This window comes from Anarhichas minor, unplaced genomic scaffold, assembly GCF_050575085.1.
Source record: "Anarhichas minor isolate MPS153535 unplaced genomic scaffold, ASM5057508v1 ptg000088l, whole genome shotgun sequence".
Lineage (NCBI taxonomy): Eukaryota > Metazoa > Chordata > Actinopteri > Perciformes > Anarhichadidae > Anarhichas > Anarhichas minor.
This window is the reverse complement of record NW_027466534.1, coordinates 579,226-682,504: the sequence shown is the minus strand read 5'-3', so window position 1 is coordinate 682,504 and position 103,279 is coordinate 579,226. Positions and strand designations below refer to the sequence as shown.

At 41.0% G+C, this 103,279-nt stretch overlaps 4 protein-coding genes across 13 annotated transcripts in view; 3 read left to right on the top strand and 1 right to left on the bottom strand.

Moving 5' to 3' along the window:
* Positions 1-30,213: 30,213 nt before the first annotated feature.
* On the top strand, positions 30,214-39,747 carry usf1 (upstream transcription factor 1). Of its 4 annotated transcripts, none has more exons than XM_076081995.1 (11): positions 30,214-30,319; positions 31,041-31,262; positions 31,370-31,419; positions 32,095-32,207; positions 34,437-34,544; positions 35,932-36,088; positions 37,137-37,224; positions 37,340-37,398; positions 37,493-37,587; positions 38,170-38,298; positions 39,010-39,747. In XM_076081995.1, the coding sequence occupies exons 2-11, from the start codon at positions 31,255-31,257 to the stop codon at positions 39,097-39,099; spliced, it is 897 nt and encodes a 298-aa protein (XP_075938110.1). In that variant the 5' UTR covers positions 30,214-30,319; positions 31,041-31,254; the 3' UTR covers positions 39,100-39,747. The 4 variants fall into 4 exon arrangements, with proteins under 4 accessions (XP_075938110.1, XP_075938111.1, XP_075938112.1 ...); XM_076081996.1 differs by having other exon boundaries at positions 30,270-30,319; positions 31,218-31,262; XM_076081997.1 differs by lacking the exon at positions 30,214-30,319 and adding an exon at positions 30,341-30,519 and having other exon boundaries at positions 31,218-31,262.
* A 1,150-nt stretch (positions 39,748-40,897) lies between these two features.
* gkup (glucuronokinase with putative uridyl pyrophosphorylase) lies at positions 40,898-54,678 on the top strand. Of its 5 annotated transcripts, none has more exons than XM_076082006.1 (23): positions 40,899-41,076; positions 44,094-44,200; positions 44,288-44,332; positions 45,111-45,264; positions 45,344-45,415; positions 45,552-45,640; positions 46,152-46,308; positions 47,475-47,552; positions 47,886-47,977; positions 48,161-48,266; positions 48,348-48,427; positions 48,506-48,574; positions 49,254-49,314; positions 49,410-49,426; positions 49,509-49,566; positions 50,150-50,242; positions 50,324-50,384; positions 50,488-50,601; positions 51,706-51,763; positions 51,854-51,922; positions 52,001-52,064; positions 52,799-52,870; positions 53,809-54,678. In XM_076082006.1, the coding sequence occupies exons 1-23, from the start codon at positions 41,020-41,022 to the stop codon at positions 53,887-53,889; spliced, it is 1,854 nt and encodes a 617-aa protein (XP_075938121.1). In that variant the 5' UTR covers positions 40,899-41,019; the 3' UTR covers positions 53,890-54,678. The 5 variants fall into 5 exon arrangements, 4 of the variants coding, with proteins under 4 accessions (XP_075938122.1, XP_075938121.1, XP_075938120.1 ...); XM_076082005.1 differs by having other exon boundaries at positions 52,799-52,879; XM_076082007.1 differs by lacking the exon at positions 49,410-49,426 and having other exon boundaries at positions 40,898-41,076; positions 50,334-50,384; positions 52,799-52,879.
* A 536-nt stretch (positions 54,679-55,214) lies between these two features.
* ubash3bb (ubiquitin associated and SH3 domain containing Bb) lies at positions 55,215-92,370 on the top strand. 2 transcript variants are annotated; one of them, XM_076082030.1, is made up of 14 exons: positions 55,215-55,457; positions 79,038-79,091; positions 80,220-80,406; positions 81,951-82,149; positions 82,716-82,885; positions 82,962-83,170; positions 83,275-83,419; positions 86,093-86,216; positions 86,293-86,412; positions 86,515-86,607; positions 86,705-86,849; positions 87,536-87,642; positions 88,679-88,788; positions 89,203-92,370. In XM_076082030.1, exons 1-14 carry the CDS (start codon positions 55,330-55,332, stop codon positions 89,338-89,340), a joined length of 1,929 nt encoding a protein of 642 aa, XP_075938145.1. In that variant the 5' UTR covers positions 55,215-55,329; the 3' UTR covers positions 89,341-92,370. The 2 variants fall into 2 exon arrangements, with proteins under 2 accessions (XP_075938145.1, XP_075938144.1); XM_076082029.1 differs by having other exon boundaries at positions 86,090-86,216.
* A 6,994-nt stretch (positions 92,371-99,364) lies between these two features.
* The window catches only part of LOC142938670 (porphobilinogen deaminase-like), a 12,598-nt gene continuing 8,683 nt past the window's right edge, over positions 99,365-103,279 (bottom strand). For both annotated transcript variants that reach the window (XM_076081991.1, XM_076081990.1), the window contains exons 9-14: positions 103,146-103,259; positions 103,019-103,057; positions 102,807-102,926; positions 102,668-102,721; positions 102,351-102,437; positions 99,365-101,720 (exon numbers count right to left, since the gene is read on the bottom strand). In XM_076081991.1, coding sequence (XP_075938106.1) covers positions 101,547-101,720; positions 102,351-102,437; positions 102,668-102,721; positions 102,807-102,926; positions 103,019-103,057; positions 103,146-103,259 — 588 coding nt within the window. In that variant the 3' untranslated portion in view covers positions 99,365-101,546. The remainder of the gene's footprint in view (positions 101,721-102,350; positions 102,438-102,667; positions 102,722-102,806; positions 102,927-103,018; positions 103,058-103,145; positions 103,260-103,279) is intronic.

The following is a 103,279-nucleotide window of genomic DNA, read 5'->3' as shown; positions in this document are numbered from 1 at the left end:
TCAATCAATCCGACCTGTTACAGTAAGTTATGCAACAATGTCCTTTACCCAGCGTGGGATATTTGATTTTTGTCATGCAAACAGCTCTTAACCTGACGATAAGGGACAAAGTAGAATTTTTTTCAAGGAAGTAAACACTTGTGAACTGATAAAAATTAGTTACAACACAGTGAGAAATGTGCTTTACTGTTTAAAATTGGGCAACACTAAGACTAAACTTATTTTTTTTGCATTTGCACAAGACCATATATATACATATAAATATATATATACATGTATATATTTATACATGTAAATATATATATGCGTTGTGTGTAACGTCTTATATTAATTGTATATTGTATGCAGGCATGGTTTTAGATAGCAAACGGCCCTAGGCAAGATCTTCTTGGGCGGCCCTTCACGTAGTGATGAGAAGACCAGTTCTTTGAAGTAATCCGGTTCCAGCTCATGACTCTGAGACTGGTTCTTCAGCTCAGAGGGTGTGTGTTCATGAACGACTGGTTCTTCAGCTCAGAGGGTGTGTGTTCATGAACGACTGGTCCTTCAGCTCAGAGGGTGTGTGTTCATGAACGACTGGTTCTTCAGCTCGGGCTGGATTTTGGATTCCATCCTATTTGCTAAATGTTAACTCGTTCCTCTTCAAGAGTCGTTCCAAAAAGAATGATTCCTTTTGCAAATCTAATGTCACAACCTCCTTAAATTTTGTGAGCGAGAAATGTGCTTACCGTTTAAAATTGGGCAACAATAAAACTAAAGACTTTAAAAAATATAGGCGTTGTATGTAGGCCTGTCTCTAGATAACAGACGACCCTCAGAAAGATCTTTTTGGGCGGCCCTTCTTGTATTGATTAGAAGACCAGTGGTCTCATTTATAACCGTTGTGTACGCCACTTCCCACGCATATGTTATATATAAAAAAAAAAAACTTGGCGGTAGAATGTGATGACCTGTACGAAGACTCTGACCCATGCGTACGAACATTTTGGAGACACAGATGGTGAACTGAAGCCAGACTGTAGAAATTAAATGTCAGAGACGATTCCTCTCACACTTTTAATTTCACTTCATATCACACGTTACTTTGCACTTATATTTTCTCTTCATCATAAACAGTCAAACCAGCAGTGTTATTTGTGCTTGTGAGCCATAACTATGAGCACATTTCAACTGTTAAAGATATGAACTGACTCAAAACTCAAATCAAATTTCGTTTCATATTTCCTATTCTGCAGTATTTTGTAGGCCACCCTAAGTGACAAAAGTAGGTAGGTAGTCATTTCAGTTTTTTAGTCATGGTAGTCTGATTTTATGTGTGGTCATTTAGTTAGTATAATTGTTGTTCCCATATACAGTATAGTAAGGTAGAACAAACCTCTGAAGAAGGACACAAACTCGTGCATCCAGCCGCACGGTGCTTGTCACCTTATGCATGAGTGGTTCTCTATGTGCGTAAAGTACATGGACCAGAAGACCAGCCGGAGGTTCAAACATTTTTCTAATATGAGTGACTCGAGTCACTCAAGGAGGGAAATGTGGGAGAAAAATGTATTTATGTCTTGAATTATATTTGTGTAAAGTCAATCATATCCATAGTTTGAAATGTAACCATGTATATTCACATTCATACTGTGACATTGGCCGGTATCATTGTCATATGTTCTTCACGTCACTGAGATGGGGTTTGTACTCTTTTTTGGCCGCCTTAGCTTTGTATCCATTTTTGACACGCAGGTAATGCAAAGTTGATTAGGAAGAGACAGGGAGTCTAGTATAGCGGCCCTGGAGCCCGGGTGGAGATAGAGGGGGGTGACCCTGATAAACAAGTAGGGCAAGATTTCAAACGCAGGGGAAAAACGGGATCCGGTGTGACGACCCTGTCTGCCTGTGTGGCTGCTTTCCTTGCAGGTGTGGCAGAGGATTGTCAGGCAGAGTGGGGACACCTGAGGCAATTAACAACACTGGCCCTGTGTGCCAGTGCACCCTTTATAAAAACCCTCTGGATCCTCAGTTGGCTGGCTCCTTCCTGAGACATCCATTTTGGTTTTGGTTGCGTTTATGGTTGGTTTCTACACTATACAACACTGCATATACACTTTACACGCACCCACTCACTTACACTGTTGAAATGACTGACTTCACATGTCACTGATAGTATATGTTTGTCTTTTATATTACTTTAAACTTAATAAATAATTGATAAACTGCTTCATTGAATGTATCACCCTTTTTTGTCATGGCCGTTCGGCCCGGTTTGTGACACCGGTCACTATGACCTGCTGCCAGAGGCCAAATCAGGAGAAGACGAGTGGGGAAGGAGACTGTGGTTAATCAAAAAACCCTCTGTTATGACTTGTCTGAGGTACACAGTGTACCTTGTCCAGTGGTGTATAGTAACGAAGTAGAAATACTTCGTTACTGTACTTAAGTCGTTGTTTTGGATATCTGTACTGTAGTTTACTATTTATATTTCTGTTGACTTTTACTTTTTCTTCACTACATTTTGCAAAGAAAACTGATACTTTGACTCCGATACATTTCCCCTGAAACCTTCGTTACTCGCTACAAAATCAAATCTATCTTTAGAAACAAAATGAATCATGAGACCAACGTCGGGGACTGTGGTGGAACAGAGACTGCAAGCAAGCAGGTTTGGCGAATCAGTGGTCCTAGCTTGCAAGTTAAATCATTGGTTAATCACGTTAATGCGCAATTGCAAACAAGTGCTCTCAAAGCCGCGGTGTTTTGATCCCCAGGATGCTAGCGAGCGAGCGACTACATGAGTAGAATTCCACTCTACGATGACTGATTTCATGATGGAAGCAGAAATGGAAGCAGAAATGGAAGCACCTGCTACTCCCGCAACAAACGACGGTGGTGACGAAGACCAACACCCGTGGCCATATCTGCGAGAAATGTTTTCTTATGTTGGAGTAAAAGATTCTTTGTACCGGATGAAATGCCTCTTATGCTTACCCAAAGCTACTGAAATGTTGGCATTCAAAAATTCCCCATCCAACCTCAGGAAACACATTGAGGTAAATTAAGATTAATCCCATGAGCCGCAACGTTAATGTTTAGTTATCATGAGCATAAACCTGTTAAGATATCTACCAGTGTTTCCCACAGGATTGGAGTATATCTTTGGCGGGGGAGACAGGTCTCTGATCTTCTAAGCTATACATGGTGTATGTTAGGCTAACGTTCGCTAGCTATCGTAAATCAAATGAGACCATTAGTGTAGTAGACAGATCGCTAGTGAGCTGAGGAAGTGTTGACAGTTGTGAGATTGTGTTGATTTGAGTCATCTTAGCTATAATCATTGCAGCACTAGTTGGCTAACGTTAGCTAACTTAACGTTAGCTAGCCACCACACCATAGGATTGACAGGAGGCGCGAGAGCGCAGCATTACGATTTGAACCGCGTCGGAGTTGGAGATGCATGCAAGTGTGTAGCAAGTGGGGCTAGCTAAAGTTGTTATGATGGTAGCAGTCGCCCAATTGCAGATTCAGCTTGAGCAAAACCTTTGTCTATTGTGTTCAAATCAGGCCCATAGGAGTTTACAAGGCAGGTGTCCTTTCTCTAAACACTGACCTGATGCATCAAGTGGATATTTTCTGCTGAACACAACATTATGCATTTGCCCTCTACATCCTCTAGTCGGAATGAGCATACTTATAAACGCACTGTTACAACTCCTTCATAGTGTCATATTGCTTTTCGGAGAATTATGATGATAAGTTCATAGTAGATGCAAAAGTATACTTACGTACAATATATTATGTTGAACATTGTTACTCCTGGATGGATCACAGCCAACCCAATTATTTTCAACACAGCTCCATGTCCTTGGTCATGGTGCCACAGCACTTAAAAGAATAAACTTCAGAATTCTCATAATTCTGACCCTTTGCTTTTTTATTAACAGCATTTACTTGTACTTTTACTTTCAATACTTAAGTACATTTAATATCAGAAAATTACTTTTGTACTTAAGTACAATAAATATCAGATACTTTAAGACTTTTACTCAAGTAGTATTCTAATAGGTGACTTTCACTTTTACTGGAGTCATTTTCCAGTAAGGTATCTTTACTTTTACTCAAGTATGACTTTTGGGTACTTTATACACCACTGACCTTGTCTAGGTGAAAGTTCAGAGCGGAGCAGGAAACCTGGGGGGGTGGGCTCAGAGGGTGTGTGTTCATGAACGACTGGTTCTTCAGCTCAGAGAGTGTGTGCTCATGAACGACTGGTTCTTCAGCTCAGAGGGTGTGTGCTCATGAACGACTGGTTCTTCAGCTCAGAGGGTGTGTGTTCATGAACGACTGGTTCTTCAGCTCAAGGGTGTGTGTTCATGAACGACTGGTTCTTCAGCTCAAGGGTGTGTGTTCATGAACGACTGGTTCTTCAGCTCAGATTTTGGCTTCCATCCTGTTTGCAAATCGAGTTCCTCTTCAAGAGTTGTTGAAAAAAGAATGATTCCTTTGCAATCTAATGTCAGGACCTTCTTACATTTAGTGAGTGTGTTTGTGTGACAGAGAGACAACGTTTAAGGATAGTGTTGGTAATCTTGCAAGAGCAAAATAGCAAGAGCACATTTAGATTTTTAAAAATGATCCAACCTAAAAACCAGGCCCAAATCTGTGGTCGGTTTGTCAAGATTCAGCCGACTTAAAAATGACCTCCGACGATTTCGGAGATGTGAGGTGTTGCTAGCGGGACCGGCTGGTAGTAAACCTCGTCAGCACCGGGGGGGTCAGCGCTCACAGTACCTGCCGAGAACAGCCTGATCTCGGCAAGTCTTTTTGAAACTTGCCGCTGGTATTGACGTCTCCGTAGCGTTGTCCTCGTCGGCAAAGCACACAGCAATCCGGATCTGATCCATATATATATATATATAATATATATTAGTGCTGGGCAACGATTCAAATTTTTAATCGCATGATTTTCTGCGTTGTTATGCGCAAAATTCAATAATGAATTCAAAAGTAGTGTATTGTGCACTTTTATTTTGAAAGTACTGCTATATGAACAAAAGTGCAACAACATTTGGTTTGTAAACACTTTAAACAAATAAGGTTCTTGTTAGCAGCAGTATTCCCTTTACACAGTAGCAGTTATAACACAGTTATAATGATTCTGATCATAGATATTCAGCCGGTATTCACAACTTTATCTTCATGTGTGTAAGAGATGATATTTAAATATACACCTTGAAAACTGCAAACCTATCTACGTCATGTTTTTATGTTTGTTAAATTCTCAGTAGCGATAACTAAATGATGCTTATTATACATATTACAAACAAAACACTTTAAAAACTCTAAAAAATAATTTTAAATGAATCATTTATTTTTTGCTTTTGGTATTGTGGTCAGACACATATGCAACGCTGATTACCGTAATATGTGTGGTATTTGTTATAAATGTACGTTGGTACATGGAGGGTGATAAGAAGCTGTAGGGAGGGAATGTAGGTGAAGCATGGAACCTGGAGGGAGTCTGTACCTTGGCAGTAACCTGCATGAGGAATTATGCAAATAAACAGTTGCAGTTAAGAGCAGTTTGTTCTCTCGTGCTTATATGTTTATTTAAAAACACGACAATATGTATTTTGATATTGTCACGATCCTGTAACGAGACGATCGCACGTGTGTGTGTGTGTGTGTGAGACAGGAGGGGCCGACGGTTCCGGACTGGGCGTGTCACCCGGGACACACACACAGCTGTTCACCGCTCGCTGCCCGGTTCTTGTGTTAAAAATGTCCACTTAATAATAATTTTTAAAAACTGCGTTAACGCGCGATAAAATAATTGTCATCGTTAATTAATTAATGCGTTAACGTGATAATAACGCGTTAACTTGCCCAGCCCAAATATATTTATATATATATAATGAGTTTACTATGGTTCTTCACTGTAAAGTACTTTTACAATCAAACCAAATAGGACAAATACACACACAATTATATATATATATATGAATGTATATCAGTGGTGGGCCGTCAGGGCCAGCAAAGCCTTCTCTGCTGGCCTAAACAGAATCACAAAATTATAGCTATTTTATAATAATTTTTCATAAATACACTACATGTATTATAATTATTTTCCCCATTATCTTATTTTCTCATTGCACAGCTCCTGTCTTCCTCAGTTGCTCTGCTTCCGGTGCAGCTTGTTTTAAGTAGAGCTTTTATCCAATCAGATTTCACCTCTGTGTCTCTAGGTAAGAAGAGAGGCCCGAGGCCTTCTGGATACCCTTTGCAGATTAAAGTGAATGGGGACGATATTATTGATTGTCATAGTGTTCAACCAATCAGATCTTTAGTTTGACATGGCCACATCACTTAAAAGAATAAACTTCATAATTCTCATAATTCTGACCCTTTGCTTTTTTATTAACAGCATTTACTTGTACTTTTACTTTCAATACTTAAGTACATTTAATATCAGAAAATTACTTTTGGTACTTAAGTACAGTAAATTCTTGGGCGTATTGACATGGGCGTATTCTTTGACATGTCAAAGTATTCTAGGTAGCCTACAAGTACGTCAGCATTAACGTGCGCCGTGATTGGTCAGTGGGCTAGCGTGACTGTTTTGAAGCTGAAGCAGCTTGCAGAAGTTAGTATTAGTATTAAGAGTTCGAGTTGAAAGATATGTAAGAAGTTATGACATTGACATGACATCTTTAGCGTTTTGCTTGGTGTACATTCTTTTTTTTTTACCTAGCTTTGTTTTTTAACACTCAATGGCTGAAGGAGGAGAAACGGATTTCTCAAAAAGGACATTTCCAGAAAAACTGGACATCGTAGCAGCCCTGACCCAGCCAGTAAAGGATTTATATGAACGGTATTTCTGGCTGACAGCGTCGGCGAAGCTTTGCACATTTTATGGCTAAGAATGCCTTTTATTTGCAACTGAGCGTCTTGGTGTTTGGAGCTGTTTGGAGCTACGCTACGCTAACCTGAGGTGGCTAACCAAGGCAGCAACAAGACACTATAGCACAACAGGACACTCACAAGCTACGGTGCTTTTGAAAACATTTGCTGAGACCAGAGTGGATCTAAAACTCAACGAACACGTTCGCAGGAGGACCTCTGGCTGGAACTGAACTGCACTGATGTACTGTACAACCGCGTCATTAAACTCTTCATTAACAAAGAAAGGAGGATGGAGGATGTTTTTACATCTGCAGTAGCAGTCCAAACTCCCAAGTCCATACTCCAAAGTACACAAGTCCGTACTTGGCGTACTTGGTGTTGAGAAAGGCCCTCTGTCACCATGCTTGAACCTCCTGGACTGAACACCAGAGTGGAGTAGAGAGCCAAAACAAAGCCTGAAGAGACACCACTGTGTCCTACAACACACACACACACACACACACACACACACAGTTGTAGTGATTGCTGCATGTGCATCCTCAATTAAAGGAAAACCAATTCTGCTCCTGTACGACGAAACTGCTCTGTGAATTATGCTTCAAGGTAATTTGTTGTGGATTCAATTTGCTCTTGATGTTTCACAAATACTTTTCAAATGAGTCAGCAGAAGTTCACATGAGTCCACAGATGTTAGCTGAGGGTGGAGGGTTGGGGTCGAAAGACACAGGGCTTTCATCCAGGACACTGTTGTTTACATCCCGTGTGAACCAAACACTTTTGTTGCCTCAAGATAATGTCGGTTTCTGTTTTGTTTCATCTTAGGACAAACCATGATGTTTTGTCGTGTTTTTTGTTTTGTTTCAATTTACATAATTTAGCTTTATATCATTTTTCAAATTTTTGTTTAAACTGCGGCAATAGTCATGGAGAAAATATGCGTTCCTCGAAACGTAATTGAGAATGCATTTTAGTTGTGTGGGAATGTAATTTTGTCAGCGACAGGGTTGTTTTATTTTAGTAGCATGGTTCCAGACCACAGACTGTATATAAGAAGTGGACGTAGTCATGGTGATGTCACCCATTGGTTTATGGACTGATGTTTTGAAGCCTCGAGTTCGGCTAGTTTGACGTCGCCATCTTGGATTACGGCCGTCGTTTTTTTGCAACCAGTGAACAGGAAGTGACCATATTTGGACTGAGGAGGAGTGACGTAGAGACGCTGTATACGTCTCTGGTAGAGACCTGTCAATCACAGTAAGCCCCGCCCTAAAGCATACCCTGCTTTATGGTCTATTTCAGTCATTTTCTCATAGACTTCTATACAACCAGAGGAGTCACCCCCTGCTGGTCAGTAGAGAGAATGCAGATTTTAAGACAAGGTTGCCGCCTGGTCCAGACCATTCTAACTCACACAGACTCCGCCTTCTACTGGACTCAATGGGTAATACTCTTCTCCAATCACGAGCATGCATTCGCCCACTGAAAATGTGCACAAGCGTATCTGGCTAATTAGGACGTGCCTATCCCGCCTGTGTTTGTAGAACTAGGGTTACAATATGGTAAACCTTCGAAACATCTCAGCGACTGTTGGATGGATTGCCATGAAATTATACACTATTATATAATAACTCACGACTATATACTCATGAGTTATTATTTTCAAGGTGTTACATACGAGGTTGGAAGCATTTTGATTTCTTCTCAACATGGCGACTGCTGAGCTAAGTCAACAAAGCAAGGACAAGCTCTGGTAACAACACACACAGAGGGAGAGAAACATAACTCCACTATGTCTTTACATAGATGATAGTTGTTGATGAGAAAATAATGCTTTTAATGTCAAATTTTAATCCATTTCCCAGTTTTCTCTGCTACAGAATGTTGTAAAACAATTAAAGCGTTATCACAGCGTGTGCAAAAAAATATTTGACAACCTTCAACTCAGGTTTACCGAAAGGGACTGTGGTTGTACTATCGACTGATTAAACACATAGGCCAGGGTAAAGGGCACAACCTTATAGATTTCACCTCATTGTGTAACTTCTGGTCAATTCCACAACTGGTGGTTGAGACTGGGTCACTAGTCTAGTAGTGTTTTTTTTAATAGAAGATGGAGGTTTTCATACACTCAACTTAGTGTCCAGTGTAATGAGCCTGAAATGCACTAAGATAAAGCTTTCTCATGCAACAGATGACTGAACATAATAAGGTATCACATTTCTAGTCAGCAATACCACTGCTAATATATTACCGATAACCTTTTATCCACCGCATGGTTCACCAGTTGAACATTTTAGTGGTGAGCCAGCAGCAATAGGAAGCGTTGGGCTTGCATTAAGACAGCGACTGTAGGAGAGTGATCAGAGAGTGTTATATCAAGTAGATTAAATTACAAACACTAATGCATGCATCATTTCCTGTGAGTCTCTTGTGGATGTGTTGGTCATTTGGATCTTGTTTGGAAAAGGCGGACTCCACCAGTAACAATGAAAGCTAGAGAGGCAATGGTTACAGCAGAAAAAATGGTGACCATTAAAATCAGAACACAAACGGGGGAAAACATATAATAACTGGTTATGATCGTTGCAGGTTTTTCTAAGCAGGTAGATTGGTTGGACGAATTGTAATTGATTGATAGGCTTTGATCATGACCTTCCTGACTACTTTTGAGTAAAAAGTGTCGCCTCGCACCTCCACCTCGAACTTCTGCACCACAAGAGCTTGCGACAGAAAGATATCCAAATGTCTAAAATCTTGACGGAGTTTCCGACTTGAATGACAGTGGTAGTTTTTTCCCAGTACAGTGGATTGCAGCACTAGTGCATTTTACAACTTTTAGGACTCTAAATAAGGATTTAAATAAGGGCTATTCAAGTGTTCGTACTGAGAAGTAAAAAAACATTTAAGTCTATGGGGGAATCCCACTACGCATCTACACAATTATTTAATACAAACAAACAAATTGAAAACAAGCTGGAACCTTTAATACCTTGGAAAATGTAATTTAAGACTTTGTATGACCCCATGGAAGCTTAGACAATAGGTTTACGGGATTGTGAGGCAGGCAAGGGTCAAAGTCCAGGTAAATCCAGAACAAGTAACAGTAAAAAAAAACACCGGGACGGATACAAATACATACTGGAAGTCAAAAGGCATGAGGCACATGGCAACTTTGACAAAGAACATGTGGGAAAGGTTTGGTTGTAAACTGCCATCCCAGTATCTTGGTATTTTGAGAAGCACTTGTTGAAGTAAATATCATCCTTTTATTTCTCCACACCAGCCCAAAAGACTTACGGAGCAAATGGACCTGAGTTTGTTTTAACCGAACCAAACAGGTTGTGAAAGCACTTTAAGAAAACGTTCTAGAACCTTTCTGGTTGTCTTGACGCTCCCAGATCAGATTTGACCATCAATCCATCACCGGTTTCTACCGGAGATTTTTCTTTTTCTTATGAGGGAATCATGCACGAGGAAATTACATTTGTTAAGAAGAGATGTTCCTCTGGCCCTCACCATGTTTCACCTCAGTTCTGTTTAGCACTTTATGTTGATGATGTCTGGTCCTAACGTTTCAGGCTCTTCAGTTTGTTAATGCAACATTATAGCATTGCTTTAGTAATGCTTTTCCTGGTGCATTGATATCTAATGTATTTCCAGATAGCTCCAGGTTGGTGTGTTTCTCCTCACCACTATTTATGGGTTGTTGGTTTTTTGCATCTGTTGCGCTAGAAGGCACCATTTGTGGCCATGTCTCTTCAATTTAAATGTTGTTTTGTACCGTTCCATTAGCATTGTTCTTTTCAGAGAAGCTTTTTCCTCACAGTTTACCACCACTTTCCGCTTTTCAAGGCGTGGCTGTTTTTGCTAATTTCTCTTTGGGGAGGGAGATCCAGGAAATGAAAAACATAATCTAACCCCATATACATTAGTCCTAATGCACCCGTGACTAGCAACACACTTCATTTCCAGTTACAAGGTTGACAAAGGATGCAGGTTGCATGAGCCAAATGATGATTGTTGGGTAGATATTGTGAATTCAGACACAGATTTAGAAGAATCAGTTGAGACAAGATGGAAATTATATGTGTAAAAATTTGCGTTATGGATATTAGTTTTCTACAATGACAGATTTTACCCACTTCACCTATACGAACCAAAATAGCAGGTTGTCATGATCTTGGGTTTTTGTTTAGTCTGTTTCCTGTTTTATTTTGAAGTTCCTGTGTCCTGTATTTGTTTGACTTCCTGTCTTTGTGGTTTCCCCTCTTTTTTTACTGTGCATCACCGGTGTTGTGTTTGTCTTGTCAGCTTTGCTCTGTTCCCTTTGTTTCTCTTTGCTTGTGGATTTTACTTCATAATTCATGTAGATATCACTCAATTGTCTTAATAAACGTGTAGTCCATACCTATATATTTTTTTAATCTAAAAAAAGATATATACGGCATATTATTACTTCTTCCAGACCAGGTGGCAACCTGCAGGGGATGCTTTAGGATGGGGCTACACAGTGATTGACAGGTCTCTACCAGAGACGTATACAGCGTCTCCACGTCACTCCACCTCAGTCCAGATATGGTCACTTCCTGTTTACCGGTTGCAAAAGAAACAAGATGGCGACGGCCAAAAGGTGGAACTCAAGGCTTCAAAACATCAGTCCACAAACCAATGAGTGACGTCACAAAGACTTCGTCCACTTCTTATAAACACTCTGTGGACGAGAAATAAATGAGTCGGAGAAAAGCAATTTATTATGCGCTAAAAACAGAGAAGTAGACAGAAAAAACAGAGCTTTTAATCAAGAATGTACAGACTCATACATTCAACACCAAAGCAGCAGGTGTCATGTTCATAAAGCCAGTTTCCCACTAGACCGACTCCACTGGTTTAGCTCACTGGTTTACTTCTTAAATACAGTTCCAGAGATGCACATTGGACACTAATTATCCTCTGCAGAACACTGAACATTTTAATGTCTGACTGAAAGTGTCTTGCAAAAAACAACAACATATGACAGTTTTACATCAGCAATCCCCCACAGACCTCAGACCAGCAACAGTGTGTACCGTGCGGTGCAGCAGCACTTTAACCCTCCAGCTCCAGCTGCTTCCCTCATCTGGCCCTGCCCATCACACCGACTCTATGATCACTGCCATCGTCCACAGTCACGGAGGAGAAAACAACAAGTCAACGGTAGGACATTGAAATACATTTACACTCCACACACACACTTTGTTTATTCACTTATAACGGTGCATGAGACCTGTTGGATCAGTTGAAGGTTGCTTTCATGTTACATGTTGCGTGACAGCAGGGTTCAAACTGGGTTCCTGTTCCCATTAAAGTCTAATGGTTGCTCTCATTTAATGATTTTTTAGCTTGTAAAACTGCTCTTGGGCAGGGAAGGATCAATAATGATATTTAACATGGCGTATTAATCTGAATTTGCTCATGAACACTTTATTCCTTAAATCCACCTCCACGAACTAAACAGCCAGAACTGAATAATGTTTACATTTGTTTTTCATGATGAAAGGACTTTTGCATCATTTGGATCAAATGTAATAATAATAATATTTTATTTCCACACTATGACTGTACCATTTTGCTTTTTTGTCAAAAGCTGGATGAGGAAAATGCACATCTCTTTGTCTCTTCTCTTCCTCCTCATAGGTAAGCTGCAAATCTGAGAAAGTGGATTTTAATTTAAAACTGATAAAAGAAGATATAAGATGTTATTTTTATTTTTTACAGGTATCGTGCATGATGTATGATTATAGCGGTTGATGTTAGCGGCTGTGGGCGGTTGAGTTTGTAGCTTTGAGATTCAGGAGGACGCTAACAACATTTTAGTGGGCTCTGCTGCTCCTGTAACGAGCTGATCAATCAGCAGAACCGGCCTTAATCGGATCTGAGAGATTGGATTACATCACTGTTACACTATTGAGTTTCTTTCTGTTGTGCTCGTGTCCGTGTGCTTCTGTTGTTGTTGTTGTTGTTGTTGCTTTATCACTGATTGAAGAGTATTTGATCAAAAAACATGATGTCGTCCGGCTCTGATATTTTAAAGGTCCTTTAAAAGGAGTAATTAACCTTCTGGTTGACCGCCAGCAAAGTATGTATGATAGCCAAAATAGATTTTTGATCCCGTTGAATTGTGCCATGAATTACACATATGATGTTTGTCAATTTAAAAGATAGCAAGCTAAGCTAATGGCTATGCTGGTGCTGGTGACGTCGTAGAAGATGTTGTTCACTGAAACTAAATGTTACTACGACAAAGTGAGACTTTCAAAATTATCTTTTAAATTGACAAACATCATATGTGTCATTAATGGCACAATTCAAACAGGATAAAATATATATATATTTGTCTCTCACCTTGGACTACTGTTCATATTTTTTCCGAAATAAGGTCCAACACCGCAAGAGACTTCAGCTCTCAGGTTTGACTATAAAATACAGGGTTTGAGATGTTAAGGGTGCGTTTAACATCTGGTTGAAATAGAATCTTAACCTGACAACTCTTTAAACTATCTAACACTGTGGTAAGAGAAGTGGAATTGTGTGATGCACGTCTCAGAAACTATGACATGATTTTATAAGATACCATCTATCTGCAGGTTCAACTTGGACCTTGAAGCAGGGGGATTTCGGCATTTTGACTGCATGCACCTCCAACAGCAGCCTCAGGTGGAAGCCCCCAGTCTCCTCATTAACACAGACCAGTTCTCACATTCAATCAACTTAACTTGCTATGCATTTGCTTTTGGCTTTGACCTTAAATAAAGTGTGCCTTGCAAATAAAAGTAACCATAAGATGTTTGATCTATTGAAGGTTGCAGTGCCGTTATGCATTATGTAAGGGTTCTCCGCCCTTCTCCTGTACGTTTTCGGCTTCAGACGGGTTCCTGCCGGCTAACCAATCCATGAATTGCAACATTACAATCCCGAACCATTTTGTGCTGTACAAACATAAACCCGTGACTTACAACTGCACACTGACGCGAAAGGTCAGGATGGAAGAGAAGCAAATCACCATCGACTACAGTATACGAAAAGGAAAAAGTGAGTATTACCTTCAAGTATTAAAAGTCTTTCCTCAGCACTGTGTGCCCAGCAGCAGGTTTAGCAGCCCTACTGTGGACACATTTTGTTCGTGAATGATTATTTATTATATTTATTTATTCGGATCGTATCAGCAAAAAAGAAAAAGAGGGAGCAAATATAACTTTTAAAGACCCACGATCATGTTTTTTTGCCGCTGATACTAATTACTGATCATTGATGATCCATATTGTTGTTTGATTACAGCAGCTGGTCTAGAATATTTATTTTATTTTTAGCCACCGTCCCAAAAATCATTTCAACGCTCTGAAGTCTGTAAACCATCAAAAATACAAAATGTTATACTTTTACTTTGTTATATTAATTTATAGAGTTTTTTCAAATGATCAGGAAATAAAAGATTGTATTTTTATTGATTAAAATAAATCTCTTCATTATTATGTTTACTGATGTAAAATAATGTGTTTAGAGCTCGTGTTAGGAAGTTAAACAGCTCATAATTCATCTCTAATATCTATTTTATATTCATGTGAAAACATCTCCTTCAAACTACTGGATTTATTCAAGTTTATCACCAAAACTACATTTTACAGATGACATGTGAACACATCATGATAACGTTATAATGTACCTTCAGCCAGTACTCATGTTCACTGAGCAGAGCCTGAAGGCATCATAATGTAACTGAAGTGAACCTCCGGTTAGCCGTTAGCGGTGCTGCTAACGTTACTAGCTCTCCTCCTGTTGGTTAGCCGTTAGCGGTGCTGCTAACGTTACTAGCTATCCTCCTGTTGGTTAGCCGTTAGCGGTGCTGCTAACGTTACTAGCTCTCCTCCTGTTGGTTAGCCGTTGGCGGTGCTGCTAACGTTACTGGCTCTCCTCCTGTTGGTTAGCCGTTAGCGGTGCTGCTAACGTTACTAGCTCTCCTCCTGTTGGTTAGCCGTTAGCGGTGCTGCTAACGTTACTAGCTCTCCCCCTGTTGGTTAGCCGTTAGCGGTGCTGCTAACGTTACTAGCTCTCCCCCTTTGGTTAGCCGTTAGCGGTGCTGCTAACGTTACTAGCTCTCCTCCTGTTGGTTAGCCGTTAGCGGTGCTGCTAACGTTACTAGCTCTCCTCCTGTTGGTTAGCCGTTAGCGGTGCTGCTAACTTTACTAGCTCTCCTCCTGTTGGTTAGCCGTTAGCGGTGCTGCTAACGTTACTAGCTCTCCTCCTGTTGGTTAGCCGTTAGCGGTGCTGCTAACGTTACTAGCTCTCCTCCTGAGTCTCAAACTCATTTTCACTCTGGGCCACATCAGCATCACGGTCGCCCTCAAAGGGCCGGTTGTAAATGTAAGACTGTAAATGTAACTTCTCCTAACATATTGGTAAATAACTGTCTCTGCATTTGATTATTGTTTATTCAAGTGTAAAAATATTGTACATGCAGTTATATAAATGTAAAAATATATTTAAGCACATTTCTGTTATAACTTAAATCCTTTTAATTTATCGTTAAGAAACCCACATTACTCTATCAAAGATCAAACTATTAAAGAAAATAGCAAAGACAAATATCAAACACAAGTTATTACAACAACTTTGTTCAATGCTTAAAATCCTTTCAAGGGTGTGTTTGCACAATCCCACGTGAAGTATTTCATGTGTTTTAAAGCCACGTTTAAAGTAGTCTTCAATCTATTCACAAAACATTTACATTTCAGGTGTACAGTAACCAGCCAAAGAGCTGCTTCTATGACTGTGTTTAAGTATCTCATAACTATGACTTTCTATCAAAGTTATGACTTTCTGTCTCATAACTTTGACTTTCTATCTCATAATTTCGACTACGGGGATATTTTTATTATCAAGTCTAACTTTAAATATTTATTTATTTTCTGCTGGCGGATTCGCGGGCCACATAAAATAACGTAGCGGGCCGGATTCGGCCCGCGGGCCTTGAGTTTGAGACCCCTGGTTTAAACACTGATTGGTTGTTTACAATGAAACATTATCAGAGATCAGAGACTAGAAACTCATGTTCTACTGAGTCAGTAACACTTTATTTAGACTCTGATGGTTAACTTTAAACTGTGTCATTAATTCGCGTTTCACATGCGTGTGATTTTTTTTACGTGTGCGACCCTTTTACATAGAAATATGTCTGTTTATTTTTATGTTTGACTACCGATATACAGCTTTTTAGCTTTGAACTAGTAGCTGAGATGCCTGAACGTGATTTGAACGTTGTTTCACATACTTCTTCAGAGCAACAGCGTGCAGCAAAATAAATGCTGCCGAGTTTAATCTCTCTCTCTCTCTTCCTCTCCAGAGCGCATCAAGAGCTGTAAAGGCTCCACAGGCTTACTGCTGCACAGACCTCCAACCTTCCTGTGGCCGGTGGTGGTTCTGTCTCTGTGGAGTGTCCTCGGGACAGACAGCTCGACAACATGAGGCGGCACTCTTGGACATTTATGACCAACAGAAATGTATTCATTCACATTTAACCGTTGTACATTTGTACTGTTTTTAGATGTTTTTTTTTTTTCATTTTGCTCACAAAAATATAGCAAATTTCAGTATATTCTGTGAGTGTGATTTAAATGTTGTATGTGTGTCATCTCCAGAGCTTTAGCATAGATCCAGGGTTCCTTCAGCTTAAGGCAAGGTAGATGTAAAACTTTTGAAGACTTTTTCATTACCACTTGGAATTACTTTGGTGGTTGTTTGACCCATCCACCTGTGTGTCTATTTGAATCTTTAATACTTCACTGTTCATACTACGTCACTAGAAAAACATATCATCATGATATCCTACTAAAAGCTATGCCTCATTTTTCGTGTGTTTTCCTACGAAAGTCGGTGACGCGTGTCACTTTCCGCTCCTTACATTCATACAGTCTTTTCAAAATAAACTTACGTCTTCACAGGAAACTAATAGTTTACTTAGTTAGATTTAGGGAAAGATCGTTAAATACTTAGGTTTAGGAAAAGATCGTTAAATACTTAGTTAGGTTTAGGCAACAAAACTACTCGGTTAGATTTAGGAAATGATCATCATTTGGGTTAAAATAACGACAGAAGCGTCGTTACTGAAGTATGCAAGTTACGTGACAAATAAATCAATGTTGACTTCTCGTTTCACACGGAGAACAAACAGCGGCCTCCTGGACGAGAGATTCGTGTTTGTTTCTTTTTCATGATTACGTGGATAAATTACGAAATTATTCTGTGGGTCTCGAATTACGGCGCATCATTGTTCGTAGGTATAGCATCGAATGCTGGATGAGATCAACCTGGACTAGATCATTTGTTCCAACCATTACGTAATGCGGAGTTCAGAGGTCGTGGTCATTTTACATATTTCTGTGAGATCAGGATGGAATCTCCAGTGGGAGGCTGCCTGATGTAAAAAACATATGTTGGTTCAACTATCCTGATCTGTTAAGTTATGATTTTTACCAATGATTTTAAGATTATACAATGCAAGATCAGAAAATAGAGACTCATATACCCTACTTCCCTTGTTTTTTAAAGACATTTGATTGGTTGATTTAAGACATTTTGATACCAATTAAGGCCTTATTTTTAGATGTATAAGAGAGTTATAGAGGCCAAGATCGAAACCACTCTCATGTCTGTACGATCAATATGTAGCTACCACCAGTAGCAAGTTAGCTTAGCTTAAAAGGCCAGTAAGATTTGGCGCTGCCTAGGTTGCAGATTGCAGATTTCTATTTTAACCCGCACAGATTTTTCTAACCTTTACAGCACTGTGAACTCACAGACCAGTTGCATGAATTGTAAATCATCTCATATGATAACAGTCTACTTCCTGTTAACACAGATGCACTGGTTTAGCTCAGTGGTTACTTCGCTCCTCAAATCTTTCAGATTACTTGGTTCTCTCCCTCCTCGGGATCAAACCTCGGGCGCTGTCCAGTGTTTTCTCTCCCTCTGCTCTGTGGTTCTGCTAAAGACTCATGAACACCAGAGACACTGAGTGAAGCCGTCTCTTTGTGGTTCATCCTCCATAAACATTCTCCACCTCCAGTATTGTTTCTGCTAAATAGTTTAAAGTAGACTTGAAGAACAGTTCCTCTCTGGTTCCTGTTATTCTAGTCTGAAGAAGAACATGTGAGTCTCAAAGTTTTGTCCTAAAAGCAGACGACAACAAAAGTGAACTCTTCAGCTGAAGTGTCTTAAAGCTGCCATCACCATCTTGGTTTTTGGTCGTCGCCATCTTGGTTTTTTGCAACCAGAAGTGACACTATAGAGGGCGGAGCTAAGAACAAGTGAACCCTTAATGAGACATATCTATGACCAAAATGTTTCAATTAACTTTCATGAAGTGAAAACACACTGTTAAAGGGTTAAAGCTGAATAAATATATAACGGACGACTCTCAGACCGGACAAGTCTCTGGTAGAGACCTGTCAATCACCGTGTAGCCCCGCCCTAAAGCATCCCCTGCTTTATGGTCTGTTTGACTCTAAATGGACCATCATTTACTAAATGAACATCATGCTGTATTGAAGAAGACTTGAAACTAGAGATTGAGACCATAAACTCATGTTTACAATGTTTACTGAGGTAATAAATCAAGAGAGAAGTAGAGTCATTTTCTCATAGACTTCTATACAACCAGAGGAGGCACCCCCTGGTGGACACTAGAGAGAATGCAGCTTTAACACGTGAAGCTTTGACTTCACTTTACTGAACTGGAGGTTGCCGCCTGGTCGGGAAGAAGTAATAATATCCCGGATATATCTTTTTTTTTGATTAAAACTAAAAATATAGGTATGGGGCAGTAGAGAGAATGCATCTTTAACACATGAATCTTTGACTTCACTTTTGTTGTCGCCTGCTCTTAAAACAAAACTTCAGAAAACACTGGACAGCGCCCGAGGTTTGATCCCGAGGAGGGAGAGAACCAAGTAATCTGAAAGATTTGAGGAGCGAAGTAACCACTGAGCTAAACCAGTGCGTCTGTGCTAACAGGAAGTAGACTTTATAAAGACTGCTACTGTCTGCTGCGTCATCAGGAGCACAGAGGAGACTCTGCAGCACTCTCATGTTCATGAAGACAGTTTCACATCACAGCTGCTGCACTGGTTTAGCTCAGTGGTTACTTCGAATCATTTCTCTTTCAGAGAATCCGACTCTCCTCCCGTCCGCGGGATCGAACCCTGGGCGCTGTCCAGTGTTTTCTCTCCCCCTGATTCTAAACTGAACCACAACAGCTGATTTTTACATGCATGTCTTGTTAATTAAAGAGAATCAAAGTTACATCTCAGGAGCTACAGAGTCTTTATAAAGTCTACTTCCTGTTAACACAGATGCACTGGTTTAGCTCAGTGGTTACTTCGCTCCTCAAATCTTTCAGATTACTTGGTTCTCTCCCTCCTCGGGATCAAACCTCGGGCGCTGTCCAGTGTTTTCTCTCCCTCTGCTCTGTGGTTCTGCTAAAGACTCATGAACACCAGAGACACTGAGTGAAGCCGTCTCTTTGTGGTTCATCCTCCATAAACATTCTCCACCTCCAGTATTGTTTCTGCTAAATAGTTTAAAGTAGACTTGAAGAACAGTTCCTCTCTGGTTCCTGTTATTCTAGTCTGAAGAAGAACATGTGAGTCTCAAAGTTTTGTCCTAAAAGCAGACGACAACAAAAGTGAACTCAAAGCTGAAGTGTCTTAAAGCTGCCATCACCATCTTGGTTTTTGGTCGTCGCCATCTTGGTTTTTTGCAACCAGAAGTGACACTATAGAGGGCGGAGCTAAGAACAAGTGAACCCTTAATGAGACATATCTATGACCAACATGTTTCAATTAACTTTCATGAAGTGAAAACACACTGTTAAAGGGTTAAAGCTGAATAAATATATAACGGACGACTCTCAGACCGGACAAGTCTCTGGTAGAGACCTGTCAATCACCGTGTAGCCCCGCCCTAAAGCATCCCCTGCTTTATGGTCTGTTTGACTCTAAATGGACCATCATTTACTAAATGAACATCATGCTGTATTGAAGAAGACTTGAAACTAGAGATTGAGACCATAAACTCATGTTTACAATGTTTACTGAGGTAATAAATCAAGAGAGAAGTAGAGTAATTTTCTCATAGACTTCTATACAACCAGAGGAGGCGCCCCCTGGTGGACACTAGAGAGAATGCAGCTTTAACACGTGAAGCTTTGACTTCACTTTACTGAACTGGAGGTTGCCGCCTGGTCGGGAAGAAGTAATAATATCCCGGATATATCTTTTTTTTTGATTAAAACTAAAAATATAGGTATGGGGCAGTAGAGAGAATGCAGCTTTAACACGTGAATCTTTGACTTCACTTTTGTTGTCGCCTGCTCTTAAAACAAAACTTCAGAAAACACTGGACAGCGCCCGAGGTTTGATCCCGAGGAGGGAGAGAACCAAGTAATCTGAAAGATTTGAGGAGCGAAGTAACCACTGAGCTAAACCAGTGCGTCTGTGTTAACAGGAAGTAGACTTTATAAAGACTGCTACTGTCTGCTGCGTCATCAGGAGCACAGAGGAGACTCTGCAGCACTCTCGCGTTCATGAAGACAGTTTCACATCACAGCTGCTGCACTGGTTTAGCTCAGTGGTTACTTCGAATCATTTCTCTTTCAGAGAATCCGACTCTCCTCCCGTCCGCGGGATCGAACCCCGGGCGCTGTCCAGTGTTTTCTCTCCCCCTGATTCTAAACTGAACCACAACAGCTGATTTTTACATGCATGTCTTGTTAATTAAAGAGAATCAAAGTTACATCTCAGGAGCTACAGAGTCTTTATAAAGTCTACTTCCTGTTAACACAGATGCACTGGTTTAGCTCAGTGGTTACTTCGCTCCTCAAATCTTTCAGATTACTTGGTTCTCTCTCTCCTCGGGATCAAACCTCGGGCGCTGTCCAGTGTTTTCTCTCACTGTGGTTCTGCTAAAGACTCATGAACACCAGAGACACTGAGTGAAGCCGTCTCTTTGTGGTTCATCCTCCATAAACATTCTCCACCTCCAGTATTGTTTCTGCTAAATAGTTTAAAGTAGACTTGAAGAACAGTTCCTCTCTGGTTCCTGTTATTCTAGTCTGAAGAAGAACATGTGAGTCTCAAAGTTTTGTCCTAAAAGCAGACGACAACAAAAGTGAACTCAAAGCTGAAGTGTCTTAAAGCTGCCATCACCATCTTGGTTTTTGGTCGTCGCCATCTTGGTTTTTTGCAACCAGAAGTGACACTATAGAGGGCGGAGCTAAGAACAAGTGAACCCTTAATGAGACATATCTATGACCAACATGTTTCAATTAACTTTCATGAAGTGAAAACACACTGTTAAAGGGTTAAAGCTGAATAAATATATAACGGACGACTCTCAGACCGGACAAGTCTCTGGTAGAGACCTGTCAATCACCGTGTAGCCCCGCCCTAAAGCATCCCCTGCTTTATGGTCTGTTTGACTCTAAATGGACCATCATTTACTAAATGAACATCATGCTGTATTGAAGAAGACTTGAAACTAGAGATTGAGACCATAAACTCATGTTTACAATGTTTACTGAGGTAATAAATCAAGAGAGAAGTAGAGTAATTTTCTCATAGACTTCTATACAACCAGAGGAGGCGCCCCCTGGCGGACACTAGAGAGAATGCAGCTTTAACACGTGAAGCTTTGACTTCACTTTACTGAACTGGAGGTTGCCGCCTGGTCGGGAAGAAGTAATAATATCCCGGATATATCTTTTTTTTTGATTAAAACTAAAAATATAGGTATGGGGCAGTAGAGAGAATGCAGCTTTAACACGTGAATCTTTGACTTCACTTTTGTTGTCGCCTGCTCTTAAAACAAAACTTCAGAAAACACTGGACAGCGCCCGAGGTTTGATCCCGAGGAGGGAGAGAACCAAGTAATCTGAAAGATTTGAGGAGCGAAGTAACCACTGAGCTAAACCAGTGCGTCTGTGTTAACAGGAAGTAGACTTTATAAAGACTGCTACTGTCTGCTGCGTCATCAGGAGCACAGAGGAGACTCTGCAGCACTCTCGCGTTCATGAAGACAGTTTCACATCACAGCTGCTGCACTGGTTTAGCTCAGTGGTTACTTCGAATCATTTCTCTTTCAGAGAATCCGACTCTCCTCCCGTCCGCGGGATCGAACCCCGGGCGCTGTCCAGTGTTTTCTCTCCCCCTGATTCTAAACTGAACCACAACAGCTGATTTTTACATGCATGTCTTATTAATTAAAGAGAATCAAAGTTACATCTCAGGAGCTACAGAGTCTTTATAAAGTCTACTTCCTGTTAACACAGATGCACTGGTTTAGCTCAGTGGTTACTTCGCTCCTCAAATCTTTCAGATTACTTGGTTCTCTCTCTCCTCGGGATCAAACCTCGGGCGCTGTCCAGTGTTTTCTCTCTCTGTGGTTCTGCTAAAGACTCATGAACACCAGAGACACTGAGTGAAGCCGTCTCTTTGTGGTTCATCCTCCATAAACATTCTCCACCTCCAGTATTGTTTCTGCTAAATAGTTTAAAGTAGACTTGAAGAACAGTTCCTCTCTGGTTCCTGTTATTCTAGTCTGAAGAAGAACATGTGAGTCTCAAAGTTTTGTCCTAAAAGCAGACGACAACAAAAGTGAACTCAAAGCTGAAGTGTCTTAAAGCTGCCATCACCATCTTGGTTTTTGGTCGTCGCCATCTTGGTTTTTTGCAACCAGAAGTGACACTATAGAGGGCGGAGCTAAGAACAAGTGAACCCTTAATGAGACATATCTATGACCAACATGTTTCAATTAACTTTCATGAAGTGAAAACACACTGTTAAAGGGTTAAAGCTAAATAAATATATAACGGACGACTCTCAGACCGGACAAGTCTCTGGTAGAGACCTGTCAATCACCGTGTAGCCCCGCCCTAAAGCATCCCCTGCTTTATGGTCTGTTTGACTCTAAATGGACCATCATTTACTAAATGAACATCATGCTGTATTGAAGAAGACTTGAAACTAGAGATTGAGACCATAAACTCATGTTTACAATGTTTACTGAGGTAATAAATCAAGAGAGAAGTAGAGTAATTTTCTCATAGACTTCTATACAACCAGAGGAGGCGCCCCCTGGCGGACACTAGAGAGAATGCAGCTTTAACACGTGAAGCTTTGACTTCACTTTACTGAACTGGAGGTTGCCGCCTGGTCGGGAAGAAGTAATAATATCCCGGATATATCTTTTTTTTTGATTAAAACTAAAAATATAGGTATGGGGCAGTAGAGAGAATGCAGCTTTAACACGTGAATCTTTGACTTCACTTTTGTTGTCGCCTGCTCTTAAAACAAAACTTCAGAAAACACTGGACAGCGCCCGAGGTTTGATCCCGAGGAGGGAGAGAACCAAGTAATCTGAAAGATTTGAGGAGCGAAGTAACCACTGAGCTAAACCAGTGCGTCTGTGTTAACAGGAAGTAGACTTTATAAAGACTGCTACTGTCTGCTGCGTCATCAGGAGCACAGAGGAGACTCTGCAGCACTCTCGCGTTCATGAAGACAGTTTCACATCACAGCTGCTGCACTGGTTTAGCTCAGTGGTTACTTCGAATCATTTCTCTTTCAGAGAATCCGACTCTCCTCCCGTCCGCGGGATCGAACCCCGGGCGCTGTCCAGTGTTTTCTCTCCCCCTGATTCTAAACTGAACCACAACAGCTGATTTTTACATGCATGTCTTATTAATTAAAGAGAATCAAAGTTACATCTCAGGAGCTACAGAGTCTTTATAAAGTCTACTTCCTGTTAACACAGATGCACTGGTTTAGCTCAATGGTTACTTCGCTCCTCAAATCTTTCAGATTACTTGTTTCTCTCTCTCCTCGGGATCAAACCTCGGGCGCTGTCCAGTGTTTTCTCTCTCTGTGGTTCTGCTAAAGACTCATGAACACCAGAGACACTGAGTGAAGCCGTCTCTTTGTGGTTCATCCTCCATAAACATTCTCCACCTCCAGTATTGTTTCTGCTAAATAGTTTAAAGTAGACTTGAAGAACAGTTCCTCTCTGGTTCCTGTTATTCTAGTCTGAAGAAGAACATGTGAGTCTCAAAGTTTTGTCCTAAAAGCAGACGACAACAAAAGTGAACTCAAAGCTGAAGTGTCTTAAAGCTGCCATCACCATCTTGGTTTTTGGTCGTCGCCATCTTGGTTTTTTGCAACCAGAAGTGACACTATAGAGGGCGGAGCTAAGAACAAGTGAACCCTTAATGAGACATATCTATGACCAACATGTTTCAATTAACTTTCATGAAGTGAAAACACACTGTTAAAGGGTTAAAGCTGAATAAATATATAACGGACGACTCTCAGACCGGACAAGTCTCTGGTAGAGACCTGTCAATCACCGTGTAGCCCCGCCCTAAAGCATCCCCTGCTTTATGGTCTGTTTGACTCTAAATGGACCATCATTTACTAAATGAACATCATGCTGTATTGAAGAAGACTTGAAACTAGAGATTGAGACCATAAACTCATGTTTACAATGTTTACTGAGGTAATAAATCAAGAGAGAAGTAGAGTAATTTTCTCATAGACTTCTATACAACCAGAGGAGGCGCCCCCTGGCGGACACTAGAGAGAATGCAGCTTTAACACGTGAAGCTTTGACTTCACTTTACTGAACTGGAGGTTGCCGCCTGGTCGGGAAGAAGTAATAATATCCCGGATATATCTTTTTTTTTGATTAAAACTAAAAATATAGGTATGGGGCAGTAGAGAGAATGCAGCTTTAACACGTGAATCTTTGACTTCACTTTTGTTGTCGCCTGCTCTTAAAACAAAACTTCAGAAAACACTGGACAGCGCCCGAGGTTTGATCCCGAGGAGGGAGAGAACCAAGTAATCTGAAAGATTTGAGGAGCGAAGTAACCACTGAGCTAAACCAGTGCGTCTGTGTTAACAGGAAGTAGACTTTATAAAGACTGCTACTGTCTGCTGCGTCATCAGGAGCACAGAGGAGACTCTGCAGCACTCTCGCGTTCATGAAGACAGTTTCACATCACAGCTGCTGCACTGGTTTAGCTCAGTGGTTACTTCGAATCATTTCTCTTTCAGAGAATCCGACTCTCCTCCCGTCCGCGGGATCGAACCCCGGGCGCTGTCCAGTGTTTTCTCTCCCCCTGATTCTAAACTGAACCACAACAGCTGATTTTTACATGCATGTCTTATTAATTAAAGAGAATCAAAGTTACATCTCAGGAGCTACAGAGTCTTTATAAAGTCTACTTCCTGTTAACACAGATGCACTGGTTTAGCTCAGTGGTTACTTCGCTCCTCAAATCTTTCAGATTACTTGGTTCTCTCTCTCCTCGGGATCAAACCTCGGGCGCTGTCCAGTGTTTTCTCTCTCTGTGGTTCTGCTAAAGACTCATGAACACCAGAGACACTGAGTGAAGCCGTCTCTTTGTGGTTCATCCTCCATAAACATTCTCCACCTCCAGTATTGTTTCTGCTAAATAGTTTAAAGTAGACTTGAAGAACAGTTCCTCTCTGGTTCCTGTTATTCTAGTCTGAAGAAGAACATGTGAGTCTCAAAGTTTTGTCCTAAAAGCAGACGACAACAAAAGTGAACTCAAAGCTGAAGTGTCTTAAAGCTGCCATCACCATCTTGGTTTTTGGTCGTCGCCATCTTGGTTTTTTGCAACCAGAAGTGACACTATAGAGGGCGGAGCTAAGAACAAGTGAACCCTTAATGAGACATATCTATGACCAACATGTTTCAATTAACTTTCATGAAGTGAAAACACACTGTTAAAGGGTTAAAGCTAAATAAATATATAACGGACGACTCTCAGACCGGACAAGTCTCTGGTAGAGACCTGTCAATCACCGTGTAGCCCCGCCCTAAAGCATCCCCTGCTTTATGGTCTGTTTGACTCTAAATGGACCATCATTTACTAAATGAACATCATGCTGTATTGAAGAAGACTTGAAACTAGAGATTGAGACCATAAACTCATGTTTACAATGTTTACTGAGGTAATAAATCAAGAGAGAAGTAGAGTAATTTTCTCATAGACTTCTATACAACCAGAGGAGGCGCCCCCTGGCGGACACTAGAGAGAATGCAGCTTTAACACGTGAAGCTTTGACTTCACTTTACTGAACTGGAGGTTGCCGCCTGGTCGGGAAGAAGTAATAATATCCCGGATATATCTTTTTTTTTGATTAAAACTAAAAATATAGGTATGGGGCAGTAGAGAGAATGCAGCTTTAACACGTGAATCTTTGACTTCACTTTTGTTGTCGCCTGCTCTTAAAACAAAACTTCAGAAAACACTGGACAGCGCCCGAGGTTTGATCCCGAGGAGGGAGAGAACCAAGTAATCTGAAAGATTTGAGGAGCGAAGTAACCACTGAGCTAAACCAGTGCGTCTGTGTTAACAGGAAGTAGACTTTATAAAGACTGCTACTGTCTGCTGCGTCATCAGGAGCACAGAGGAGACTCTGCAGCACTCTCGCGTTCATGAAGACAGTTTCACATCACAGCTGCTGCACTGGTTTAGCTCAGTGGTTACTTCGAATCATTTCTCTTTCAGAGAATCCGACTCTCCTCCCGTCCGCGGGATCGAACCCCGGGCGCTGTCCAGTGTTTTCTCTCCCCCTGATTCTAAACTGAACCACAACAGCTGATTTTTACATGCATGTCTTATTAATTAAAGAGAATCAAAGTTACATCTCAGGAGCTACAGAGTCTTTATAAAGTCTACTTCCTGTTAACACAGATGCACTGGTTTAGCTCAATGGTTACTTCGCTCCTCAAATCTTTCAGATTACTTGTTTCTCTCTCTCCTCGGGATCAAACCTCGGGCGCTGTCCAGTGTTTTCTCTCTCTGTGGTTCTGCTAAAGACTCATGAACACCAGAGACACTGAGTGAAGCCGTCTCTTTGTGGTTCATCCTCCATAAACATTCTCCACCTCCAGTATTGTTTCTGCTAAATAGTTTAAAGTAGACTTGAAGAACAGTTCCTCTCTGGTTCCTGTTATTCTAGTCTGAAGAAGAACATGTGAGTCTCAAAGTTTTGTCCTAAAAGCAGACGACAACAAAAGTGAACTCAAAGCTGAAGTGTCTTAAAGCTGCCATCACCATCTTGGTTTTTGGTCGTCGCCATCTTGGTTTTTTGCAACCAGAAGTGACACTATAGAGGGCGGAGCTAAGAACAAGTGAACCCTTAATGAGACATATCTATGACCAACATGTTTCAATTAACTTTCATGAAGTGAAAACACACTGTTAAAGGGTTAAAGCTGAATAAATATATAACGGACGACTCTCAGACCGGACAAGTCTCTGGTAGAGACCTGTCAATCACCGTGTAGCCCCGCCCTAAAGCATCCCCTGCTTTATGGTCTGTTTGACTCTAAATGGACCATCATTTACTAAATGAACATCATGCTGTATTGAAGAAGACTTGAAACTAGAGATTGAGACCATAAACTCATGTTTACAATGTTTACTGAGGTAATAAATCAAGAGAGAAGTAGAGTAATTTTCTCATAGACTTCTATACAACCAGAGGAGGCGCCCCCTGGCGGACACTAGAGAGAATGCAGCTTTAACACGTGAAGCTTTGACTTCACTTTACTGAACTGGAGGTTGCCGCCTGGTCGGGAAGAAGTAATAATATCCCGGATATATCTTTTTTTTTGATTAAAACTAAAAATATAGGTATGGGGCAGTAGAGAGAATGCAGCTTTAACACGTGAATCTTTGACTTCACTTTTGTTGTCGCCTGCTCTTAAAACAAAACTTCAGAAAACACTGGACAGCGCCCGAGGTTTGATCCCGAGGAGGGAGAGAACCAAGTAATCTGAAAGATTTGAGGAGCGAAGTAACCACTGAGCTAAACCAGTGCGTCTGTGTTAACAGGAAGTAGACTTTATAAAGACTGCTACTGTCTGCTGCGTCATCAGGAGCACAGAGGAGACTCTGCAGCACTCTCGCGTTCATGAAGACAGTTTCACATCACAGCTGCTGCACTGGTTTAGCTCAGTGGTTACTTCGAATCATTTCTCTTTCAGAGAATCCGACTCTCCTCCCGTCCGCGGGATCGAACCCCGGGCGCTGTCCAGTGTTTTCTCTCCCCCTGATTCTAAACTGAACCACAACAGCTGATTTTTACATGCATGTCTTGTTAATTAAAGAGAATCAAAGTTACATCTCAGGAGCTACAGAGTCTTTATAAAGTCTACTTCCTGTTAACACAGATGCACTGGTTTAGCTCAGTGGTTACTTCGCTCCTCAAATCTTTCAGATTACTTGGTTCTCTCTCTCCTCGGGATCAAACCTCGGGCGCTGTCCAGTGTTTTCTCTCTCTGTGGTTCTGCTAAAGACTCATGAACACCAGAGACACTGAGTGAAGCCGTCTCTTTGTGGTTCATCCTCCATAAACATTCTCCACCTCCAGTATTGTTTCTGCTAAATAGTTTAAAGTAGACTTGAAGAACAGTTCCTCTCTGGTTCCTGTTATTCTAGTCTGAAGAAGAACATGTGAGTCTCAAAGTTTTGTCCTAAAAGCAGACGACAACAAAAGTGAACTCAAAGCTGAAGTGTCTTAAAGCTGCCATCACCATCTTGGTTTTTGGTCGTCGCCATCTTGGTTTTTTGCAACCAGAAGTGACACTATAGAGGGCGGAGCTAAGAACAAGTGAACCCTTAATGAGACATATCTATGACCAACATGTTTCAATTAACTTTCATGAAGTGAAAACACACTGTTAAAGGGTTAAAGCTGAATAAATATATAACGGACGACTCTCAGACCGGACAAGTCTCTGGTAGAGACCTGTCAATCACCGTGTAGCCCCGCCCTAAAGCATCCCCTGCTTTATGGTCTGTTTGACTCTAAATGGACCATCATTTACTAAATGAACATCATGCTGTATTGAAGAAGACTTGAAACTAGAGATTGAGACCATAAACTCATGTTTACAATGTTTACTGAGGTAATAAATCAAGAGAGAAGTAGAGTAATTTTCTCATAGACTTCTATACAACCAGAGGAGGCGCCCCCTGGCGGACACTAGAGAGAATGCAGCTTTAACACGTGAAGCTTTGACTTCACTTTACTGAACTGGAGGTTGCCGCCTGGTCGGGAAGAAGTAATAATATCCCGGATATATCTTTTTTTTTGATTAAAACTAAAAATATAGGTATGGGGCAGTAGAGAGAATGCAGCTTTAACACGTGAATCTTTGACTTCACTTTTGTTGTCGCCTGCTCTTAAAACAAAACTTCAGAAAACACTGGACAGCGCCCGAGGTTTGATCCCGAGGAGGGAGAGAACCAAGTAATCTGAAAGATTTGAGGAGCGAAGTAACCACTGAGCTAAACCAGTGCGTCTGTGTTAACAGGAAGTAGACTTTATAAAGACTGCTACTGTCTGCTGCGTCATCAGGAGCACAGAGGAGACTCTGCAGCACTCTCGCGTTCATGAAGACAGTTTCACATCACAGCTGCTGCACTGGTTTAGCTCAGTGGTTACTTCGAATCATTTCTCTTTCAGAGAATCCGACTCTCCTCCCGTCCGCGGGATCGAACCCCGGGCGCTGTTCAGTGTTTTATTTTGTTGTCACTAACATTTAATATTTCCTCTGCAGGTGTATTTAAATCATACAATCTGATGTCACAGTGAATGTTGTGAAGAATGCGTGACACTAAAACGCCGTCAGATGTCCAGCTGATCGTGAATCCTCTCGGCCTGCATTCTTTTTTTATTTTATGAAGACGCTTGCAAGATTGAGGTTTCCGGTTGTAAAATGTCAAAATAAAGCATTTCCAAAATGTTTATATTACAGTAAGTTGTGCAATATATTTAAGAAAATGAGTTTCATTGTATTGTTCTGTCAGAGCAACCTGCCATTCAAAGGATATCAAAAATCTAAATTAATCTATATCTTTATATTGCACATATAGATCAGTCAGCTATATTATGGGGAAGTATGCATGCACATACAAGGAATTTTACCCAAATATTATGTACACAAGTACTGGAAAATATAGGTAAATATAATTAGTTAATAAATAGATACAAAAAAGCAGCAATGACCAGCAGTAAAATATATATTTTATATAATTTATTTCGGGTTTTTGAATTCTTCCGTCAATGATCTGGTAAAGCCGAGTGTTCCTGAACGCCCCATCTCCACCAAATACATGCGGCATTATCGACCACACACCGTGGGTCAGATATTTGTATTTCGTTGCTTTATTAAAATCTATTTTCAGAGAGTTATCAGCTGATCTGGAATCAGGATTATTATAATTTCCTGTCGCGCATGCGTACAAGCCGACATACGACGCTGTGCTCTGTTGACAAATATCAGGGGGCGGGACCACTGCGGCGTAAGTAGATCTTTGTTCATACTGCAGCGTATTCTACGTAATTCAGCACTTTGTGTGTATTTTAGCTCTTTTAATATAATTTGAGATTCGCTTGTATTTGATTTTGGCGGGAAACTGCGCTCACAAAGTTACCGGAAATTTGGAAAGTGCTTCGTTGAACATCTGTAAAAAGAAAACCGCTGTAATGTAGCAGAGAAAAGGTAGGATCCGGGTCAAGCAGGATAAAATGAGATGTGTGACTTCCGGTGCGGATCACCAAATTAAAATAATAATAATTACTTTATTTATATAGCACCTTTCAAAGTGCTTTGACAGACAAAGCAGCAAAAGCAAGGAAATAATATCAATAACAGAAAGCTCAGTGAGACAGTCCATACGATACAAATAAACTAATAAATAAATAAATAAAATAATGTATATATATATATATATATATATATTTAGTAAAATAATTAAGTAAAATCAACAAATAAAAATAAAACAGAAAAGCGACGACATCACCTAAAAGCCAGTCTTTGCAAATGTATTTTACGAAGTACGTGTTTCATTTTCCTTAAAGATGTTTTGAGTTAAAGCGCACAAAAGTTAATAATCCAGACTGCATGTTTGAATTATATTAATTAAATGTCATAATACTGTTTTTCCATCACACACCAGAACGCCCTCGCGACTCTTTTGTTGTTGTTCGATACGCTCTAAACGTGATGCTTTTATTTTGAAGGCGCACACAGACAGTTTCCGTGGCCACCCGTGGTAACATCCGGCTACTTGACTCAGCTCGGCGAAGCCTCACGACTAAAGCGACCAAAACAAGCCGGTTTTCAGACGATCAGGTTCATCTTTGTCGCTGCTCGATGTTGTCGATCAAAGTCTTAAACTCATGAACTTGTTTCTTCAGTCTGAGGCGGTCTCCTCGTGCAAGACTGTCGGCAGACATGAAGAGGTGAGTGGTGACGTCAACGGTAACGGCACGCGCCATTGTCAACTAATACCATTTATTATTTATTATTATTATTTTATTTAACTATAATATGTTTTTAATTTGTGCAGCCAACAGAAAAGCCTTGAACCAGATGAGAGTGTGACTGTCAACGAGGAAGGTAAACATATTATTAATTAATGTCACTATCTTAACTGTGTTATCTAAAGTTATTTAATATGTACCAATTTAATTTAATATTTTACTTCTTTCACAAGTCAAACAGACTGTTTTCAGTCTAGCAGCTGTCTTTTATTTGATATATTTTTAAATATTATTCTTGTATTTTTTACCTGTTTTATTCTATTTTAGCTTGTTTTTATTGTTTATTCTCTTGTCTCGGAAATTAATGTTTTTAATTTACATATTATTTTTATGTTGTTTTTCTTTTGCATTTGATGTTTTATGAAAGATAAAATAAGATAAACTTTATTAATCCTGAAGGACATTGTTGTGCCGGAGTTTTATTAAAGATTACAACAGAAGAATAACAAAAAAACAATAGAATAAATAGAATAAAGTGCTTTTAATTGCCTTGTTGCTGAAATAGGCTTTATAAATAAACTTAAATTGTCTTTGAATGTTGAAAAGTCATTGATTTGTTGCTGTCCAGGGCTTTAATATTGTGTGTCTCCCCATGAGTTCATGTAATAACACATTTATAACCATAAACACTGTTAGAGGCCACATGGCTGTGTGTTTGTACCTGAAACACTAATAATATGGTTTTTGATATCCTTAAAGCTGATTTTATTTAGAACGACTATAAAGTTGACGTGACTTCGTGCTCCTTCAGGCTCTGTGGCCACGGCGGAGGACCCGGCGGCCATCGCCACCATCCAGTCTGCTGCCACCTTCACCGAGCAGCCCGTCAAGTACCTGTTCAAGACGGAGGGAGCCGGAGGCCAGGTAGGAAGAAGTACTTATACAACATACAGGTAGGAAGAAGTACTTATACAACATACAGGTAGGAAGAAGTACTTATACAACATACAGGTAGGAAGAAGTACTTATACAACATACAGGTAGGAAGAAGTACTTATACAGCATACAGGTAGGAAAAAGTACTTATACAACATACAGGTAGGAAGAAGTACTTATACAACATACAGGTAGGAAGAAGTACTTATACAGCATACAGGTAGGAAGAAGTACTTATACAGCATACAGGTAGGAAGAAGTACTTATACAACATACAGGTAGGAAGAAGTACTTATACAACATACAGGTAGGAAGAAGTACTTATACAACATACAGGTAGGAAGAAGTACTTATACAACATACAGGTAGGAAGAAGTACTTATACAACATACAGGTAGGAAGAAGTACTTATACAGCATACAGGTAGGAAGAAGTACTTATACAACATACAGGTAGGAAGAAGTACTTATACAACATACAGGTAGGAAGAAGTACTTATACAACATACAGGTAGGAAGAAGTACTTATACAACATACAGGTAGGAAGAAGTACTTATACAACATACAGGTAGGAAGAAGTACTTATACAACATACAGGTAGGAAGAAGTACTTATACAGCATACAGGTAGGAAGAAGTACTTATACAGCATACAGGTAGGAAGAAGTACTTATACAACATACAGGTAGGAAGAAGTACTTATACAACATACAGGTAGGAAGAAGTACTTATACAACATACAGGTAGGAAGAAGTACTTATACAACATACAGGTAGGAAGAAGTACTTATACAACATACAGGTAGGAAGAAGTACTTATACAACATACAGGTAGGAAGAAGTACTTATACAACATACAGGTAGGAAGAAGTACTTATACAGCATACAGGTAGGAAGAAGTACTTATACAACATACAGGTAGGAAGAAGTACTTATACAACATACAGGTAGGAAGAAGTACTTATACAACATACAGGTAGGAAGAAGTACTTATACAGCATACAGGTAGGAAGAAGTACTTATACAGCATACAGGTAGGAAGAAGTACTTATACAGCATACAGGTAGGAAGAAGTACTTATACAACATACAGGTAGGAAGGAGTATTTACTAGTTTTACTTAGTTTGTTGCATTACAACCTGGAGTTAATCTGGATTTGTGAACATTGGTGTGTATTGAGGCCCCTCAATACGATCTGGTGGTACCAATTACCTCCAGAAGTCACATAATCAGTTAAATATAGTCCACCTGTGTGCACTCGTTAGAGTCAAATCATGTAGCGGAAGAACCAGACAAGACCAGGACCAGAACTCAGGGACCAGACAAGACCAGGACCAGAACTCAGGGACCAGACAAGACCAGGACCAGAACTCAGGGTTATCTTTGGTCTCTTAGCAGGTTTGTTGTGGAGTCGTTCTCGTACTATTTCGTCATAAAGGATTAAATTGAGACTCTTGGACGACACACAGGTGAACTGTCTGTAACTACATGTGTCCTCTGAAGGTCATCGGTTGCAGCGGATCTGATTAAAGTCTAAAAACGAGTTTGTTCATGTTTTCATTTCATCAATTTTGACCATTTTTGCGTCGGTTCGTTACATAAAATCTGAATAAAAATCCATTTAAATTTCAGGCTGTAATGCAACACAATAGGAAAAACGCACAAAGAGGTGTGAATACTTCACAACGCAAAGAGTCTCTGAGGTGTTCGTTCAGATCTTGTTCGACATTCTTTGACTACCTGAGCTGTTAGTTTAGTTTATTTATTTATTTTGCACAATTTAAACAATAAAATAAAATAAACAAACACAACAGAGATAAATAATATCTCAGTGCAGGAAGAGGCCAAAGGCCAACTGGGTTTATTTGAAGCCTGCACCTTTATAATAGAACAGAGAATGGATGTTATAGCTGTTGACATATTAAACATAAGTACGTTGGTGTAGGTCTGCGGGTGGAAACACACAGACTCACCTTTAGATCCTGGGTTCATGTTGTAGATTAAAACTGCTAAACAACATGAATGACAGGTTTTCTGCTCTGACAGCAAACATGCAAACTGATTCATTAACTGGTTCACATCTTGATAGTGTGTCAGTATCACATTACCCCCCCGGTCTCAGTACTCGTGACCCACTTAGACCTAAACCAGTAGAAGTCAGGTCCGAGAGCTCTGCCGTGTTGTGTAAACACGATAATCTGTGAATGCGTCTCGTCCAGGTGACCTACCGAGTGATCCAGGTGTCCGATGGACAGCTGGACGGACAGACGGACGCGGCCGTCAGCCTGGTCACCGGGTTCCCAGCAACCAGTCAGACCGTCACTCAGGTGAGCAGCACCGGAAGCTCTGGTTCGTACTCGAAACCGGCTTCATGGAGGTCTGAGAGAAGAGTTCCTGTAACTCGTGTCGAGGGTTTTACATTAACGGACAATTAGCTTCTAGAAGCTTTAGAAACAGGAAGTGTTAAACATCTACATGTGAGTAAATATGTATCAGACAAATCAAATAGTTTACAGGATGTTCAACCTTTGTTTCTTTATAACACATTTAATACTTCTTTCTTTACAGGGTTTATATGAAGACAATAAAGTAGTTTATGAATATGAGATATGAGTTTATAGATGATTATAATCCCTCCTCTCTATTGTGGAGGTTAGTTTATGTCTCTGAGTTACTCTCGTTGTCTTTTTCATTCTTCACAGTTCATTTTGTTTGTTCGTCCTCTGGTGGTTCAACATCCTGTAAACTATTTGATTTGTCTGATAAATATTTACTCACATGTAGATTTTTAACACTTCCTGTTTCCAAAGGATCTAAAAGCTAACTGACCATCTTTGTATAATCTTTGTATAATCCCTAAACATCTAAATAGTGTTAGTGTAAATAGTTAATATTTGTGACAGTCAGGTGGTCGCTCGCCAAGTTACAAAAATTCAGAGGTGCACGACCAGACGCCGCCGTGATTACGTCATTTTGTGTCGTGCGGCTTCATGTCGGCTTCAGTATAAACTAAGCTTTAGATGACTCTGTTATCACTGAAGTTTATCTGGTTATTGTTCTATTCTTTGATGGTTACTTACAGTCTTTGTATCCACACTAGTCTGTTGATTTAAAAAGTATCCTGATAGATTTGAGTTCTCATTTCTTTTTCCCAAAATAATGTGTTAATGTGTTAATGAGTTAATGTGTTAATGAGTTAATGTGTTAATGAGTTAATGTGTTAATGAGTTAATGTGATAATGAGTTAATGTGTTGATGAGTTAATAAGTAAATTAGTTAATGAGTTAATGTGTTAATGAGTTAATGTGTTAATGAGTTAATGTGTTATTGAGTTAATGTGTTAATGTGTTAGTTAGTTAATGTGTTAATGTGTTCATGAGTTAATAAGTAAATGAGTTAATGTGTTAATGAGTTAATGTGTTAATGAGTTAATGTGATAATGAGTTAATGTGTTGATGAGTTAATAAGTAAATTAGTTAATGAGTTAATGTGTTAATGAGTTAATGTGTTAATGAGTTAATGTGTTAATGAGTTAATGTGTTATTGAGTTAATGTGTTAATGTGTTAGTTAGTTAATGTGTTAATGTGTTAATGAGTTAATAAGTAAATGAGTTAATGTGTTAATGAGTTGATGTGTTAATGAGTTGATGTGTTAATGAGCTGATATGTTAATGAGTTAATGAGTTAATGAGTAAACGTTGTCTTTGGTGTCAGGCTGTGTTCTCTCAGCCCGACGGGTTGGAGAGCGACGGCGGCGGCGCTGAGACACAGTACACCTACTACCCGGCCACTATCGCCGACGCCGCCACCGGCACCATGGTGACCACGGTACAGGCCTCTGACACTCTGCTGGGTCAGACCACACCCACCGGTAAATACCGCCGAGACACAGAAACACGGGCTGAAGATTACGCTGTTATGTTCTCGACCAGAAAAAAATAAGAGTAGAACGGACATTCACTTTTAAGTTAATGTAGCAAGATGGTCAGAGCAGCGGCCGTCGCCATGTTGGTATTTTTCTCAACCAACCAGTGAACAGGAAGTGAGCATATCTGGACTGAGGAGGAGTGACATAGAGACGCCGTATACGTCTCTGGTAGAGACCTGTCAATCACTGTGTAGCCCCTCCCAAAAGCATCCCCTGCTTTATGGTCTGTGTGACTCTAAATGGACCATAATGTACTAAATGAACATCATGCTGTATTGAAGAAGACTTGAAACTAGAGATTGAGACCATAAACTCATGTTTACAATGTTTACTGAGGTAATAAATCAAGAGAGAAGTAGAGTCATTTTCTCATAGACTTCTATACAACCAGAGGAGTCGCCCCCTGGTGGACACTAGAGAAAATGCAGCTTTAAGACATGAAGCTTTGACTAGCTAGCCCTACCACATCTCCCAGCATCAAAACAGGAAGTCAGTTCTCAAGTAGTTTTGTGGACGACGAGTTTCAGCGAAGCGCCTCGGTGTGATCGGGGTCTAATTCTTCATCGACACAGCGTAGGAAAGCACATTGCTATCGCCAGATGAGTGACGACTTTGGTCAGCTCATTTTCTGTAACCAGTGTATTAGCTAGCTAGGTCGCTAACTAGCAGACAGCAGGCTAGTCAGCTAGCTAGCTTGATTCCACCATTGTTTAATGCTACACTTGTTACAGACATTGAGACGAACATTGGGCTGGAGAAGGACAAGCTAACTAGCTAACTAGCTAACCATCTGTCTCTTCTTCCCGGCAAATTGCGACAACATTTTTTCACCGTTTCCTTTTCGTACCGGTCAAATGACCACAGAGAACAGTGCGATGTCTGTTCTGCTCCTGTTCTCTAGCCATCGTGAATCACTCACGCTCATTACTTGGACTTATACTATTATAATAAACTTATTCCAATCAGCTGACTGTGAGCTTTTGTTTGACAGGGCAGCTCTATGTGATGATGTCACCGCAGGAGGTTCTGACCGGGTGCAACCAACGGACAATCGCACCTCGCACTCAGCCATACATCGCGTAATGACATCATCGTTCAACAGAAATAAACAAACAACGTTTGCATTCTTTAAAAGAATCTCCTTACATCCAGGAAGTGGATCTAACTTTGTTTTAACTCTTTTTTTAATTTTAGAAAGCAGGAAGCTCCTCGCGGCTCCAGAGACGATAAACGGCGAGCTCAGCACAACGAAGGTCAGGAGTGTAAAGATATAGATGTGCTTTAATATAAATATCAGAGCAGGTTTGAAGGATTTAGAGTAAAGTCACGTCGTCGTTGTTCCAACAGTTGAGCGCCGGCGTCGGGACAAGATCAACAACTGGATCGTGCACCTGTCGAAGGCCATCCCCGACTGTAACATCGACTATACCAAGACGGGACAGGTGAGTTCAGACTGAGAGAGAATGAACCAGTAGAGGAACGTAGACGTTCACATCGTAACGTCAGAGAGGACTCAGAAGACAGGACGGGGTCTGTAACATTTCTTCAGATATCTGCAATCACGTGACATCATTAGAGTTAATTTACCTCCTGTGACACGCCGACCAACCACTGTTTCAAAACTATCACTAGAGTGTGTGAAGCTCTCATGTCGACTGTATTAGTAAATCCAGAATTAGATGAGGAAGACCTGGTAATACATGTGGATGGGGAACTATGGGATGAATTGTGCAGAAATGGTGAATTAGATATAGATATAAATTCTAGATATAGACTGACAACAGCTCTATATCACTCCATATAAACTACACAAATACAACTCCAATATCTCGCCCTGTCGCGCTGTTCAATGTCTCTCCATGTTTCTTTAGTTACAGTATGTAACTTTACTGTCATTGTTGTTTATTTCATTTTAAAGTTTGAGTTGTTTGTAGTTTTGTTGACTTCGTACTGTTGTTTATAGTTTAATGTCTCGTCCCTTTCTATAGTTTCTGAGTTGTGTTGTGTGTTGTTGTGTTTTTCAGAGTAAAGGAGGAATCTTGTCCAAAGCCTGCGAGTACATCAAGGAGCTCCGACAGAGCAACCTGAAGCTGGGAGACGACATCAGCACTTTGGATCGACTCCGGATCGACAACCAGCTGCTCAGACAGGAGGTCAGGGGTCAGCTGGAGTTTAGGGATCATTCCATTTATATATTTGTAACATATTATAAACTCTACAGCACGTACGATACCATTAGCCAATCATTGATGATCCATATTAACAGATACAGATCCCTTTGTTTGATTAGAGCAGCTGGTCTACAAGGATCCACCGTCACAAAAATCATTTAAACGCTCTGAAGTCTGTAAACCATCAACAATACTAAATGGTTAACGTTTAAACTTTATTTACACTCTGATGGTTAACGTTTAAACTTTATTTTCACTGATGGTTAACGTTTAAACTTTATTTACACTGATGGTTAACGTTTAACTTTATTTACACTCTGATGGTTAATGCTAAAACTTTATTTACACTGTGATGGTTAACGTTTAAACTTTATTTACACTGTGATGGTTAACGTTAAAACTTTATTTACACTCTGATGGTTAACGTTAAAACTTTATTTACACTCTGATGGTTAACGTTTAAACTTTATTTACACTGTGATGGTTAACGTTTAAACTTTATTTACACTGTGATGGTTAACGTTTAAACTTTATTTACACTGTGATGGTTAACGTTTAAACTTTATCTACACTGTGATGGTTAACGATAAAACTTTATTTACACTGTGATGGTTAACGATAAACTGTTTAACGACCTCTACATTCATTATTACTTCTTAACTTAACTTGTGTGTGTCCTGTGTTGTTCCTCAGGTGGAGGACTGTAAGTCCAAGAATCAGATCCTGAGGAACCTGCTGCGACAGCACGGCATCGTGGGCTCATCCAGCACAGAACCCCAGTGAGGAACCCAGAACCAGAACCTGAAGACCAGCAACGGGCCAAAAGAGAACTTCAGAAATACTTTGAGATACTTTAATTGTGACGGAGAAAACACGAAATAGAGAGAGAGAGAGAGATCATTAATATTCAAGCTTCTTTGCCTCATGACACCTTTGAATATCATCTTTGAAGCTTTTTACAAAATCATTTACCCGGTGAATAAAACCCATTCGTAGAAACTTTAGTGAAAGAAGTTTAATGAGTTCCACAAACTGTAAGATTGTTCATTAACCTCCAGCTCGCTCTAAAACACCAACGTCTCATCTTCATCTTAACCTCTGCAGTTCTTCTCTGTATCACGTGCACTCATTTTAACGTCTCAAAACAAACATTGTGTTCATGCTTCGACTTGTTTCTGATCAGCTGATCGCAGGTTCTTCATCCAGTTCAGATCCTTTCTTTTGCTTATTTTTTTTGTACGTTTCATGAAACCTCCCTGGAGACGATAATTACATTGCAACAATGTAACTAAACAAACAAACAAACAGGGGTTTGGTAAAGCATTGCATTGTGGGTCGGCTATGTATGTCTTTATAGAAAATAAAAAATAAAATAATGTATGTATGTCATAAGCCACTTTCAGCTGTGTTTATTAAAGTTGGTAAATTGGTTGTTGGTATGTACACGTGTTTTTTTTTCATCTTAATTATAAGTATAGATTTTACAGTATTTGTTTTACTAGATAAGATAAGATAAGATATAATAATAATAATCCTTTATTAGTCCTACAGCGGGGAAATTTACAGGATTACAGCAGCGTAGTGGAATATATATATATATATATATATACTTCAGTGAGGCTGGTGGAGCATGTTCTAGGTAGGGCTGTGCCACATCCAATCAATTTCAGCAAACATCCCAGAATGATTTAATGCAAAAACATTAAGGTATCAAACACGTATTACTACTTTGCAGTTAAATATTTAAGCTTTTTTTTTCTGATTCAACATCTGGTTTAAATAAATGTTCATTGTAGTCTGAACAACAAAAGGACCACAAACAACTTTTTACATTTACTAGACAGATTTGTGTTTTCATGATCTGACGTTTCCCTCAATAACTTTTATTATGGAAACGATTAAAGTCAAGAGGGAGCTGGAGAGACTAAACCCTTTATATATATATAAAGGGTTTATATATATATATATATATATATATATATATACTAGATATATATACTAGATATATATATATATATATATACTAGATATATATATATATATATATATATATATATATATATATATATATATATATATTTATATATATATATAGAGAGAGAGAGAGAGAGAGCGAGAGAGAGAGAGAGAGCTGAGAGACGAAACGAAACACTTTTTACATAATTTATCATCATTTCATTCAGTCACGTGAGGCTGTTCATTCCTGATTGTCGGGTTTGATGAGTTTTATCATTCAAGAGAAACAATAATCATATTCTGGGTTATTTAATAATGACGTCACAATCTGAATTTCAAAACGTACAGACGCAAATAATTCATCAATAAGACGATCGCATTCCGCCGGTAGAAATGGATCCTGTGCTTATAAACAGAACACAGGACACAGTTTGTTAACAGACTACAGAGAGAAACACCTCTACAGTGGTGATTACTGTGTGTCTTTATTAGTTATTAGTATTAGTAGTTACTGTTATTAAGTACAGTGATCATGTGAACAGACACAAACGTTTTAGTGTTGTGTGGTTACTGGGAGCAGAGCTACTGAAGTGGTCCTGAGTGAGTCTTTTATTTTGAAGGTTCCAAGCGGAAGTAGTTCGTTGACGCTGGTATAAGCTGCAGCAGGTATTTTTCTCCACCTCTTCTCTGTTTTTATTGATTTTTATTGATTAAAAAGGAACTTAAGGACCACGTGAAGCGCCACCGATGATCTGCATTCTGCTGGTAGCCGGTCACGGCACCGTGTTAGAGACTCAAATAAAGGTAAGAAGGTTTAATGAAGCAGAAGAAGAAGAGGAGATAAGTTGAAGCGGTGCAAAGTTCGCCTATTTTATGTAAGCGGGTACCCGTAGTGCAGAACTACCTTAAAGAATGTGGCTCTTTAGTGCTGGTTCACCTGTCAGGTCGCGTTTACACCTGTTAGACCAACAGCTAAGACATTTACTGAATCATAGAAGTCCACTCATGTATTCAGCATACATGTACCCAACAACAGTACTGGTATTTATAATAAATTCACATTTTCTGTCTTTGGCTCACGGTCTCTACCGCCCCCTGGCGAGCATTGTGGTTCATTAGCAGGAACTTAAAACAAAGCATAAAAATGCACAATATATACAATGAAATTGAATAATATTAAATCAACTAACTAAACAATAGTGCAAAGATTTAACTAAACAAACAAACCACAGTGTAGCGGTGTTATCAGTTGATGGTTTTTGTGAATATCCATAACTTTTTATTGCCATATTTATAAATACATGCCGTGTTATTGGTCAAATCAAGTGTCTTTACCATGAAAGAAAGACAAAATATTACGGAGCTAATGTTCTTTAATTAAGTACAATAACTAAATATATATAATATTGCAATACAACAATTATTCTTTATATAATATTTTAGTTATTGTGGATTTTTTACTTTTTTTACTTATTTAATATTCTTTACTGTTTTATTACTTATTTATAATACTTGTTTTGATCTTGTTTTTTTTACTATGTGTCTTGTTTGCACTATACAGTATATATATACATATATATATGTGTATATATATACATATACATGTGTGTGTGTATGTATATATATATATATATATATATATATATATATATATATATATATATAGTATATATATATATATATATATATATATATATATATATATATATATATATATAGTGTATATATATATATATATATACATGTGTGTGTGTGTATATATATATATATATATATATATATATATATATATATATATATATATATATATACACACATGTGTGTGTGTATATATATATATATATATATATATATATATATATATATATATATATATACATGTGTGTGTATATATATATATATATATATATATATATATATATATATATATATATATATATATATATATACATATACATGTGTGTGTATATATATATATACATGTGTGTGTATATATATATATACATGTGTGTGTATATATATATATATATATATATGTGTATATATACTCCACTATACTGCTGTAATCCTGTAAATTTGCCCACTGCGGGACTAATAAGGGATTATCTTATTTTATCTTATTTTATCTTATCTAACGGTAGAAGGGGACGTGTTGCGTTCAGGAACACCTGTTATCCTGAGTTTGAGTTTAAAGTGTGATATAATGTCGCTTGTAATCGGACTGGGCACGACATGACGATGTATATCAACAACAATATACGTCTATCGTTTATATTTTATTCATATCGCGATATCGGAAAAACCAGCGGCTGAATTGCGTTACGGCAATATTTACGTCAGTCGCCGCTTTACGTTGGGATCCTTCAGGAATCAGAACAAGAAGAGTTTGTAAGAAAGTCAGACAAGATCAAATACTTTTAACTCGTCAAGTATTTCATCTACACATGAGTACACAAAATAAGCTTCACCATGTGGTTATTTTACATATAAGTTACTATTTATTTTAATGAATATTTTAATATCGTGATGTATATCGTGATCGAGATATGAAAGCACCTTTATTAGGACAGAAGGCACAGCCCTAATTTAACATTTAAGCCTGTACATTAACAGGTGAAAGAGGATATTGTTCATCCAGTGAGTAAACGTCCTATTTAATGCAGAAAGATGATGTTACAGAAATAGATTCAGCTGACTGGTGTTACCTCATAGACTAGAAGGTACACACTACCATCCTGAGGTCTAAATACTATAAACTAAAAACTAAAAACTATGAACGAACGTCAGAGGAATTACAAACATAAACATGCTAAATGTCTCCTTCAGGGGAAATAGCATCTAGTAGAAACGCTGTGAGGCCTGAAGCTAACATGTTTTGTAACAGCGTGTTGTTGTGTTACAGTCATGGTGTAGTTTGTTAGTTTGTTAGTTTGTTAGCTTGTTAGTTTGTTATTTTGTTATTTTGTTAGCTTGTTAGTTTGTTATTTTGTTAGCTTGTTAGTTTGTTAGTTTGTTATTTTGTTAGCTTGTTAGTTTGTTAGTTTGTTATTTTGTTAGCTTGTTAGTTTGTTAGTTTGTTAGCTTGTTAGTTTGTTAGTTTGTTAGCTTGTTAGTTTGTTATTTTGTTAGCTTGTTAGTTTGTTAGTTTGTTATTTTGTTAGCTTGTTAGCTTGTTAGTTTGTTATTTTGTTAGTTTGTTAGTTTGTTAGTTTGTTAGTTTGTTAGTTTGTTAGTTTGTTATTTTGTTAGTTTGTTAGTTTGTTATTTTGTTAGCTTGTTAGTTTGTTATTTTGTTAGCTTGTTAGTTTGTTAGTTTGTTAGTTTGTTATTTTGTTAGTTTGTTAGTTTGTTATTTTGTTAGCTTGTTAGTTTGTTATTTTGTTAGTTTGTTAGTTTGTTAGTTTGTTAGCTTGTTAGTTTGTTATTTTGTTAGTTTGTTAGTTTGTTAGTTTGTTAGTTTGTTATTTTGTTAGTTTGTTAGTTTGTTATTTTGTTAGCTTGTTAGTTTGTTATTTTGTTAGTTTGTTAGTTTGTTAGTTTGTTAGCTTGTTAGTTTGTTATTTTGTTAGTTTGTTAGTTTGTTAGTTTGTTAGTTTGTTATTTTGTTAGTTTGTTAGTTTGTTATTTTGTTAGCTTGTTAGTTTGTTATTTTGTTAGCTTGTTAGTTTGTTAGTTTGTTATTTTGTTAGCTTGTTAGTTTGTTAGTTTGTTATTTTGTTAGTTTGTTAGTTTGTTATTTTGTTAGTTTGTTATTTTGTTAGCTTGTTAGCTTGTTAGTTTGTTAGCTTGTTAGCTGTATTGTTTTACCTCTCCTCTCCCAGAATGATGACACCGGCTTATACAGCCACCTGGCCGGAGTACCGAAGGCTTTACTTCCTGGAATCGGAGGAAAGAAGATCCTCGACTTTTGGTGGGAAACGGTCAACATGTGCGTAACAAACACGAACAGATCTCATTATCCTCTGACTCTAAAAACAGGCAACTTCTTCTGACGCCATCTCTGATTTCTCTGCAGGCGACAGCTGTTCACAGAAGTCTATCTGGTCACTAATGCAGACAAGTGAGTTCTGACTGTTTCTTCAGCCAATCGGAAAGAAGTTACGGAGCTATTGTTAGCTTAGAGTCCAGAGTTAGAAGGTAATGTGTAGTGTTATATGATCCTACAGGACATAAATTAGAAATGAAATGGTCAGGAGCAAAGTTAGTCTCATAATGGGAACAAATGTGTATCAATAGGGAACAATTTAAAGTTTTAAAAAGATAATTTAAGGGAATAAGTTAAGTAAAAATGCACCAGAACAAATTTGAGGGCACAAATAAGGAAACAAATAAGTAGAAAATAGGAATTTGAGGGAACTAGTGTACCAGTGTGGTGGCACAAATCACCTAACACTATTAGTCACTTAAGGGAACAAATTATTCAGAAGATTAAGGGAACAAATCTGCAATGTGAGGGAACAGTTTGGTGTTTTGAGTGCAGTTTAAACAAAAACAAGTCACAAAAAATGTAATTCTGAGGGACACAAATAACAATGTTCTTGGGGCAAATAAATTAAAATGCGCAAATTAACAGAAATGATTCAGTAACTTAGAAAACAAACTAGGAATTTGAAAGATAGAACAGAGATTGTGGTGCAGTTTGAGGGAACTAATCGAGGGAACAAGTGAGTCACATAACTTCAACCAATCATCATCATCCTGATCATCGATGCTCCGTCCTTAGGTATAATATATATAATAGAAGGTGTATATATATTTTTAGGTATAATATATATAATAGAAGGTATATATATTTTTAGGTATAATATATATAATATAAGGTGTATATATATTTTTAGGTATAAGTACTATGAGCGCTGGGCCACAGCCAATGACTTCCCGGTGGAAAACGTGGTGAACGACGGCAGCACAACGTTGGCGGACCGACTCGGCGCCGTGGCCGACCTGGAGCTCGTCATACGCAGCCGCAAGCTGCAGGACGACATCATGGTGGTACGATGAGTCGCTGCTCGGTTACGTTTCATTGGAGTATTCTAGTAGAAACTGAATGAATGTCTGTCATACGACGCAGATCGCAGGAGACATGCTGTGTGCGGACCAGAACTTTGACATCGCTCAAGTTATCCGCTTCTTCAGGTCAGAGGTGATTTACCACGATGTGTTCATTTTAGTGGACATAAAACATACAGTTTGTTGTGTGCAAAGGATATTTATTAAAGTCTAATAAATGTTTTTGCGAAGTCGTGAGCATCCCGTCCTTCTGTGTGTGTGTGCTGCAGCCTGGAGAGCTAATTATTTACTACGAGCTGGAGGAAAGTGAGAAAAGCAGCTCCAGAGGCATCGTGGAGGTGTGCAGGGACACCCACAGGTGAGCTTTGATCATTTAGTCCCATAATGCACCACAAGCTGTAACCAGGCGGCAACCCCCGGGTCTGAAAAGTGAAGTCAGAGCTTCATGTGTTAAAGTTGCATTCTCTCTAGTGTCCACCAGGGGGCGACTCCTCTGGTTGTATAGAAGTCTATGAGAAAATGACTCTACTTCTCTCTTGATTTATTACCTCAGTAAACATTGTAAACATGAGTTTATGGTCTCAATCTCTAGTTTCAAGTCTTCTTCAATACAGCATGATGTTCATTTAGTACATTATGGTCCATTTAGAGTCAAACAGACCATAAAGCAGGGGATGCTTTAGGGCGGGGCTACACAGTGATTGACAGGTCTCTACCAGAGATGTATACGCCATCTCTACGTCACTCCTCCTCAGTCCAGATATGGTCACTTCCTGTTCACTGGTTGTAAAAAAACAAGATGGCCGAACTTGAGGCTTCAAAACTGTGTTGCAAATGTGATTGTAATGTATTGTAATTTTGTGAATCAGGATAACTCGCTTCTTGGAGAAACCACAGGAAGGACTGACATCATCCCGACTGGCCAGCGTTGTGTTTTACTGCATCCAGAGAGTCACTCTGTCCGACCTGTCTGACTTCCTCAACCTGCAGCCTCAAGCAACAGACAGGTCCTTAGGACGATTCTGGGTTCGTAAGTGCTGAAATAAGTGTTATTTGAGCAGATTAATTACCGTTAAAGTTACTGTGAGGAACTTTTAACTGGTCCTGAACCAGTCTCAGTTTAGTCCTGATCCTCTATGAACCAGTCTCAGTGTAGTCCTGATCCTCTATCAGACCTCCATCAGTAAAGAGACCATCAGAGGGAAGATGGTCTGTTTCTATAGAGTTATTCTTGATGCTCGTCATCGGAGCCACCGGGTCGGATTCTGGTGAAACCAGATGAACTCATGCAGGTTCACCAGAAACTCCTTCAGCTCAGACTCCAGCAGAGACCGGTCCACCGTGGACAGACCCAGATCCTCCAGCAGAGACCGGTCCACCGTGGACAGACCCAGATCCTCCAGCAGAGACCGGTCCACCGTGGACAGACCCAGATCCTCCAGCAGAGACCGGTCCACCGCGGACAGACCCAGATCCTCCAGCAGAGACCGGTCCACCGTGGACAGACCCAGATCCTCCAGCAGAGACCGGACCACCGTGGACAGACCCAGGTCCGGCTTCACCTGCAGCCTTGGACCTGCAGTCGGAGCTCCGGAGGGAGGAGGAGAGCTCAGCTCCCGGCAGCAGCAGCGTCTCCTCCTCCTCCTCCTCCTCCTCCTCTTCCTCCTCCTCCTCCTGGAGCAGAGCTTCTCCTCTCTGCTGGAGACCCAGGATGTATTGCTGGACCCGCTGGAGGGAAGGGAGGCACGGGAGAACCAGAACCAGGACTGAGAGGGGCAGACTGTCAGACCTGCTGCAGTAGAATGAGAGGTTTTCTAAAGGGACTCTGGTGCTCAGAGACACTACCACTTTAGTCCACAGGGGGCGACAGAATCAACAGGAAATAGAAGTTCCTTGCAGTAACTTTAATGTTACACAACTTCCCTTTACAAACTAAACCAACTAGATCTGCTGTTTAACGTCTTCGTCAAACCATTGTGTTCAATGAGGAGGATTTATTCTAATTCTTCCCTGTGATGTGATTTCATTTTAATCGGTACATGATTGCAAAATAAGTTTGTGGCTTTGACTTTGCTTTTCATTGTGACAAAACTCTTAAGATCAAAAGTTAGACTATAATCACTTTACATACAACATCAGTTCATTATCATGAATTAATAACTTGATGATCTTTTTGGCTCCGTTCTCTTCAGGAGTGGCTCATCAACGAGAAGCGACTCGATGTGTTTGGGATGAAGCTTCCTACTGGCTTCCAGCTCATTGGACAAGTGGTTTGTATCCATACCTCAGTTCATCTACCTACATTACCCACAATGCAATTTAAATTAAATTAAATTGTGGTCAATTTAGAGTCGAACAGACCATAAAGCAGGGGATGCTTTAGGGCGGGGCTACACAGTGATTGACAGGTCTCTACTAGAGACGTATACGGCGTCTCTCCGTCACTCGTCCTCAGTCCATATATGGTCACTTCCTGTTCACTGGATGCAAAAAAAACAAGAAGGCGACTGATGCTGTTTCTCTGTTGCAGATCATCAGTGTATTTTTAGTAGTTCTATTACGTTACATTTCCTCTAATAACGTGCTTCCTGTTGACGTCACAGGGCCTGTCAGACTACACCAGGTGGCTCACCCACTACTCCACCAAGCAACAAGACACTCCGGCTAAACCAATCACATGCAGATCGTTCGCCAGGTAAGAAAACACCGACACAAAGTACTCCGTGTGAACGGAGCTCAGATTACCGGGGTTGTTTTCAGTCCGTCCGCCCGTTCTTGTGAACGTGATGTCTCAGGAACACCTGGACTCAGAGATGAAGTGGTTAGAATTCTTAGAAATGTTGAAACACAAGCTGACAGACTGATTGGTTCCTCTCAGGGTTGGATTAATGGGGAACCCCTCAGACGGCTTCAACGGGAAAACCATCGCCATGTCCATCTGTAACTTCTGGGCCGAGGTCACTCTGGTGGAGAGCCAGACTTTGGTAACACTCACCAGCTGAAACACCTTTTTAATTAAGAATATATTGTGCAAAACGTCACATGGATGTTCTGTGACTCTGCAGGTTTTGGTTCCTCATCCGCTCAACGACCCCACCGAGTTCGGAAGCTTGCAGGATCTGTTCTGCATCAGCAGGAAGGAAGGGTGAGAACATGGACCAGTTAAAATCCTGCAGACCGGGTCACGTTCAGGGTTCTTCTAAACCTTCCTCCTCCTCTGTAGGTACCTGGGAGGTCTGAGGCTGCTGCAGGCCACCTGTAAGAAGTTCTACCAGTTCTGCTCCAAACAAGGGTGAGACAAGTTCCGAGGTCACAACAAGACCCTCGATGTTCTCGGGTTGAATAACCTCTGGTGCTGCTTTGTTCACGTTATATAAATCCCAGATATCTTGGAAACTAAACGCCGTCTGGTTCATCACATCATCAGGAGGAGTATTCACCGTGTCTAACAAGACTCACGTCAGCTGGTTTACTGCAGCTGTATGAACACTAAGTCAACATTTGTGCTGTAATTTAATTGCAATAAACAAATAAAAAGGAAGCAGAAATAACTACATAATGATGATGATTTGTAAAAAGTCTGACTTCACTCTTTGTCCAGTCTGTGAACAAGACGACAACCAAACAACTTTTAAAATGCTTGTTTTCTGAGTGGAGTCTGGATCCATCGGCGCTCGTCCGGCCGTATTATTTATTCTACTCAACCGTTTTAGTCCAAACCTTCCTCTGGTGTTTCCTCACTGGTTGATGATATTTATTCTAGCTTCCTGTGTTTTTTCTTTATTATTTTATTACGAATAAAGTCAGGTCACCAGAAACAAGACTCCACATCAATGTTTGTTTCAAACTAAATCTCAGGTTTAAAACAAAGAAGAGAAAAGAAGCCGTTCTGCTTCAAAGAAAAGTGAAAGATTTGCTTTAAAAACACTTTCACTGCTTTTTAAACTCCTCTTGTGTCTTTTTTTCTGCAGCATCGCTTTGACGAAGCAGAACTTCACACTGAAGTACGACACCAACATTCCTCGTCAAGTGGTGAGGAACCGTTAGAGTTGTGTTCTGGAGGAGATTCAGTGTTCAGTGAGAGAATGTCGTGTCACCGTGAAATGATTTGTGTTTTTTAAATGCAGGGTCTCGCTGGAAGCAGGTAAACATTTCTGCTTGTTCTCTGATCTGTTAAAGCTTTCAGGAATGTAATTATCTACGAGTTCATGCGTTTCTCTTCACAGCGCCATCGTCTCAGCGACGCTGAAGTGTCTGATGAAGTTCTACAACATCACAGACGACGTACGGATTCGTTTTATTTATATATTTATTACCTTTCAAACAAATACAATACAATTCAAAGTGATTTACTAATGATTGACACGTCGAGAATAAAGAATGTACACCAAATTAAGTTCAGAATAAATAAATATGACATCATAGATATGATATTAATTGGTTAATAAAACAAGAAGTCGCATGCTTCCAGTGATTAATTTGCATGTTTCCATAGCACCTTGTTTCTTTTGTTTTTTATCGGTTTAAGTGAGTCGAGCGTAAAACTTTTTTGCAATATTTCAACATTTTTTTTGTTTGTAATTTTTGTGTTTCCACTCTGCTTTTTACTACGAGGAACTTTTCATTTAGTGTTGGTTCTGTCGCCCCCTCTGGACTAAAGCGGTCGTGTTTCTGAGCACCAGAGTCCCTTTAGATTAGAAAACCTCTCATTTCACTGCAGCCGCCACTAGAATCTAATTCTACACATAATATCATACGAATACATATCTGTGAAGGGATATCCAGGATATACAGGCCTCTGTATTAAATCAAGACAGAAATATAAAAACACATCTACATATTCATATATTTATCTTTTCTTCTGCAGGATCTCCCAAAGTCGATTCGAGCCAACTTCATCCTCAACGTGGAGACCGAGGAGCTTTTCATCACAGCTGGTCTTCAGGACCGAGTTGTTCAGGTCAGGATCGTCTCTTCTACGTTCTCCTACAATTCAAACACCTCCAGTAGAAATCAAGCTGTTCCCTCTTTACTTCTGCAGGTCTATGAAGGTTTAGTCTACATGGACTTCAGCAAGAAGCTGATGGAGGAGCAGGGCTACGGTACTGAAGTCCACTGTAGTCTGTCGATGCTAAGTAGATCATACAAATACATTTGATTCCTTGTGTGTGTGTGTGTGTGTGTGTGTGTGTTTCCGCTTCATAGGGAGCTATGTTTCTATGGACATGAGTGGTCTGCCACCCTTCTGGCTGGCTTACCTGAGCGACCCCAGTGACTCCGGACGCATCCACAGCAACATCAGGCAGCGCTGGCTCAGTGGTGCGTCCTCAGGTTAAAGGGATAGATGGGGGGGGGTACTATGAGGTACTTTATTAATATTACCTACAGCAGACGGTTGTAGGTAAGATGGATAAGTTCCAAGTTGGAGAAACAGATCAGCACAGCAGCAAAGTGATGTAACACTGTGGATGAAGACGTCGGCAAAACGTATTTCAGACTAAAACAAAAGTCGACGTAGAAGAATCTATACAAGTGAACGCTACATTAGGATTTTTTTGCCATGAGACATCTATACAGTCTATGTTTCTAACAGGGAACTAACGCCGTTATCTGCGCTCTCACCAAAGCTACCAGACTCCTTTGATAAAAACAGTAATTTAACCTCTCAGAACACTGGAGCTGCTGGTCTACTGCTGCCTCCATCGGTTAGTCTGTTTGTGTTATTGTGTGACTTTGGTTAGTTTGCATTCACCAGAAGTCACACATTAACTCAAACAGACTAACCGAAGGAGGCAGCGGTAGACGAGCAGCTCCTGTGTTCTGAGAGGTTAAATCACTGTTTTTGTGAATGGAGTCTGGTAGCTTTGAAGAGAGAGTAGCGCACAGTGTCCCGTCATAAAGGCCTGTCTGACAACAAGATAAAGAGGTGAAAGTATTTTAAATATAGCGTACACTTAAACTGATGTTTTTTATACGTGTCTAAAATACGTCCAGTTTCAAGAAGCAGACACGAGTACCGGCACAGCGGCACAACGTATTCCAGACACCGAAAACAAAAGTAGATATTTAATAAAACATACCAGGTTAAGTGTCTATATTTAGAACATCTTCGATGTTTCACTGTACAGTCAGACAGCGATACAGCTTGTGTTTCCTACACGTAACTTTAACGTTATCTTTGCTCTCGTCAAAACCACCCGACTACCGCTGCCTCCATCGGTTAGTCAGTTTGTGTTTATTGTGTGACGTTTGATATTTGATATATGAAGAGCAACACATTTCAGTTTTCCATAAACAGACAAAAAGTTCTTTTTTTAGAATAACATGCTTGACCGTGTGTGTATTTCCATCTTTCTGTTCCTTTAAGGACTCAAACAAATAAAGACATGTTGGTTCATTTGTTGAACGACTGTGTCTCTGCAGGAGAACCTCTGGTAGTCGAGGCCATGAAGACTTTTGCAGAGCTCACTGATCAAGCCAGGTTGGTTTGAGAACCAGGAAGTGGATGGTTTGATGGCCAACAATAGATGTTAAAGTTTGAGCTCTGATTTTGAAAATGTCCTCCCCTCAGGACGGCTCTCCAGGACAAAGACTGGCGCCGGCTGGCACAACTGATGGACCAGAACTTTGAGCTGCGGAGGTAAACACCACATATGTTTCTGTAGATGCGAGGCGCTCGTATCACACTCACAGCTGAAGTAACCACGTTTCCCCACAGGTCCGTCTACACGGACGAGTGTCTGGGTCCTGGGAACCTCAAGATGGTTCAGCTGGCGAGGCAGGTAGGTACTTAAAGGGAGAGTTCGGAGTCTTCTGAAGTGTGTTTGTATGAGGTTCTTCTCTGTAGTCAGTGTTTTACTACAGTAGATGGAGTTCCAGCCCTACAGCAAAGTAATGTGCTGCTGTGGACGTATTTTAGACTCCTAAAACAATCAATGCCAGTTTAAGTTCATGCTATATATACAATATTTTCACTGGTTTACTTTTCCATGAGACGGCTTTACAGTCTATGTTTTAGAGGGAACTGAAGCCGATGAATCCATCTATGCTCTCACCAAAGACACCAGACTCCATTGAAAAGTCAGTGATTTTACATCTCGGAACACTCGGGTCGGTGGGGGAACCGCTGCCTCGATTAGGTTTGTTTGTTTGTGTTATTGTGTGACTTTGGTTAGTTCGGATTCACCAATAGTCAAACAGTAACACAAACACACTAACAGGTGGAGGCAGCGGTAGAACAACAACTCCTGTGTTCTGAGAGGTAGAACACAGTCTGGTGGGTTTACAGAGAGCTTAGATAAGCAGTGAAAATATTCTAAATATAGCGCACACTTAAACTGATATTGATTCTTTTAAAATACTCCATCTACTGTAGTAATACACAGACTATGGAGAAGTACCTCTCTCTGTAAAGGTCTCACTACCTGCTACCAGTATTCACTCCTCTGTCCGTTCACGCCTGCAGGAGTGTGTTTTCTGTTCATGCATTCATTAACTTCTTGTTGCTCTTTTGCAGTTTGGCTCGGCGGTGAAGTTGCCGGGCAGCGGGGGGGCCGTGGTGGGTCTGTGTCTGGACGAAGCCAGACTGGTACGACTGGTTTGTTGTCTTCAGTTTCTTTTTGTATTCATGTTGACTTTGTTAGTTAAATTTTAAATTGAAGGTTCTCTCCTAAATGAAAGATGGACTTTGTCTCTTTGTATCTCTTTGTGTTTTCCGTGCAGCTCAATGTACTGCATCATCTGAAAGATACTCCACCGGATACTTTGGTTATCGCAGATCTTTACATAACTTTTCCATCCTTAAAACCAATAAAGTTCTCGTTTCAATGATCAGAGAACAAAAGTCATTTTCTTGACATGGAAGAAAAACAAAGCAGTTGGAATGTGTTTCCACCTGTTTAATGAACACGGATGACTTGTCTTCTGTTCTGTTTCCTGGAACATCTTTTGCAGAATTTGAAGCAGATAGATGAGTTTAACCAGTTAAATAAAAATACCCCATTACTTAGTTTAAGATGACGTTTAGGATTTTTGGTTTGACAGAAACATATTTCCTGACTGCATTTAGGAAAAAACTAAAACATTTTTATCTTATGATATGAATTAAGCTGTAACAGGACCCAACTCAGGGATTTCCCAACGCTTTGACAACCTTAAGCTTCAGATAAAAAAGATAAGAATATCCTTCATACGTCCCACAGCGGAGACATCCGCAATATTACAGAAAGAAAGTGGAGAGAGCAACAACAACAAGAGGCACCAGAAACAAACGACAAGTAAAAGAACATAAGGAACATAAATGTAATGAATCTCATGTTCTTAAGTATAATAACTAAGTAAACTTAAATACTATATAATCAGATTAAATAGTTGGGTTTACATTATGGCTCAAGCCGTTACAATGGCGCTCCATAATGTGTCATTGGACCGGGTTACTACCTTCTTCTCTCATTTATTGTCTGTATCAGTGATTGACCGTCCCTGGTTGTTGGTTCTGAGGTCCGGTGTTCTGTGTTGGTCCACCAGGTGGAGATGAGACAGGCCTTCCAGGAGGCCGGCTGTGTCTTCTGTGTCATCACACCGTACGACCCCGTCGGCCGACGCTGAGCCACAGCGCGACGTCGTCTCATAGATCAGTGATCAGTTGTGAGGAGTGTCAATGAAAAGCCATGAATGAGTTTAAAACTATTCGGTGATAGTTTGTGTGATAAATGATCAGATTGATCAGATGAATGTCAATTCTTTGTTCCAGATTACATGAGATTCATTACATTTATGTTCTTTTTGATTTTATTTTTAAATAATGTGTGTTTAGTCACATTCTATGGCTGAAGGAGGCAACGTGATGGTGAGTGAGTCTACCGGTCACTGATGAAAGTATTGCTGTATTTATATATTTGCAGTATTATGAACTGGAGGATATTCCTGGAAAAAAAATGCTAGCTTGCAGTTTTTCTCTCTTTTGCATACACACACAAAATGGAGCTACACAAACCGTTCTGTTTGCAGTTATTAAGAACTTGGTGACTGTGGTGACATTCCTGGAAAAATAAATGCTGTGTTGCGTTTTTTCTCCATTTTTATACACACAGAAATACTTCAATACAAACTGTGAATCAACCAGGACTGAAATCTAAATGCCTTTGTGTTTTAATGTATCAACCAAAACAATGTAAAAGTAATTTATTTTCTATACGTGATGCATTGTTGTATCACGGCTCTATAGATGTTATCTTTATATAATTAATGTAATTTTGTACAAATTAAAAGCAACTGTATGTAGATCTTAGTGTTTTGTAATTTATACTGTTTAACACATATTACACACATTTCTCTTTGTATTTTACTCTTTTTGTTTACTGAACATCAAAAAATAAAACCTCTGATTTGTTTTTATGTAATTGTCCTTTAATTTTCATTTGTATGTATATATATTATTTTGTTTACTATATATATATATTTAAAAATATACATATAATTATACATATATATATATTATTTTACAATATATATATATATAGATATATATATTAAAAAAATAATATATATATATTATAAAAAATATATATTTATATATATATTATTTTTTTAATAATATATATAAAATATATATAACATTTATTTTAATCGTTTAGTTTTTGTAATGTAATTATCCTTTAATCTTTTTTTCATTATTATTTGTGTGTGTGTTTTTTACAACCCAACGTTCTGCATGTGCTGCACATGTTTAACCTGATTTCTTAGTATATTGTATTTTGTCAATAATAAAAACACACACACACCTATAGTTCAGACTGGTTAAAATAAAGCCCCATATTGTGACCGTTTAGCCCCCTTATATTGTGTCCTGTATTCGGCTGTAAACATCCAGAGAGCGGATCTGATTCGCTGCTTCCTCCGGTGGGCGGAGTAGCGGGGCTCTGCCTGCCTCTCTGGCCGCAAAGCGCTGCTCCCCGCTCGGCTTCAGTCGTCCTCACCTCTCCCTCTCTCTCTACTCATGCGGACCCGGCCGACGCTCTCGGACTTGCCGGACGCGGACTGTCGACCATGGCTGCCAAAGAAGACCTGTACAGTAAAATCATCCCGCGGAGGCTCCGGCAGAACCGGTCGGGTTCGGTGAAATCTGGCTCCAACCTGGACGTGCTGTTATCCATGGGCTTCCCGAGACCGAGGGCGTAAGTAGCCGTGTGTGTGAGTATGTGTGTGTGTGTGTGTGTGTGTGTGTGTGTGTGTGTGTGTGTGTGTGTGTGTGTGTGTGTGTGGGGAGGATCACAGGCATGTGCAGAGGTCATCCGGGGACCATGACGCGGACATGGCCGGTGTGTGAGCGTTCAGTAACGGTTTCTGTTGTGGGGTCGTACGCATAGCTCCACACAGCTAGCTGGTGCTCACTGAATACAACCACACACAACTAAAGAGTAGAATACAGTCGAATAAAGTAAAAAAAAAAAGAAGTAGAATAGTTAGTGCGAGATGAAGTTACAGAAGAAAACATTTTGCCTTTTTCACTGTTTTTACTTGGTTTAAACTGGAGCCACTCACTGTAAACAACCACACAACTAAAGAGTATAATACAGTCAAAACACATTCAATTAAACACATTAAAAACAGTATAATACTGTAACTGAACTCAAATGTGTGGCACAATACGGAGTGTAACGTTAGCTAAAAATAGCTGACAATGTTTTACCTTTTTTCACTGTTTTTACTTGGTTTAAAACAGAATCACTCACTGTAAACAACCACACACAGCTAAAGAGTAGAATACAGTCAAATAAAGTAAAAACACAGTAGAATTAAACACATTAAAAATAGTATGATACTGTAACAGTGCTCCAACGTGAGGCGTGAGACAGTTACAGAAGTGTAACGTTAGCTTAAAATAGCTGACAACATTTTCCCCTATTTTCACTCCTTTCACTTGGTTTAAACTGGAATGGTTAATGAAGATCAAACCATTGATTTTCTTTCTCATGTTTATGTGTAAGTATGTAAGTCATATTTAAAGTGGTGTTGTAGTTGTTTTCTTGAGGAGCTGTCATGTTCCGAAAACTGTAGTCAGGAGTCATGAAGTCATGACTATGACTATGTGTGTGTGTGTGTCATACGGCTCACCCTGTGTCCTCTGCTGTTAATGAATGGAGAGACTGTCTTTGACTTGGCCCAGATCTGTTAGTTCACATCCGTCCCGTCGGCCTCAGTCTCTCCCGGTAAACACTACTGTATACTGGATTTCACCAACCAGGAGAGCAGCACTTTATCATGTTGTTTTAAGGCAATTATTGGTGTGTTGCTTTAGGGCGGGTCTACCTTGTGATTGACAGGTCTCTACCAGGGGTCCCATCACATGTCGCGTTTTTTTTGCGCCCTCAAATCCCGTCAATGTAGACGTGCCGAGTTAAAAAGTTTTCAACTTTATGAACGCTGCAGCTACTGTATATATGAAGTGGAAGTAGTCATCGTGACATCACACATTGGTTTGTGGACTGATGTTTTGAAGCCTTGAGTTCGGTGATTTCACCGTCGCCATCTTGGATTACTGCCATCGATGAACAGGAAGTGACCATATATGGACTGAGGAGGAGTGATGTAGAGACGCCGTATACGTCTCTGGTAGAGACCTGTCAATCACTGTGTAGCCCCGCCCTAAAGCATCCCCTGCTTTATGGTCTGTTTGACTCTAAATGGACCATAATGTACTAAATGAACATCATGCTGTATTGAAGAAGACTTGAAACTAGAGATTGAGACCATAAACTCATGTTTACAATGTTTACTGAGGTAATAAATCAAGAGAGAAGTAGAGTCATTTTCTCATAGACTTCTATACAACCAGAGGAGTAGAGAGAATGCAGCTTTAAGACATTATTAAAACCTATTTCTGTCCATATTTCTGAAATCTGGGGGAAATCTCACAGCACTTTTCAATTTTCTCTCACTACTATACATTGAACCTTAAAGTCTTTCCACCTCTTTCACCCAGACAGACGTCGTGTGTGTGTGTGTGTGTGTGTGTGTGTGTGTGTGTGTGTGTGTGTGTGTGTGTGTGTGTGTGTGTGTGTGTGTGTGTGTGTGTGTGTGTGTGTGTGTGTGTGTGTGTCAGAGGAAGTGTGCTGTGGTTTGCTGAATAGACACAGCAGACGATGGCCCAGAACACACTCCCTCAGGGAAGCCACAGCCTCTTTCATATCAGCCATGAGTGCTCGGCCTCGACACGGACACTGATTAACTCTTTTTTTCTGTCTAAAGTGGTCGACCCAGTAAATTTCAGGTGTCCCGTATCTGCTGCTAAAAAGGATTATTTATTGTCAGGCTATTGTTTTTGGTTCGATTATTTCCTAACATGTAAAATAGAGAGTAGACACCCTCTGAGTTTTTTGCGATATTTTTACTTACTTAGGTTTTTACTTGGGATGTTAAAAAATATTGATTCAACCAGGACTGGGTATTCAACCTGAATACTTTTTCAGTATTGTGCTTATTATCCATAGACTGTTTATAAGAAGTGGACGTAACTATCGTGACGTCACTCATTAGTTTGTGGACTGATGTTTTGAAGCTTCGAGTTCGGCAATTTGGCCGTCGCCATCTTGGATTACGGCCGTCATCACGTTGTTGTTTTTTTGCAGACAATGAACGGAAGTTACCATATTTGGACTGACATATATAATATATATATTATGAAACATTATATGACAATATACAGTATATTGTCATACCACCCAAATATCTATATAAATGTCTCTAGATTTTATTTCAGCTGAAATGTGTGTTAGATTAAAGGTCAGATGTAAAAGAATCAAATGTTTTTATGTTAGCTAGCTAGCTAATTAAACACACTCAATACTATTGTTATTGCTTTTATTGTTTCTTTTTTTACCACGTAAAGTTCCTTTGAGTACCTTTCAAAGCGCTAAGCAAAGTTTTGGGCTTTTTTATCAACTGATTTAAGGCAACATTTATTTTTACTCCATTTTTGAGATATAAATGTATTGCATTGTTTAAATTAAAACTATGGTGTCCAATAACAGATCCAGCTGTTTGAATCGATAAAAAAAGGACTCGCTCCGAATATTTCTCTTGACAACACATTCTTTTTTTTAAATAATCATATAAAGTCAATACTACTAAGTTAGTATTCTAACTTAATGTCTGGTGAAATGTTTAAAAGCTAGTGATGGGTACATGTTGTACATTTATTGTAGACTGCATTCTCCATGTTTGTTGGTGGGAAGCCAGTGAGGGGTCGCTCCTTTTACTTCTACTGTGTAAGTTTTACTTCATTTTAAGGTTAATTTCTCCAGCTCCAGGTTTTTATTCCTCTGTCTTGTCATCAGTTAGAGAAGTGAAAGTTCTTTGAAAGCCTCCCAGCGTCTTCTTAGTGGAATGGAAGTTTGGTTTAATAATTAAAGTTCTCTGTTTGAGTCCTCTGCTCTTAAACCCCCACTAGAGTAGATGTTTCATAACACTGAACAAAGTCTGCCTCGTAGCGCTTTTAAAGCAGCTAAAATTGGGACTGAATCTGCACTGCAGTGTTTTTCACAGATGAACCGATGCAGTGTTTAAGTGTTGGAGATCTAGAGGCGGACTCTGTGATATGTGGTCTTAAATCTGATGGTTTGGATCATTTCATGGATTTGAGTCACAGATCAGATCAAAGGAAAAGATAAAAGGGAGCAAATATAACTTTTAAAGATCCACAATCACGTTGTTTTGCGCTGATACTAATTACTGATCATCACTGATCCATATTATCAGATACAGATCCCTTTGTTGTTTGATTATAGCAGCTGGTCTACAAGGATCCAGACCGCTCTGAAGTAACTTTAAAGCATCTAAAATTCTAAGTTTTTATTTTTACTTTGTTATATTCATATATAGTATTTATATCCATAAAAACAATTCAAATAATAAGGAAATAAAGAGATTGTATTTTATTGATAAACTAATCCCTTCATTATTATTTTAATGAAGTATAATAATGTGCTTAGAGCTCGTGTTATGAAGTTAAACAGCTCATAATTCATCTCTAATATCTATTTTATATTCATGTGAAAACATCTCCTTCAAACTACTGGATTTATTCAAGTTTATCACCAAAACTACATTTTACAGATTACATGTGAACACATCATGATAACGTTATAATGTACCTTCAGCCAGTACTCATGTTCACTGAGCAGAGCCTGAAGGCATCATGATGTAACCGTTGGTTAGCCGTTAGCGGTGCTGCTAACGTTACTAGCTCTCCTCCTGTTGGTTAGCCGTTAGCGGTGCTGCTAACGTTACTAGCTCTCCTCCTGTTGGTTAGCCGTTAGCGGTGCTGCTAACGTTACTAGCTCTCCTCCTGTTGGTTTAAACACTGATTGGTTGTTTACAATGAAACATTATCAGAGATCAGAGACTAGAAACACATGTTCTACTGAATATTGGAGGAGAACCATCGTCAGTAAAACTTTATTTACACCTGATGGTTAACGTTAAACTGTGACATTAATTCGTGGTCGATGTACAGCTGAGTTCTTAGGTTGCATAAGAATGGACGCCCACTCACTTCCTGTGTTTTTGTTTCACAGTTGCTCCGATCATAAAAGTGAATACTGTTACATTGACAACTATAATGCACCACGTATGTATGTTTGACATATTTAATGTGCACTTTTCTCCCTGCTGGTTTAGTGTCTTCTCTCCCGTCTTTAACAGCTGTCTTCATGGGACATTTTTCTGTGTAGCTCTGCTGCATATTTGCTGATTTCTAAAGCATGAAAAGTAAAAAATGTGTACATATACGTGGGTTCAAGTCTGCGAGATGGGAGCTCTGAAGAGCAGTGGAGTTGGTAACTCATGAATTATTGAGTCGTTCCCTTGTATTGTTTTTTTCCCAGCCCAGCATCTCTGAAATGCAGATGAATGTGAGTTTATTCTGAAGGTTTTTCCCCTCTCAGCTCTTCTGGGGGACTATTTGAAGACGATGTACCTATTATTACATTCCATGTGTCATCGTTATATATATATATATATATATATATATATATATATATTTATATATATGTGTGTGTCTGCCATCAATAGGGAGCCTCTTAACAAGGTCACATGAATGCCATTAGTTCTGCTTCCTGAAACAGGAGAGGTGCATCAGTGTTCTTCACTTCCACTGCAGCTCGCTGATCATATCACGGTTCATTTAGAAAGCAGGCAAACAGACGGCGCTATCAGATTATGAGCCTCGTCGTCTGCACTCAGATATCTCACCGTATGGAAGAAACTCAAGGTAGTGCAGCAAGTTATCATTACAAACTACCTCCTCTATAAGAAGAGCCTCTGATAGTTATTTTCATCCTTTATATCAAAGGCCTGTTGTGTTTTATGCAGTTTTTATCTGAGTCTCCTTCCTGGATGATTTCATCCATTATTTGACCACCGGAAGCTTTGTGTCTATTCACTGGTGACCTCAGGCAGTGATGCAGAGATTCAACGTGAGCAGAATAAAAGTGAACCAGTCAGTTAGCGTGAAGGTTTGAGTGATAAATATCTATTGATGAGATTAGTAGGTTACTAACATATGTGGGTTTGAAGCTGATGATTTCCAGTAGTTATTTATCTTGAAATCTCACTATTTCAGTGCCTTAAAGTGACAGCGAGGAACCAGTCTCAACCAGTCTGAGTTTAGTCCTGATCCTCTATCTCAGCAGTTCCCAAACTTTTTAAGCCATGCACCCCCTTCTACATCCCGACCGGGTTCACGCACCCCCAATCCCCCACACCTTAAAAAAAATAAGCAACAGAGCCTATTTATAGCCGCATAAAAATCAGACCAATGAGAGAACAGTTTGCTCGCGCGTGGCATTTGTTTACAAGATAAAAAAGACAAAAAATCTTCCTGCACCGTGCCTTCGAAAAGGTAACGGACGTACACCAGAAGATTGGCCAGATTGGCCACATCTGTAGACTCATCTACTTGCAGAGAGTAAAACTCACTCTTCTTCACGCGACCGACTAATGTAGCCAGGATGTCTTCGGACAAAGCATCGATGCGGCGCGACAGTGTTGTTGTGTCACCGGGATCACGTCTAACTGTTTTGCTTCTCTCTCTCCACTCATACATTCCACCATCTCTTTGGCAGCTGGCGAGCACACGTCTTCGCCGATTGTGTGAGGTAGCCCCTTTCCTGCTATTCTGTGACCAGATATGAAGCCCGTAGTGCGTGTTTTGTAGACCCAACACATGAATGAGACTGCAGTTGTTTTGGGCTGTTTTGTAACTCCTCCAATTTCGATATAAACAATGTAAGGGGCTTTTGACTTGCACTGGCATGCTTGGTGTTCAGGTGGCGACGTAAATAAGAGCTTCAGACAGCTGTTAGCCAGAACCTCACTGCACTGTCTCCTAAAAATTACGTTCCCCCAAAACTAAAATGCATTCTCAATTACGTTTGACCAAAAACGTATTTTCTCCCTGATTACGTTTGTGTTTGACTTATTACATTGACTTATTACAAATACGTTTCTAATCAACATTTTAACACTTTAATATTTTTTTCCCTCTCCACCACCGCCTCTCCTTCTCCCTATTACGCGGTCAGAATACTACCACAACACGCCGCCTGTCTCCAGCAGAAACGCGCTCATCCAGGCCAAGCAACGAGGAACATTACGCGGCTACAATACCTCCACAAAGGCCCGCGTGTAAAATCCGGGAGTAACCGTGACTCTCTTAAGGGTTAGGTTTGGGTGGGGACGTGGCTTCCTAGTGGAAGTTATGGTTATGGTTAGGGCAGGGTTAATTAGATGGATACAAATAAATAAAATATACCTCCATAACACGCCGCCACTCTCGGCTCATACCTCCCCAGCAACAAAGCACCCGGCCACAATACCTCCAGAATGTCCCCCGGGTGAAATCCGTGACTTGGTTTTATGGTTCCGAGTGGCGGGCGCTCACCCGTTGGCGCCGGACGCGAGGTCTCCAGCCGCCCCCGCCGTGAGGCACCCCATCGTCAGGTCTGTCAGCCCTCGGAACAGGCCGCGGGGCAACAACTTGTGGGCGGCGGGGGTAGAGGCGAGGCAGATCACAGAACAATAATAAAGACTAGAGTATGGCAAAGATATGTTGATGAGAAACGTATTTGTAATACGTCAAACACAAACGTAATCAGGGAGAAAATACGTTTATGGTCAAACGTAATTTTTAGGAGACAGGACTGCACCATTAGACCACCATTACATTTTTCCTCTCGTGCCCCCAGGGGTGCGCGCACCACACTTTGGGAATCCCTGCTCTATCTGAACCAGTCTCAGTTTAGTCCTGATCCTCTATATGAACCAGTCTCAGTGTAGTCCTGATCCTCTATATGAACCAGTCTCAGTGTAGTCCTGATCCTCTATATGAACCAGTCTCAGTGTAGTCCTGATCCTCTATATGAACCAGTCTCAGTGTAGTGGTGATCCTCTATGACCTCCATCAGTAAAGAGACCATCAGAGAGAAGATGGTCTATTTCTATAGAGTTATTCTTAATGCTCGTCATTAAGGTTCACAACCAGTTAGAAGTTCCTCACTGTCACTTTAAATATGTGTAAACATACACGTGGAAGGAAAACTCAATGAGTTGTTGGTTAAAACACATATTAACTTGCTGGTTATGTTAGTGAAGTTGTCTTCATGGTTCAGTCTCACCTCACAGCTGTCGACCTACAGTTGCTGAGTCAGCAGCAGGTCTTCACGTGGACCTGGAGGCTGTTCGGATTGACAGCTGTCCCACTTCTGCAAACCCCCCCTGAACACAACACCATCAGTCTCACACTGCTTCCTTCTCTTTGGCTTAATACTCTGACAAAATGTTTAACAGAAATAATATAAATATATAGTATATGAAAGGGATCAATATGAAAGTCAGAGCATATCTGTTGACTCAACACGGCTCTCAACATGGCGACGACTGTTTACTTGACCAAAAGAAGCTATTTATTGACTATCTACTTACTAAATTTTAATGATGCAATGCGTATGCTCAAACCATCTCACAGTAAAATGTTAAATAATTTGGTGCAACACATCAGATATTTGATTATCAACATAATAAGGATGTAAAACAGTGTTTAGAGATTATGTGTTGTTCAAAAACAGCTCAGACGTAGTTTATGTGCTGAATAAGTTTGTCCTCCAGATGGATTCCTCTGAGTTTGTGAGTCCTTGGAATAAAATTATATTTGTAATTATCTGCAGTGCAGCTGCATCAAGACTTGGCTGCTGTAGAAATGTTAAAAAGCTAGAAACCGGTGCAGTGGTGTACGTTTCCCATCCCCCGACTGCAAACACTTGATTCTGGATGGACGTGTTTTTGGGTGGGAAGCCAGTGAGGGGTCGCTGCTCGTGCTTCTACTGGTTAGTTGTGTAACACGAACGTTTACATTCACCAAATATTTCATTTTTTCCCCTAATCCGAAAAAAGACAATATTCCTACTAAGCCGTTTACATGGCTAATGAAAATTAATATTAATATTCCACTAATTTTCCCAACATTCAGATTCAGATTAACATAAAACGACCCCATAACTGATCTTCATCATCGTGAATCCCACATGGATGCTATTCTCTTCTGTGTTTGACGGGTCAATGTCCTAAAATGTCGTTTATCACGTCAAAATATAGAATTTTTTGTTTAGTAAAAGATCTTGCTGAAGCAAACATCGTAGCACTTTTCTGTTGGATGAATTCTATGTCTACTTTTCAGTAATTTCAGTGCTGTCATGTCCTTTAATGTGTATATGATGTCATGTGTAATAGAACATCAGTGTTCAGGTCAAACCTTCTGGGATTTCTCAAAATCTCAAAGCAGAATGCTTTACTCCAGCAGCCTTTTGTTCCCCTCCAGCTTTAGATTATTTCTCATGTACAGCCCTTAACGTTTCAAATATCTTCACACAGAACCGTCTACTGTGCTCGGTGATAGCAGAATCTCACTGCGTTAAATAAATCTTCATTTGTGTAAATGTCCTCGTTCTGAGGTCATCTCTCCAGCAGCCATTAAAGGTTAAGTATGAACATTTGACATTCACCCACATCAGGTAAATAAATAACCAGATCCAAACATTTACTTTCTGTGAGAGTCGTCAGCAGTCACTGCCTTTGTTTGCATGTTTGTCATAGAAACTGACCGCCATGAAGGACTCTCATTCAGCTTAAAGGTCCCATATTGTGAAAAGTACTGAACGTTTTATTATAAAGCAGTTTTCAGTGCTTTGTAAACACACTCAATCTGTGTAGAAATACACACAGCCAGTGTCCAGAAACTGTGCCTTTAAACGCCTGTAAGGAAACTTGTTTTAACTCTGACTCGTCTTTGTTTTAACTCTGACTCGTCTTTGTTTTGACTCTGACTCGTCTTTGTTTTAACTCTGACTCGTCTTTGTTTTAACTCTGACTCGTTTTTGTTTTAACTCTGAATCGTCTTTGTTTTGACTCTGACTCGTCTTTGTTTTGACTCTGACTCGTCTTTGTTTTAACTCTGACTCGTCTTTGTTTTGACTCTGACTCGTCTTTGTTTTAACTCTGACTCGTTTTTGTTTTAACTCTGACTCGTCTTTGTTTTAACTCTGACTCGTCTTTGTTTTAACTCTGACTCGTTTTTGTTTTGACTCTGACTCGTCTTTATTTTGACTCTGACTCGTCTTTGTTTTGACTCTGACTCGTTTTTGTTTTAACTCTGACTCGTTTTTGTTTTAACTCTGACTCGTCTTTGTTTTGACTCTGACTCGTCTGTTTTGACTCAGAACAGCAGTTCTCTGCAGCCGCAGTCCAACTCCCTCTAAAACGGACTCAGACTCTGCCTTGCTCCTTCGCTCATAAACAAACTCTTTACGCTCTTCAGCACATTTCATTTTAAAAGTCTCACTGTTTCAGCTCAAAGCAAGCAGCTGACTCTGCAATATTTGTGCAAAACAAGACAGTTTAGAGCTTTTCTCTTATAACTAAACCTCGTTAGCTGTACGCTGGAAAAAGAGGAATGATTCTTCTGTTAATGTCGGAGGGTCTCTCTCTCTCTCTCACTCTCTGTCTGTCTGTCTCTCGCTGTCTCTCTCTGTCTGTCTCTCTCTGTCTCTGTGTCTGTCTCTCTCTGTCTGTCTGTCTCTCTCTGTCTCTGTGTCTGTCTCTCTCTGTCTGTCTGTCTCTCTCTGTCTCTGTGTCTCTCTCTCTGTCTGTCTCTCGCTGTCTCTGTCTGTCTGTCTGTCTGTCTGTCTCTCTCTCTCTCTCTCTCTCTCTCTCTCTTTAACACACACCACTAATCTGTGAACACAGTTGATGTTTTTATTTTTTGGGGCCCTACGGGGTCTAGAGGATCAGGAACTCAAGTAGATTTGATGTTGCAGATAATCTCGTCCCCACTTTGATGTGTGTGTGTGTGTTCATTCACATATGTGGATGTTGTACTTGTGTGGTGTCTTTATGTGTCATCTCCTGTCAGTGTGTGTGTGTGTGTGTGTGTGTGTGTGTGTGTGTGTGTGTGTGTGTGTGTGTGTGTGTGTGTGTTCAGTGGCGACCGAGCCATCTGTGCCGTGGTACTTCTGCCAAAATGACGGTTCCTGGAGCGTCTCCAGCAGCCGGCGTCCTCCAGCTCCCTCACATCCACCTCACTGAGACACGGCAGGAGTTCTCCTCCATGTTGGAGCGTCTTCCTGCTGCATGACCGGATCACAACGATTTGATGAGACATTTAATTAGAGGCCTGATTGGATGTGGATGTATATCACTGAGCGGTTCATAGAACCAGACAGTGCAGATTTACTTTCTACATTTTAACACAACGGAACTCCTACATATACACACATATACATATTTACACAAAAAAGAATAATAGTAGGAGGGGAAAAAAGAAAATTAAATTTAAAAACATTAAATAATGTAAAAAATAATAAAATAAATAAATGGAAACTCAAATGAAAATTAAAAAATACAAATTTGCATCACAGCAGGGTTAGCTACCGATGAAAATAGAGCATATTACACTCCCTTAAAATATAGAATCTTTATTTATTCTTCCTGCAGAACCCGTCGGATAGAACGTGCACTTGCAGAACAAACAAAACACGACAAGAATCCGTTTCCTGACACGGAGATAAAGCTCAGCTCCTCTACGTCATATGATATCTGATCTATAGCTGCATGTGAAGCTCAGTGCCGTTTCTGGGCTGCTCCTCCTTCCATGAAGACGTGCTCTCATGCATTCAGCCTTTCATATGTCGAGGGAGTACAACCACCAGACATTACTACAGAGAAGAAGTCATCCTTTCCAATTAGTTATCCGGTAATGTACAAAAGGTATTGATGATTTTAAGTTCTCCTCGTGTCCTTCAGCAATCAATACTTTGGTCTAAAGAGGAAAGCAACAAGCTTAAGAAATAGATCTGATTCCACATCTAGAAGCAGATACTGGTCCTAATGAAACAAGAATGGATTTATATTTAATGATATTTGTAATAATTATCATTAACCTGGCTTAGAGTGTCATGGTGGTGTTGCTTATTATTAAAAGACTTTCATATATAGACATGAACGTCGTTTTTACAGCCTGTTCTCAACTAAGTATTTCATCATCTTTAATTAAACATAACTAAGTGTTTCACCATCTTTTACTAAACCTAACTAAGTATTTCATGATTGTATATTGATTGTAGGGCAGCAGGCTGATCGAGTTGTTTATTTATAATATGATATCATAAATATAATCATAAAGATTAAGTTTATCTCCCCCATTTTCATGTCTGACCTCTAAACTTCATGATATGACCAACATGATGACATTTTCCCCAAAAGTATTTCATATAAGAATTCAGAATTCACAAATAAACAACAAATAAACTGCAGAAAAAACAAAGTTGAGACCCTTTTGTTTTTTTAAAGTATGATATTTGTAAACGTACGAGAGCACTTTAAGACAATATAAGAAGATGAGATGGGAAACAAAGTTAATTTCAACCTCTATTATTATGATTCACACCTAAATTATTGTTTAAAAAAAGGGTTAGGGTTATTCCACCTTCAGGTTTATTATGATTGAAATGGAGTTTTAGTTTTAAAACCATTTGAGAAGCTCGGAGTGGGATCCTGTTTGAGTCACATGTCTGTGACGGTAGATCTCTCCTCGTTGCCTCTTCTATATTTGTCCGTTCAGCCGTGACCTTAATGTCTTTCACTGAGCACATTTAGCATTTTAAAGGCCATGCCTGAGCTGCCATATCTTGCGTTGAATGACAATAATTGTGTTTAGCGGTCCAGTTGATACGAGCACTCTTTCATGCTTCTGCTCTCGTACGTTATGTCAAAGAGATGGTCGGGGTTTGGTTTGTGAGATGTAAATTATTGAAAAGGGGGAAAGAATTTATTGTGTGACAAAAAACACAATTTACAACAGAACAGACAAAAGCAATTCAGCAATTTAACAATTCAGCTTTATTGGCCTCGTATGCGTACGCATACAAGGAATCTAACTCCGGTTTTTACATCGCTCTCAACGTACATACATAGAATATACTAATAAACAAAAACTATAAAAATAAAAACAAGGACAACAAAGTAGAATGCAATTATCAACTTAAATATAATAAATTAAGTGATAAATAATAGAACAATAAATTAGTATTTCACAATCTTTTCTTAAACCTCAAGAAGTAGTTTTGTTGCCTAAACTTAACTAAGTTGTTTCCTGTAAAGACGGAAGTTTATTTTTACAAGACTGTAACAAGCAGAAATTGACACGTGTTGCTGGACTTTTGTAGGAAAACGCACAAACTCCTGAGCAGTAACTTCTTGGTAAGATATCATACGAACCGTTGGATGAGGAAACGCTGCAGTGAACCAGATATGTTTCGCAGAAGTTGGTAGAGACCCAACATGGAGCTAAAAGGAGAGCGAATGTTGGCCTCAAATTCATCAGGTGGACACAAACATGACTCCAAATGAATACTCATGTTGCTCCAAAGCTGACTATTTATTTGACTGATGTTGTGAAGCAGTAGACCTCACAGTGACAGAAATGTGACTGTGGTCGGTCCAGAGAGAGAAGGGTCTGGTGGGTCAATGCCAAGTTTTAAATTGATGTGTGTATAATTGGACCCTCTGTGTGCTTGAGTCTGTATTTTGTCTCCAGAAAGGACCAATTAGTATTAACGAGCTGGGAGGACAAACGTCAACAAAAGGCTCTAAACACAGAGTTCATTTTCAGCCCTGAATCTCCTCTTATTACTGAGCACGTTAGAGTTTTAGCTCTTCAAACATTTCCTGAATGAGAAGGACGAGTCGTTTCACTGCAGAGACAAAAGTGGTTCAAGCTTTCTCGATCAGGAAGAAAAACTATTTAAAGCCCTGCAATGAATAATAATGTTTATGTTTTATTAGGAATGTGTCCGTTCAAATTCAAACTGATAAACATGACGTGGTTAGGGTCTATTTTGTATTAAGCCAGAAAGTGGTCAATATTAAATAGATACGTTATTATGAAATAAATCGGCTTGTTAATAAATTGTTTAAAAGTGATGAGCAAGTGGTAGCTGTAGTCAATGAGCTGTTGGTGAGCTGGTGCTGGTTTTAAGAAACCAGTCTGAGCTGAAGTGTTTGAATGCGGGTGCTTTTGTCTGGTTGGAACAATGTGCAGCAACACAGGAACAAAAAGAAAGATTATCAGTTCTATTATAGTGACGGAAGTTTGTATCCCCGTGGGCCTCACATCACAATGCTGTCTGAGTTTAGAAACAAAGTCGGAGGACAAACACAAAACAATGTCTGACAAATACACAACCACTGAAGCAGCTTTAGGAGCAACCACCCAACCAAATGATATCTGGAGCGAAGTTAGTCAACTTTAGCCCGACACGATACCTTCCCCAACCCTAAAAAAATTATAATTATGTTGTTTAAAAAGTGGCCACGAATCAATTCATCTCCTGAATCAACCAACGTAAACGCTGTTCATTCTCAGCAAGTCAACACCTATTTCCCCAGAACCACTTTGTTTGAACCAATTTGACTTGAGACTTGACTTGAGACTTGTCAGTCTTGACTTGAGACTTGTTGGTCTTGACTTGAGACAACACTTGGGACTTGTCGGTCTTCACTTGAGACTTGTCGGTCTTGACAGTCTTGACTTGAGACTTGTCGGTTTTGACTTGAGACTTGTTGGTCTTGACTTGAGACAACACTTGGGACTTGTCGGTCTTGACTTGGGACTTGTCGGTCTTGACTTGAGACTTGTTGGTCTTGACTTGAGATAACACTTGGGACTTGTCGGTCTTGACTTGGGACTTGTCGGTCTTGACTTGAGACTTGTCAGTCTTGACTTGAGACAACACTTGGGACTTGTCGGTCTTGACTTGAGACTTGTTCGTCTTGACTTGAGACAACACTTGGGACTTGTCGGTCTTGACTTGAGACTTGTCAGTCTTGACTTGAGACAACACTTGGGACTTGTCGGTCTTGACTTGGGACTTGAGACAACACTTGGGACTTGTCGGTCTTGACTTGAGACAACACTTGGGACTTGTCGGTCTTGACTTGAGACAATGCTTGGGACTTGTCGGTCTTGACTTGGGACTTGAGACAACACTTGGGACTTGTCGGTCTTGACTTGAGACTTGTCAGTCTTGACTTGAGACAACACTTGGGACTTGTCGGTCTTGTCTCTTAAATGCTGGGCATTTATAGATCTTCAGCGATAAAAAATAACTGTATTAAATAGTGAGAGAGGGCAAAACCTGTGTGATTAAACTCCTGCAGCCTTGTGATGTTTTAGAATCACTGCATCATAAACACAGTGAGACTCAGAGCACCAGTGTTTTTATCTCTGTTGGAACTTGAGGTGACTTGCTTCACAAATCTGTTTCTGTTCACGTGTTCAGACGCCCGTTTGTGTACTCAGGTCTCCACAGTGTGTGTGTGTGTGTGTGTGTGTGTGTGGTCGTTGTGTGTGTGCGTGTGTGTGTGTGTGGGTGGGTGTCTTTGTAAACAGGAAGTGTGAGGATGCATGAAGCCGTGGGATTTCCCACAGTGACAGGATTCGGCTCAGCTGAACAAGGCTTCCCGTGAGTGGGCGGCGTGTGCTTCCTCTTTACATGGGGGGGCTCGTTTGTGGTCCGTGTGAATATTAAAGTAACGTAAGTAAACAATGTATAGAAGACCTATTATGGTAAGAATCACACAGGATATTTAAGTTACTTTATTTAGTGTTGATTCTGTCGCCCCCTGTGGACTAAATTGGTAGTGTCTCTGAGCACCAGAGTCCCTTTAGAAAACCTCTCATGTTACTGCAGCAGGGTCTGACAGTCTGCCCCTCTCAGTCCTGGTTCTGGTTCTCCCGTGCCTCCCTTCCCTCCAGTGGGTCCAGCAATACGTCCTGGGTCTTGCGAGCTGAGCTCTCTTTCTCCCTCCGGAGCTCCGACTGCAGGTCCAAGGCTGCAGGTGAAGTCGGATCTGGGTCTGTCCACAGTGGTGGACACTGGTCTCCACCACTGCTGGAGGATCTGGGTCTGTCCACGGTGGACCGGTCTCTGCTGGAGGATCTGGGTCTGTCCACGGTGGACCGGTCTCTGCTGGAGGAGGTTCTGGTGAACCTGCATGATTTCATCTGGTTTCACCAAAATCCGACCCGGGGGGCACAGGTGACGAGCATTAAGAATAACTCTATAGAAACAGACCATCTTCTCTCTGATGGTCTCTTTACTGATGGAGGTCTGATAGAGGATCAGGACTAAACTGAGACTGGTTCATATAGAGGATCAGGACTACACTGAGACTGGTTCAGGACCAGTTTAAAGTTCCTCACAGTAACACTACAACTTGGAACTGATTGATGAAAATGTCCTCTACACCAAACAGACCAAAGTCCAGTTGCTTTAAATAAAGGACTCAACTTGTCATGTACATTATGAGATGATAATTACATCACGAGCAACATTTGAATTATAACATTATGAGTTGTGAGTGCAGCTGGTTTCCACATGTGTTGCATGAGTCTGTAGCAGCAGGTGAAACTAATGAAGGTTCAGCAGGTGTCAGACAATGAAGGGACGGATCAGAGCCTCTAGAATTATCTTCCATCCTCACTGCAAAGACAACTGGCCCGACAACTGCTGACTAGTTCCTTCATATGAACTGCAGCCCTCTGACAGCTGCTATGAAGCAGGAGACATCAACCTGCTTCATCCTACGGTCCCACAACTGACTGACATTATTAACTACAATGTACTATAACTTAAATCTATTCTAGATTTTTGACTTTTATATTCCTAAGGCCTTTATGACACATCTCTGATTCACAAAATGACACTAAATGTCCGTCATGGTTTATTTCTTCAGGTGAATTTGGAACATTTTGAGGTTTAAAACCACTAAGTGTGTGTGTGTGGAAAATCAATGACTAATGATGGGCATGAAATAATAAGTGAAGGTAACACCAGGTTGTTCTTTAGTTGATAGGAGGGGGTGAGTCATGAGAGAAACAAAGCTCTGCTAAATAATAGATGCAGGATGTCTGATTGAATAATCAATGGCAATAATGAATGTCCCCCCCCCCCCCCCCCCCCCTCCATGTTAAAACCTAATAATTCACCCACTGAGTGTCAAAGTGTTTCACCAATAGAACATTTTTTTACAACTTATACACATGCTATGACATGATGAAGAGCTAGCAGTTGAGTGTGAAAAGCTTTGCAGTAAATACCAGAAATGTTTGAGTATTTTTACTATATGAATTATTTAGATTATTAATGAATTATCTCAATAATTCATTGTGGATTACTGTCGACTATTATCAGTTGGCATGATATTGAATTGATCTTTTCCATTATAATAAGCAGTATATTTAGTTTAAAAACACAAATAATATGAGAAGTTTATTAGAGAACTGTTGATAATGTCACATTGTTTCTTGACATACTGGAGGTTACATGTTTCCATAAATGTTAAGGAACAAGTGGATGAGTTTCACATATCGTATTAGCTACCAAGGTTAGCAAACCACGTTAGCAAAACTACAAGTAGGCTAACCTAACGTTAATGTCACGGGAACATCCTGCTTCTCTGAATGTCATTTATTATTTTTAATATTATTTTTAGCTAGTTTACTCGGGGTCCGACACAGAAATCACATTATATACATTCAAACATCGCATTACATACCAAAATCCCCATCCTCACATTACCTTACTTTAAAATGATGCCATATAATAGAATGCGGTGAGGTAGACAATTGTTAAACCTTTAGTATAAACGTTATATTTGGAACATAGCTAAGTTAGCTAGCTAGCAGGTAAGATAACATTACATTTGGAACATAGCTAAGTTAGCTAGCTGGCTAGCAGGCCAAGCTAACAGCTGTGTTGGTGACCTCCATTGTGCGAGACGAGAGATTTAGCTCACTGAGCGGTTTCTCGCAAAAAACAAATGATACTACGACAAATCTATGACCAACTCAGACTTTCTTAACGTGCAAAATTATGCTTTTTATCATATTTGTAATTCGTTGCACAATTCAAACGGGATCAAATAATTATTTGTCTTTTGTCAATTATATTTAGAATACCCGATGTCACAAATCACACTTTGCCTCCAGGAGCTTCACAATGTTTACAGCATGCGACACTCTCTGTCCTAACCATCTCCTCGGATAAAGACAAACTCTTTGAGGTACAATAGACGTCATGATTACAGAATAAAGTAAATCCATATCGAGGGTCAAAGCGCAAAACCTCCTATCTGCAGAATTTTCTGATTGCCGGATTTCATTTTGGATGATGAGAACAAGGAAGGCTGTTCATATTCAGTCTGTTTTAAAATAATCCCGCCCTTTGTTGAAACTTAATTTAGAGCATCGTTTTGTAGAACCTCTTCCAACTTGCACCAAATGCAAAAGATCCTATCTGCAAAATGATCGAGGCATTTTTCAGATAGGAGGTTTTGCTCTTCGGCCATCGATATGACAAAAATGACCTGTAGAATGTGAGCGTATATGAAGAAGATGAAGCAGCTTCACGTTGCTGCATGATGTGCAGGTGCTGAGCAGTGTTGCGTTGCATTGCGTTGGCGTGTTGCTCGCTGCCTTGTCTGTTTCTCTTCCTGTCTCTCTCTGAGAGTCGAGTTAACAGAGGATCTCTCTCTACGGTTGGAAAACTTGGTTTCACATCTCTGTGGGCGAGAAAGAGACGGTGGATTTTTCACAATAAAATGCTTTGAAGACGATTGGAATGACTGGATGTGCTATCTAGGTGACAAAAAGTGACCTCAGAGTGAAGCTGAGGACAAGCAGTGCAGCACTCAACAGCCTGTATTTAGTTTGACGTTTTTTTTTTCTGTATTTTTCATTACTGATGAGGAAAATAATCACTGAGGGACGTTTTCCTACAAAGTCCTTTTATTCAGTCAACCCACACTGTTCTGTATTCTCACAGGCGGAGAGCCTCTAAGAGGTTTTATCAGTGAAAAACAGCTGTAGAGCAGGCGTTCTATCGTGGGGATTCAGGGAGCGGCAAACACCTGAATTTAACAAATACATGGAGCCAATGTTTTGATATACAGGGCTGCAACTATTTTTATTATCTATTAATCATCCAATTATTTTTGTGGATTAATTGTTTTGTTTACAAAATGTCCAAAAACGCCATCACAATTTCTATTGTGACATATTCAGATGGCGTGTTTTGAAAGAGCAACCGTACGAAACTATAACAAAATTATAATGTAAAACCAGTGAGTTTTTGAATTCTTTTGCTTAAAAATTGCCTCTATAGCATCAACAAATTGTGCAATTAGCAGGCTAGCTAGCTGACTAGTGTAAAGCTGGCTAGTTAGCTTGCCACCATACTTTAATGCTACACTGGTTACAAAAAAATGAGCCGAACAGCCAGCTGGCGCTAACAGTCTCTCTGCCTCACTCCCCGCCACTCTGGAGAAGAACAAGCTAACTGGCTAACTACCTAACTAGTGAACAGCAGGCTAAACCTTGCCAATTCCTCCATGCTTTAATGCTACACTGGTTACAAAAAATGAGCGGAATGGTATGCTGGTGGTCAGTGGCAGCGCTAAGTCCCTCCTCCTCACTCCCTGTTGCTTCCGGAGAAGGACAAGCTAACTAGCTACTTAGCTAACTAGCCAATCGTCTCGGAGAGCTGCGACACACACTTTACTGCCCCACTGACGTGTGTTATAACTATTGCAACTGACACCAATTTTATTCAATTTCTATGATTAGCCCACCTTGTTGAAACGATATTTAGGACTATTGTGCTGTATCTTACACACAGCTTCAAAGAGAACTACATTTGCTTCGATGCTTCCTGTATGTTCGTCAGTTTCTGGTGTTTCTGGTCCATAATTTGTGGCTGTAAACTGGATTTGACCGCCGGTCTTCTAACAAACTAGGAATGTAGAAATAGAAACGTAGCAGAGGACACTGGTGGCTTTTCCAAAAACCGCCTTATTGAAATATGTCGGCTCTTTAAGAGACACAAACCAGAGAAAAAGAGATAAAGATGTTTTCTATTGACAGCTTTATTTTATGCTGCGACTGCTTCGAGCCGTTGACTTCAGCTCAGCTGCATCAATCATGAGCTCAGCGCTGAAGGTTGAAAGTCATCTCGGAGGCTGAGGGAGTGGTGAGTATCGGGCCTTTGAGGCTTTAGCGAGGCAGCTCTCTGAACAGATGGCGCTCACATTTCTTTCATGATTCAAACTGAAATGAGTTTGTTCCTAAAAACAGCTCCTGTCTGTGTTTACATGGGATCGTCCTGGCGTCCCCGCTGGCCTCTAATGGTCATGTTTGACTCAGCTCGCCTTATGAAACAACAACCCACAGCCATGGAAACCCTGACAGGCAACAAGCAGAAACGGGAAGTGTGGGTTGAATCCAAATACACATGTTTTATCTGTTTTGTTTGTTTTCCTGTTGTGATATTTTTAGTAAAAAGTAACTTTAACCCTCTGAACTCAAAACAGTTTCAGGATGTTTTTATGCTCCCGTCACATTTTCTCTCTGAGGTCTCGTTTTTCACTTCAAAATAAAAGTCCTGCTCCTCTATGGAAACAGAACCATCACGACTAGAAGTAGAGAGAACTAGAACATGTCTTTACTGCAGAACAACACATTATGATGACATCAATCATTAAAAAGAAAAAAGTTGAATTTCTTTGATAACTTATTTTATAAAAGAAAACAGTGGAATTTATAAATCAAACATGTTTACAAGTGTCCACAAGTGTTACCAATGTTGGAAAAATATAATGGAGGCTCCACGTGTTTTATATATTCATCCTCTCTCCTCCCCTCTCCTCTCCTCTCTTCTCTCCTCTCCTCTCCTCTCTTCTCCTCCCCTCTCCTCTCCTCTCCTCTCTTCTCTCCTCTCCTCCCCTCTCTTCTCCTCTCCTCTCCTCTCTCTTCTCCTCTCTCCTCTCTCCTCTCCTCTCTTCTCCTCTCTCCTCTCCTCTCTCCTCTCCTCTCTTCTCCTCTCTCCTCTCCTCTCTCCTCTCCTCTCTTCTCCTCTCTCATCTCCTCTCTCCTCTCCTCTCTTCTCTTCTCCTCTCTCCTCTCTCCTCTCCCCTCTCTCCTCTCCTCTCCTCTCTCTTCTCTCCTCTCCTCTCTTCTCCTCTCCTCTCTCCTCTCTTCTCCTCTCTCTTCTCTCCTCTCCTCTCTTCTCCTCTCCTCTCTTCTCTCTTCTCCTCTCCTCTCTCCTCTCTCCTCCCCTCCCCTCTCCTCTTCCCCTCTCCTCCAAGACTGTACATTTCTGCTTCTTCAGCCATTCCTGTGTGAGATTTTTGTTTTATTTTGGATAATTTTCATGCTGCTGTGACACGGCTGCCACCACATGCGAGGGTCTTTCCCGTGGAATGCGGTGTTTTGCTTTAAACCAGACGTTAACGGGAGCCGTGCCACAAATATCTCGTTGTGACTCATCTGTTCATTGAGCTTCTTCCCAGAAGTCCTTTAGACTCAGTCAAGTGTTGTTCACACTCGTGTTTATCTGACTGAGCAATGCCTTCTGCCTTGATATTGATACTTCTGAAAGTGTTGTCGTGAACTCGTTGATGGAGCTTTTTCTGTAACTTCCTGGATGATTGTTCACGTTTTTCTTGTGAACGTGTTGAAAGTTGGCCGACAGCCTCTTGTGCAGTGATTAACATTTCTGTAGTTTGGTGAAGCCTCCGAGCTTTAGGGTTTCAATCGGAGCTATTTTCAGACTGTCAGCTGCAGGAGTTTCCTGTGATCACGGTTTGATGTGCAGACAACCTGAAACACGCTTGAGCCTCCTGGATGTGGGACATGAGACTATATATTTACAATGACAAATATTCTAATGATTAACTAAAGTCAAAATATGTTCCTCTCTGCGGTGCATTGGCTCATTCTGACGCCATCATTTCATCTAAATCTTATAAGCTTAGTGCTCATCCAAAACCCAGACAGATCAGCTGTAGCTAACTAGCTACTTTAAGCTAAACAGATACAATTGAAGCTGAAATAACGACATAGTGATGATTTGTAAAAGGTCTGAATTTAGTCTTTGTCAGGTCTATTTGCAAGACGACGAGCAAATCACTTTTAAAATGCTTGTTTTCTGAATGGAGTCCGGATCGATCGGTGCTAAGCTACGCTAATATCGTAGCTGCTCCATCAAGACTCGTCTCCTCTGCTTGTAGTTCTGACTAACTGGTCATAACGGTATATTTCAGAGATGAAATTCATTGATGTTTGTCTAGCTCTAGGTAGCATCTACATCATGTAATAATACTGTTACGGGTTAAATATGATTTAGAGAATCTCTACACTGACTAATATAGTGACAACATGAATGACATGTGCATCACAGGACCTGCTTCTCCTTCTCACTTCTTTTCTCATGGCTGTGAAAGCCTTTCAGTCAGATATCAGATGGTCATTAACTCTAAACGTGACCCAGGTGTTAGTTTCTTTATGTTCATATTTACTGTTTGTTGGGTTCAGTGGTTTTGGCCTTTCCTCTACCAGCATCCTTCAGCTTCTCGCTCTCTCTCTTCCTTCTTTCTGGTTCTCTCTCTCTCACATATTTATATGGTATGTAGGTCTACACCTGTGGGACACGGCAAAGCAGCCGCCAGCACACGAGTGAGACGTCTCTGATGTCTCTGATGTCTCTGATGTCTCTGACGTCTCTGAGGTCTCTGATGTCTCTGACGTCTCTGAGGTCTCTGATGTCTCTGACGTCTCTGAGGTCTCTGATGTCTCTGACGTCTCTGAGGTCTCTGATGTCTCTGACGTCTCTGAGGTCTCTGATGTCTCTGAGGTCTCTGACGTCTCTGCTGTGGTCAGAAGTGCATCTTACTGAGCTCACTGTGGTGAATCTGCTTTAGAAAAAAACTGTTTTACTTTGAGCTTCCAATACAATTATGTTTTAAGCGATATCTGCTGATGATCTATGTGTCTGTTTAACAGCTTCAGTGCAGTCAGGTCTGCCTGCTGGGTGATTCACCACCATCAACTCAGAATAAAAGAAGGCAGCCTCTGGTTCTGCCGAGTAAAGCGTCCTCTACTCTCTGAAGTTCAGTCAAAGTTTCTCTGATTTGTTGTCACATGACTGTTGGTCTCCGGAGAATCAATCATGGCTTCATAGTTGCGTTGAGGAACTCAGAATTTAATGTTTTTTACAGAATCTGATTAAAGTAAACGGTTTATTTCGGGAGGAATTTTTAATGAGAACATGTAGAATAAAATGTTTTTGATGAAATATCACAATTTTAATCTTCGATTTGTCTGCTTTTTTCTGATAGAAGCGTTCGTCAGCCATGATGTGTTCAAGGACCATTAGAATGTTGAAAATCCTGTGTGTTTTTACAGCTTCTGGCTGTGATTAACGGTGTATTTTTGGGGGATTGTTTGAACAAAACATGCTTTTCAATCAATCTATTTTGGGGTTGAAAAGGTTTGTTCACATCAGCATCGTTTGTCTTAATAATAACAAATGAAAAACAATAAAATACACAATTAAAGCAGATAATTATTTTTTTAATCCAAACATATCTGCAGCCACCTTCACCGACCTGCGATAATCCCTTCCTGATGTTCTGAGAGCCTGCAGTCATTAATGCGTCCCGTGATCCCACAGGATCCTGAGGAAGCTGCTTCCTCCCCAGAGATGAAGTACGAGCTCTTATCTCCTCCGCAGTGTCGGCTCATTCGATTTCTGTGTTTCTGATGTGAACAATCTGATGTGCCTTCTCCTTCAGCCTCCAGGTGTAGCTGAGCTGAAAGAGACCTTCACGCTGCTCTCTTTTAACGGGGTGTGAGGAATATTTTGTGCTTTCTTCAAATCAAAACAACACCGACTTGTAGAAGCTCATACTAAACGGTTATTCAGTCTTCTCTGAGCTTTAGATAATGAGGGATGCAAATGTATTTCCATTTGACATTGTGATGTTTTTCTGTCCTTAAATTCTTCTGTAGATGTTCAGTCTGAATAAAATGAATAATTCACCAAATTTCCTTCTCCGGTGATATTGTTTGTACTCAGTTCTGTTCTTTAACTTGAAACCTTTCATCTTTCCTTTAGAGGCCTCGTCTCATATCTCTAGAGTGTTGACAGAGTTTCTGTGGATCCCAAACAGTCCTTCTTTTATTTACCATCTGCTGCTGGAAACAAACTTCTGTCCAGAGAAGATCAATGAGAGTCTTCGCTCACAGTTCAGACTGTAGAAGAGTGTTTTTAAAGGACATAAGTGTATTCTGTTGTGCTCTGTTACAGACTGAAGGCTCTGGTGTCAACAGGAGGTCGCAGTGTTCAAGCAGCATGTGACTGGTGAGTTGTGTTTACGGTACATTCATGTAGAACCTGTGTGTTATGCTGCCCCCTGCTGTAGGAGGCTCGTAACCACTACGTATGTTTCATGTTGATAATTCATGATTTATTGAGCAGCCTCATCTCTCTCAGTGACAACACCTTAAATAATGAATGCGTTCAGGAGTTTCAGGAAGTTCATCTCAACAGATTGAAGCCCAGATTTATTAAATATTTGTGACCAAATAAGAAAGCCAGTGCTCTTCACCATTAGCCAGGTGAAAAGATGAAGCACATTAGCACGCATTGCAAGGTATTTAGCATAAAGAATCAAACCAAATAAGATTAATAAACATTTCTGCTCATTGCTATAAGCAAGATCGATGTTAGCATCGACCCAGCTGGTGGAACGTTTTCTGTCCCAGAATCACAGTTCAAAAAATAGATTTTTCCATTCATAAAGCAGCTGTTGGACTCGAATGTGTCCACATCGGTGAACTGGCTCTACAGCTGAAATAATCTGCATTCAGGGCTGTGAAGGTTATATTTTCATTAAAACTGTGCAACATCATTATTTTATTTTTTGCACACACATCAGACTTTATAAAATCCAGATAGTTAAAAAAAGGAAAATGTAGAAATCTGACAGAAGTGAAGAAGCAACAGGTCAAAACAACGGACCTTCATCATGAGAGAAACAAACAAACCACACAAACTACTAATCTATTATGGTTTAAAGAAAAATACAACAAAAGATGAAATGACAACAAGAAGCACATAAAATAAGCAGAAACACTAACCAACTAGTAACCAAAAATCAAGAATTATATACATATTTTTTTCTGTATTTTTTTTCTGTATTTTTTTCGTCTGTATTGTTTTTCATGTATTTATTTGGATTGTTGTTTACAGATTGGTTTGTTTTTTCTGCGTTTCTTGTTTTGTTTGTTGTATTTTTACTACAAGAATATGATTAGACATCTTTTATTAAATGTGATGACAATTTCCTTTTACAATTTTCAAGTTTTTTACATTTGTTTTAGGAATACCGTGCTAACGTGTACTTATCTTTATATATCTGTACAATACGATATCTGTACATAGAGAAATGAAAGGCATGATATGAATCAGGTCTGTCCATGATTCCAGGCTCTTCTCCCACGTGGACGACCCGTTCCTGGACGACCCTCTGCCCAGAGAGTTCGTCCTCTACCTGCGACCCAGCGGACCTCTACAGAACCAGCTCTCACACTTCTGGCAGCAGAGCCGGGTCACTTGTGGCAAGAACAAAGCCCACAACATCTTCCCCCACATCACCCTCTGCCAGTTCTTCATGGTGAGTTAGAGCCGTTCACCTCTATGATGGTTTACGGTTAAAGGACGTCTGAGCTGCAACCTAACTAAGTAGTGTTGTTGTCTAAACCTAACTAAGTAGTGTTGTTGTCTAAACCTAACTAAGTAGTGTTGTTGTCTAAACCTAACTAAGTAGTGTTGTTGTCTAAACCTAACTAAGTAGTGTTGTTGTCTAAACCTAACTAAGTAGTGTTGTTGTCTAAACCTAACTAAGTAGTGTTGTTGTCTAAACCTAACTAAGTAGTGTTGTTGTCTAAACCTAACTAAGTAGTGTTGTTGTCTAAACCTAACTAAGTAGTGTTGTTGTCTAAACCTAACTAAGTAGTGTTGTTGTCTAAACCTAACTAAGTAGTGTTGTTGTCTAAACCTAACTAAGTAGTGTTGTTGTCTAAACCTAACTAAGTAGTGTTGTTGTCTAAACCTAACTAAGTAGTTTAGTTGTCTATACCTAACTAAGTAGTGTTGTTGTCTAAACCTAACTAAGTAGTGTTGTTGTCTAAACCTAACTAAGTAGTGTTGTTGTCTAAACCTAACTAAGTAGTGTTGTTGTCTAAACCTAACTAAGTAGTGTTGTTGTCTAAACCTAACTAAGTAGTGTTGTTGTCTAAACCTAACTAAGTAGTGTTGTTGTCTATACCTAACTAAGTAGTGTTGTTGTCTAAACCTAACTAAGTAGTGTTGTTGTCTAAACCTAACTAAGTAGTGTTGTTGTCTATACCTAACTAAGTAGTTTAGTTGTCTATACCTAACTAAGTAGTTTAGTTGTCTATACCTAACTAAGTAGTTTAGTTGTCTATACCTAACTAAGTAGTTTAGTTGTCTAAACCTAACTAAGTAGTTTTGTTGTCTAAACCTAACTAAGTAGTTTTGTTGTCTATACCTAACTAAGTAGTTTAGTTGTCTAAACCTAACTAAGTAGTTTTGTTGTCTAAACCTAACTAAGTAGTTTTGTTGTCTAAACCTAACTAAGTAGTTTAGTTGTCTAAACCTAACTAAGTAGTTTAGTTGTCTAAACCTAACTAAGTAGTTGTGTTGTCTAAACCTAACTAAGTAGTGTTGTTTTCTAAACCTAACTAAGTAGTGTTGTTTTCTAAACCTAACTGAGTAGTTTAGTCATCTAAACCTAACTGAGTAGTTTAGTCGTCTAAACCTAACCAAGTAGTTTAGTTGTCTAAACCTAACTAAGTAGTTTTGTTGTCTAAACCTAACTAAGTAGTGTTGTTTTCTAAACCTAACTGAGTAGTTTAGTCATCTAAACCTAACTGAGTAGTTTAGTCGTCTAAACCTAACCAAGTAGTTTAGTTGTCTAAACCTAACTAAGTAGTTTTGTTGTCTAAACCTAACTAAGTAGTGTTGTTTTCTAAACCTAACTGAGTAGTTTAGTCGTCTAAACCTAACCAAGTAGTTTTGTTGTCTAAACCTAACTAAGTAGTTTTGTTGTCTAAACCTAACTGAGTAGTTTTATTGTCTAAACCTAACTAACTAGTTTTGTTGTCTAAACCTAACTAACTAGTTTTGTTTCCACAGTGTGCAGACCACCAGGTAGAAGCCCTGTGTGAGGCCCTCCAGGCCTCCGTCCAGTCCTGGCGTGGTCGGTTCCCCAGCCCGCTGCCTCTGGAGCTCTACACGTCCTCCAACTTCATCGGCCTCTTCGTGGAGGAGCAGGTGGCCGACGTCCTCAAGCTGTTTGCGGCCGACTTCGCCACAGAGGCGGCCAGGAAGGCGGGTAGGAACCACGAACCTTTTACCCACAATGCCCCTGGGTGCTGCATGTCTTCTCTCTTTATCACTGTGTGGCATCATAATGCATTCACTGTTTAATGTGTGTTGACCGGCGAGTTGCAGGATAGAGGTCATGTTGGGTTATTAAAGCACTTTTATTTTCCGTGAAGATAAAAGAAGCGTATTTTATAAAGGAGATTGGTTGTAAATAAGTCCAGATGATCAATATCTCCCACTATTTTTATTTTATTTCACATATTTTTTCAGACATTTTTCACTATTTCTTTCCACATTTCTTTCTAATGTTTTCTATACATTTGTTGATAAAATGTATATATAATTTTTCAGAATTTTCACAGAATTTTATCACTAATAATTTTAGGACATTGAGGTGGAAACTGACAGAAAAGAATTTCTAGAATATCGACCCCGTAACTTCTAAAGTACCGATAGCAGAACCGCAGCAATACTCCGGGTTATTACTCATTTAGAACCGGGTTTCTGGGAGCATCCCTCCTTTCTTGTGGTGATTTGTTGGTGTGACTTCCTGTCTCACTCTCTCGTCTCCAGAGGTCCACGTGGAGCCTCACAAGAAGCAGCTTCACGTCACTCTGGCCTACAACTTCCCCACCAATCACCTCCCGTCGCTGGAGAAACTGGCCAAGGGCATCGAAGTCAAGCTGGGCTGTGATTGGCTGGCGGTCCTGTTCTCCCGGGACATTCGTTTTGCAAACCACGAGGTGGCTGATATTCACACTAACAATGTTTTAAAAGTCACAGATATCTTATCAATTATTAATCTCCGTGCGTCTGCAGACCCTGCGGGTGATGTACCCCTACGCTCCTCAGAACGAGGACGAGCTGGAGCTGGTCCCCGGCGACTTTGTCTTCATGTCTCCGGTGGACCAGAGCAGCACCAGCGAGGGCTGGGTCTACGGGACCTCGCTGGCCTCGGGGCTGTCGGGCCTGCTGCCGGAGAACTACGTCAGCCTCGGCGACGAGTCCGACACCTGGGTCTTCCACGGGTTTATTTCACAGTTTGTTTTTGCACATACAAGGATATTTTTATTTACTGTTACAAACCATGTTTTTCAAATAAATGATCTGGTTCTCGTTGCGTCCACCACAGCTCCCATTCCTTCTTCAGCTGTGGGCCCAGTGACAAGACCAGCAAGGAGAGAGGGATGTTTGACGGGCTGCTGGACAGCCGACGCCTCGACAGCTCCAGTCCTGGAGACACTCCCACCCTCAGTCTCATTTGTCATCCGATGCAGGTTGTTGTTATGAAATTCATGTAATATTGCGTCTTTGAAAAATATGTTTTTTAAAGCTACTAGGTGGAACTTTCATGTTGTGTTGATTCTGTCGCCCCCTGTGGACTAAAGTGGTAGTGTCTCCGAGCACCAGAGTCCCTTTAGAAAACCTCTCATGTTACTGCAGCAGGGTCTGACAGTCTGCCCCTCTCAGTCCTGGTTCTGGTTCTCCCGTGCCTCCCTTTCCTCCAGCGGGTTCAGCAATACGTCCTGGGTCTCCAGCAGCGTGGTGTCGGTGTTGACTCCCAGAGAGGAGGAGGAGGAGGAGGAGGAGGAGGAGGAGGAGACGCTGCTGCTGCTGCCGGGAGCTGAGCTCTCCTCCTCCCTCCGGAGTTCCGGATCTGGGTCTGTCCACGGTGGACCGGTCTCTGCTGGCACCGATGACGAGCATTTACAATAACTCTATAGAAACAGACCATCTTCTCTCTGATGGTCTCGTTTACTGATGGAGGTCTGATAGAGGATCAGGACTACACTGAGACTGGTTCAGCACCAGACAGAAGTTCCTCACAGTAACTTTATTATTATTATATTAGCTTACCACAACGTCCCATGTTTGATTCCAGCCTTGAGACTTTTATCCAACCCTCTCTCTCTCCCTCTCTCCCTCTCTCTCTCTCTCTGTCTCTCTCTCTGTTTCTGTCTCTCTCTCTGTTTCTGTCTCTCTCTCTCTGTCTCTCTCTGTCTCTCTCTGTCTCTCTCTCTCTCTCTCTCTGTCTCTCTCTCTCTCTGTCTCTCTCTCTGTTTCTGTCTCTCTCTCTGTTTCTGTCTCTCTCTCTCTGTCTCTCTCTGTCTCTCTCTCTCTCTCTCTCTCTCTCGGAGTGGAAGGAGTGCGGAGTTGACGGAGCGTGTTCAAGAGCGATTAACACTGATTTTTTTGGTATTTTTCCGTCACTAGTTAACGTTGGATGTGATGGTGTATCTCACGGTGTTTGTGTGAACATTTAGCTGGTTTTAGGGTCTTTGTGAGTGGTTCAGTCGATCAGTGCGAGCTGTCGGCTGCTAAACGCCACCATGGACATGACCGACCTCACGAGGAAACACGGCATAAAGATCCCGCCAACTTTCCCGGTGTCAGTGGAGGAATGCAGCCTGGCTGTGGGTGAACTTGTTGGCCACAGCAGCGTGAAGTCCGCTGCCCGAATGAACAATGCCGTGGTCATCTTTTTAGACACCATCAGAAATGCGGAAGTGGTGATTGACAACGGGATCGAGGTGGGCGATGACTTCTTCCCCGTGTACCCTCTCTGCACACCGGCTGTGAAGGTAACAGTGTCCAACGTCCCACCGTTCATCAGAGATGAAGACATAACCAGAGAACTATCGAGACACGGGAGGATAGTGTCTAAGGTGAAGAAGGTGTCCTCTGGGTGCAGGTCTCCTCTCCTGAAGCACGTGGTGTCTCACAGGAGACAGCTGCTCATGATCCCAAACAACAGGAGCAAGGGACTCAACCTAGTGTTCAAGATCAGGGTCGATGACTTCGACTACGTCATTTATGCAACAACTGATGACTTTAAATGTTTCAGTTGTGGAAAAGTGGGTCATCAGAGTAGAACGTGTCCTGAGAAAAACAGCTCTCATAAGGATCAGAACCAGAACCAGAACCAGAAAGGTACTGAGGAGGGCAGAGGGGACAAGCAAGACGGACAGGACGGGCCAGATGGGGTCCAAAAGGGGAGGGAGGAGGGGACGAGCAGGTTACAGGAAGAGGGGACAAGTGAGACCCAGGAGGTGAGGGAGGAGGGGACAAGTGGGGTACAGGAGGTGAGAAAAGAGAGGGAAAGTGGGGGACAAGAGGTGATGAAGGACGGGGCAAGTGAGGTCCAGAAGGTGAGGGAGAGTACTGGAGGACAGGTGGAGACAGGTAGGGAGGTGGACATGGAAGCAGACAAGGAGCAGCTCAAAGCCCCTCAGCTGAAGAGGAAACAGAGAGGAGACAGCGGAAGCTCACAGGCGAAGAAAGTGGCAACGAAAGGAAGTGGAGGAGCAGCAGAGTGTGAGTCCAGTCTGGAGGAGGACTCTGAGTCCAGTCTGGAGGAGGACTCTGAGTCCAGTCTGGAGGAAGACTCTGAGTCCAGTCTGGAAGAGGACTCTGAGTCCAGTCTGGAAGAGGACTCTGAGTCCAGTCAGGAGGAGGGCGCTGCTGCTGACAGTGAGCCCTCTAAACGCAGCTGTAGGAGCTCTAGAGACTACAGCGTGGAGAAGATCAAGGACTTTCTGAAGAGGAGTAAGAATGTGAGAGGAGCCAAAGTGGAGGACTACCTCTCTGACAAAGAGAAGCTCTCCAGCTCTGCCAGAGCTCACATCAAGGACAGAGGAGGTCTCACTCAGCAGGAAGGCTTCAGACTGAAGAAGATAGTTCACAAAGTGAACAAAGAACTGAACAAAGATGGAGCTCAGTGAGGAAAAGATCTCACAGTCTAAAGACAATCAAAGACACGGTTATGTTTGTTGGATTTTATTTGTTTAACCGTCTTAAATGATAAAGAAACATGTTCAAAGAAAATAAAGGTTTTCTAAAAATCAAAAATCTCTCTCTCTCTCTCTCTCCTCATTTCCAGCCTCTTCATCGTCATCTGTCACATAAATTACCCATAAAGTGAACAAACGATGTCTCTTTGCATCCAGCAGGTGCTGCGTATCAGCGGTGGTCACTCTCGGCAGCCCAAGCGGACTCTTTTCGTGTGTCGGCACGGTGAGAGGATGGACGTGGTCTTCGGCAAACACTGGCTCTCCCTCTGCTCCGACAGTAAAGGTGAGAGTAGAAAACATGTCCTCCCCCTCTCGCTTTACTTTGAATGAACCACCTCACAGCTTCTGAACATCCGCAGGTCGATACGTTCGCTCCAATCTCAACATGCCTCCCAGCTTGCCGCTGTGGGGGGGGCAGAGGGACTACGACATGGACGCCCCCATCACCGTGTTTGGATCCACGCAGGCTCGACTCGTGGGTACGTCTCCTGGGCTCAGAAGGACTGGAGAGCATTCTGTCTGTGAAGTGTGTGTGTGTGTGTGTTGTGTTGTGTTGTGTGTTTTAATGTGTGTTTTTTCAGGTGAGGCCTTGTTAGAGAGCAACACAACCATCGACTTTGTGTACTGCTCTCCATCTCTGCGATGTGTTCAGACGGCACAGAACATCCTGAAAGGTACCAAAGAGTCTCCTACGAGGAAGTACCAGATGTATTTATGTATGTTATTAAACTATTACCTCGAGCTCTAATGATTTGAGTTTGTGTAAATCAGGTCTGCAGCAGGACGGTAAGCTGAAGGTGCGAGTGGAACCGGGGCTGTTTGAATGGACCAAGTGGGTTTCTGGGAGCTCGCTGCCGGCGTGGATATCACCTGCTGACCTGGCTGCAGCCCACTTCAGTGTGGACACGACATACAGGTGACGAAAACACTTGTTTTTAAAACCAATCACAGTCGTCTTGGGGCGTCAGGAGGCACTGACGTTGTCCTCACACAATACATAGGAGACAATGTTGTACCAACAGTCCACATCAGGAGACAACCTCCGGTTCTGAAGAATGAAGCCAAAGCTTCATGTGTTAAAGCTGCATTCTCTCTAGTGTCCACCAGGGGGCGACTCCTCTGTATATATATATATATATATATAAACATTGTATTTTGTACTTGTATTCAGTTTAACCTTCGAATGAATCAAAACAAAACAGTCAAATCTTTCTTTCGTGTTTTTATATGTTTTTTTTCATGTAAAATGATTTATTCCCATGAAACTCATGAGCTCATCTCTGGGAAACACGAGGTTTAAAGTGGTGCGTTTGTGATTCTTTGTGGAGCTAATTCAATTAACGAATCGATGAGTCGACAAAATGGTACGAGTTGTTATTGGAGTACTGCTCCGTCCTGTTTCCTGTTTCTCTTTTTAAAGCTCTTCTCTGTTTTAATCTGCAGCACCCGGATGTGTCGATATTGTTGTGAATACATAGAGTACAGTGTATTGTGTGTATACTGTACTGTATAATGTACTTGTACAGTATATACATGCACGACCTGCAGCTGTAGCTGTTCCTCCACTTTGTATTAATCATACGTGGTGTCTTCCTCCACCAGACCTCTGATCCCGGTCAATAAGCTCACGGTGTCCGAGTCCTACGAGAGCTACATGAGCCGGAGCTACCAGGTGACCAAAGACATCCTGTCGGACTGCAGACACTCTGGTGAGAGACGCTCACAGGAGCTCCTGCTTGTTTTTACTGTATTGTTCCACTGCTGATGCTGCTTCCTCTCCCCTCTCTCCTCTCTCCTCTCTCCTCTCTCCCCTCCTCTCTCCTCTCTCCTCTCCCCTCCTCTCTCCTCTCTCCTCTCTCCCCTCTCTTGTCCTCTCTCCTCTCTCCTCTCTCCCCCCCTCTCTCCTCTCTCCTCTCCCCTCCTCTCCCCCCCTCTCTCCCCCCCCTCTCCTCTCTCCTCTCTCCTCTCCCCCCCTCTCTCCCCCCCTCTCTCCTCTCTCCTCTCTCCTCTCCTCTCCTCTCTCCTCTCTCCTCTCTCCTCTCCCCCCCTCTCTCCCCCCCTCTCTCCTCTCTCCTCTCCCCTCCTCTCCCCCCCTCTCTCCCCCCCCCTCTCCTCTCTCCTCTCTCCTCTCCCCCCCTCTCTCCCCCCCTCTCTCCTCTCTCCTCTCTCCTCTCCTCTCCTCTCTCCTCTCTCCTCTCTCCTCTCCCCCCCTCTCTCCCCCCCTCTCTCCTCTCTCCTCTCTCCTCTCTCCTCTCCCCCCCTCTCTCCCCCCCTCTCTCCTCTCTCCTCTCTCCTCTCCTCTCCTCTCTCCTCTCTCCTCTCTCCTCTCCCCCCCTCTCTCCCCCCCTCTCTCCTCTCTCCTCTCTCCTCTCTCCTCTCCCCCCCTCTCTCCCCCCCTCTCTCCTCTCTCCTCTCTCCTCTCTCCTCTCTCCTCTCTCCTCTCCCCCCCTCTCTCCCCCCCTCTCTCCTCTCTCCTCTCTCCTCTCTCCCATCTCCTCTCCTCTCTCCTCTCCTCTCCTCTCTCCTCTCTCCTCTCTCCTCTCCCCCCCTCTCTCCCCCCCTCTCTCCTCTCTCCTCTCTCCTCTCTCCTCTCTCCTCTCCCCCCCTCTCTCCCCCCCTCTCTCCTCTCCCCTCTCTCCTCTCTCCTCTCTCCTCTCTCCTCTCTCCTCTCCCCCCCTCTCTCCCCCCCTCTCTCCCCCCCTCTCTCCTCTCTCCTCTCTCCCATCTCCTCTCCTCTCTCCGTAGGAAACAACGTGCTGATTGTAGCCCACGCGTCGTCCTTAGAGGCCTGCACGAGGCAGCTGCAGGGCCGCGGCCCCCAGAGCGCCAAGGACTTCATCCAAGTGGTTCGAAAGGTCGGTTCACTTCTGAATCCATCTGGATCATTGTACATCCCACTCTCCTGTCCATCAGCCATCACTTCCATCTGGTTTCCTAAGCCCCCCCCCCCCCATTGCCCATTGAGGCTGGGTGTGCAACTAAAGAACGTTGCCCACTAGACTCATACCTCCAGATAAAATGTGCAATTTAGCATTTCTGCATTGTAGGAAATAAATACAAGTTATACAACGAGACATGATTTATATCACAAATCAGCTGCTCTGGATGTGTGGTGTGGTGAGGAGATACAGTATATACAGTGATAATAATAACAGTCAGAGTGGGCCTTAAAGGGACAGTTCACAGCAGTTTGATGAAGGAACTATAGCAGAAAGAAGTGAAACGTTTTCCTGTCAAACTGAATCCTGATCCCTCCTCCTGGTCCTCAGGTCCCCTACCTGGGCTTCTGCTCCTGTGAGGAGCAGGGAGACACGGGGGTCTGGCAGTTAGTGGACCCTCCCATCCTCCCCCTCACACATGGACCGAACCACTCCTTCGACTGGAGGGAGACGCTTCTGCAAGAATGACATCACGATCTGAGCTCAACCTGATCACATACTGGGCTGCCGGGACCAGTTTCAGACCAGTGAGACCCCCAAAAAGTGCTGGACCCTTTCAGTGACGGTCTGAGGAAGCTTCCTGTCGGGAGACGAGGAGCTCCGGCTGCTGATTGGTTGGTGAACTGAGGGTTTAGAGAATCTCACTGCTTCCTTATTGTTCTTATGGAGGAATGAGGGAGTTAGTCTGGATGATAGCTGCTCTGTGTGGGAGAGCGCTGATGAACCACAGCTGCACCATCACACGTAGCCGAGCAGCTTGAAACACGGACAGCAGCAGTTAGTCAGAGGAGTTATTTCACATGCCATCCTCCAAAGAGAGACCAGAGTCTCTACGGCAGCTTAACACCAGCATGTCTCACAACACACGAACACACTCACATCTGAAGTGAAGACCGATAATAAACAATATAAACAGAGATGTAAACAGAGAGCGCAGAGCTTAATAACCACAGATAAAGTCCCTGCTCACACATTTATCTCTTTAGAAGATGAGAGGATATAATATCTGCTCTTTTGTTATCGACATCACTTTAAAGCTGCAGGACGGTTAAAGCTGTTAAACGAACCCCTCGTTATTAGATGATGTGTTATTCATAATTCATCCAGTTCAATTTGAGAACTATAATAATAAATATTGTTGAGATATTATTATTTGATTGACAGCCCGTTGTTGACTCCATACAGACGTTAATACGACTGTATTCTACTTCACTGAGTCACAGAACCAGTGAGACGTTCTCGTGATGCTCTGGACCTCTCATGAGGACACGCTCTCTAACTGGACCTCGTTAAGCTTTAGTTGGATCCCTCGGCTCTACTTCTTCTTCTACTCTGTTTTGTGGCAGATCACAGCCACGTGTGGCCTCCAGCGCCTCCTTCTGACCGACGTATCCGTAGCCGAGTTCATTCGCTCACAACCAGTTTCTGGAAACACGCAAAATTTCAAATTTCTTTTTTTTGCGACATTTTAAACGTTTGCTTAAAAGTCTCTTGACAGTTGAACGGACGGTTGTTTTTATCATCCCGACTAATATTAAGAATCTAATAACAAAGCCGTCTTTGTGTTTTCTTGGCCGTGGACTTTTGCTTTCTTTGACAAAGTGACAGTTTGCAGAAAGTTTTGCATAATTTGAGTCCACGAGATCCAAACCGTTCCACGAGTTACACATCATCACATCAGAGCTGCTCTCCTGCACAGATCGCTGCAGCGTTTGTCCTCACAAACATATCAAGTCCTCAAGATGCTACCGTCACCATGTGGTCATTAACTCACAATGTCTCCGTCTTCTGCCTCTGATGTAGATGTAAACAGAAAAAACAGCACAAACTGCAATACGGACAATCATCCAGCAGCTCCTGGTTCTGCTTCCAGCACGTTGTTCGTTTAATGTGTTCAGAGGTTCAGAGTAGCTGTAAATAATCAGGTTTAAAGAAGAAACTAAGAGAACGTCTTCCAGGTGTATTTTTTATTTATTTATGAACATTTCTTCCAGATGTTAAAAATATTAACAAGCATGCAAGAATGTATGCTCGTTATCTCAGGTGCATTAAAAACAGATTGGTTTTATTGAGTGTTGTTGTTGTTGTGAGTGTTGGAAACAAAGTGAAGTCTCCTGATGAACGCACTCGTAGCTGCAGAAGAAGAAGAAGAAGAAGATGTAAACAGAAACTTAAGCTGCATGTTTTGAGCTTTGTCTTGAACTCTGGAGAACATGTTGGAGTTTATGCGTCCTGTCTGTGACATCAGGTGTTTTTAAAGACGTGTTTCAAACTTTAATTCCGTTCTCTGATATTATTCACGTCAGCTTTTAATCGTCCTCAGAAAGATCTTCCATCATCGTGTTCCTACAGAAGAGGATTTAGTTCCAGAACAAAGGACCACGACCTCTTAAAACCACATTAATGCTCGTCACCGGAGCCACCGGGTCGGATTCTGGTGAAACCAGATGAACTCATGCAGGTTCACCAGAACCTCCTTCAGCTCAGACTCCAGCAGAGACCGGTCCACCGTGGACAGACCCAGATCCTCCAGCAGAGACCGGTCCACCGTGGACAGACCCAGATCCTCCAGCAGAGACCGGTCCACCGCGGACAGACCCAGATCCTCCAGCAGAGACCGGTCCACCGTGGACAGACCCAGATCCTCCAGCAGAGACCGGTCCACCGTGGACAGACCCAGATCCTCCAGCAGAGACCGGTCCACCGTGGACAGACCCAGATCCTGGCAGCAGCAGCATCTCCTCCTCTTCCTCCTGCTCTTCCCAGGATGTATTGCTGGACCCGCTGGAGGGAAGGGAGGCACGGGAGAACCAGAACCAGGACTGAGAGGAGCAGACTGTCAGACCTGCTGCAGTAACATGAGAGGTTTTCTAAAGAGACTCTGGTGCTCAGAGACTCAAAGTACTTTGTGTTTATTAAAATAGAAACATGAGCGTATACTGTTACTCCTTCCGTTCAGCGGTTCATTAAGCGGGTAACGACACAAAATAGATATTTAAAGGTATTTATTATGGACGCTCATCTGGCACGTTTTTATTTTGCGATTGCGTCGACACAATGAATTAAATGTCGGAGCGGCACAAGTTTATTAAACAGATATTAAAAAACAAAAGAGACTCGGAGGAAGAATCCATGTTGTTGGTGTCGTCTTTATTTATCGTCTCAACGTTTCATTAAATGTGTTCAGACGTTAACTTAAAGTAACTTCTTGAATCTGTTGTTGATTCTTGATTGAATATGAAGTGCGTCTGTTGTTTGTACGTGTTTATGTTTGAATGAATCTTCTGTTGTGTTTGTGAAGAATTGAGTTAAAACAGCTCCAATATTTTCATATTTTGAATATTCAAAGGACTCGGGAGGTAAAGAGTAACATGACGGCGTTCATTTGTTTCTTCTCCACAGTGATAAATAACATAACGTTTCTGTTTATCCGTTTGGTTTGAACTACGCTGCAAAAACTGTAAAAGAGTACAAATACAATAAAGCTCTACGTCCTTCTGTTAGTTTCCTGTTGTGAGTGTTTCCAGATGAACTGCTTCAGTTTATTACTGTGTTTCACAGACAGGTCAAATTAAAAGCAGAAGATCATCCGCTCAAACAACATTCACAACGTTCCTGAGATGTTTCCACCGAGCAGCAGCATGCCAGCAGCATGCCAGCAGCATGCCAGCAGCATGCCAGCAGCATGCCAGCAGCATGCCAGCAGCATGCCAGCAGCATGCCAGCAGCATGCCAGCAGCATGCCAGCAGCATGCCAGCAGCAGCTTCTTCTGATTAAACACACTTTGAAAGAGATGTAAACAGGAAATACAGTGAATGTGATGAATATCATCGGAGCATTAATCTGCTTTTACATCACCTACAAAATGACCGTGTGTTTATCAATCACTTTGAAGAAAAGTTTAAATGTCCTCCGGTCCTCTTGAGCTCCGCCCTCTGTGTCGCCTCTTGTTCTGAAAGAATAAAGATGGCGACCAAAGCCCAGGACAGTGAAGTCAAAGAACGTGGTGGTTCCTTTATGGACTAACGGTCGCTTTGTACTTCACACTTCAAACATCGTTAAAGTGGAGTTCATTAGTGAAGATGATCGTGATGAACTAAACGTGTAAGAATCAGAAACGATTGTTTGTTTTCTGTAATAATCCAGAATCAAATGGAAGAATCTGATTGGCTGTTTGTGGAGGGAACCAGTGGTGATGACTTCCTGTTGGACTACAGACACACGTCATCCTGCAGATCTGTATTTGTGCAAATCTGAACTAAATCCAAGCAAAGCTTTCTCCACTTGGACCGTCTCCGCTGTGTCTGCACCTCTGAGTGAGTCAACGTATCTTCATCAGCTGATTCACTTTACTGATGTTTATTACAACCATCGTCATCAAATGATCTGGAACTGAAGTCCTGAGGATTTGTGCTGCCAATAAACTGATTGGTGGCCATGTTGAAACACAGGTGTGATCAATAACACTGATTATGAGCCTGCATGTGCACGCTGACTCAACAGAACCATAATCACCTTCATCAGTTACACCTGTGGACCCGTCTGCTGCAGGAAGGACTCTTTACTTCAGTCATGAGGACCCTTCAGGTCTCTGAGGACGCATTCAGGTCTCTGAGGACCGGGAGGAGGAGATGTGGTAGAGTGAGCTGCTCTATTTTAATAGCTAGAGACTCAGAAATGAGATGAAACTCTGATTCATGAAGTATTAAACTTCCAAATGACGTCGTGCAGTCGTGTTTAGATGCATCTGAGGATCTTCTGTTTCCCTTCAGTCACCAAACAGAACTCACTCACTTTAGGACCTTTCCATGTGATCCTTGATGACTTGTGAACAGTTTAAAATGTGTTTATTATTTAACTTCCGTACTCGGTGAAGCGAACAGAAACTCTGAGGTTAAACTGGACAAACTCCAAAGCTGTGAAGACTTGAGCCTCGTGTTCTTCTTTTGTCACACTTTAATATCTTTAAACAACAAAACACAACAAATCAGGAAATCAACATATATTTATATATATAAATGTATATATAAATATATGATCAAATTAGTCAAAGATGTTCTTTGAATGTTGTCCCAGGATGAACGCGTATATACATGACAAACACAAAAAATGTTTTTAAATAAAGTGAAGTTATTGATGGCTGTTGATAACCAAACATTTACAAACTCTCCTGGATCCTTCCCACACGTTGGCTCACCTTTCATGCAGAAGAATTGATAATAATTGATCAAACATTAACGTAGCTGGATGAACATCTAACCGAACACGTAGGATCAGAAGGCGTGAGCGATTTACAGAATACACTTTCAAATAACGACCAGAATGTTGTGATCAATGGACTCGACCACGTCAGATGAAAATATTCATCATATTTACTTTGTATTTCAGGCGTCGCATTTGTTTTACTATCAAGTTTTATTTCACTTATTTCCTTTCTCGTTGTGATTATTTGTGCAGTCGACTTCCTGGAGCGAACGAGCTCCTGTTGGTTGGTAACCTGCTGTGAGTTCCATTCTGTAGCTCGGTTGTTAGGATTCAAATTGAAATGTTTAAATTTAAAATCACAGTAGAACTGTTGCCTCTTTCAGCACGAAACACAAAGCTGCAGGAAGAGGAAGGTCCTCCTGGTGAGTTACTGGATCTCAGATATTAATAATAATAATGTTTCATATTCAAAGGGATGTGGAACAGAAGAGGCAGGGAGTGGTTTTACATTTGTTTGGAGAAGTTTGTGTTTGTTTGGTAAACTTCTCCATCGATGGTCCTAAATATTATTCACAAAGAACACAAAATGACTTGTTCTGTTGGTGTTAATTATTCATCACTTTACTGAGATGTGCTGTTTTTAATGATATCTGCAGCTCAGAAAAAAACCTAATTTATTATGAATATTTGTATTATCTTGTCATAAAAGTAACAAACAGAAAATGGTTATTTAAATCTTTAATGAATGAAATGCAACAATACATACAAACTATTCTGCAAATCCTGAAAGACTCTTCATAGATTGTGTAATTGTCTGAGCTGCTGAATCCTGTTTTAATTCATTTAACCCTTAACCCCGGCATATAGTTACAGTCTGCTTATTGTTGGTCACTGGATTAATCTGCTGTTTCACTGATAATAAATGTTCGGGCCAAAGTCTGATTAGTTGTAGTTGAGAGACGACGTGTACAACAGATTGTTTCACAAGTAGCTGATTTTAAATCACTATTAAGATAAATCATCTTCATAAATCATTAGATGATGGTCGCTCGGTTCCCTAGTTGTGTTTTTGGCCGACGCCCCCAGAAAGAGCTCCGGGTTTCTTTGTTACCATCGATTTAAATAAGAAAAGACGCGATGTAGCACAACAACGTATCCTCATGTCTTACAAAAAGTCACTCGTTGTTCGTGTGTTTCCTATGAAAGTCCAGCAACACGTGTCAATCACCTCTCGTCACGTGAATACAGGAAACCATCTAGTTTAAGTTCAGGCAACGATCGTCGTTTGGGTTAAAATAACCACGGAGGTGCCATAACTACACAAAATGTAGAGTCAAACAGACCATAAAGCAGGGGATGCTTTAGGGCGGGGCTACACAGTGATTGACAGGTCTCTACCAGAGACGTATACGGCGTCTCTACGTCACTCCTCCTCAGTCCAGATATGGTCACTTCCTGTTCACTGGTTGCTAAAAACAACATGGCGACGGCAAAGTCGCCGAACTTGAGGCTTCAAAACATCAGTCCACAAACCAATGAGTGACGTCACAACGACTACTTCCACTTGTTATACACAGTCTGTGGTACAGATTGGTAAATCGACCGGTTAGCTTAGCATGTCACAAGGACTGGAAACAGCTTCCTGTCTCTGTCTAAATGTAACAAAACTGCGCCTAGCTTTTCCGTTTTTGTAGAAGTTGAATGACATTTGATGTGTAAATAAATCGGCTTTCCATCTGTATGCTAAGCTAAGCTAACTATCTGCTGGCTGTAGCTTCACATTTACTGTACAGACATGAGTGCTATTCTCATTGTGATAATAATAATAATAATAATAATAATAATACATTTTATTTATATAGCGCTTTAAAAGGCACTCAAAGACACTTTACATGTTAAAAACAGAAACAATAGAAGCATTTATAATAAGAACAAAATATACGACATAACAGTAAGAAAAAATAAATAAAATAAAATAAACATGAAAAGAAAGAAAGAAAACATACATGACTGACTTTAGAGGTTAAAAGCAGATTTGAATAGGTGAGTTTTAAGTGCAGTTTTGAAAGTGGCAAGTGACGAAGAATGTCTGAGGTGTTGGGGCAGGGAGTTCCAGAGGGAGGGGGCAGCAACGGAGAATCCTCTTTGACGATAATCCTCTTTGACGTGTTCCAGCTAGATTTTGGGTGAAGCCGTCAGGAGCTGCTGAAGATATATATATATAATATAAATATATATGGATATATAATATAAATATTACACGATGTCTCAACCCGTCGACGTGAACACGAAGAGGTGGCCCATCGCTCCAGATGGCTACATCCCAAACTCTGTGATCCTCAGCTGGAGGAAGAAGGGAAAGTATTTTCCCCAGACGGACAGCTTGTCTCATCTTCATTGGGAGGACCTGAGGACAGGATTTTTGTGGTTCACACAAGATGAGGAGAACACAAGCGATGTGGAAGAAGATGAGAAGGATGAAGAGGAGAGAATTCTCCTCCTGAAGGAGTCCTATGACGTTCAGTGGAAGATCAGTATGCAGAACCTGCAGATAACATCTGATGACGAACCAATAAATGAGGAGCCTCAGAGGGAAGAAGTCTCCTACGATACAAGAGAGACCTTCATGTAAGTAATGCGTCTCCTTTAAAACTGGTTTGCAATTCAAGTCCTCACAATAACCTTCAATACATCCTGTTCTAGAGCGACCTCCTGTCATGAAAATAAACAACCGAGAGAGCATGAAGAGGAATGGAAGCTTTGTGAAGACGTCACACCTCCACTCCAACATCTCGATGAACGGAGAACATCCAGTTTCATAACCACCGGTACGAGCAGATGAGACACCAACATCAGAGATGGATATCTTCTGCATACTTGAACCTTCTTTTCTTTTCTTTGACTTCAGCGCAGCCGGAGCCTCCAGTGCTCCAGTGCTGTCTGCAGACGATGTCCTCTCAAAGCAAGGTTACCGTCACCAACACTACATAGCTCACTAAATATATTCATTCAATGTATGAAGACATTGGGCCTCATGCAGGAACCACATGTGGGAACAGAATTGTTCTTAATTAAGTTTGAAGTGATGTAAGACAACCTGAGTTTTATCTTAGTTATGAGCGATAATCAGGAGAAGTCCAGACCCGTCGTATGGTATGAGGGAAGGACCAGAACCAGGACTGAGAGGGGCAGACTGTCAGACCCTGCTGCAGTAAAATGAGAGGTTTTCTAAAGAGACTCTGGTGCTCAGAGACACTACCACTGTAGTACAAGCAGGTGATGGGATGTCTCGGAAAGAAATTCCCAAATGTTCTTGCCTGAGGCCCATTGGTTCTTACCGTATTTAAATTAGTACTCTTAAAATTGTACATTCTCTGTCTTACATGTACCTTTCCACACTCACAGAACCCAGGATAGCCTCATACATACCACCTACAGAGCCCAAAACCTTGACTCCTTGTCCCCCGAAGCCTCCTTCTCCGCCTAGAGAGCCCAAAGCCTTGACTCCTCATCCCCCGGAGCCTCCTTCTTCGCCTAGAGATTCCAAAACCTTAACTCCTCGTCCCCCGAAGCCTCCTTCTCCACCTACAGAGCCCAAAACCTTCACTCCTCATCCCCCGAAGCCTCCCCTTCCAACCCCAGAGGATCCTCAACCCCAACCAGACCTTGGACTTCCTGAGTTCTCGCCGATCGGAGATAAAAGGTTCCTCCTCTCTTCCACCAAATATAACAACATCGGAACCCAAACACCGGTATCCCTTGATCGAAGAGTCTTGGAGCTCTACAAGAAGTACAGAGCTGGCATCAAGAACTCGTCACGCCTTGGAAAATGCTCCACCATCACTGAGCGTCCTCTTGCTTCTACGCACTCCACCGTTCAGTCTACTTCTGCACAGAACCTGAAGAACCTGCACAGACCTCTGCAAGGTTTCTGTTCTCCACCGGCCGCTAGAGAGCCTCCTGTCGAGTCTTCCGATGCCGGACAGCGTGCAGCGATCATCTCCTCACTGCGGGCTGGTGGCGCAGTAGACCACCATAGGGTGGTGCAAAAGATTTGGATGAAAGACACCGTGGACCCCTCGTCCTTTCACTTCCACAACGTGATCCCATTGAACGCCCAACAGACCTTCTTCACTTTGAATCCCTGTGGGAAGACCCAGTACGGGAGGCTGCAGTTTGACTGGATGAGGGGACACGATAAAGACAAGCTCTGCGGTTTAGACCTAAGGAGACGGCGGTTGGCTTTGTCCGATCTTAGTAGATCTACTTAGCAACTCGCCAGCTCTTGAACCATTTCGTCATTTGGTTGAACAATAAAATAATGTGTTGCATAATTTGGGTTCAAACTATAATGATGACATTGTGGGTCGGTTGATCCACTTCTTTGGCTCAGACAAATATCTCTCAACAAATATTGAATTGGTTGGCATGAAATTTTGCACAGACATTCATGGTCCCAAGAGGATGCATCCTACTGACTTTGGCGACACCCTGCAACTTTCCTTCTTAGTGCCATCTGCAGGTCACAACTCTCCATTCACCATCAAGTTTAGTTTAGTTGCACAATATAAAAATGTGGGTGGGAAAAGCCCCACCATTGCTTTTGTACGTTTAAATCTTATCGGAACATTTACCTCAGTAAGAAAGTAAGACATTTAGAAAGAACTGAAAATTCTAAAGTTGACAAAGAGTTAGCCTTTGAATTTGCTTTAGAGTAGGTCTTGAACTGTTCAGTAATATTCCCTTCACCTGGAAGTATCTTATGAATAAAAACACAAAGAGGGATCGTTCCTCCAGGAGACCGCTGATCGTTCCTCGTGTGAAACGAGAAGCCAACGATTTATTAGTCACGTAACTTGCGTACTTCAGTAGGTATTTCATTTGTAGGTATTTAACCCAACCGAAGATCTCCGAAGATCATTTCTCTAAAGCGAACTAGTTTGTCTAAACCTCACTAAGTAGTTTAGTTGTCTGAACTTTCAAATTTTTAAATTGACTCGTGTTGCTGGACTTTCAGATACGACTAACTGTCGTATGAGGATACATTATTTTAGGTGATGTATCTCAAAATGAATGAATGGATTATCATTACATTTTATGGACATTCATGCTTCCTAGATGATGGATCCTGATGACTTTAGTGATGAATATGAGGGAAAACAAAGACATGTGAATATTTTGTCATTGACAGATTGATGAGTAATCTGATAAAGAATGAGAAACATTAACTACGTTAATTCATACAGGCATTAAAGCTGACAAACAAATATGGCGACCGCTGCCTCACATTGTCTCAGGAGGTTTAATGTACAATAAAGACCAATAAAATAAAATACAATATAGTGGAACAGAATGAAGGAAGAAATAACATTCATGAGATGAACTTTGATAAAAACAAAGTTTGAAAATGTGATGAGTACAGCATCTTACATGACAACATTACAGCAAATGTTTTTCATTTATTTCTTTGTTAATTTCATAAAAACAAAAGATTTGCATCCACTGAAGTATACAGTCACATGATTATGACTTATGCATTTTTTAATTATGACTAGCATCTCATAATTGGGACATCCATATCTCAAAAGTATAAAAGAAACGACAATTATGAAAAGAAAGGTCTTATGAGATTTATACCATAAGAACTAGATCCATATCTCATTATTACAGGATAAAGATGCCATAAAAAGGAGATATGAATGTTATGATATGAAATCAAAATAAGTTAACAGTCTATCTAGAAATTACAAGAAAACGATGATATAATTATGAGATACAGAATTACGAGATACGGTTTTTAATTTGTTTGTTTTGTTTGTTGAACAAGACTTTAATAATGAGTGTGGCGATACGTAAAACAAAAGAAACAATCTGATGTTTCCAGTTAACAGGTTTGTAGCTCAACGTGCTGCAAGTTTAGAATCTTAGCAGAAAACTGAAAGCTGTGCAGGAATTGCTGCAGAGTTAGTTTTCGTCAATAGTCTGATGTGTTTGAAGAGATCATAGGTAACGGCTTCAGTTCCCCGTCAGAAAGGTAAAGAGATGAATATACAGTATTCTGAAGTACCTCATACAATCCTACTTCAAAACATCCAAACATGTCTTCTCCAGTCCCGTACTGGGACACGCTGCCCTACATTCTCTTCATGGAGGAAATATGAAATACTTTCCTTCTCTCTGTAAGAGAGTTAGCCAGCATACTCTTAAAAACAGTAAACCACCTCCGCTGAAAATGTTGCATTCAACACGAGCCAAATGAGGAAGTAAAGCTTTGTAGAGAAGGGACTTTTATTTTGAAGGAGCCCAGCGAGATAAAATACGACTCAATCTGAGATTCATGCTTTATGGTCTGATCAAGACCTTTTGACTGAATAAACATTTATATTTACATTTCACTCCTGAGGCCCGTTTCACCGCTCAGAACCACGACATGTGCACACATGATAGCAGAACTCCTCTTTGGTACCATCAGACATCTCAGTCTGGGTTAACAATGACGCAAACATCGTTGGTTATGGGAGGAAATATTTAAAATGCAGGATTTTAGCTGCATCCCGTTTATTATGCTAACACTCAAATGCTTTAAAAGAAAGACAGAAAGAACCCCCCCCCCATGAGGATATCAGCCAGAGATTGATCTTTAAGAGCTGACGACACAGACCAGTAACAGACCAGTAACACAGTGACGAAATACAATCTATTGGTTTTGTGTACAGGGACTCGGATTGTCTTTTTTTTCGAGTCGCTCAGCACAAAAATAAAGTCAGTTAGGATCCTTATTGGTGATGGAGACAAAAATTAAATACATCCACTAACTAAGCAACAGTCAGAGCCAGTGAAGTAATGTATAATATCCAAAGAGATGATTATTAGTGGACGAGAGGGGAGATGGATCCAACAGACAGGACTTTAACTAGAAGACCGATGTTTGACACCACGTCGTGGTTTTATGGTCGTGGTTTTCCAAACTGTTCGTGACAGTTTTCCTAAATGTAATTATATGGTTTTGTTGCCTCAACCCAACTGTTGGTGGTTTTGTTGCCATTTTTAACGTAATGTCGTCCCAAAAAACAAAGCCGTTCTGAGGGACATGAAAAGAAGAAAAAGGACATTTCATGTTCCTGTACACAAAACCAATAGATTTTATTTTGTGATTGTTTAACAAACTGTTAACGTGAGACTGTGCTGGAGGATGTCTGAAGGCCATGTTGTGTTTCTCACTGATAGTCCCAGTAAAGTGGTCTCCACATGGAGCTGGTTCCATGAGGTACTAAGAAGAACAGACTGGAATCAAGTCCACCAGTGCATCAGACTGATGACGGCAGCACACAACTTTGGTCCAAGTAGTGTTTAAAATCTCTCTATCGCCATTATTCTTCTCCACATAATATCAAAAACTGTAACATAAAAAAAAGGCTTTACTGGACACAAGGCTGAGACCGGCGGCCCTCGAGGACCCGGTCGGTGATTAACTGGCGTCGTTGAGCTGCCGGGCCACCGTCAGGATCTCCTTGGCTCCTTTACTCAGCAGTAAGTTTGCCAGGTCAACCCCCAGCCGTTCGGCTGCGTCCTGGGCTTCACCCGAGATCTTACCGGCCGTGACGCCGACTCGCTGGACCCGCTCGTCCACCGCGTCGGAGCTCTGTTTGTGCACAAAAACACACAACGTCAATATGAAGTAAACACAGTAGATGATGGTGGGAACTGTAGGGGCACTGTGACGGTTCCCTGTGGAGCACCGGGGTCACCGGTGACAGATTCAACCAACAGGTTTTTAAAGGGGATCAAGCAATGAAAAAATAATTAAAAACAACAACAAACTATCAAATATCTTTTTGATAAAAATTTCAAATCCTATTAATTACATATATTTGTGAATTTTTAATACATTTATTTAAAACAAGAAATATTTGTGTGCATCAGAAATATATTTGCAAATATTTATATATATTTATCTGTGGATTTTGTTTACATTTACACATAATGATGATTATTTTTGTGTGCTTTGAAAAATACTTTTTGTGGTGACGTATAAATCACAAAATACGTGTGAATACTTCTGTGTACAACCTTTACTGACTAAATGTTAAGTGGCCTGTATTCAACGCTCTTGTTTTCCTGCTGTTGTTCCGTTAATCAAATATCTTTTGTCTTGGAAAAAAAAGAAAAAATTATAAGAAAGAAAAAATAAATAAAGTAATAAATAAAAAATGAAATAAATGAATGGCAATGGTCATCGATGTGACCGACACACTGCTCACTCAGCTGTTACCTTGCCGTCAGCAGCGACGCTCGTCTGCATGGTTTCCTTCAGACTGTCGGACCCGTCCAGGCTGAACACCGCCCCCGTCAGGTAGAGCTGGAACAACAAATGACCGTCATTTGTGTGAAATTTTCATATTTAATTAGCAAATCTAATCAGTTTGATATCGACGTCAGGTGGACGTTTGTTCCCACCAGGTGTTCCTGAGATATTGCGCAGCAGCAATAACTAGATGGGGGCGGAGCTTAGCAAATGGTCAAGTATATGCATGCAAAATGTATTGTGTGTATGCTTGTGTGTGTGTGTGTGTGTGTGTTTGCAGCTACCTGGGAGTTCTTCAGTTCGGTGTGTACGGCCACCGGAACGCTGCACCCGCCCTCCTGCAAACGATCAATTCAATGCATGAGGATTTACATGTTCACACAATAAGTCAAAGAGTGTGTTTGTGTGTGTGTGTGTGTGTACCAGGTGTCTGAGGAAAGCTCTCTCAGCTATGCAGCGCAGCACTGTTTCTGGGTCGTGGAGGACTGACACCATCTCCAGGATGTCGGCATCTCTGGACCGAACCTCCACCGCCAGAGCCCCCTGACAGAACACACACATTTAAAGATAAATACAGCGTGTTGTGTTATCACCTATCGTTTAGCCTGCTCTTGGTCATATTTGTCCCTTCTTACCTGTCCAACGGCGTACATACAGTCTTCAGGCCCGAGGATCTAGAGGTGGAAACAACCAGTTTGACTGTTAGAAGACAAGACGTCACAGATTTGAGGACTTCAGGTGGTCGTGGTGGTGGTGTTCTACCTGGCTGATCCGGTTGTCCCAGCCCATCCTCCGGAGGCCGGCAGCGGCCAGGATGATGGCGGCAAAGTCGTCCTTCTCGTCCAGCTTCTTCAGACGCGTGTTCAGGTTCCCTCGCTAGAGACGACAGCTCAGGA

Excerpts from the sequence above, each read along its gene's own strand:
- ubash3bb (XM_076082029.1), top strand. The coding sequence starts at position 55,330 with ATGGCTGCCAAAGAAGACCTGTACAGTAAAATCATCCCGCGGAGGCTC. Across the intron at positions 79,092-80,219 it reads GTTCAAGCAGCATGTGACTG|GCTCTTCTCCCACGTGGACG; the intron begins GTGAGTTGTGTT and ends CCATGATTCCAG. Across the intron at positions 86,217-86,292 it reads CCTCTGCTCCGACAGTAAAG|GTCGATACGTTCGCTCCAAT; the intron begins GTGAGAGTAGAA and ends GAACATCCGCAG.
- gkup (XM_076082005.1), top strand. The coding sequence starts at position 41,020 with ATGATCTGCATTCTGCTGGTAGCCGGTCACGGCACCGTGTTAGAGACT. Across the intron at positions 44,333-45,110 it reads CTGGTCACTAATGCAGACAA|GTATAAGTACTATGAGCGCT; the intron begins GTGAGTTCTGAC and ends ATATATTTTTAG. Across the intron at positions 46,309-47,474 it reads GGTCCTTAGGACGATTCTGG|GAGTGGCTCATCAACGAGAA; the intron begins GTTCGTAAGTGC and ends CGTTCTCTTCAG.
- usf1 (XM_076081995.1), top strand. Across the intron at positions 31,420-32,094 it reads TGTGACTGTCAACGAGGAAG|GCTCTGTGGCCACGGCGGAG; the intron begins GTAAACATATTA and ends GTGCTCCTTCAG. Across the intron at positions 37,225-37,339 it reads CGCACTCAGCCATACATCGC|AAAGCAGGAAGCTCCTCGCG; the intron begins GTAATGACATCA and ends TTTTAATTTTAG.